This window comes from Miscanthus floridulus, chromosome 17, assembly GCF_019320115.1.
Source record: "Miscanthus floridulus cultivar M001 chromosome 17, ASM1932011v1, whole genome shotgun sequence".
Classification (NCBI taxonomy): domain Eukaryota; kingdom Viridiplantae; phylum Streptophyta; class Magnoliopsida; order Poales; family Poaceae; genus Miscanthus; species Miscanthus floridulus.
Window position 1 is genome coordinate 7,217,286 of NC_089596.1, and position 144,179 is coordinate 7,361,464.

General features: G+C 44.5%; 6 protein-coding genes and 1 pseudogene across 6 annotated transcripts; 3 read left to right on the plus strand and 4 right to left on the minus strand.

Moving 5' to 3' along the window:
• The window catches only part of LOC136516239 (transcription factor MYB59-like), a 1,768-nt pseudogene extending 1,234 nt beyond the window's left edge, over nucleotides 1-534 (minus strand).
• Nucleotides 535-3,580: 3,046 nt separating this feature from the next.
• LOC136517166 (mitogen-activated protein kinase kinase 1) lies at nucleotides 3,581-7,572 on the minus strand. The gene is made up of 8 exons (XM_066510690.1): nucleotides 7,230-7,572; nucleotides 6,901-6,988; nucleotides 6,285-6,422; nucleotides 5,508-5,732; nucleotides 5,183-5,365; nucleotides 4,856-5,076; nucleotides 4,009-4,054; nucleotides 3,581-3,898 (listed from the first exon to the last, which is right to left on the minus strand). The coding sequence occupies exons 1-8, from the start codon at nucleotides 7,301-7,303 to the stop codon at nucleotides 3,806-3,808; spliced, it is 1,068 nt and encodes a 355-aa protein (XP_066366787.1). The 5' UTR covers nucleotides 7,304-7,572; the 3' UTR covers nucleotides 3,581-3,805.
• A 21,345-nt stretch (nucleotides 7,573-28,917) lies between these two features.
• Nucleotides 28,918-30,211, minus strand: LOC136516502 (myb-related protein 305-like). The gene has a single exon (XM_066509904.1). It carries the CDS (start codon nucleotides 30,062-30,064, stop codon nucleotides 29,324-29,326), a length of 741 nt encoding a protein of 246 aa, XP_066366001.1. The 5' UTR covers nucleotides 30,065-30,211; the 3' UTR covers nucleotides 28,918-29,323.
• A 5,169-nt stretch (nucleotides 30,212-35,380) lies between these two features.
• LOC136517459 (uncharacterized) lies at nucleotides 35,381-38,439 on the minus strand. The gene is made up of 3 exons (XM_066511020.1): nucleotides 38,125-38,439; nucleotides 37,961-38,018; nucleotides 35,381-35,696 (listed from the first exon to the last, which is right to left on the minus strand). Exons 1-3 carry the CDS (start codon nucleotides 38,397-38,399, stop codon nucleotides 35,646-35,648), a joined length of 384 nt encoding a protein of 127 aa, XP_066367117.1. The 5' UTR covers nucleotides 38,400-38,439; the 3' UTR covers nucleotides 35,381-35,645.
• Nucleotides 38,440-38,553: 114 nt separating this feature from the next.
• Nucleotides 38,554-43,639, plus strand: LOC136517458 (phragmoplastin interacting protein 1-like). The gene is made up of 6 exons (XM_066511019.1): nucleotides 38,554-39,097; nucleotides 39,464-39,538; nucleotides 39,674-39,745; nucleotides 40,446-40,608; nucleotides 42,050-42,096; nucleotides 42,173-43,639. Exons 1-6 carry the CDS (start codon nucleotides 38,679-38,681, stop codon nucleotides 43,380-43,382), a joined length of 1,986 nt encoding a protein of 661 aa, XP_066367116.1. The 5' UTR covers nucleotides 38,554-38,678; the 3' UTR covers nucleotides 43,383-43,639.
• A 6,190-nt stretch (nucleotides 43,640-49,829) lies between these two features.
• LOC136514845 (zinc finger protein ZAT11-like) lies at nucleotides 49,830-69,559 on the plus strand. Its single transcript, XM_066508549.1, has 2 exons — nucleotides 49,830-50,113; nucleotides 69,221-69,559. The coding sequence occupies exons 1-2, from the start codon at nucleotides 49,928-49,930 to the stop codon at nucleotides 69,557-69,559; spliced, it is 525 nt and encodes a 174-aa protein (XP_066364646.1). The 5' UTR covers nucleotides 49,830-49,927.
• A 39,871-nt stretch (nucleotides 69,560-109,430) lies between these two features.
• On the plus strand, nucleotides 109,431-110,145 carry LOC136518069 (protein transport protein Sec61 subunit beta-like). Its single transcript, XM_066511726.1, has one exon. It carries the CDS (start codon nucleotides 109,544-109,546, stop codon nucleotides 109,865-109,867), a length of 324 nt encoding a protein of 107 aa, XP_066367823.1. The 5' UTR covers nucleotides 109,431-109,543; the 3' UTR covers nucleotides 109,868-110,145.
• Nucleotides 110,146-144,179: the final 34,034 nt, after the last annotated feature.

The following is a 144,179-nucleotide window of genomic DNA, read 5'->3' on the forward strand; positions in this document are numbered from 1 at the left end:
GTCGACCGATCCTCCTCATGCATGCATGCAGAATTGCAGATGGCAGGCATGGATGGAGGGATCGATCGACGCACCCGCCACCGCGCAAACCTGACACCTTTGCTAAGAAATCCCATCGGCGTTCGCCGAACAGGCGCACGAACCGTACCAGCTGCTCGTCCTCCTCATCCGTCCACGGGCCCTTCCTCGTCGCCGCCGCCGCAGTGCTCATGATGACCTGCTCGCCATCGCCGTCCTTCTTGTGGTTCCTGCGGCTACACAACAAGGACGACGACATGGTCGATCGGTTGCTAGCTAGCTTGCTACCTCCGTAGTACGTCCAGCGACAGAAACAAAGACCAAGCTTGGATGCTCGATCGATCGAGAGGAGGAAGGAGGAAGAAGAAGAAACAGCAGGCAGCTTGTTATAGCTTGCTTGATTCCCTGGGCTCAGCTGGCCTCCCCTTTATATGAGGTCCACTTGGGTAGTTGGGCTAGAGGGCGAGAGAGCTAGTAGAGCATAGATGGCTAAGAGATTGAGATTGAGCAGAGGGCAGGTGAGCGCGGAATGGTGCGGGGTGACGCTCGTCAGTGCCGCCCGCATGATAGAGGCCATATATATCCCATCTAATAGTAATAATTACCGTATATACTTATCTAGCACTCTAACGTAATTATTCTCAGTCCATCCAGTATTCCAGTCATAAATAAGTGTCGATTTTGGATGGTGATATAGTCACAAGACACTACTACACCTTAATTAGGGCATTCAGAGTGTTGGAGGGTGGAAAGATATATATATACCCTATAGCTGGCTACAAAATAACTTATTTTGTAGCCACTTTGAGTTACGATAATTTCTATGTTAATTTACGAGATTATAGTAACTCCTTACTAATTGGTTTATTATAACGTTATGGTAAATATCCCCATGTGTTATAGTAACCCAACTATCGTTAATATGTATTGATATTATCGTAAATTAGTATATAAAATTATCGTAAATGGGGATGGCTACAGAATAACTTATTTTATAGCTGGCTACTGAATATACCGAATGCCCATGTTCGGAAGCCCCGCGACTGCTCTGTTTCTCGTTGGGGCTGGCGACGACGCAAAGGATGGGTGGGACATGGCAGTAGTGCGCAGAGGACAGAAGAATGCGTGTTTCGGGACGGAGCGTCCGGGCGTGAATCTCGGTAGCAAAATGGAGCTCGCCAGCGATGAGGATCTCTGTAGCATGCAGAAGGCGGCGTCGCTGGGCGATGATGTGCAGATGGCAGGATGGGATGCCGTGACGGCGTAGAGAACAGGAGGGGGAGGACGGCAACGGTGCACAAAGGGTGGGGTGGGTGCGCGGCGGTGACACAGAGGATGAGTGGGGGCGGCGGTGGCGACAGTGCGCGGAGGATGTTGGCTTCCGCACGGATGCCCTTGGGGCCCACTGCTGCAACATCGGCGATGTACTAATGAAACATGCCCGGGTTACTATTGAAACATGTGCAATATCGTTGCTGCAACGTCAGAGATGTACTACTAAAACATGCCCAAATTACTATTAAAACATGTATAATATCGTTGTTGCAACATCAGTAAACACAACATCTGCAACATTCGCTTGAAGCACCTGCAACATGCTCTCGAAACACTTGAAACAATTGAAACATAGACTTGCAAAATAGGCTTTCGGAGCAACATCTCTTGGTAACACAACACCTGCAACATGTGCCTGAAGCACCTGAAACATGCGCTTGAAACACCTAAAACTTTCGAAACATAAGCTTGCAACATATGCTTTTCAAAGGAACATCTCCTTCGGCTTGGGCGAACGGAGGCTCATCGGCACGCAGAGCTCGACGGCGGTGTGTGGAGCTCGTTGGTGGGAGGTGGCACAAATGTTGGTGGCGCGGATCTCGGCGGCGTGGAGCTCGGTGGCGCGCAAAAGGCGACGCTGCACAAGCCGCACGGAGCTAGGCGATGGCGCGTAGAGGGTAGGGTGGGCCGAGCGCGACGACACAGAGGACTGGTGGGGGTGGAGGTGGCGGCGCGCAGAGGGCGGGGTGGGGGCGTGGCGACGACGCAGAGAATAGGTGGGGCCGATGGCAGCGGCGCTCAGACGACACACGCATTTTGGAACGGAGCGTCCGTCCGAACATACGGTCGGGCCGCATCATTATCGTATATATAAAGAACGTTTTTTATTCAAATGGTTCTCCAAATGATGATGTAGAGAGTGGGTTTAAGAAACACTCTTAGACGTCTCTAGGAGTACGTCTTTATCACTTTGATGCCCTTAGTCAAGTCATACTCCCTCAGTTGAAATTGTACAAGACTAGTTTCATTTGGTCCGGACAACGCAAGCTCTGATTTGTTCTACGAATGTATAACTTTTGCAACGAAAAATTGATGCCATTACATTTTTCTTAAAAGTTAACTACTCATTATCATAATTTTGTATCGCATGGATGAAATATTCCTAGACTAATTGTCGATCCAAGAAGTCTTATAATAATAAAACAAAAATTCTCCTTGTAAAAACAGCGGAGGGAGTACTATTTGCAACTATTTTCCAAGATAAATCTAGTGATACTTTTTTTTACGAAGTTTAGTATTAGACTAGACAAGTTGAAGAGATATTAATGGTCCAAGTTTAAAGTGTACATAGTTTTTACTGTATTGATGAGTATCAAAACTATGAACATCAGCTGGTGAGGTTGAGGACACCTGTTTCCATCAGAGGACAAGAAACTCCTACACGGAACAATAAGGAATAATTCAAGATATGACACTCTATTCAGTGTCGATTCAGGATATATTCGTGACTTTGTGTCTGTACAATGCTAAGTTACCATTGCTTTGAGAGTCATATCCTTAATTGATTATCATGAATAATATAAAGACACTGATAAGTACTTATAATTATGCAAGTAACAAGAGCTAATCCCTGCATGTCAATATCTGATAGGAAATGAAACGAAAGGATCAGACGGTAGACAATCTTAGTCGCTTAACTACTGAGGAGTACCCTCATCATCATCAGATCCATCCATCCTTGATAGCCCTTGGCTTATCATTAAACAACATCGATGTGATTCTTTCAGAGCTTCTAGACGATTACTGAATGATGATGTCCAGCTTATCACTAAGCATATTCACTGACGTGTGATGGCAACAGCTGAAACAAGCTATGGTTATTAATCAGCATGTTTCAATTGGTAAGCATATCCTTGCATCTTTTTGGATTAAAAGAATGAGGGGATCTGTTCTCTAGCTAATTATTGAGTGATCAGCCCAAAAATAGAGCTGCAAATCATGCATATGCTGGCGTCATCATTAGGATGCCAAGATATATGATGACTTTCTGCCTTCCTTTCAACACCCCTTTACATGTTTTTTCCTCTCCATTTGATGGTTACAGAAGTACTCAATTCAATTTCGTCTCCAAACCATTCACGGTGATCAATTGCCTTTTCAAGGGATACTAGTCACAATCGGCCATGTTCGGCTTACCCCATATTCGGTTTGTTCGACTTCTTTTTTTCAGCCGAAACAATGTTTTTATCTCACAATAATTCAGCCAGAACAATGTTTTTCAGCCAAGTTTCAGACCAGCGAACGGGGCCGAAGCATTCTGAAACACAACAAAAGGGCCTTGGGTGTTACAAACTTACAATGATGCATTGGAGAGTTCTCTGGCATGGTCAAGAACATACACACAGCTTTTCTCATTCAAGAACAGGATGCAGGAAAAAAGTGTCCTGATATCAAAGGCCGCAACAGCGACCTTGAATAAATTGCAGAAGGATCAAGTATCATTGAACCTAGGCTACTCGGGTATGTTCATTGGAGGTTCCAGGCTCTCCACAAGAGTTCGCAGGTCTAAATCTTTACCCTCAAATTTCTTGATAAAAGGATGATTCTGCAACAACAGAAATAGCAACTCAAGACAAGTTACCAAAAGGAATTGTGCAACAATAATGGCAAATAGTTTATTTAGGAAACTATTCAATCAAAGAAAAGCATGCTGACCAAGAGTTCTGAAGCAGACATCCTTCCTGCTGGATCCTTTTGTATGCTGCAAAATAATATAGCAAAATATAAGACTACAGTGCAGCATACACTGTTGACATGAATCACTAATGATATTTTCTTAACATCTATGCAAAATTTAACACCACGGGGCAGAACTGGAATATAGCCAGTATTACAAGAACAAAAGTTTTGTAGGGTAGATTCTCACAACCAAAGTCATGCTTTGTTAATCTAGAAACCAAGTGAATAGTGGAATGGCTGGTCTCAATCATTTTTTTTTTTACCTCAGACATAATGGCCAGAACCGTGACTAGAGGCTCATGTTGGGTTTCAACTCTAGCCTACCCCAACTTGCTTGGGACTAAAAGGCTTTGTTGTTGTTGTTGTCGTCGTCAGACATAATGGCCAGGCACAGTAAAGACTTGCAACTAAGTGAAGTGTGAATGACCCAAAATTCAAATTTTAGCCATTTCGTGTAGCAACTATCAAGGGCTGACGGGGTAATCAACCTACCTTTGTTAAAAATTAAGATAGAATTTCAGCGTGCCTATGTAATATAGCATGGCATAAAAATTAAGCCAGAATAACAGAACAACTGAGCAATTATGTGTCAATTGAAGTGTAAGAAACATATTGTGTTCGTAGCATTGAATCCTATGTTTTCCTCGCTTAATCCACAAACTACAGCTCCAGACTGAAGCAACTTAAGCAATTACGTGTCAATTGCAGTGCGTTCCCAATAGTTACATTGCAAGATCAATTTAAATATATGAAAGAGGTTTTGATTCAGATTAACTGGGCAAGATAGCAGACAGAAAGGTATTGACTGGGATGTTTTTCATACCAAGAGGAGATAAATGAACAGAATTCTGGAGAGAACTGATCCGCAGGTGCAGAAGGTGGTGGTTGATCAACAATAGCTTCCAGTAGTTCATAGAAGCTTAGCCAGCCTTCTCCTTCTGAAGGAATATAGGGGAACCGACCAATGGCACACTCAAGTATTACTAAGCCCAAACTCCATATGTCACTCTTGTAGTCATAAGAGCTTCCGCTAATCCTCTCAGGCTGAAGAAGGAATTAAAATAAAAACTGTCACCACACCTTTAAGCATCCCAGTTACTAATGAAAGAAAAAGAGCAATCACATGAAACAAATAACTAATTCAACATACCGCCATATAGTTGTAGGTTCCAACAAATGTATCCCGCTGACCCATTGAACTTGCTAGCACCGCACTTACCCCGAAATCAGTAATCTTTACTTCACCCTTACGGTTGACTAACAAGTTAGATGGCTTCATGTCCCTGTGAATCACATGCCTTTCGTGATGAAGATATAGCAAACCCTCCAAGACCTGAATTAGCCAGAATACTACTTGATATTAGCTGTGTGAGAATGTGTTTCAGGATTCATTATATGTTAATGACAAGACTTCCAGCTTATATTCTAAATATACAAAAAGTACAAAAGAAGACAAAGGCCAATTTTATCCATACCTGCTTGCAAAGTACTGCAAGGTATGGCTCAAGAATAGTCTTCACTTGCTTAATGATGTCCGTAAGAGATCCACGATCCATGTACTCAAGAACAAGATATATGACACCATTGTGGTAAAAAGATTGGTGGCACATAACTATATGTGGACACTGTGTTGCTTGATTTATTTTGAGCTCTTGTACTATTTGCTTGCGCACTGCTTCCTGAATATTCATTTGAATACCCTGCAGAAAGAATTGTGATACTGGTTAATAAACTGATTAGTCTCATGGGTGAAATGACACAGAACCGCTATCACCAGGGACAGTTCTCAATTTTTTGTTGACCTGAATACATTACCTGATGACTTATCGACCTATCGTCCATTAAATCAGTACTCATCAACTACTAGAAGTTTTTCACGGATTTCATATGTAAACATAAGTAATAAGTTAGTACTAGATGTCGCTTTGACATTCACTTAGCATCCCCCATCTTATTTTACTAGAACGCATCTTTGTGTACTAAAGTTAAGGCTGCCATGCCAGCATACTGTTACAAAGTTGACGAAACAACTCAAATTATTAGGTTCCAAGTGTTTACAAGACAGAACAAGCAGTAAAACTTTTTGAATAAGTTCAAACATATAAATCCCATGTCCCATCTAAAAAGGTAAAACTGATTTTCATGGCAATAAAAAAAAATAAAGTACAGATACATGGTAGGCAAAATACAGAGTTTCCATTGCAATAGTGAGAGTGGTGTGCACCAGAAGAAATCATTGCACTGGAAATTACCTTCAAAGCATATAATGTCCCCACCCACTTGTGCCGCACTAGCTGGACAACACCACCACTTCCTTTGCCAATGACTTGAATCATCTCAAGATCATCCATTGATAACTGCACATCTTCCACCTTCAGGTTTGTTGATTGCTGAGAAAAGGTAAAATACAAATTCAGAAACAACTTGATCATTAACAAAATACTAGCAAACACTAATGGAAACTGTTGACCAACATAGTCCTATAGGAATGGAAGTTAAATATGACAATCATTTGGGGAAAATGAAAACATATGCTGTTCCCACTGACTGGAAAAACTTCTTACAGTGGCACCTAATAACCAGGAACAAGTAAATTCCATGCATGTAAAATCCACATTTGTTCTTCAAGGTTTACCAGAAATGGAAAATCAATATTTTGAAAGATAAAGGTCCCTTGTGTGAATTGCATGGGTACAATGCATTCCATAAAAAGGGTAATTCAAAAAAGTAATTACAAGGTTTATCAGTGAACTGATACACGTGCTTCTATACAAAAATCATCAATGCGAAAATAAGGTACATTCCACAAGAGTCCAGTCGGACTAATCAACAAACAGCAAAAGGAGTAGTTGCCGATCCAGGACTCACATTTTCATCTCCATTTTCCTCTGAGATTAGCCGCAACCCTCTTTGATTAAGCCGTAGTTCACCATCCTTGAAAGTACCACTCGCCGTCCTAAAATGGGACCAGCGATAGAAGACATCAATTCAGACAGCTGTTCAATAACTCCCAAATACTAAATTTGAACTCACAATAAAATCAAGGGGAACACAAAAATTATGCAGGATCCGAACTAGATTGTACTAGTACTTGCAAATCAAACCATAACGCGGTCACTCAAATCAAAAGAGGAGAAAATTAAAGAGGGAATAAAAAGATGCTATTTTTAGGCTAAGGAAACAAGGAGACGACTAACAGGAACTTGTCGACGGGGGTCTCCTGCGCCGGCACGGCCAGCTTCAGCTCCGTTCCCGGCTTCTTGCCCCTCATGGCCTCGCCGCCCCTCAGCCGGAGAGTTAGGGTTTCTCGGTGGGAGATGGGACTAGCCGCTCCGCGGGGATCAAAGAGAGGAAAGCTGGTTCCTGTAGCTTCCGGAAGTACCGGCAGCTGGGGCGGCACCAAGGAGGAGATGCGGCGGCAGCTGGGGCAGAGGGATCGGGTGGAAGCAGCGGCGGCGGCGGCGGCGGTGACGGGGCTCGGGGCTCGGGACTCGGGAGGAGTGTGGTTTGGTTTGGTTTGGTTGGATCCAACGGTCACTGTTACGGACTAGTGTACACTCGAATGTGTTATTATTATTCTTTAACTCCAAAAAGTCTCGCTTATAACATAAGCTCAAAGAAATAATGTACAGTATCACTCAATCAAAGGTTACTATTGTCTATGATTCATTTTATTTTGTGGTTTTTTTGGCACTTATGCTTACTTTAGTTCAACAAATAGTCATAGTGATGAGAGCAGTGCGTCCATGCAAATGTATTTGAAGAAAATTTCTTATCTACCACAGAAAATTATATCCTTTTTCTTATACGATATTTCAAAACTTCGCGTATTTCTCTCTCTCTTCTATAGATTCAATCATATATCGTCTTTATTGGAATTGCAATTTTACCCTTCTACTCTACGACAATGTGGACCCTTGTTTTACTAAGACCCTCGTTTTACTCTAAACGACGATAAAACCCACCGATTGATCCCCTGACTCAAAACAAACTAAAACATAATCTACACACGTATACATCAAAACCAACGAAAATATAAAGCCTTAATCGAATCAGATCAAGGGAGAAGGAGAGACTACCATCAGAGAACAACTAGGACGACGTCGTTGAGAGAGACGCACAACAAATCAGTGCGACAAAGGAAATACATAGCAAGGGCAACACAAGACAAAAACGGCTCATGAAAGCAGAATATAGGGAAATGGAGAAAATGTGCTTTGGGCTGGGCTAGGCCCAATTTGTTTCGAGCCTACTAGCCTAGCTTAAGCATGTCTAATTTTTTTTCGAGCGAGCCTACTTTTTTAGCATGGGCCATGGGCTTTGGGGCATATATGAGCTAGGCTTAAAATGCTTAGGCACAATCATGATCAATTTTCTTCCATTTGTGTCACTATTAAAGTCCTTGGTGCATAGTAGAGCATCATTGTTGCGACAACCAAATTATTGGCAACATGAGCTTCCCAATAGCTTAGAATGGAATTAGCTAGGATTTCCCATAGCTAATTTAGAGATATATAGAAGCATTTGTCAATATAGTTAATAGGGAGAAAAGGCGATAAGTTGATGTCCATGATACAATCTCAAATCTATCTACTAATACAAGCATAAAACTTGCTCCTATATACTAGTCTAGAATTTAATTTAAGTACTAAAAAGGACCAGAACAACCAAGTTTTATGGTCATGTTTGTTTTACAAATCATATGGCAAGGATGAAGCAAGACCGCCTATTAATAAACCTTGGCTAGTACGTCACCGTGAGCTAATGAACTCTTAAAAATGGTCATGTTTGTGTCTGAAAATAAAGGTTGTGATGAACAAGTAGTGGATGTAAAAGGAAAGCACAACGATAATGCTAGGTTAATTAGGATTAGGAGGTGGGACGACAAAAGCAATTTTAAAAAGGAAGAAACAAGGTAAGATACATACATGTGGGCATTCCTCTTGTCACTATACCTTTCTGCCTCTGTTTTTCCTATATTCTACTTGCCATATAGCGCTCCAACTTGCAAGGCTACTTACCTACACTTTGTGGCTGACATGTGGGTCTCCAAACACATAGAAAACTCATGTGGTACACTGTGTGGTTTGCTTTAGTTTACTACTCCTTCGGTCGTATAATATAATGCATTCAAAAAAAAATTAAGACAACTTAAATGAACACTCAAATGTGCATGTAGCCATGGGTTAGACCCAATAAAAAAGTTTCTTCTCAAACTATGGTTTTCTTTTTAACAAACTTTGTCAAATATGAATATAAGCACCATATGGAATACGTTATATTTTAGTACAATTTTTAGAAGTCATATATAATGCACTATATTATAGGATTGGGGAAGCATTTTATACATGGGAGTGCTTGGATATCCCCTCCTAAATTTTACTCCCTGTCACATCGGATGTTTGACACTAATTTAAAATATTAACCATAGACTAATTATCATAGACACTAATTTAAAATATTAACCATAGACTAATTATCATAGATGAAGACTAATTTGCGAGACGAATCTAGTAAGCCTAATTAGTCCATGATTTGATAATGTTGTGCTACAGTAAACATGTGCTAATGATAGATTAATTAGGTTTAATAAATTTATCTTACAAATTTGTCGCTATCTGTATAATTAATTTTATAATCCGCTTAGTAATCGTCGTTGGCTTGTTGTCAAATGGCAAGTACTATTTGGGATATGGAAAGGTGCATGATGGATGCGATCGATGCACGGAAAAAAGGTGGGATTGGGACCTGCACGTACGTGAGGACGAAAACGATACGGAAATAACGGTATCGTTTTCTATATTTAATCTGATTAACGTACGTGAGGACGAAAACAGTACGAAAATAATGGTATTGTTTTCTATATTTAATCTGATTAAATTCGTATTTTCGAACAAATTTGAATTCAGTTTAAAATTTAGAACACCAAATTTGAAATCAGAATGAAAACAGTTTAGACATTTTTTTCGACCGTTTTCTACTTTTCTACTTTTAATTCAGAATATCCTGAATTCGAAATTCGGTTTCGAAATTTGGTTTAAACCAAATTTGGCCCACTACAAGTTCAATCTTAGAAAAAATTATATTTTTTCATAAGATCTCGGATGAAAATGTTTTTTATATGAAAATTGTAGCTCTTGACGAGATCTACAACTTTTTAGTTCTTAGTTTTTTTCATTTGATGTCTTGAAGATGTTCAAAAAATGAAACAAAGTCAGCGATATATTAATCATGTACAAGCGCTTGGTGCCTTAAAAAATCATATCTTCCTTACATCGTGTCGAATGGAGATACTTTTTAAGAAAGTTGTAGGACTTATTAATTATTATGTACTTGTTAATTGTTATGCACTTAGTCCTATGGGCCAATATTCCGTATTGATTTTCCATATACTGACTGAGTTCGACAAAATTCCGCTCGAATTATTTCGTTTTCGAAATTTTTGATATTCCGTAAGTTCGTGTCTGTTTTCGTGTCCGGTTCTACCGTTTTCATTTTCATTTTCGTATTCAAATATAGAAGTAGAAAACGGTTGAGAGATTTTTCGAGCGTTTCCTACCGTTTTCATCCTACACGTACCTACGATGGTATCTTTGCCCGATTGGCACGGTCCACGGGGCTACGATGGATTTGTCTGAAAAGTAAGCCAATGGCCAATTGGCCGTAGCTTTGGAATGGAAATGGATGGTTTATTTCGACGATGCTGCAATGCACGGGCCGGCCTTGTTCCTTCCATCATATTCATTCCATTCCATGGCATCAATCAATTTGGATATAATAGATTCCCATGCATGCACATTTGCTCCTCCCTGTTTGCAGTGCTCGCTCGCTATAGGATCTTTGTTTTTTTTTTTGTTTCTTTTGGGGGGGGGGGGGGGGATTGAAAGCTTAGAGTGTAAAAGTTCGGAGATGTAGATTCTGCATTATTATTTGCAGAACCTGCTTAGAGAATGTAACACCCCAGCTCACTCTACCGAGAGGTGGGTCTCACCTACGTAACAACCCGCTTACGTTTTTGTCCTCGCTTCGTGCAAAACGGTTAACCGAAGGTTACTACGCGTCCTTAGCCTGACTATTTAAGCTGGTTCGACGAACTCAGAATTCACCAAATGGTCCAATGGGCTGGGTCTCACATCCACCCACCCTCAAAGGATTCGAGGTCCTCGTCGAACTATCGAACCAGCTTACCCATACGGGACAAATGCTCAGAATCGACTTTCTTGGCCACGTTCATATTCTCAGCTCCCCGACCCAAATGACATGCTCTTACAAAGCCATGCGCAGTCTGTTCGAGCTCTCGAGCCATACATCCGTGAAACCGCGAGAGTTGGCTCTGAATACCATTTGTAACACCCCAGGCCCAGCACATGCCCCACTCTACCGAGGGGTGGGCCCCATCTACGTAGCAACCCGCTTGTTTTTTCGTCCTCGCTTCGCGTAAAACGGTTAACCAAAGATTACTACGTGTCCTTGGTCTGGCTATTTAAGCTGGTTCGGCGAACTCAGAATTCATGGTATGGTACTAAACTTCGCCGCAACACTGTTTTCGACAGCTATAGTACTCAGTGCTACGTTAACCTGAATTCGGTCCGGGCCAACTTGGCCCAATAGGCTGGGTCTCACAGAGAACCAGTGCACTTAAAGTCTACTATTTGGTTCATGGTCATGGCCTGCCTCAGGATGCAATTATTTTTTTTAATTTAAACCCTTTTTTGAATGTAATTTTAAATCTAACACCTTCGATTTTTTTTAAACTAACACTTTTGGCCGCGCCTATTGCCCTGGCGCGGCCAAATACCTGTGCCACGCCATGCATGGTGGCGCGGCACAGGGGCACATGGCTGACGTGGCGACGACCAGTAGCGCTGACCGCTGACGGGGCAGGGCCTGCCGCGCCAGGGGTCATGGCGCGTCTAGGCCAAATAAAACCCCGCGGCTGAGCCCCCGGCCGCACGCACCACTGCCCGCCCGCGCCGCTAGCCCGCCGACGCACCCCGCCGCCAGCCATCGCCCGCCTCCAGCGCCCGCGTCCACGCCGCGCCCGCCCGCGCCCTCGTCGGCCGAGCCCGCCCGCGCCCTTGCAGCACCCGCGCCGACCGTGCCACGAACCCCGGCGTGTCAAGGCCGCCTGCTCCTAAGGTACCTCCCTCTCAGTTTAATGTTATTATGATTATTATTATTTTAGGATAATTAGTTTGTGATATACGTCTGTAGTTTTTAGGTTTTTGGTTAGGATTTTGGGTTTAGTGATTGATTAGGTATTTATTATTTAGCTAGTAGTTATTTATTTAGTTAGGGATTGTAGCAATGTGGTTGTCACTGCTAGATCCGGTTATTATTTAGTTTATAGTTAGTTATTTAGTTAGGGATTGTAGCGAGCCGGTCGAGGGATTGTATTCCATTCGAACGTTTCGATCGTGGGTTCATCCCGCCGTGGCCGTAATGCTGAGTGTAACTGGCTCCCTCGCTTCTTGGTTGGCTTTGTCATACTACGATCTCTAGCCTCTATCCACGTCCCTAGCACATGACCATCGGGCTTTATCTCTTTTACGCGCTTGTTTATCCTAGCCTTGTGCCGATTTATTTTGGGTTAGAGTGAATATTTTACTTTGCAATGCTATATAATGTTAATTTGAATTTTATTAATTTGAGTACTCTAACGCTTTATTTATCAATTTGTAACAGGATGGCCCATCCCACGCAGCACCAGTTGTACCTCATTCTTGAGGTGGAGTACGACGACTGAAAGTGCATCTAGCCCTTTAGTGGGGTTTGGATGATTGAATGACAACGTGATTAAAGGACTAACCCGTTTGCTAAGTGTGGATAGGTAATAGGTTATCTCACAGGTACTTAATGAAAGCCAAAATGATGTGTTGTTGTATAAACAATCTAGTTCAAGCACAAGACAACAATGCAAATGGAATTCATGTGAAGGCTTATTTATTGTGGGATTTCCATGTACTATGTGAAAGCAAGCTCGTGATTATTAGTTAATGAGACATGAGGGATTGCATATGGAATGGTCTCATATTTGAAGCTTGCTAAATTAAAATGAAAATGATAACAATACATATGAATGGATGATTCAACGCAAGATATGACTTGATGGCTTGAGATGGTGAAGATAGCAAGGAAAGGCTTCTAGGTACTAAGCAAGGGTGAAGGGCAAGCGACGGCTTGGTGGCCGAAGAACCTAGCTAGGGTGAAGAAGAAAGTACTTATATTTAGTTGAGGTACTAATCAAGCTAAAATGGTCATATTGATATGAAGGATCAAATCTATAATGAAGTATTTGATGGAAGTGACTTGATGCATTTGGGATTATTCAAATTTGATGAATGGAATCAAGTCACATGCTCAAGATGGCTATACTCAAGTGAAAAGATCAATATCAACATGTTAGCACCCTTACTTGATGAAGATTGAAAGAGACGGCATTAATTCAAAAGAGGTCAACTCAAGTGGTATAAATTCATTTTTTCTTTGATCTTGAGTTTGATAGGTATGCCGTACTATTAAGAGGGATGCATCATGTTGATAGATAATGTTGCATAAGTGCTCAAGCCAACCCATGTGAGTTTTGAGTTTTTGAGCGACAAAAGAGCTAACTTTATCTTTGCTGGTCTGACAATACCGGACGTGTTGCTCCAGCTCTTGTGCAGGTTCTTTGTGTATATTGATATCTCTAGTAGGTACCTGCAGTTTGGTTTAAAGATAAAAATCGAAAGGAGCAAGTTCGGGGTTGTTCTGTAGAAACTGTGCATACCGAACACGTCCGGTATTAGAGCTCTGTGCTAAAAATATTTATTTTTAGTTCTAACTTTGTGTTGCAGGGTTATAGCTTCTAGATACATTATTTATACCTTGTGCACTGTGTGGATTACTTGTGAGGGGTGGTACTACTCTTTATTTGAAGTTTCCAATTTGAAAACTCTCTTTACTAATTGTTTCCACATTTAAAGGTGTTAATTTTCAGAAACATCTATTCACCCCCCTCTAGGTGGCATTCTAGGTCCTTTCAAGTGGTATTAAAGCAAGGTTCTCACCTAAAGCTTCACCACCATGAGAAAAAGGATGTCGACGCCTATCGAGTTAGAGCCGGTGCTTCTCCAAAATAATGGTTCAAACTTTCTAACTTGGTCAATACATGTACTCAATGCTTTTAGAGATATTAGTCCTCTTGTTGAGCATATTGTGGATACAAGCATACCTCTTCCTATAGTTGATTGGAGCAACTACAAAAATTTGTCAAAAGAGGAAGAGATATGCGTGCAACTCAATACTCAAGCTATTAATATTATTTTGAGTACATTGAGTGTAGAGGTTCAAGATGAGGTAATCTTCAATGGACAACCACCTCCGGAGAGTGCTCATCTCATTTGGACTAGACTTTTTGATTTATATGGAAAATCCAAATGTGATGATGCACTTGAGATCGAGTCAATGGAAAGTATGTCCATTGTGTCATTATACAGCGAAAAAGCCTCACAAGACCTCAAGAGCGCTGAGCCAGAGCAAGAAGTGCCAGTAGCACATGGCTTGCTGTCTGCCTGCATGTACTGGACGTGTTTGGTATGGCCGAGGCAGCAGACTAGCAAGCAGTTGTTTGCAACGATGCTCAAGCCCGATGGTGACCAAGTGATGAGTCAACCTCAGTATCTCATAACACTCATCACTTGTGTCTCATGGCCAAGAAAAGCAAGAAAAAGAGTAACAAGAAAGATCAAGAAAAGGAGAAAGCACAAGTAGATGATCAAGATGAGAGTGATGTTGAAGTTGAAGACAACTACAACCTTGATCATCTCAACCGCAAAGACAAGTTCATCATCATAAAGATAGTTGAAAAGAATGATGAGCTTAAAGAAGAGATTGAGAAGCAAGAGCAATCACTTCAAAAGCAAGAATTGTTTCTCATCTCCAAACTGAAAGAACTAAAGGCTCTAAGTGAAAGGTATGAAAAATTATCAATTGAGCATGCTTTAGTTACTAACTCCTCTTCTAGTGTTTCACAACTAGAGAAGGAAAACTTTGAGCTCAAGGCAAGGCTAGATGAACTATCAAGCAAGTATAATGTGCTACAAGCAAACTATGTTCATCTAAAGTGCTCTCATGATGAAGTAGTAGAATCAAGCATCATGCTTGAGGTAGCTCATGAGGTTGTGATCACATTGGTAAAATTCTCTCAACCTCTCATACATTCACTCACTAGTACACCATCTCAATTAAATATTTCTTGTACTAATGAGTGTGCTCCTCAAGCAAGCCAATCTTTGATTGAGCCAAATCTCATAGAAAACATAGAGCTCAAAGAAGAGGTGAAAAGATTAAAGAAAGATGTGATTCGGTTGAAGGGTAAGGAGAAAGCACAACCTTCTCAAGATAACCGTGATAACATGGTGAAGAAGCTTGAGAAGGGTTCAAACCTTGCTTCCTCTAAAGCCCAACAAAAGAATCACATCTCAAGCAAGGCCAACCCAACCAAGAGCAAGAAACATGGAAAAATGATGGGCTATGGTTGTGGATTGTATAGACATGAGTGGGCTATGTGTCCACACAAGAGTTGGGCCAACAAGGTTGAAGCCGCAAATCTAAAGGCTTCTACCAAGAAATGCCCAATGTACAAAGAGGCAAGAAAGGAAGCCCAAGTTGCAACAAGAAGATGCTATGGATGCAATGAGATGGGCCACAAGGTTGATAGATGTTGAAAGCTCTAGTTTGGTTTTGGTGAATTGATGAAACCCTAAGTGCTAACCTAGTTTATCAAGTGATCATGACATAGGTAGCGCACTTCAAGTAGAAGAAGCTAATGAAGATCATAGCATGACAATGGTGATGGCATGGCGATGATCAAGGGCTTAAACTTGAAATGAAGAAAGAGAAAAACAAAAAGCTCAAGGCAAAGGTATAAACCATAGGAGCTATTTTGTTTTGGTGATCAAAACACTTAGAGAGTGTGATCATATTTAGGTTCGATACTCGTACTATTAAGAGGGGTGAAACTCGTATCTGAATGCGGTTATCAAAGTGCCACTAGATGCTCTAACTTATTGCATATGCATTTAGGATCTAGTGGAGTGCTAACACCCTTGATAATATTTGTGAAAATATGCTACCACATGTGCACAAGGTGTTTGTAGGGTTGAGATGGGTTTGGGTCCCTCGGGAAAATGAAATGTCTATTTTCTATTGCGCCGGATGCAAAATTCTTGGTGGTTTGCACACTTGAGCAAGGGTGAAGAAGTTAGAGTTAAAATGGAGTTGATCGAAATGATGCTGGCGTCGGTCTACTGACCGGACGCTGGGTCACTCAGCGACCGGATGCTGAAGGGCTGCGTCCGGTCGAGCTGTCAGACGGCACAATGGGTAGGGTTGAGCACCAGACGCTGGTCTGTGTCCGGTCAAGGTGGACCGGACGCGTCCGGTAGAAAAAACATGCCTCGGGGAGCTTACTGGAAACGACCGGACACTGGGGCTTCAGCGTCCAGTCAGTTTTGACCGGAGCGTCCGGTCAGCTTCGTAGCCGTTGGAATCTGACGAACAGTGTTTGAAGCTGGTGACACGTGGCGTCCATCGGGCAACCAGACGCTGAGGGCCAGCGTTCGGTCAGTATGACCGGAGCGTCCGGTCAGAGCGCGTTTTGCCCAGTGAAGGGGTATAATGGCTCTATTTGATTGGGGCTCTATTTATAGCCCCATGGCCGGCTATGGCTCACATCTTTGGCCATTTTCATTGACATAGCAACCTTGTGAGCTAAGCCAAAGCCCTCCCACTCATCTACATCATTGATTCATCATCATAGTGAGATTGGGAGTGATCCAAGTGCATTGCTTGAGTGATTGCATCTAGAGGCACTTAGTGATCGTGTTTCGCTGCGGGTTTTGCTTGTTACTCTTGGTAGTTGCCGCCACCTTGATGGCTTGGAGCAGCGAGGATCGTCGAGCGGAGGTGGTGATTGTCTCCGGCTCTGATCATGGTGATTGTGAGGGGTTCTTGACCTTTCCCCGGCGGAGCGCCAAAAGGTACTCTAGTGGATTGCTCGTGGCTTGTGTGATCCTCATCTTGTGTTGGTTGTGCGGCACCCTGTTGAGGGTTTGGCGTGTGAAGCCAATTAGCGCGTGAACCTCCAAGTGAGTGAATCGCCACAACGAGGACTAGCTTGCCGGCAAGCAAGTGAACCTCGGTAAAAATCATTGTGTTCATCATTGATTCCGAGGTGATTGGTCATCATTGTTATTCATCTTCGTGATTGATTGGTTCATTCATCTACACGGCGGTATAACCCTCTTGATCACTTTCTTTACTTTACCGCAAACTAGTTGACAAGCTCTTTAGTGTAGCTAGTTGTGAGAGCTTGCATGCTTGGTTGGTGTGGCTCTTTAGTTAGCCTTTGAGAGCACACTAACATAGGGTAGTGTCATTGCTCTTGTGTGAATTGACACTATCTAAAATAGAATTGTGGTAGGTGGCTTGCATTTTGAGTAGGCTAGCGCAACACTTGCTTCACCTCATAATTGTCTAACCATTTGGTTAAGTGTTGTTGTAGAAATTTTTATTAGGCTATTCACCCCCCCTCTAGCCATTAGGACCTTTCAGATGTCCATACAAGCAAAACAAGCATAGAGCAAACAAAGGCCGCATATGCTATGCTTGTAAAAGAAAAGGGCATCTAAGCTATGAATGCCCAAATGGTAACTCACCTAAGCCGAACATATTTGTTTATCATGATATGCTTAGGAAGACCATAAATGGAGTTAGCATTAGTAAGGTGATGTGTTCACCACAAACTAGTGCTAAAGCCATTTGGGTGCCTAAGCACTTGTTGACTAACTCAAAAGGACCCAATAAGAGTTGGGTACCAAAGTGTGCCTAAGTTAATGATGTAGGTACTTGGTGATGAGATGAAACCTTCGGGGTGGTTGAGCAAGCAATTTGATAATATTCACTCAATCTATCAACCAATTCTGATCATAATCCCTTATATGGTTGATCCGAAGATAATTCAATGAACATATCATATATTTCATCCTCACCATTGGTAACAAGTACCTAAACCTTTTAGGATAGCCACCTTGTTCATTTCATTTTCTATAGTTCATAAATAGGTACATTTGTGAAATAATAAAAGTGGCTAATTAGATTCAATTAAAAAGAATTCTACTTTGCCATATGATGCTTTTGATCGCTATCTAGTAGAGTAATTTATTTGTTGAGATGCTAGTATACAATAAATAATAAAGCTAAACAAAGAATCACAAGCAGCGAATTAATTGTGTCTGTTCTGCACCTACCGGACGTGTCCGATATTACTACCAGACATGTCTGATATGGCTAGGGACAGAAAGGCAGTGGTTCTATTCTAAATATTCCGGACGTGTCCGGTATACCTACTGGACGTGTCCAGTATTGCAGGAACCAGAACACTAATAAGATTACAACAGAGTCTTTGATCCATATATTCTCATATATCCTCAATTTACTCAGAAGATTGTGGTTTATCAAAACTAAGTGGATTGTGAGCATCTCTTGAACTCAATTGTAAATATGGCAATTTTATTAGGTTTATGGTCAAAATGGAAAATTGGCTCTCAATTTCTTAATAGAATAAAAGTGCTTGTTGAAAGTCATTCAAATTACTTGAAGCACTTATTTAGGGGGAGCTAAACTTCTATTTTGCACCATTGTGGACTAACAAATTTATCTAGCATTCTTTGTAGTTCTTTGGATGAAAAAGTATCTAGCATGATTATTTGGCAATTGAGGTCAACATAAAGATCATCATGCTATTTATCTTCTTAGTGGTATTCTTGTGGGCTCAAGGCAAAGGTATGTGTTTACATACATACATTGTAAGTGCATCTAAGGCCCTTTATATGTTAGAATGTGCATTTGTGTGACATAGGAGAGATATTTTTCAAAACCCATAACTAGCATGTGTAGATGGTGTGAATTTGAAAAACTATTTGAATCTTGGTCTTTGTGACCTAGCCTTGCCATGTGATGATTATAGCTCTCCTTGATTGTTTGATTGGCTAATCACACATGATATGGCTTTCTTAAGTCCACAATCTACTATGTCTCACTCTCTCTCTCTCTCAAGTAAGCGAAATCTTGTATATGCCAAATATTTGGAAAAGAGAAAATCAATTTATGGCATTGGATAAGAAAAGGGATGATACTCAGTTTGGATCAAGATTATATACCTTTTTGGACTGAGAAATAATAGAAAAGGGGATTGGAAGAGAGAAAACACATTTTGGAATAACTTGGGCCAGCCCGCGTATACCGGACGTGTCTAGTATGCTACCGGACATGTCCGGTATGACCGGGACTATAAAACCGAGCGTACCCCTTCGGCCCAAATAGACTTGTCTCCTCCAAACCAACCAGTCGACACCCTTCTTCCCACCTAGGGCGACTGAGGATTTCACCAAGGAAAAGGAGATCGCATTGGAGAAGGCTTGCATCAAGATTGAAGGCACGGGGATTTGGATTTCTCATCGCCTTCTCATCTCTTCTCTCAAGGTACCCTAATCACGGACCTCGTCCGATCTACATGGTCAATGCATGATTTTGAAATTCTTTCGGTCAATATGTTGCATTGGTGATATAGAAGCAATGCCCAAAGTTTGGAATTGATCCATGATGGTTTGAATCAAGGAACCCTAGTTAGGGTTGCTGGTCGCCCATACCAAACGTGTTCGGTATGCTACCGGACGTGTCTGGTATGGCCCAGCAGAGTAGGCTCTCTGCTCTCCTTTGATTCAATCCTATCCTAGAATTGTTTGTTAGGCTTAGCTTCTTTTGTATCTATGTTTTGCAAACTTTTTGACAGTTGTATGTCAAGATGATTGTAAAACCATGGATAAAAGATTCTATGTCTAATCGCAATTTGAGAATAAGCTATGGGTATGTATCTAAAATTCTATGAAAATCTTTAGATATAGGACAACAGCCATGAGTGGACGACAGGAGCCGAGGTCCAAGCATAGGCATGATCCAGCACTTGAGAAGTACAAGAAGGCGAGACAGGAGATGCATCCTGGATTCAAGCCAACCAGTAGGAGGTCTACCAAGGCTGCCTCTAGTGCAGTAGCTCAGTATGCAGAGGGGTCAGTGAGCTCTTCTTCTGACACTAACACTGATGAGTTCAGAATGGAGTCTAGAGAAGAAAGAAAGAGGAAGAGCACTGATAGAGGATCAGATGGTGATAGCTCAGATGAAGCACAAGAGATTGAGGAGGAGGAGCCAGTTCCTCTAGTTCAGCACCAGCCTAGTCAGGGGATGCATTATGGTCTCTTTGAGACACGTTTGCCCAATGTGCCCCCTTATGTTCCCAGAGTTGACTACAGGGGAAAGAGTATGACCAGGAGAGCTAGAGATGAGCGAAGGGTTGATCGGAGGGACTTACCTAAGGTTTAGCACGATCACCGCTTCCAGACAGCTTTTCACCTAGACTTCTACTCCAGTGTGATTCTCACCAGGAACCTAGTGATTGCCAGGTCTTAGTGGATTGACTAGCAATATATTAGAGAGTTGCAGAAGGCCTCAGTTGATCATGCCATTGCCATCTGCCAGAGCACAGGAGTTTATGAGATCATGGAGTTCCAGCATGACTGGAACACAGAGGTAGTAGCTTAGTTTTATGCTACTCTGTTCGTTGAGGAGGATGAGAGGCGGATGCACTGGATGCTTGAGGGCCAGTGGTACAGTGTTGACTATGATGTTTTTGCTGCCCACCTTGGCTTCTCATAGAATGATCTCTAGAGGGACAGGATCCACACCAAGTAGGTGTTACCTCCTGAGCAGCTCGCATATATGTATCCTCCTGGTGGTGAGAGAGGAGCTATGGGGAAGGTTCTAGGTCTTCACCCTACCTACAGATACCTAGACAGGATGTTCAGGAAGACTATTGACTATAAGGGTGGAGACAAGGGCAACATTGCTGATTACTCTAGGAACCTACTCCATAGGATGGCACCTGATGCTCGGCCCTTCAGCGTGTTTGACTTTATTTGGTCCGAGATCAGGAGTGTTGGAGAGAGGCCCCTCAAGGGCTGTGGTTTTGCTCCTTATATCATGCATATGATTGAGTAGGTGACAGGGCACACATTCAAGTATGATAAGATTCACAAGGCCCTAAAGATTGTTGCAGATCTACCTGAGATAGGGTTACCTCTAGCAGGACCAGGAGGAGCAGCAGCAGTAGCACCAGAGGCAGATGCACCTGAGAGTGGTGCACCAGTAGGAGCTTCACCTTCACCACGTGCTCCTTCACGTTCTACTTCATGTCATGGCAGTCCTCCCTCGCCTATCCGTAGGCTTTTTAGCTCCATATTTGGGATGTGTCGGGACATCTAGACCCGACAGCAGAAGGAGAGGGAGGCTAGGATGAAGGATACTCGAACCTTGAAGCAAATTGCTTCTAGGCTTGAGCTTGATCCTCCTAGGTCTCCACTATTAGATGAGGCAGCTAGTGAGCAGGAGACTAAGGAGCAGCAGCAGGCCAGATATGATAGAGAGTATGCTGAGTTCCTTCAGAGACAGTAGCAGCAGGCACCTAAGCACCCTGACACTCTACCACTTCAGGCTCGTGTGCCTACTCACTCTCAGCCATGTCCCAGCACTATAGACGACTATGCTACAGATTGGTGGAGTGACCTGATAGGTGGTGGTGGCTACTACGGGTCTGGTGGCTATGACCCGTCTGGTGCGGGTGGTTCTCGTCCAGCCAGTGTTGCACGCTCAGATGACGAGGATGCTGGTCGAGATGATGATGATGATGAGTGATCTCAGCTTTCCGTGATAGCTTGTAGCGCCTTTGTCCTTAGTATGTCTTTGTTGGACCTTTGTGGTGATAGATGACAAAGGGGGAGAGAGACTGATCAAAGCTTTAGGATAGTTTTATTTGCTTATCTTTGTACCTAAAGATATGTACTGCAGGCTGTAGTTTGTTTTTGAGCTTCATTAATGTATCTTGGATATGAGATAGATTGTATCATGTGAGAGATGAGACTTATGCTTTATCTATATATCTCTTGAGACATGATCTTTATTTATATATCACTGGTTTCTGGACTTGAAAAATATGTAATGAGTGCTATGTGTGAATTACATGTGTTATATTTATTTTCATAAGGACCATGCATGCTAGAATGAAAATATTTGATGTGATGCCTTTCTATTTATTCGTGTGTGATATATATTATCATATGCATCACGGTTTCACTTTGTCACACACACATGCACCCCATGGATGCAATGATTTAGGGGGAGTCTCTTATATGTTTTAGTATGTGTAATTGACATTTGAGGTCATTTTGTGAATTCTAATCATAAGCACATATTAAGGGGGAGCCTCTCATAAATCATTGAACCCAAAAATTTAAATGTTTATATCATTTTGTAAGCTTAAATCAAGTTGTCATCGATCACCAAAAAAGAGGAGATTGAAAGTGCATCTAGCCCTTTAGTGGGTTTTGGATGATTGAATGACAACATGATTAAAGGACTAACCCATTTGCTAAGTGTGGATAGGTAATAGGTTATCTCACAGGTACTTAATGAAAGCCAAAATGATGTGTTGTTGTATAAACAATCTAGTTCAAGCACAAGACAACAATGCAAATGGAATTCATGTGAAGGCTTATTTATTATGGGATTTCCATGTACTATGTGAAAGCAAGCTCGTGATTATTAGTTAATGAGATATGAGGGATTGCATATGGAATGGTCTCATATTTGAAGCTTGCTAAATTAAAATGAAAAAGATAACAATACATATGAATGGATGATTCAACGCAAGATGTGACTTGATGGCTTGAGATGGTGAAGATAGCAAGGAAAGGCTTCGAGGTACTAAGCAAGGGTGAAGGGCAAGCGACGGCTTGGCGGCCGAAGAACCTAGCTAGGGTGAAGAAGAAAGTACTTGCATTTAGTTGAGGTACTAATCAAGCTAAGATGGTCATATTGATATGAAGGATTAAATCTATAATGAAGTATTTGATGGAAGTGACTTGATACATTTGGGATTATTCAAATTTGATGAATGGAATCAAGTCACATGCTCAAGATGGCAAGTGAAAAGATCAATATCAACATGTTAGCACCCTTACTTGATGAAGATTGAAAGAGACGGCATTAATTCAAAAGAGGTCAACTCAAGTGGTATAAATTCATTTTTCCTTTGATCTTGAGTTTGATAGGTATGCCGTACTATTAAGAGGGATGCATCATGTTGATAGATAATATTTCATAAGTGCTCAAGCCAACCCATGTGAGTTTTGAGTTTTTGAGCGACAAAAGAGCTAACTTTATCTTTGCTGGTCTGACAATACCGGACGTGTCTGGTATTTGTCCAGCAGCTATAAAATTATTGTTCTCAGGTTGGTTCGTCGGGAGTTCCGACGATCGGGAGTCCCGGCATGGGTCGGGAGTTCCGACATCTCGCACTTTAACCGACTCGGAGGGTTCACTGTCCTGGCCATACCAGACGTGTCCGGTATGTATGACCAGAGGCCAACGGCTAGTTTTCAAAAGCCTTGAGGGTCGGGAGTTCCGACGTAAGTCGGGTGTTCTGACGGTCGGGAGTTTCGGCATGCGTTGGGAGTTCCGACACCTCACTAACTTTAACTCAGTTACATGTTTTTTAAATTTGCTGAGGGTCGGGAGTTCCGACGGTCGGGAGTCCCGGCATTCATTGGGAGTTCTGATGCCTCACAACTTCACTGTAACTTAGTTACCGTTAGCGTAGTGTAAGTCATACCGGACGTGTCCGGTATTGCAACGGCTATAAAATGGCTAGTTTTTCAAGGGGGCTATAAATATCCCCAAGCCTCCACCTTTGGAGGTTGCTGATTCTGCTAACATACACACGTTTTTGAGCCTTGCCAACTCTCCTAAACCCTCTCTTAGTGAGTGTGTGATACAAATTGCAAAATCCATTTGTGGGTTTGAAAAAGAGAGCAATCCACCACTTGAGCACTTGTGCATATTGTCAATCTCATGATTCGCATTTGTTACTCTTTGACTCTTTGGTCCTAGACGGTTAGGCGTCGCCGAAGAGCACCCGAGAGATTATGGTGTGCCACGGAAAGTTTGTAACGGTTGATTCCACCGCCTCGAAATCATCTAGTGGAAGGAGAAAAAGGAGTTGGAAAAGACTCCGGCTAGAGTGACCTTTGTGGTACCCTCTCGGGCTGACATTCGCTGGGTCGCCCGTAGCCCCCTCAACGAAGAGTAGGACTCGAATGAGTCCAAACTTCGGTAAAACAAATATCGTGTCTCAATTTGTGTTTTATTCGATATTTGTGTTGCTCCAGCTCTTGTGTATGTTCTCTGTGTATATTGATATCTCTAGTAGGTACCTACAGTTTGGTTTGAAGATAGAAATCAAAAGGAGCAAGTTCGGGGCTGTTCTGCAGAAACCGTACATACCGGACATGTCCAGTATACATACCAGGCACGTCTGGTATTAGAGCTCTGTGCTGAAAATATTTATTTTTAGTTCTAACTTTGTGTTGTAGGTTATAACTTCTAGATACATTATTTATACCTTGTACACTGTGTGGATTACTTGTGAGGGGTGGTACTACTCTTTATTTGGAGTTTCCAATTTGGAAACTCCCTTTACTAATTGTTTCTGCATTTAAATGTGTTAATTTTTAGAAACGCCTATTCACCCCCCCTCTAGGCGGCATTCCAGGTCCTTTCAATGACCAGCACCGAGCACACATCTTGAGTGACAACGACGCAAAGGTGGCCTTGCCTCCTTTGAGGCCCCGTACATACACCAGGGCGCACTAGTGGGACGAGCGTTACGTGCCGTACATAAGGCGTGCCGGCTTCCTCGAGCTTGTCCGTGTTATCAACCACGGTCTTCCGCCCCTTGACCCAGCACTACTTACCACAGCTGTAGACAGGTGCGAGTGCATTCTTTGTACGTAAACTTTCTTGTAACAAATTTGAGGCAACTAACAGTTGTTCTATTCTTATAACAGGTGGAGGCCTGAGACCCACACGTTCCACCTACCTTGTGGCGAGATGACCTTGACGTTGTAGGACATGAAGGCTATTTTAGGCCTTCGGTTGGGGGGGCTTCCAGTGACAGGGATAGTTGACAACGATCACTGGAGGGAGCTGGTGGCTCAGTTTACTAGCTTTCTTCCACCGGACAACGAGGCTTCTAAGAAAAATAAGTGAGAAATTCAAGCCTATTTAATATTTGTATCGCTTTCCTGCAGCCATCGGGTCTCATTTTCTTTGGTAAATTTTAGAAAAACTTCTGGTGTTTCATCGTCCTGGATCACGGAGCGCTTTGATTACTTGGACCCACATGCTGAGGAGGCTCAGATCGATAGGTTTGCTTGAGTGTGGCTCTGACACTTTCTTGGTGCTTTCCTCTTTCCAGACGCCTCGGGCAACACCATCAGCTGGATCTTCCTTGACATACTACGCCAGCCGTGGGAGAACATAGCGGCGTACAGTTGGGACAACGCTGTCCTGGCATGGACGTATCGACAGCTATGCGTTGCCTGCCGTCGCACCTCAGGGTATGCGAACCTTAGGGGTTGCTCGTACCTACTCTAGGTTTGGTGTTGGAAACGATGGCCCGTTGGGAGGCCCCCTTAATATGGGTTTACCGGTAAGTACTTGGGTTCATTATATTCTTCGATATGGTTACATATGATGAGTTTAGTAATGGCTAATTCATTATCGTGTTCAATGCAGCAATAGAACGGGTAGGATACACTCCCTACAGCTCTGTTTATCTAGACGGAATCAGAGTTAGTTAGAGGGAATGCGAGGCGCAAGTACAGGGAGTACACGGATGGTCTCGACGTCCTGACACAGCACCAGGTTATGCTCTTTTTACTATCATACCTGTGTCTTGTTCGATCTACACTATATCACAGCCTAACTCAATTACGAAATGTTCAAGTGCATTAGTGTCCTTGGGATGCTCCGGAGTTCTAGAACTATCTCAGTCCTGTCACTAGGGACGAGTCAGAGGAGTATCGCTGCAATGTCCCTTTTATTTTCTTCCACGTGGTCGAGATTCACTTCCCCATCAGGGTCTGTAGACAGTTTGGAAGAATGACAGGCTGCCCACCACCGCTTTACTCCACCAACCAAGTATTGCACGAGTGCGTTATCGATTAATAACAGAGCTACAATCCAGAGGTGTGTGTGGTAGAACTAAAATCGTTTTGTTGCAGGTATGACCGCAGGAAGAGGTACAAGACCAAGGATTGGCGCGTGACACACAGCGCGCACATCCACTTGTGGGAGACCAGGGAACAACAGCCGGTCCATGCAGGTCCTCCACACGAGCAGCACACCTTCGACGAGTACCTGCGCTGGCTTCACAGGTCTATGAGGACACATATCAAGCCCCCGTACATGGAGGAGGCGATTGACGAGGACTCGGAGGAAGATATGATCAAAGATGTGTACGACATTGCCACTAGAGAGGACACACAGCTACAGAGAGCCCCGCTACAAAGATACGTGGTAAGATACTTGAATGGTACAATTTGTTATCCATTTGGTATTAGTTATGTATACTAAAACTGTTCAATCGCGTTTCTGAACCCAGGCGATATAAGTGTCGAGGCTGTCCAACGAAGCAGCGTACCGGCTTCACGAGTCTAGAGGGCAGGGGCCAGGCGTTCTCGAGGCTTTTGTGAAGGTAAACATAAACTAGTCCATTCCAAAATTGTTTCTTTAGTGTATATGCGTTTGTGAAATGCGCTAACTTTAACGTCTATTTATGCAGAAGGTGAAGAAGAGCTGCAGGAAGCTAGCTCAAAAGTTGAGCTGCATGGACACTCCTTATGAGGAACCGCCACTCCCAGCGCGGTCGGGTGGTACGTCTTCAGCCTCTTTGAGGACGCCAGCTGGCTCTTCTCAGCGGGTGACAGGTGCTACTTCCGCAGTGCGTACACCACCACATTATAGCATTGGGAAGGACCCTGCAATCGAGGACGACGAGGATGATGATGACGACGACGACGAGTGGGAAGATTGGCCGCAGGACGAGATCGGCATGTCTCAGCTAGGTGGTGCCCCACTTGGCACCCAAGGAGCATAACAGGTACTAACAAAGGTAGTTTCTTTAAATACGTAGGCTAAATGAACTAACGATCACAAAGAATTCTAAGTAATCGTGCATATCACATACTTGCAGGGTACGAGTCATACGCACCGGCGATGCGACCACACCGACGTTGGCTACACTCCCAATGTGTTGCCAACAAATCTGAAGAGACAAAGGCGTCCGAGGAATCCTTATACTCCTGGGTCTTAGTTTGTTAGGTCCAACTATTATTGGGGTCCGAAACTTGCAGGCTTATTTAGTTATGTTATGTCGAACTTAAGTCAAACTTATGTGGCAGCTTGTCAACTTATGTTATTTGCTTCATATTCGTTTCAATGCGTCGCGACATCACTGCTTGCGAGATTAAGTAGCAACTAGTTCAAAAAACGGTAGTCCTGGGGTATCTCGACACCGGTGGTCGGCGTCTTACGCGAGGGGTCGAGGAAGCCGGGGTCCATGGTCGCGTCGCCGCCGATCCTACAATATGGGGTCAAAAAGCCAAATAAATAAGTTCCCTTAAAAAATATTCGTTTTAATCCGATCTAATTTTTCGTAATCGATTAGTTAACATGGTGGTTAACCGTATTATGAAAGACGAAAAAAATATCAATTGCCTTATCAATTTCTCTATTCGGCCTTGAAAAATTTAACAAAATATAGAAACAATTTCACTATTCATTTTACGTCAAACAATACTTACAATAACTCCTACCATCGGCGCGACGCGTTCCGATTAAACCGTCCAGGTACCGCCGGGTTGGCGGCGGGCGCGGCGGGCAGGCTTGCTGCTCGGGCTGGCATGACTGGCCGCGGGGTTTTATTTGGTCCAGACGCGCCATGACCCCTGGCGCGGCACTGCCGCGCCAAGATCGCTGGCGCAGGCCCTGCCTCGTAAGCGGTCAACGCTCCTGGTCGCCGCCACGTCAGCCCTGTGCCGCGCCACTATGCATGCGCGCGGCACAGGTATTTGGCCGTGCCAGGGCAATAGGCGTGGCCAAAAGTGTTAGTTTTTAAAAAATCAGAGGTGTTAGATTTAAAATTACATTAAAAAAGGGTTAAAATTAAAAGAATTCGATGCACACAGAGCACCAGCCGGCAAGATTACTTGTAACTAATAAACAAGTCCTTATGGCATGTTTTGCATCATTTTTGAATTCTTAGAATCTGAATTGTGAGAAGGATTACATTGTAATAATCCAGGTTTCTTTTATCCTAGATTATAGGTACTAGATTATTGTCCATTCATCTATAGTCTCCTGTTAGGACTTATTAGGAGTAAGTTTTAGACAGATTTTCTAGGATTACAATAATCTATAAGTTAGAGTATTATAATCAAGCTCGTAATCGTGGATGTTTGGATCACCTAGGAATTATTTTATCTCATTATAATATCAAGCGTGATCCAAACATGTCCTTAGCTTCATGTTTAATTTAATTATTTGGTGGTTAAATTGTTGGGTCAGTCACTCAGTATTGAAGCATATATGTGCAGTATTTTCCTTCCACCATTTACATATAATCCTCTGGCCATCAGTTTATATATGTAGTCAGTCATAATACAAAGCAGAAACTAGCTAGTAAAAAGACATGATATTGTCTTAGTTAACTCATTCACACCTAAAAAAACGTACGGCGTACTGCAACACAAGAGGTAAAATTCAATTGCTGATCACCATCTTTTTTTAGGCTATATATGCAGGCTAGCTCTGAAATAAGTAGAGAGGTTGCCTAGGCATCAAGAGATTCAGGGCAAACATATAGAGCTCAGAAACTACTGAAGAATGTACTTGTCAATCTCATATTCAAACTCATCATCGCTTATAATCTTATTACATGAATATACATCTTACATATATAAATATAGAAGCAGCATGACCCTACAATTGTTGTCGAGTTTCATCTGATTCTTTCACAAATCACAAGACAATAATGATCTACATGTATGTCCTGATATGTTATACAATATGATCCAGAGTAGTATCATACATATACATATGCTTCAAGTTACTACGTATATGCTATATATAGTTACAGTATGCAGATGCAAATACATATGTACTTAGTATTATTATATAACATACGAACAGATGCAACGAAATTAAAGGCAAACGTTTGAATTCATAGCTGCTAGACTAAACAGCTGAGAAAAACAAATAAGCTAATGATCGATATGCAAGCAGATGGCTGAATAGATCAGGAGTCAAGCATCTTCTTGTAGTACTCGTCGTCGTCGATCCTCCAGAGCGAGTAATCCGAGCAGTATTCCCACGCCGGCGACGAAGGCGGCTCGGCGGGATGACCGGGACCGGCTCCTGCCCAGCCGTCGATCAACATGTAGCTCGCCGCCTCCGCCGCCGCGATGTCGTTCCAGAAGTGGTCCGAGGCGTAGCACTCCTGCTGCTGCTGCTGCTGCTGCTGATGGTGTTGATGCTGGCTTGCCGCGGTGGTGGTAGATGCCTCGTCGAACTCGGCGTCGTCGTCGCCGCTGCCGCTGCCGCTGCTTTGACGCAGCGCTGACTCGGTCACGGCGGACGATGACGTGGCCGTGCCACAGCCGCCGCTGCTCGGACTCGGAGAGCCAGAGCAGCTGGACGTGGTGGCAGTCACGGACGACGACGACCCCGAGAACGCCGACGCCGACGCCGTCTTGCTGCTCCGGCTGTTCTGCTGCTGCTGCTGCTGCGCCGCCGCCTTCTGCTTCCTGGTGCGCGTCCTCCAGAAGTTCTTGATCTCGTTGTCGGTGCGCCCGGGGAGGCTCCTGGCGATGCGCGACCACCGGCTGCCCCACTGCGCATGGAGCTGCAGGATCAGGCGCTCCTCGTCGGCGGTGATGCGGCCGCGCCGGAGCCCCGGGTGGAGGTAGTTGACCCACCGCAGGCGGCAGCTCTTGCCGGTGCGCCTCAGACCTGCATCAGTACGCCGACACATGCGCATGCACAGAGAAGAAGCAGGAGAGGGACAAGCAAAAAACTGGTTAATTAACACCCATCGCCATAGCCCATTCTACATCAATCCCCAAGCATGCATCTATATACATATATATATATATATACATATATGTATATATGCATGCTTAGGGATGCACCCGCCACCGCGCAAACCTGAGACCTTTGCTAAGAAATCCCACCGGCGTTCACCAAACAAGCGGACGAACCATACCAGCTGGGCGTCTTCCTCCTCCGTCCACGGCCCCTTCCTCATCGCCGGCGGACTGTTGCCGGCGCCGCTGCCCCTACTACTACGCTCACCACCACCCTGCAGCTTCTTGCTCTTGCTGCCGCACATGCTTGCTGCTGCCGGTGTCGCCATCGACTGATGATGAGGATGATGATCGTCCATCGGTCGATCGGCCTCCTCGATCTTCCTCCTACGGCAGCGGCAAGGCGTTGATGGTGTCCTTCTCCTCCTCCCTCCGAATTGTCCCCGTCGTCGACCGATCTGTGAGCTGCTTGGCGCTGGATGGACTTAATAGCTTGGCGGCTGACCGGCAGACAGAGACAAAGGCCACCCAACGAAACAAGCTTCGATGCACCTATCAAGTATCAATTGAGAGAGAGGAAGAAGAAAGGGACTGCCGCAGATTGATGCCTCCACTACTTGTGTACGATATATAGATTCTAGTACTAGCTGCTAGCTGGAATGCTGGATGCTTTTTGCTGATGAGTACACTTGCTTACTTATACCAGATCCTCTCTGTACTGGCCACACTGCATGGTTATATATACACATATACAAAAGAGAGCTAGTTGAATTGCTAGCTAGGAAGAGGAGTGCTCTGTATAGTACTACTACTGGTGGGGTAGATCTGGCAATGCAAAATGCAAGGGTAGCAGCTGGATCGTGGATGAGTGCTCTGCTAAGACGACGATGGAAAGCTAGTGCGAGGTGAGGTCAGTGATGGGCACCCCGCACTGAGAAATGCTCCTATCATGTGTTAGCACTTGTGCAATTGGGGACTTTCTAGAGTCACCTCATCTCATCACCTCACCCTCTTGGTCTTACACTCTTGTTTGTCGTTGCACATATATTTTGCACCAACAAATCATTAATTAAGTTTGGGAAACTTGTTAACCACGAGCGAAGTTTTTATTTTGTTGTGATCACCAGCGTTTATTCGGTTTCATTGTAGCCAATGTTTCGACATATATTTCTTCTTTAGAAAAAAGTCCATTTTTGCCCATTTAACTATTTCTGGTCTTTGACCACCGAACTATTGAAATCGGACAAATTATGACATTAAGATGATTTTAAAGGTGGTTTTTTTGCTTCTATATATTTTTATCTAAAAATAATAAGAAAATAATTTATCTTTTAATTTTTTTTTATATCAGATAAATATTTGAACCTCATTTAATTGATGCTCTATTTATACTTATTTGGACCTCGTTTGTTCCTTTAATTTTCTGGTGTTTTTCTTGCTTGATGTTGTGCCTATTAGATATTTAAATTATATTATTTTGTTGCTATATTAGACCAGGAGTTTGACTAGAAGGCCAATAGACTCCAAGGGCATGGAGATCTGAAACAATTACTTAAGTCTAATTAAAGTATGGATTTTGGAGTTTGTATATTTTGTCGTAACTGTGTTGAGTATTGTCCAAAAGTTGTTTACCAATGACCGAAGAATATGAACTTTCTACTTATGAAACTCAACTATTGACTTATGTCCTAGCTTCTTCTTCAGTTCTTGTATGCAGAAGGAAAGGATACCAACCTTGCGAATGCCATGATCCACCACATAAAAATCCTATTTAGACATTTCATGGCTAGCGTTTTACTTTGTTTTGATTGCTTGACTAGCTATTTCAAAAAAGCAAGAGCTTAAGCATATCATGCAATCAACTAATTTTGTGATCAACATAAATTAAAGTGCAAAACGATAATTTAAATAAATAATTCACGACTATGAGCAATTAAAAGACTAGCAACATGAACAAATAAAGATCCAAATGACTCTAAAAAGAGCATAGAAAAAGAAATATTACATTTTGAGAAAATAAGATTATTGATTATCATATTTTTTATTTATAATGAATTAGCTGTGAAATTTTATTGATCAATCTAGGTTTTATTATTTTTGGAAAATAATATATAGTCAAATTCACCTTTGAAACCAACTAGAGGACCGGATGTGTTCATTTTCCATAGTTTAACGGTCAAAAGATATCTAGTTTTCGAGTGGCCAAAATTGGAATGGATTTCTTTGTCTTATCTTTTTGAAACACAATCTAGAGGCATGCCTATGCATGTACATTTACCTTGCACACGTGTACACTCTCCCTGAACCTTCAAGAGTCTGAGTTTGTTATGGCGCACTATTGAATGAATATCATTGTTTTCCCTTAAATAAATTTAGAAAAATACGAGCACATGCCACTAGATCTAGGATTTAAATTTAGGTGGTCAAGTTCTACTACAAGAAGCATAACCAGATAGCTGCAAGCAAGTTTTGGATTTAACCCTGAGTTTGGAGGTCATGAACTTCCTACACAGAACATAAAATCAATTCCTCGTGGATTAGTGATTAAAAGTTTTAATAGTGGATCAAAGTAATCTCTATGTATATCATGTTGTCAGATTGTCTCTACACAACACATATACAGGATGTTTTACGACATAATCTTAATTGCTTAACTGTTGATGAGTATAAGTTTTAGCTGAAGTGCAAAATATCTTCTACTTTAGCTGCTAGCTTGTTTGACCACATGGTGTCATAATTTTTTATCTGATACTCTTCAGGCCTTCTAGCCGATACAGTTCTTTCTAGGCTTATATTAAGCGCCATGTTGCAGTTCTTAAGCATATCCTTTGCTATCTTCCTAAAGAAAATAATGAGGGAATATGTTCTCAAATGACAAGCAAAAGTGGTGAATGCAAGCTGCATTTGCATAAATGCTTGCGTCATATCCAAGATGTCCGCCGGATTCACAAGATAATCAACCGAAGAAACATATTATTCCACTCGCTACTTATTGTGATCTCCTGTTTATCAAATCATCATCTTTAGCACACGACTCTGTGAAAGCAGTAATTTCTGAGGTCATAATCACCAGAGAGATCGATTTAGCTCGTGCGCAATAAAACTAATGATCAGTGTATTAAGGATGACGCTACCATTCTTCTGAAAATTCTTGAAAATAAATAAATAAAATGGAATTTGGGTTGAATTGATTGGTCATGGGTGAGTTTTTTTTATGAGAGATATGCATGAAGGGCGGGCCTGGTGCAAGCGGTAGAGTCTTACCGTCTGTGACCGAAAGATCCCGGGTTCGAGTCGCGGTCTCCTCGCACTGCACAGGCGAGGGTAAGGCTTGCCACTAACACCCTTCCCCAGACCCCGCTCTGCACAGAGCGGGAGCTCTCTGCACTGGGTACGCCCTTTATACGCAGTATGAGGTCATACCTGCTATTTGTGGTAGTGATCCACCACCAGTAAACATTGCTACTAGTGGTATCCACCAAATGATATAAAAGAAAAAGGCAGAGTCCACTATCATATTTACAAATTCGCTACACCTGGCTTTCTCAAACGCATGAAGGAAATCCAATGGTTTTATCTTCAGAGATCAGGTTGATATGCTAAACAACTGCTTCTTGGTTAGAGAAAAAGCCTCAGCTCTTGGGGTCACTGTTAGTGTTGTGCCTTTCCCATCATTCCTCCCAGGAAAGAAAGGTAAGCTGATAAGCGATAAGATAGGTGATGTGGCAGTGCACCAAACGTCGTGCAACCTACGGCTCGGATTGCACAACAGTGCACGTCACCATGATATGTACTCCTATATTTATATTTATATATTTATAAAAAAGGAAAGAAAGAGTTAGCAGCAATTCAACTTGTCCAGTCCATCTTGCACGGCAGTTAGTGACCGTCAATTTTTACAATTCCACTAGTAAGCCTTGCTGTCACTGGACATTGCTGCACCACCATGCATCAGATTGGTCTTCATCAAAGGATGATGAAGCCAGTAAATCTGAACAAGAGCATGATCAGTTCATGTTTAGCCAGCTGAGAACCTGAGATTAGCGATTTAGCGCAACAATCTTGTTCATCTGATCACTGCTGTGAAGAGATCAGGGAGGAGGGTTTTACTTACAGAGGAAGCTAAACCAGCAAGCATCTGAAGATAATAAGTTGGAACAGTATTTTTCTCACACCAAACCAGCCATCAGCAAATAATCCACGATCGTTTACGACGAAACGAACAGGCTGAGAATTTCTGTTGACATGAAAGCATGGAAAGGTGACGTGGACAGCACCATGTTGGATTAGAGGATAGCCCCACTTGGAGTAGTCATCTACCTCCAGCCCCTTTATCCTGCCTTCTCATCACCATACTCTCTTTTTATCAAAATCCATATCTTCTTCTCATCCTCCTTATCCCGTACATTGTCATTCATCAATCCGCGTTATTCGTCATTCCAGCGCCAAGCGTCGGATTGGTTTTTGCCCGAGTGCGAATCCTCTGTCGCTTTTCTTGCAAGATTTGCAAGGCTTGGTAAATGGTGGACAGGCACGCGGTATCCCAGAAAAGAAGATGGTACATGGTGGACAAGCAGAGGTTGTCCCAGAAAGAACTTGTCTCACACTTATCATAAAAGGACAGTACGAATTTCACCTGAAACAAAACAATTGGTCAAGCACACGTGAATTTCAAGCAATAGCAGCACGATTTCATCTCAAATTCGTCATGGAAAAAAGAGCAACTTTTCAAAGATGGAAATTCTAGAGAAGACACGAACTCCACGCGTGAGCTTTTGGCGAGTAGACGAGCTGAGGTAGTAGTGAGACGGACGTCCTTCTGGTCCCTGGAAAGCCAGGCCCGCACCCCGTTAGCAGAGAGGCCTCTGCCACATCCTGCCAAAAACGTGTTGTGCTTTCAAGCAGCACAAGCATTAGTATATAGCATATCAGCGGAAAGATAGAGCAAGTTGCCAACAAATAGTGAACTGAGTGGAGCAAATTTTGTGCAGGAAAGTTCAGATTTCTGGCAACAACTGGGGGCGGTGCTAACCATTCTCCACATACTTTCCCTCTTATCTTCAGAAAAGGATCTTCCATTCTTCCCTCGATAAATAAAAAAATACAGCTGGCTGTGCTACAGGAGTCTGCAGTTTTGAAGCTGTGGCGGCGGCCGAAAGTAGCTGAAGCAATGATCTTACACAAGAACAAACTTATCGGGCAACCATTCCGCTGCTGGTAACGGTAAGCAAATGCAAACACAAACTCAAACAAGACTAACAACAATGATCTTACATGGTGAACAAATTTATTGGACACAAAGGTTGCCTCAACAAAATACTAGTTCTGCAGAAGTTGGGGCTCACTAAAATCATGATCCAGTGGCACAAGTGTTGGAAAGTATTACAATCAGGATTGCGCATCCAAAGTTGCATCACAGGAGAGAAGGAATCCACCAAAGAAATGATGCGTCAGAATCTAGCCATCTTGTAAACCTCCTGAATAAAGTTTGAACCTTATTTAGGAAGAGCAGCACCGCGGATGAGCTGTTTGATATCAACTCTTGCCGCTCTCCTCCTCTTTCATCTTTTTCTCCCACCTACGTTTCTGGTGGAAAAAAGTTTCAAGCACAAACAGACAGATTAGCCAGTCAAATCTTTTTCAAGGGATGCCTTCGTTCAATCACTATCATAGCTATCATTACATTTGGTCTAAAAACACAAACATGGCATCTTTGTGCACCAAGGTCAATGCGGGATAAAAAGCTGGATCACTGACAACAGATATTTGACTATTTGAGTGGCCGCTAGACGAAACTAGTACCACAGTTTTAGAAAATATTTCCCAAAATTACGTCATCATTATTACTAGACTAGCAAAATAGGTAATGGCAAGCAACCATCAGGAAATTTTGCCACCAGTGCAGTAGAATTGCAGACCCTTATACCAGTGCACCAACACAATTTATGGGTCTGCTTTACTGCTTTAGGTATTTTTCTGTTTATTTTATAAGCTGGATTGTTGACTTTATGGAAATCTTGGATTAAATTTAAACACATACCTAGCTACCATTGTCAGATAGTATGTTCCAATTGGGATCTTGAATTTTTTTAGAAAATACTACAATCTTTCATGTCAGCCTTCTGTTTGACTCACAAAGAACATTTGTTGAGTGCTTTGAACCAATTTTATCAAGTCGTCTAGTCGATCCTAGTCGTCCTATATATACATCAGGACTAATATACCAAATATACACTAATATACTATATGTTCTAGAGTACAAATCAAGCATTAAGATATACCTCTAGGTGGTGGCTGCATGTAGGGTTGCAAATTGGGCTAAAAAACATGAGCCCAAATGACCTAAGCCATCCCAGATGCAGCCCATATCCTAAGCTACCCAGCAATTCCATTTTGTTTCTGGTCATCCACCCCCTAGTTGTCCGACTGATCATGATTAGTCGACGACTAATTGGACGACCAGAAAACTCATTGGCCTAATCGAGTCGTAACCCCTAGTCGAGTCCAGGATACTGACTAGGACGACTAATCGTGGTTAATCGGATGACTTGATAACACTGCTTTGAACTAGAAAGTTGATTTACCCTTGATGGCATGAGACAAGCTAAAATTAATTGGTTGACGGCTGGCTGTAGGTGTAGGATTCTAAAGACTGATGGGGCTCAATTACAGGTGCAGCAGTAAGACTTTGGTTTCACTGATTTCATAATGATATGTTAGCTGTTGATCCAATTGAAACCAGTAGATTGATGCAGATTGTCATTATAGATGGGATCCAATTATTTTAAACACAAATGCTTAGCTGTTGTTAAATTATGGTATCACTGAACCAGTCCACCAACACAAGCTTCTCTTTTCTCTTTAAACTAAATAAAGATTAGACTTAAATCTAGATCACAAAATATATTTGGTCCAATCTAGATCCCAAATATATTTGGTCTACAATAAGGGATAACCAAATTATGCTAATGCCAACATCGTGATGATAAGCCATTAAGGGCTTCTGTCGCCCAAGTACACCTCTACCTGCATAAGCTGCATTCCAGCCAAAATATAGCAGCTGAAGAAAAATTTCAGGGTAAATACCAAGATAACCTTCTGGCTTGCTGCTATGAAGCTAAAACAACTGATGCCCAAGTCTTGTGGCTTGCCTAGATCAGTGGTGGATTCTAAATATGACTATGTTGAACGTCGATCAAGCACAACATTGGTTTCGAAATTATACAAAAGATCAGCCAACTAGGTTCAGCGTAACCTCAACATATATTAGTCATTGAACCGGAACATTACAAAAAAATAATCTGCTTTTGTAGATTCTGAGATACAAGAATTCAAAAATTAGGCCCAATAGATCCCCATCCCCCTGATATAAGTCAAAAATGACCTAACAGGTTCTCAATTAGAGTAGCATACATTAGAATTTAGAATAGAACAGAATGACTATGAATCTTTACTGCTTCTCTGTTATCTACCATGATAAAAGGAACCCAATGGAATTTGGATTATGGTAATATGAAGATTGAAGTTTGAGCAAATGTCACTGAGAAGCCTTACGCTATAGGCTAAGTAGTGTCCAGCACAACAAAAACTTAATGTGGGAGGCTATTATGTTAGGATAAGTAGTCTTCAACAAAAAAGTCATGTTAAGTATCAGGAAGTTTGCTAGATTCTGAGCAATCCAAAAATACCAGCTAAAACAATACATCTAAACCATCCCGGCTTCAAATTGGCATGGTTTCACTTTCACACAATGATCGCTAACATCAGTGCAGGATGTATGTGCACACTGGATTTCAATGTAAACGTACAACAGGTAGCAGAAGATAAACTAAGATGAGGCAGACGCAAACCTTGTAGTCGAGCAGCATCTGGGGCATCTTCTTCATCAGCTCAACAGTATTTGCTCGCCTGAGAAACGGAAACGGAAACGGAAACGAAACGTCAGTCGACTGACCCAGTGAGCAAACCGAACACACAAATGGAGGGGAGGGACGCAGGAGACGAGCGCGCTTACTTCTCGGCGGAGATGCGGTCGCACTTGTGGCCCTTGCGCTTGGTGCGCATCTCCCCGCGGGGTGGGTCGTAGGTCCAGTCCTCGCCGGCGAGGAGCACCTCCTTGCGAAGGCGGGCGCGCCTGCGGGCGCTGATGCCGAGCGGCTTCCACGCGCCGAGCTCCCAGTACCCCCACACCCCCTTCCCGAGCTCCCCCTTGTACTTGGCCAGCTTCTCCCTCCACGGGTACCCCTCCGCCCACCTCGCCGCCGTCGCGGCCGCCGCTTTCCCGGCCATCGTCGTCAGCTCCGATCGCTCTGGATCAGTTAGGGTTCAGGCTGCGGCTTTGGGTAGTCGAGTGGCCACCTAATGGGCCTTTTGAGCCTGGGCCACATTGAAGCTCATGTACTGGGCTTTAGTGGCACATTAGTGGACGAGTGAGAGATCAGGCCCAGTTGGGCCTTTATAAGCCCAACAGGCCCACTAAAACCCTTCCGCTTTGGCCATCTCCTCCTCCCTCTTCTTTTCTTCTCCCACGAAAACCTCGCAGCCGCCGCCGAACTCGAAGCAGCAGCCATGGTGCTCGCGCGCAAGAAGCTGAAGCAGAAGCTCCACGCGCTCCTCCCAGCCGGCGAAGCCGCCGCGGAGGCTCATGGCGAGGGGGTGGAGGCCGTGAAGGAGCGGCTCTTATCCTCCAAGCGGCCGCGCCCCAAGAGGGAGCGGAAGCCCAAGAAGAAGTCGCTCCCCGAGATGGTGCGGCAGACGGAGGAGGAGATTAGGGAGGAGGTGGAGCGGAGGAGGGAGGAGACGAGGAAGGAGAAGAAGGAGAAAAGGAGGATCAGGAGGTTGATGGAGGCCGAGGCCGCGGCGGCGGCGGCCGCGGAGCTGGAGACGCAGCAGGTAGATGGGGAGACGGGGGCGGAAATGGAGGGCAAGGAAGAGGCCGATTCTGCTGCTGGGTCTGAGTCTGACCAGCCTGTCGAGGCAGAGGATAGGTGAGTTAGGGCTTGGAAAGTTGGTTCTTTTGCCCAAAAGGATTACTGAATTCGTGAAATCTTCATAGCAATAGCATGCTCGCATAGTGTGAGCTCAGAACAATAGTATAAGATATAAAATCAACAAATACAGGGGTTAATACTCGGCTTTGGGTCAGCCATCTTACTGTACTGTGATCTAATTGTGTGCCATTACATTATTATTGTTACTGTTGTTAAAAGAAAATAATTCACTATTTTTTCTGTCAGCTTATAGTTGTATTAGGTTGCTTGATGTTGTTAATATCTTTTGAAATATTTTAGTGTGCTGAAGCTACTTTTAGTAGTTGTATAACGTTTTGTTGGCCTTGTATGCTCTTGTTTCAGCGAGCAAAATATAAACAAGGTGGAAGTGACCAAACCTGCTGTTGGGTCCAACAATCACATTGTTGCAGATAATAGGTAAGCCAGGGTACAATATGGTGATGCTCTTGTACTTGGAAATAATGTAGGTGATGGAGCAATTCTGTAGTCGAAGCTTGTACCGTGTGATCTTTGTCGGCACTAGTTGTGTAATGCTTTACATCTTTGTTTCAGGCAGCAGAATCACAAAGTGGAAATGGCCAAAACTGTTGTCGGGTCCGACAATCCTATAGTCGCTGAGCATAGGTGAGTTAGGGCCTGATAGATTGGTGCTTTTGTGCTCTTGAAAACAACCAGGAGTCCAGGACCTGTTTGGATATCTTAGTTTCTACAAACATGATATCAAGAAACTATAGTCTTAGAAACTATGGCCATATAATATCTGGGTTTATAAAAGAGGTCCTAGATGAACTTCAAAAACTTACAAGAGACTATTGTAGCAATACTGTGGTTTTGAATCTTCATCATTTGTTACATTCAAAAGTACCAAACACCTCTTAGTACCAAAAACCAAGTTATTTTGTTAAACCTAGCATCTTCCCAAAACTCAAAAAGAACTTCATATCCGAATATGTCCCGAGCCCCATTCTTGTTTGATTAACATGGCTGGGCATGGAAATAGGAGAAACATTGTTAAGATGCTGTCTTTGTGAGAACCAATAAGATCAGACACTCTTGTAGAGAATGCTAGTACAATGAGTTTGCTTACTGTGTAGGTCATGGACAAATCCAGGGGTTTAACTTGTACTTGGGTCTGTGCTGTTTTGCTATTATATTACTAAAGTAGTGTGATAATATGATAAAAAGAGCGTACCCATTTCTGGGTGCGATAATATAACACATAAAGAGTTAAGTCACCAACTTATTTGACTGTAAACTTGTTTTCGCTCATAGTAGGATGCTTCCTCTCTTGAATGTTGTGTAATGTGTCGCGTCTATATTTCAGGAAGCAAAGTATAAAGAAGGTATATGTTGGTGGCATCCCATACTATTCATCTGAGGATGACATAAGAAGTTTCTTTGAAGCATGTGGCAGTATCACAGTGATTGACTGCATGACTTTTCCCGAGAGCGGGAAATTCAGGGGTATTGCGATTCTCACTTTTAAGGTCAGTTTCTGAGCCAGTTTTGCTTCTTTTAGTCTAGCACAATGTTTTCAAGTCGTCCGATTAATCGTGACTAATCATCCTCGCATTGCACAGGCGAGGGTAAGGCTTGCCACTTACACCCTTCCCCAGACCCCGCACAGAGCGGGAGCTCTCTGCACTGTGTACGCCCTTTTAATTGTGACTAATCATCCTTATCGGTCCTTAGTGACCGATTTGGGGCACCGAGGCGACCAGCTCGATCAGAAAGCTGGTCGTCCGATTAATCGAAGAGTAATCGCGATTAATCGTCCGACTAGGACATGGACGACTAGTTTTGTGGCTCTGTTTTTTTGGGCCTGTTTAACCAGGCCTATATGTGGCCTATTGGGCTTGCAATTTGGTCTGTTAGGGTTAGAATAGACACCAAAAAGCAGGAGGCACGCAGGCACACACAACAATTTTTCCCCCATGCGCCTCCAGTCTCCCGCGCGCGCGTTTCCTCCCTCCCGCGCGCAATTCCTCCCTCCCGCGCGCGATTCCTCCTCCCCCGCGCTCTATTCCCTGTCTCTGGTGACCTATTCTCCTACCTCGCACACTATTCTCCTCTCTGGTGAGCTGTGTAGCCGGCGGCGCCCTCTGCCAGGTCAAGTGGTCGCTGTTCTTCGTGATGAGCTGCTCCGACGACGGTATGTGCCTTTCCCCTCTCCATCTTCTTCCCTCCTCCCCCATCCCTCACTCTACAGCCTCTCTGGCTCTCTGCTAAACTGCTAGGTTGCTTGCTGTGATGTACTGCTGTCCCTCTGCTATTCTCTGGCTCAAGCTGTTGATAAAAAGAGAAAGGCAAGATCTCAAGACCCAGGATGGAAGTATGGGTGGTGGCCAGATCCTTCCAAGAAGGACTTTGTGCAGTGCATATTTTGCAGGAAGGTAGTCCCAGCCGGAATATGCAGATTCAAGCAGCACCTTGCTGGGGGGGTATGGAGATGCAATAAAATGTCCTAATCCTCCAGCAATAGTTAGGCTCGACTAATCGGCCTGGTCGACGACTAATCGCGATTAGTCTCTTGGTCGGTCCCATGGCGACTAGGTTCGACTGGACGACTTGAAAACATTGGTCTAGCATTCCTGTTTGTTTGGCACATCAAATTCTTATCCCATATGCAAAGTTTGGTCTGTATAATGTTCAAAGTTCTTATTCCTTAATTATATCCAAATGTCAGTTTGACTTGTTAACTGACCTGGAATTAGAAACTGTATGTTCAGCAGATACTTTAGATGCATCAGGTTGCAACTGCATGATCTTAACTTCCGTGTTAATTCCACAGAATCATAGAAATCAACTGGAATATCTGCATTGACTGCCTCTGCAATTCTTTTCATATGGCTTGCTATAACAATGTGTTTCACTTTTTATTTTTTGGAAATTGTATTCTGAGGTATCTGACAACTGTTCTTTTTTCAGACTGATGCTGCCGCACAGAGGGCATTAGCTATGGATGGTGCAGATATGTAAGCATACAGCCTTCTGTGTGTAATCCCTCATTGTTTTAATCATGGGTAGTGACATTCTTGATAATCATTTCAGGGGAGGATTTTATCTGAAAATCCAGCCTTACAAACTTAACCGTGAGAAGGAAGATTTTGCACCAAAGTTGATAGAGGGATATAATAGGATATATGTTGGAAATCTGCCATGGGATATAACAGATGATGATCTAAAAAGGTTCTTTTCTGAGTGCAAAATTTCGTCCATCCGGTTTGGAACAGACAAGGAGACAGGTGAGTTCAAAGGTTACGCGCATGTTGATTTTTCCGATGGCACGTCTCTTGCTGTTGCTTTGAAGCTCGACCAGAAGGTGCTCAAGTGGCGCCCAGTCAGAATCAGATGTGCTGTTCTGAAAAAGGATGACCAAAAAGTCAATGATAATGGGAACTCAGATCAATTGAAAAGTAAAATTCGGACATGCTATGAATGTGGAACTCCTGGGCACTTCTCTTCTTCTTGCCCAAATAAGAAGGATTCTGAAGCAAGGAAGTGCTATGAATGTGGCACCCCTGGGCACCTGTCTTCTGCTTGCCCAAATAAGAAGGATTCTGAAGTAAGGAAGTGCTATGAATGTGGCGCCCCTGGGCATGTGTCTTCTGCTTGCCCAAATAAGGATTCTGATGTAATTTCTGATGAAAAGGAGGCTAATGCTAACTCAGTCGTAGCAGCCTCAAAGAAGAGGCTAACATGTTATGAATGTGGCATCCCTGGGCACCTCTCTTCTTCTTGCCCAAATAAGAAGGATTCTGAATTTATTTCTGATGAGAAGAAGACTAATGTTGACTCAGCCACGGCGTTATCGAAGAAGAGGCGGACGTGTTATGAATGTGGAACTCCGGGCCATCTCTCATCGGCTTGCCCAAACAAAAGGGCATCAGACTCTGTTCCGAACAACAGAGAGCCTGTTGATGATGCAAAACCTGCAGCTACCATCATGTATGAGGAAACAAAAGTTGGCGATGAACCAAATTCAGCAGCTTCAAAGAAGAGGCAAAAATGCTATGAGTGTGGCATCTCTGGTCATCTCTCCTCAGCTTGCCCCAACAAAAAGGCTGCTGAGCCTGTCTGCAATGAAGAAAAGCGTGACAATCACTCAAAAACTGTACTATCAGTCATTGCTGATGAAAAGGACAGTGAAGACACAAAATCTGCACCTGCAAAGAAAAAGAAGAGGCGGACATGTTATGAGTGCGGTATTGCTGGCCATCTCTCGTCAGAATGCCCGAACAAGGCAGCTGCTGAGGTCTAATGACGGTTGGCGTTGCCTGAGTAAGGCAGATGTTGAGGTCAAATGATTGTAGCATCTCTTTTTTCTTTCATTCTCCAGGATTTAGTCTCATTGTATTGTATGGTCTGTTCCTTGATACGAGCGGTGAAGTTATCTCTTCTGAAGGAAAAATGAAGTTTTGTAACAGGAAATGTAGGCATAGTAGAAAAGGATTTCATGTCAAATTTTGATTCCATGATATCACAAGATTCATTAGTCGTTGGAAACGAGTCATTATTATCAACATCTATATCAACTCTTTTGTTTGAAAAAATTATGTCATGGGCTTCATGAACTGGACTGTGGGCGGCAGCGTCCTGCACTGCGGACTGTAAGAGCCAGTGCCTAATTCCCCTAGTTCTGCTGCAGGCAACTTATCTCTGCATCAGTTTCTTGTTTAATTTGAAAAGGGGACTTTTGTTTAGGAACTTCTGGGATTTTTTTTCTACCCTACAGTAGAGGAGCAAAGAAGCACGAACTTGATCCAAAACCATGACAACAAGCCATAGTTGATCCAAATGATACCCAATACCATATCAGCAAGCCATGGTTAAGGGTGAAAGAAAAAGAAAAAGAAAGAAAGCTTTTGGTTGATCTTAATCTACTGGATTTTGATCTAAATGCCCCTCCACCAAACATACAGATACAGTGATCCATGTCGTAGGTATTGTGATTAGTGCCCTAACCATAGTAGCAAGCACTACTATATGCTAATCTCGGTCCTTCTCTCCGAATCCTTATGCTGTCCCTGTCTGATTCAGTCAGCAACTGTGTTTGTGTGATGATGTCACTGCGCTTGGCCAGACGGGGTCACTCGCCCTGCCTGCTGCATATTCATAGTGGATACTACTTCAATTCAAATCCGCGGAAAGATCCGTTCAGAAAAACAGAGCAGTCTGCATCATCACAGTGGAGACCTACGTGGAGACGCCGAACAAAAGATCTATTCGCTTAGCTTATAAGTCAGAATCAGCCCTACTTTTTTTTTAGTCATGGAACAGTATTTTTCTCTCGCATCAAATCAGCCGCAGCAGCGATAAGTCCCTGCCGAACAGAGCCAAATATTTGGGACGAGCTGGGTGCGTGCAGAGGGACGCAAGCAATATCAAGCATTGGATCCCAAGAAGAAGAAGAAGAAGAAGAAGCTAGAAGAGGCGGGGACAGTGGATCTCCAGCCTTGAACGCAGAAACTCGTTCGTGTTGTGTCACCAGACAGCGACTCGACTCCCTCTGAAAAGCGGCTGCAGAAGGTTTTCTTAGCTCGCCTGCCCTTTGACATGCGTGGGAGAGCAATTGGCAATTCATGAAAGAACAGCAAATTGGCAATTCATCACACCACAATGTTCATCATGCCACAATTGTTTCTCTTTTGTCCATGCCTTAGTATGAAGATACTGTTACACTGTGCATGAAATGAAAGAGTAAGTCATCGTTAAGGGATGTTACAAACAAAGAAAACCCGCCATATGGCCTACTGCTGTCTCTGCTGAAAGTCCTTTGTTAGTTCATCACTTCATCTCCATTACATTTCTCATGGACTAGCTTTTTTCAACAACGTTAAGGGAGGTTACAAACAAAGAAAACCCGCCATGTTCTACCACTTCTCATGGATGCATCAAAGTTCTTGTAGTGTTCGTCCGTAGCAGCCACCAGCCAATGCCATCTCAACCTGAGCGCTTGCCCCATCAGTTTAATGTCATGGAGACCAAACCCGCAATGATCTACCACTTCTCATGGAGTAGCACTGAGCAGAAAATTCTCAAATGGATAAAGATTTGCTGTTGATGGGTAGCACCATCACAGCAGCATCACCTCGTAGCATAAACTATACAACTCACGCTTGATTTTCAAGTCCACACTTAATTTTCTTTTGGGTTAATTGGATTCATGTCATTATAATTTTCGACGTTCGGAGAAACGTCATTACTATCCGTCTATTTTGAAGCATGTCATTATAATTCTTCGTTTCCCACAAAAATGCCACTGAATACGTATGGACACAATCTGAGCCTAGCTGCAGGCGTATACGAAGACGTATACTTCATCACCCCTGTCACTGACACGTGGACCCACATGTCATCTTCTTCCTCCTCTCTCTCCATCCCGACGCGGCCACAGCCACGGCGAACAGCAGCAGCAGCACGCGCAGCCATGGCGGGCCAGAGCTCCTCCGCCTCGAGCTCCCGCGCTGCGATGGCGGACGGAGCTCCCACGCGGCCACGGCAGGCGTAGCTGGCGGGCCAGAGCTCCTCCGCCTAGAGCAGCAGTAGCAGCAGCCGAGGGGTGAAGCTCCAACCGTCGGAGCGTCGGCTCCGCGGACGGGGACGATGGCGCGCCCGCCTCCAGCTCCGGCCACCGCGAGAAGAAGCTCCGCCTCGTCAAGTCGTCATGGGGCTCCACGAGCTGCTCCTGCTTGCCCATTCCTGGTGGCGTCAGCTGAGCTCGAGGCGCAGGAGCTTCGGCCTGCCATAGCTGCGCGCGAGCTCCACCCACCATGGCCGCGCCGGGGCTCGAGGCGGAGAAGCTCCGGGCCGCCATGGCCACGCGCGCAGCAGCCGTCGAGACCACGCGGCCACGCGGGCGAGCAGCAGCCTCCTCCTCCAGTCGCCCCCATCCCTCCACTCCTCCCGTCGAGCACACTGCCAATGGCGGCTCTCGCCCACACCCTTTTGATGCGCCCATCAGGAGAGAGATGAGGAGAGGAAGAAGAAGATGATAGGTGGGGCCCGCGTGTCAGTGACAGGGAGATAAAGTATACGTCTTCGTATACACTGCAGCTAAGTCCAGGCTACGTCCATACGTATTCAATGGCATTTTTGTGGCAAACGAAGAATTGTAATGGCATGCTTCAAAATAGACAAATAGTAATGACGTTTCTTCGAACGTCGAAAATTATAATGGCATGAATCCAATTAACCCTTTTCTTTTTTGGTCCGCCTGTAACCGCATAAGCGCGACATGAAGAGAGAAGTGGCAGAACATGGAGACCAAACTGAATCAAAACCAGCGTCTTCTTCAGGGTCTAAAGAAAACACTGGACTCTCATGGTCATTGTTTTTCTGATCCATTTTTACAACTTATATTTTCAGAAAATCATATCAGTACTTAATTTGAGACTGCGTGCAGGTCCTGATTCTTCCTCGTTTCTTCAGAAAAAATCAGCATGCTGGCTCTTAAAAGCAGCAGGGGATGCTAATCTGCCCCCTTGATCCCCAAGGAATATTCTGGCCTTTCGCAGTCTGAAATCACACTTTGGAGACCATGACGAAACAAGCATAGTATCATACGTATCAGATTATATATATACAATCAACCTTTTGAATCAGCAGTAGCTAGCTGAAGTAGTGCTGCTCGTTGAAGTATTCTTCTGCAGACAGTGGTCGGCACACTGCATTGCCATAAAAAGATATTCAGATAAGGAAGATGCAGCAAACAGAAACAGCTCAAGCTTCCATTGCTTTCTTTTCACCTTCTTTTTTTTCCCCTCTCCAACACGAAGGACAACAACGTGTCAGTTTTTTAAGAGAACATGTCATTTCTATCTTTTCAGTTTCACCTTCTTTTCTGTCAGAAATTAAACTCGTAGACATAATGCATCAGTATGCATTGATTTTTCTAGTCTCATTAATTAATTTATTAGAATTATGATCAGCAAGTTTCACGAAGTGGTAAAAAGAATTATTTTGCGCTAGGAAGTAAGCAACCAGATTTGTTCTTTGATACTGCAGAACCAAGAACTCAGGTTTTAGTAACTAGCAAGCAAGTCAACACAAGCAAAATTTAATCATTGGGCCCCCGAAGGCCGAGCCAGTGTAAATAATTCCCTCATAGGTTTAGGTTTGACAAACAGATGGATCCTGGGTTTCTGATGCGGCGCTTGCGGAATCATGAAGCAAATCACGAAGCAAAATTCGTCTTTTGGTCTCTTATATATCTCTTATATGCGGAGAACGGCAGGCGCAATTCAAGATGCAAGCTCAGATTGAGAGGGACAGGGGGGAAAAAGGCACTTTTATCCATGCAGTGTGCATGGCCTGTCTCCTGTTGCAAGTTCATCATGAGCAGGTCTAGGCTAATGAGGTGAAGTTGCAGGGGCAAGTAGAACTCTTGAGCACCAATCATCCGCGACCGCTAAAGAATAATGTAGCATCTGTGTCGCTGCTGAGATGAACATCATGCCACGCTCAATGTGTGCGCATCGAGGTTTTCTGAATCTATTACAACAACTTGTGATAATGAAGACATCAGTTTCCAGTTTTATATTGAGTGAGAAGAATCGTTGTGAACTGGTGAGGGGTTATGTTTCTTCAGGCAGCACAAGGGACCATCTTGCCAACTGTCCTTCGCAAATTTTTTGATCCTTGAATGTGCTGCTACCATGATGAGAATTGACAACTGTGAGATGCGGCAAAAAGTTATGCATGGTCATATATCTACTACTTACTGACTAAACTGACAAAAACTTGATCCGATGAATTTTATTTTCCTTTCTGTACTGATGGGATCTTCGGTACTGTACTTCCTATATTGGTTGACCTGCAGTGTGATACAGCTGATAAAAAGGTTGGTTTAATATCTTCTTTCTGAAATGTGAATAGGAGCAAGATTCCATTTCATCCCCATCAAACACTGCCACCGTGTGGCGCAGTTGGAGACGCCATAAACTCCTAGTAGATCCTAATCCATGCATTGAACATCAACAAATGCCTCTGCTTTAGCACCACCATATGATACCTTTTTATGTTTTCACGTTTGCAAGTTGCAACAAGCAGAGGTGAACTATATATAAACTAGACCCAAGTTCCTTTCTGCTTGCATCAAACAGGGAATAATTGATGTGCTCAGTCCAATCAAGCAATGCGACGTCGGCACACAACCAATGCAAGAACCAATCATCGTCGCAAACCTGCTCCGTTTGATTTTTGGCCTCAGATCCCACTACTCAGATGGTTGTTTATGTGGCCATATCCAGATGATGAGGTATCAACTAGGTGCAAATCGGAAGAGGCAACTTATTTCTGATACTTGTTACACAGCAGCAGTCGTAGTACTGTAGTAGTAGCACACTAGTACTAGTAGCTAGTACCAGCAGCGTTAAGAGGTCAGAACTCATAAGGGGATCAAGCGACCAGATGCAAGTCACTATTTTTTAATGCGTCATTTGGAGCAGCGATGAGACACTTAGCGATCTCGTCATTGATCAAGCTGGATAAATATATGTATACACAGATACATATGTGCCTTTGTAAGCATGGCGATGCAATCTTTTTGTGTTTTCTCTTGGCCTATTGGCCTAGTTGTCTTAAAAAACCTGAACTGACAGAGGATGTCTGCAGGGTTATTGTAAGTGATAATTCAGTGGTACACAGTATGTTCATGTTCACAGCAATATAATGTTTCCTAGTTGGCATAAAGATCCATGCCATTTTTCTGAGATTTGGACTGAGATCAAGCAAGGGCTCTAAAGTTCAGTTTCAGCAGTTCAGCAGTCTAGGCTTCTAGAAGTGTTGGATGTCCCAACCCTAGCTTAAGAACACTACCTTCAGAAGAAAATAACCATCTCATCATTGTTTCTACTGTCTCAAATATGAATTGAAGCTTTCCTGTTGATAGTTAGTTGCCTTGTATGTATATTGTATAAAGCATAACTTTTCTTGTACTAGGTTGGTTTCTAGCATTTTTGAATGGTGATTCAGACTAAATATGAAAGCTATTGATTATAGAACATAGAATGGGAGATCCTTCGATCAGAGTATCTGCCCAAAAGATTTCAGAGGATTAGTTTGTACAAGAACTGACGGAATCTACAAAGCCCGTGAACTGAACTGCAAAAGTCAGCAGCTGAGTCAGTAACAGTCCTGCTCTGATCCTTCAGCCAAAGATTCCGTTTCGTCCCTCCAACTGAATATATTTACCCACACACATGCATTATCTTCTTGTTTTTTTTATGAACAGTTGAAGGCTTTAAGCACAAGCGCCAAGTTGTTTTGGTACTCCTGTAAATAAATCTGTAATTACTATACACACACATTACGTATTCATCAGTCATGCTGCCGCTGCATCAAAGTTTGCAAAGCACGGCGTCGACTCGGCGAGAATCGACGCCGTTTACACGCTTGCCTCTGTGCCCAATCATCGTCGCTACTGCAGCTGCAGCAGCTCATCTTCTGTCAGAGCTGCGAATCGGCATATAAAACTAAGCAAAAGCCAACTGTTTCTTCGTCTCCTTCGAAAGCCAACTTGTGATTTGTTTATTTTAATCCTTTCTTTCAGCCTAGCTAATAGCTATAGAACTGAGTAACTGACACCCATTGGGTGGTTGGTCTATTAGTTTATGCTTCGCATTTGCAATCCTCAGCCTATAAATACGCCTGCTCTGTGATCTGCTTCTTCTTCATTCAGATATAATATATCTTGTTAGCTTCCAATCGAGATCGAGTAGCTCAGCTGATTCACCGGCAAGAACGAGATGATCGACAAGTGCAAGCATTTTTTAGACGAAGAGGTTTGCAGTTTAGGAGAGCGAGATGGCACGCGTGCTGATGCTCATGTCGCACTCGCACGGCCAGGACCAGGCGTTGCCACTGCCGGTCGTCGTCGCCGGCGGGCGCGGTGGCGACCGGGAGGCGCTGGAGCGGGTGTTCGTGTGCAAGACGTGCAACCGCGTGTTCCCGTCTTTCCAAGCCCTGGGGGGCCACCGCGCCAGCCACAACGTTGGTCCCGAGATCTTCGGCAAGCCGACCGCTCACCGTTGTTGCCGACTACATAAACTACGATTGAAGATAGAAGAAGGAAGGGAGAACATAACGCACACATATAACACAAGCACTAGCGTTTGCCGGAGCTTTGCAGAGGAGATGGTAAAACTGAACTCGCTCAACTTTACTGATGTTTACATCAAAATTTGGTAAGCTTATCCTAAAAAGGAAGAGATCGGCCGATGATGTCAAAAGCAAGAAAGTCTCCTAATTAAAAGATATTTAATATATTTAAGAGAGACATGACGTCCAGGTGCATATCAGGATGAAAGAAACGAGGACACATATCAAAAAAGAAAGCTTCATCAGCAAGAACTCTACACGAGGAAAGTTAGAATCCATGTATCTATATTTCTTTTTGTTATCTAGTCATGTTCGTTTAGGACTCTTATCAACCGAGGATATAAATATAAACCCCCGGCTATCGTAACAAAAAAAAACAACAATCAATCCAATATACAAGTTATTTACTTTTTCGGCTCCGGCCACCCCTTAGGAGTAGGAGTAGAATAGATCTCGGCGAGTTCTTCAGCAAGTACAGCTGCATCGATCTGGTCGACCTCCACTACTTATTATAAGTACCGTCATGGCTTATACCTCTGTTCGTACGGCTGCATCGATCCGGTCGACCTCCACTGCGACTCTAGTATAAGTTAGTTATCGATTCTTGCCTAGTTCAAGTATGGCTGCATCGATCCGGTCGACCCCCACTGCATGAACTAGATCAAGATTAAGTTATCGGCTCTACCACAGAATGACAGTCTTTGGTAGATTCATTAAGTTACCGATATTGCTTATTGCTTTTATTATTTATCTAATTACAGCAATATCACTCTACCCGATTGGGATTAATCTAGATTGACCTTATATCTTGTTTAGCCCATCGTTTGTTAATCTGAAACTGATCTAATCTATACATTAAACGATGAGTTACGTTTTATCGGCTGTTTTACATCAATCCTAATCGTGCATAGCGTGTGGTTAAAGCATGTTGCGTCTTGAGTAGATTTATTGGCTAGCGAGAACTGTTCCATAGCCCGTTATCACGGCTTGTGTGATTCTACCTCACACCTCACTATTAGCACTGTGGAGTGGGGATCGATATTTGATATATCTATTTCTGATAAGGCATGACTTTAACTGTGCGCTATGCCTGAATCGACTGTTTTAGCCGATATCGAGTACTATCACGAACAGTTCGCATCCTGAGACTGTTGAAGTAAAGATAGGTTGAAAGATATGTTAGCCCCATGATCTTATTATTGTATTACGGCCTGCATAATTTTGCCTCATGCCCCACTGATATTAGTAATGAGTTAGGATCATCGAGTCTATTGTTATTTCTACGGCCTGCATGATTCTGCCTCATGCCCCACTGGTCATAGCGATAGATGAGATCTAACATGTTCATTAGATTTATCTTTATTAAATGGTTAAGTGATGTTGAATTGTTTCTTTATATAAAAAGAGGTTCGGTTACTTGTAATAATTGGCTTAGTATAAACCAATCATTGTTGATATCTTATTGACATCGATTAATATTTGTTCAAATAACGACATTTACCCTGAATGATAACCGATTCTTCTTATACAACCCAATGAGCTTTAACCGATTTATTCTCATGAATATGCTGGAATCGACTGTTTAGTCGATCTCCTTTCATATCGGCTTTCAGAGCCACACATTCAGGACTATCTAGCAACACTGACAAGTTACGCCCTTAATTACTGATAAACTTTCTCTCATTGTTAATTACAGAGTCAAATTGACTGGCATGTCTCAGGAGGATTGTGTAGGATCGACCATCCTTGCGCTGAAGCTAGGCGGATCTACAGCTCCATCGGGCAGACCCTTTCGGCTTGCTGCGTGTGTCCTCGATACGGGACGAAAATTCTGTGTCGACAACTGAGTTACAGTGGAAGCTATATATACAACTCTATCCATCCAATCCTAGTACACAGACATACCAGGCTACCATGCTGCTATATTAACTAGATATCACAGCAGGCTGACTTTAGCGTCTGCCCCTGCTGTGACTACAGTGCGGCAAGGGAGCCTTTCGGCGTCTGCCCCTGCCGCTGCTACAGTGCAATAGTATGGGAGTCCTTTCGACGCCTGTCCCTGCTGCGCGTACAGACGAGAGAGCAACATATTACTTTATAATTCTTTCTTTAGTCCTGCTACTAACCCTAGAACCTCCACCACGCCGATCATCTTTTTCAGCTTCGTGAACTGAAGATGGCCGAGTGGCTTGGTAAGGACGTCCGTGAGTTGTTGACCAATTTCGACAAACTCAATGATGATCTACCCTCCATCGACACAGTCCCACAGGAAGTGGAACTTGACGTCGATGTGCTTGCTCTGGTCGTGGAGAACCAGATTCTTCGCGAGGGGCGATGGCGGGCTGGTTGTCCACCATTAGTGCTGGTGGGTGAGCTTCCACACCGGTCAGCTTGCTCAGCAGCCGGCACAACCACATAGCTTGGCACGCTGTTGTGGCCGCCGCCACGTACTCTGCCTCACACGTGGACAACGCCACCACCTTCTGTTTTAGCGACAGCCATGAGATTGGAGTCGACCCAAGGAAGATGAGCACGCTAGAGGTGCTTCGCCGTCCATCGATGTCCCCCGCCATGTCTGTATCGCTGAATACAGTGAGTTGCAGCCCACTTCCGCTGGTCTTGGGGACGACGATCACCTGACCCACCATTCCCTTGACGTAGCACAGCAGCCAATTCACCGTGGCCCAGTTATCCTCTCGGGGATCCTCCATGAAGCGGCTGACGTAGCCCACGACGAACGTAATGTCCGGCCTAGTGTGGACTAGGTAGCGCAGACCATCGACGATGCTCCGGTAGAGTGTTGCATCTACCTTTGTCATGGTACTGGCCTTCATCAACTTTAGCCGCTCCTCCATCGGAGTCACGCACGGCTTGCACTCAGACATGCCGCTCCGCTCCGACAGCTTTGAGACGTACGCGCTCTGACTGAGAGTGAGCGCCTCCTTCCCCTATCTCACCTCGATGCCGAGGTAGCAGCAGAGCATGTCGAGATCGCTCATTAAAAAATGAGCTGCCATCTCGCGCTTGAAGCTGTCGATGTCCTCTGCACGCGTGCCGGTGATGATCAAGTCGTCCACATACACGCCGATGACAAGCTCCTCCTTCCCCCGTCACCGCGTGTAGAGCGTGTGCTCGGTTGCACATCGCATGAACCCAAGCTCGCCCAGCATGGCATCAAGCTTGGCGTTCCACACTCACGAAGCCTGCCGTAGCCTATAGAGCGCCTTGCGCAGTTGGAGTACCTAGTGCTCCGCTCCCTTGACTGTGAAACCCATAAGTTGCCTAACAAAGACTGTCTCCACTAGCTCGTAGTTGAGGAAGGCCAATTTTACATCCAGGGTGATGGACACGCCAATCCTTCGCTGCTGCCAAAGCCAACAGCAGTTGGATAGACTCCATGCGCGCTACCGACGCAAATACTTCCTCAAAGTCGATGCCCTCATGCTGGACAAAGCCTCAGGCGATGAGGCATGCCTTATGCTTGACAATGGCATCGCGCTCGTCCTATTTGACCTTGTACACCCACTTCAGGCTGATCGGAGGACCAGGAGGGGGAGCTGGGAACGTGTGGATCGAAAGAGGGAGCCGTCGCGGCACCGCACCGACTGGCACCACCTTGGATTGGAGCGCCGCCATCAAGCGCCCTTGGCTGCATCGAGGTGGATCAAGGCTAGGGCTAGGCACTCTCCATGACTCCACCACTCCGGCTGCCACTTGTCCCATCTCTGAATCAACAACGAAGGAGCTACCGCCTTAGGGACGCCTGCTGGCTGGATCCACTGCTTCAAGGACTAGATCTACCAGGCCCTAGGAAGAACGGAGCTCCACCATAGTCGCATGAGGTGGGATGGGGTGGATTGGAATTAGGAGGGAGAGATCGGAGAGAGAGAGTGGAGCGCGATGGAAGAGGAAAAATCTAGAGGCTGCTGCTTGCAGGAGATGAAAGAAGAGGCGGCGGCGGCTGTGTTTAGGATTTGGGAAAGGACCTAGGGTTTGTCACAAGCGAGCTAGATAGAGGTGGGGCACGTGAGCTCAGCGTGGGCCCATTTTCTTTAGTGACAGACAGATTGACGGTACACTTGGCTTTAGCGATAGACGGTTCAACGCTAAATATGAATACCTATAGCGATAGACACTAAATCGCTAAATGAGGATTTAGCGTCAGATGGTCTCTGAGTTATCTTTAGCGTCAGATCATCCATCGCTAAATATAATTTTTAGCATCAGATGTCTGACGGTGAAGCGGTGTTGTGGTGTAGTGCTAGAGGTGGATCGACGAGCTCCCAAGTCTCATTTTCCTTGATCGCCTTCATCTCCTCCAGCATCGCCTGTCGCCAATTTGCATCGTGCTCAGCCAGTGCGAACATGGGTGATTCCTCTGCAATGACGAGAATCAGCTCTAGGTCATTAAGCAGCTGACCCGCTAGGCCTAAGGACCCTGTACCATTGACGATGTCGTCTAGCCTGTAGAACCACACCTCACCATCGTGGAAGGCATCCACGAACTCAGTGGTGTCACTTAGAGGTGAGGCGAACTTGATCGGCGTTGATGGAGTCCCCTGTTCCGTCGGAGTGGTCAGCACAGCACCTGAAGTGCTTAAGACCCCAGCTGCAGAGCTCAGCACTACTCCTGGACCACTCATCACCACTCCTAGAGTGCTTGGCACCAGTCTTGGAGTGGTTAGCACCACTGCAAGACCTCTCAGCTCTGCTACAGGAGTGTTTGGCACCCGTCCTAGAGTGGTCGGCACCACTGTAGGACTACTCGGCACCACTCTCGGAGTGCTCAGCACCGCCCCAGGAGTAGTTGGCTCTATTGCTAGAGTGGTCAGCACCTCCTATCCAGCGTCTCCACCACCGTGGATGGCCAAGTGTTCGATGACGAAGGTGCTAGTGAAGTCACCATCTTCCCCCGTGCTCAGACTGTCCTAGTCTTAGGCTACCTTCTTGTCAAACACAACGTCACTTGAGACAACCACCTTGCCTCGCGTGGGTCATAGAGCTGGTATGCCTTGGTACCTTCCTCATAGCCCAGGAGCACCATTGGTGTGCTCATGTCCTCCAGCTTGGTGAGGACCAGCTTTGTCGACAAAAGATGCTTAGGAGTCCACCGAGGGGTATCCCACGATGGTAGATTTGTTGGTGGGGGTGCGCGTAATCAGGAACCGGATGGTGACACAAGGCGCAGAGACAGCGATTTAGACAGGTTCGGGCCGTCTGATCGACGTAATACTCTAAGTCCTGTGTCTTTGGTGTATTGCATTGAATATGGGATGTATGTAGATGTAGACTAGGGGACCCCTGCCTCTCCTTATATACTCTGGAGGGGTAGGGTTATAAGGAAAGTATCATATTTGGTACTATACAATATCTTGCGGTGAACGTCGACCAGTGCCGTGCACGCCTTGATCTTGTGGGCTAGGCCACCTCTAAGGGTGCGACCCATGTCTTGTCTTGTGGATACCGAGGGCCATACCCCCACAGCTAGTCCCCGAGCCTAACAGTAGGTGACGTAGTCATGTGGTGCCAGGGTCAGAAAGTAGAAGAAAGGCAGAAGGTCGTAAACCAAGAAATATGGGGACACACTGGTGCTACGACTAGCTTGAGTGCGCAGTCCCTAGACCACAGCTGGTAACTCTTTGAGCCATCTACCCAGATGCTTTTCTTCTTTCTAATATAGCCTCTTTTTGAGGGTATCAAGGATCATGCCATTCGCCTGTTCGACCTGGTCGTTGGCTCTAGGATGGGCAATGGAGATGTATTTGACAGAGATGCATCGGTTTTTGTAGAAGTCCTAAAAATGATGGCTAGTAAACATAGTTCCGAGGTTGGTGATAATGCTGTAAACCAAGAAATATGGGGAGACACCAATGCTACAACTAGCTTAAGTGCATAGTCCCCAGACCACAGCTGGTAACTCTTTGAGCCATCTGCCCAGATGCTTTTCTTCTTTCTGATATAGCCTCTTTTTTAGGGCATCAAGGATCATGCCGTTCGCCCGTTCGACCTGGCCGTTGGCTCTAGGATGGGCAATAGAGATGTATTTGACGAAGATGCATCAGTCTTCGTAGAAGTTCCAAAAATGATGGCCAGTAAATGTAGTTCTGAGGTCGATGATAATGTTGTTCGGGAGACCAAATCTATGGATGATATCTTCGAAGAGCTCGACTGCTTTCTTTGTAGTAGCCGAGACGAGCGGTTTATACTCGATCTACTTGGAGAACTTGTCATTGGCGATGTATACATACCAAAAATCACCTGGCGCTGGCTTGAAAGGCCTGATCATATCCAGTCCCCAGCATGCGAAGGGCTAGGAAGCTGGGATGGTCTATCGTTCTTGTGCCAGCACGTGTATTTGCTTGGCGAAAAATTGGCATCCTTCACAATGTCGAACGAGGTCTTCTGCATCGGAGATGGCCGTGGGCCAGTAAAAACCAGTTCAAAAAGCCTTGCCAACCAGGTTTCTTGAGGCCGCGTGGTTGCCATAGGAACTAGAGTGAATTTCAAGAAGTAGCTTCACTCCCTCTTTTTGGGTGATGCATTTTTATAGTATCCCTTCCTTGGCACTTTTCCTCATCAAGTTGCCGTCCACCAGTACGTAATGCTTGCTTTGATGAATTAGGCGTTCGGTTTTAGTCTTGTCGACAGGTACTTCGGCGCTGGTGAGGTACTTGATGAACTGTTCCCTCCAATCGGTGGCCGGCAAAGGTACCATAAGTACCAACTGCTCAGCAGGGAGAACTTCCTGGACTTCCTTATCTTCCTTAATGGATGGCGCCAGAAGATCTTGAATGAAGACCCCCGATGGAATCGCGACGTGAGAGGAGCCTAACTTGGATAGGTGGTCGGCGAGCTAATTTTGATTGTGTACCATGTGGTGGTACTCGATACCATAGAACTTCCCTTTAAGCTTCCTAATTTCGGTGTAGTATGCATCCATCTTCTCACTAGAGCAGGACCAGTCTTTATTAAGCTAGTTGATGACCAGCGTGGAGTCCCCATATACCATGATGCATTTAATGCCAAGCTCAATGGCTATATGAAGTCTATGGAGACTTGCTTCATATTCAGCGACGTTGTTGGAGGCCAAAAAATGTATCCGGAGAACATATCGGAGCTTATCCTTGGTCGGCATGATGAATAGAATGCCCGCACCAGTACCGTTGATGTTGAGAGCACCGTCAAAGTACATCACCCAGTGCTCGGGGCAAGTAGCGGCGATGGGCACTTGAATTTCAGTCCACTCAGCGATGAAATTAGCAAGCGCCTGAGACTTGATGGTAGACCTGCTTCTGAGTTCTATGGAGTAAGTTTCGAGCTTGATAGCCCACTTGATGATGCGATTGTTGGCCTCTTTGTTGCGCAAAAATGTCCCCCAGAGGGAACTCGGTGACCATGGCGATCTTTTAGTACTCGAAGTAGTGGCAGAGCTTGTGCGACATAATCAGAATGGTGTATAGCAGCTTTTGGATCTAAGGATAACGAGTTTTGGGCTCATTAAGGACCTTGCTGATGAAGTAGACCGAACGTTGCACCTTATAGGCGTGCCTGGCCTCCTCACGTTCGACCACAATGGCTGTGCTGATGATGCGAGAAGTAGCGGTGATGCAGATCAGGAGAGTTTTGTCTGGCCAAGGCACCATCATGATCGGAGGCTTTGTTAGGAACAACTTGAGCCGCTCGAAAGCTATGTCTGCCTCCTCCGACCAGGAAAAGCGCTCAGAGGCCTTAAGGAGTTTGAAGAACGGTAGCCCTTTTTCATCGAGGCGTGATATGAAGTGGCTTAAAGCAGCCATGCAGCCTGTAAGTTTCTGTATATCCTTGACACATATTGGTCGTTTCATGTTGGTGATGGTGGAGACCTTGTCGGGGTTCAGCTCGATGCCACGTGCGCTGACGATGTAGCCCAGGAGTATACCAGATGGAACTCCAATGATGCACTTTGAAGGGTTCAGCTTCCATTGGTACCTTTTTAGATTGGTGAACTTCCTTGAGGTCGGCGATAAGATTATTGACGGTCTTAGACTTGACGACCACATCGTCGATGTAAGCTTCGATGTTGTGGCCGATCTGTTGATCGAGGCACATCCAGATGGCCCTTTGATAGGTCGCCCCGGCATTCTTGAGTTCGAAGGACATGGTGGTGTAGCAGTACACACCGAAGGGTGTAATGAATGATGTCTTGATTTAGTCTTCTTCCTTGAGGGAGATCTAGTGATAGCCAGAGTAACAATCGAGGAAGGAGAGCAGTTCACAGCCGGCGGTGGAGTCTACAACCTCATCTATCCGAGGCAGACCGAAGGGGTCTTTAGGGCAGTGTTTGTTAAGATCAGTGTAATCAACACACATTCTCCATTCTTTATTCTTTTTTTGAACAAGAACAAGGTTTGCTAACCACTTAGGATGATACACTTCTTTTATAAATCCAGCAGCTAGGTGCCATTTTATTTCTACCCTAATAGCCTCCTTCTTGTCTGGCATGAATCGGTAGAGTTTCTGCTTGATTGGTTTGGCAGTCGGCAAGATATTCAAGGAGTGCTCGATCTTCTCCCATGGTACCCCCGGCATGTCTGCAGGTTTTCAAGCAAACACGTCGATGTTGACTCGTAGGAAGGAGATGCGCACGCTTTTCTATTTGGGGTCAAGGTGAGCCCCAATCTTCATGGTCTTGGAGGGGTCATCGAGGCCAAGGCCAACCTCCTTGGTTTCCTTGGACTTGGCGGAGGCACGAGGAGGCTCTAGTGATGGGATCTCTAGGTCATCGGTGGGCACCATCTTGGCGTCGCTGACCACACTGGCCATCTGGATGGAGAGGTCGGTGGCTTCGGCGAGGGCGAGACTCTCTGTCTTGGAGGCGTAGGCGATGGAGAGGTTGGCTCACAAGGCTAGGACTCCTACAGGCAAAGGCATCTTCAGCACTAGATAAGCATAGCGTAGTACATCCATGAACTTGGCTAGAGCTGGCTAACCATGTATGGCGTGATAGGCGGTGTTGAAGTCGGCGACATAGAAGTTGATATGCTTGACGCAGTAGTTGCTTGCCGTGCTGAACTGTACTTGTAGGATGATCTCTCCAAGTGGTTTGGACGCCCTACTAGGTACCACACCCCAGAAGGAGGAGTCTAAGGGTGTGAGATCTGTTATCCCGAGGCCCAACTTCTTTAGGACTTTGGTGAAGAGGAGATTCAGAGCGCTCCCACCGTCGACGAGCACTTTTCTAAAAAGTACTTTCTGGACGGTCGTGTCAAGGATGAGGGGGAAATGCCCTATGTAGGGGATGTTCACCCACTGGTTAGCCCTGCTAAAGGTAATAGGGACCTCAGACCATGGGCGATAGCTGGGGTTGGTGGCGGTGTCTTCCGTAGTGACAACGAGCACCCATCGGGCGGCGAGCTTCCGTTCTCTTCTACTCTCGGTGGAGGTGAGGCCCCCAAAGATGGTGGCGACCACCTTGTCGTGATCCTGGAAGGCATTGTTATTGCCTGCAGGTGGTCGGCAGCCTCTGGCTCCGTCATTGGTGTCGTCGTCTAGCCTTTTGTCTTGGAACTCCTTAGCCAAGCCAAGGCAGTCCTTCATTTTATGCTTGATGTTCTTATGGAGAGGGCACGGGCCATCAAGGATCTTCTTGTACTGCTCGTCGTATTTGTGCTTGGCACGAGGTTCATTAACGATGGCAACGATGTGGTCTGGCCAGCGGCAGCGATTTTGACCAGACTTGGGTCCTTCTGGCCGATCATGGCCGCTATCATGATGGTAGCTGCGGTTGTCGTAGCGGTGGTCATTGTGGCATCGATCATTGGGGTGGTCGTCATAGCGGCATGTTGGGCAATGAGTGCCCTCATCCTTGTTGAAGCGTACCTCGGCTTCCTCGACGTCGGCGTACTAGTTGGTAGTCTTGATCATCTCGCCAATTCCTATGGGCGGCTTGTAGTTGAACTTGGAGCAAAGCTCACAATGATGGAGTCCTCGGATGAAGGCGGTGATGACCTCAGCTTTCGTGATGTTGGGAATAGAATTCCTCATCTCAGAAAAGTGTCGGATGTTGCTACGGAGGAGCTCGGACGGCTTCTGGTTGATGCGGTTGAGATCATGCTTGGTGCCTGACCGAGTACATGTAGCCATATAATTGTCGGTGAAGACTTTTTTAGCTCTTCCCAGGATTTGATGGAGTCCGGGGCAAGGCTTGTGAACTAGTTCATGGCGGTTGGCGTGAGCATGACAAGAAGATAGTTTGTCATGATGCTGGTGTCTCCTCACATAGGGTAGCAGTGGCGTAAGCCTGTAGCCACTATGTTGGGTTCATCCTCCCCACGTAGGGCTCGACCCTAGTGATCTTAAGACCATGGGGCCATTAAAGTGTTTGGAGCACCCTCGTGAATGCTGGGGGCCCCTCAGGGTTGTCGACGCCGTCATCTACAGTGTTGCTAGCGTTGAGCGGCTCAAGAGCTGAGTCTGGGTTATCGTACTCTTGCTCATACTCCTAGCGGCGGCGTACTTCTTCTTCATGGTGACCGAAGCGGCGTTCGTCGATACATCGTCGCGCATCTCGAAGATTGTTGAGATCCACTCGGACGTCCTGGTCGACCTCCTGGTCATGTTGGTGGTGGTGTTCAATGCGGTTGCCCCTAGCTCTGCCCTGGAGGGGTTGCTTGTCATCACGGTGCTGGTCAGTGAGGCGACTTGGGCGATGATCGGATCTTGGCATTGCTGATCGGCAAATCGAGGTTGTGGAGTATGAAGGTCTATGATCCTAGCGAATCTCATTGACCTGACATTGTGCTTCTTTAAGCATGGCGACGACCTTGGTGACCTCTGGTGTCTACGGGAGCTGGGCGAGCTCGTTGGTGGCCACTGCCAGATTGGCGCTTGGAGTCTTGTAGACATCGTGGCCGTCGACACAAGCAAACTTGTCATCAAGATTGCATTGGAGTGGCCTTCCTTGCAAGTCAAGCTGCTGCTCGGCCATCACAAGGGCGACCTCATTTGCTCAACGCTATGCTCGGTTGATGTTCCATTTCTCATGAGCGACACATTTCTCCTTAGTTTCACTGTTCCGAGGGGGGTTGTCGATGTCGACGTTGAAGATTGCACCGCCACAGAAAGGAGGGAGAGGAAGTAGCTCCGTGGTGGCTTTGGCGATGCTCTCCATAGAGCCCTAGGACTCAGAGTTTGGATTCTCCTCCAGGATGGTTTGGAGGGATGCTTTGGGGCGTTGGCCGATGTGCAGCATGTTGACGGTCGGCAAAGGCTGATCGATGATCTGGTCGGCGAGAGGATGGACATCTCCAACCTGGTTGGCGAATCTACCCCTTAGGGCATCTTGGTAAGCAGCGTCGGCATTGGTGAACCCAAAGGGTAGGGCCATAACCTTGGAGTTTCTCAAATAGCCTTCGATTGATCTAGATCATAGGGTGGTCGACGCTGAACCAGAGTGTCTAGAGCCAATTCGGCGATGGAGAGGCAATCGGTGAGCTTTAGACCAACCCGATCGATGGATGTGATCAGATCATCATTGTTGATCTATCTCCTCTAGTAGCGAGGAAGTGGGCAGCGAGTCGTCGATGAAGGCAACCTCAGAGGTGGTTCCGAGATTAGATCTGCAGTCACAGGTGTTGGGGTGATCGGCGCAGCGTTGATCTGCACCGGCTCGATGAGCTCTCTGACTCTGTCAGCATTGATGACCCGTGAGATGGATTCGACTATGAAGATCTAGCGTGCCAACTATCGATAAGGAAATAGCATGCACACCCCTACCTGGCGCGCCAACTATCGACAAAAGATGCTCGACAGTCCACCGAGTGCGAGGGGTATCCCGCGATGGTAGATTTGTTGGTGGGGGTGCGCATAATCAGGAACCGGATGGTGACATAAGACGCAGAGACAGTGATTTAGATAGGTTTGGGCCGTCTGATCGACGTAATACCCTACGTCCTGTGTCTTTGGTGTATTGCATTGAATATGGGATGTATGTAGATGTAGACTAGGGGACCCCTGCCTCTCCTTATATACTCTGGAGGGGTAGGGTTATAAGGAAAGTATCCTATTTGGTACTATACAATATCTTGTGGTGCACGTTGACTAGTGCCGTGCACTCCTTGATCTTGTAGGCTGGGCCACCTCTGAGGGTGCGGCCCATGTCTTGTCTTGTGGACACTGGGGGCCATACCCCCATAGGCTTCATCTTCTTGACATGGCCGATGCAGCCAAACGTCCAGAGGAAGGACACGCTTGGCTTGCGCCCATACCAAGCTTCGAACGCTATCTTGCCCTTAGGGCCTTAGTGGGCGTGCGGTTGAGGATGAACACCGCCGTGGTCACCGCTTCACCCTAGAATCTTACCGGCATGCTCTTGGCCTTCATCATGGATCGAGCCATGCCGACCACCGTTTGGTTCCACCGCTCCACTACGCCATTCTGCTGTGGCAAGTACGGCATGGTGTGGTGTCACACCACACCCTAATCCGTGCAGTACGCAGCGAACTCCACCGAAGTGAATTCAGCGCCACGATCAGTCCATAGCATGCGTAGCTTCTTGCCGCTCTCCACCTCCACGCATGCCTTGAACTTCTTGATCGCCTCTGCCGTCTCGTCCTTGCTCGTCAGGAGTTGTAGCCACATATAGCGACTGCAATCATCCATGAGTAGGAGGAAGTATCGCCGACCATTGCTTGTGGCTGGCATGATTGACCCGTAGAGATCGCCATGGACGAGCTCGAGAGTGTCCACCGTGTGATTCTAGGCCGCCTTTGGGAACGACAATCTCCTCTGCTTCCCGGCCAGGCAGCTGTCACACAGCTCGCCTCCATGCTTGATGTGAGGCAGCTCTCGGACCATCTTCTCTAGCCAACCGAGCGCATCGAAGCTGAGATGGCCAAACCGGGCATGCCATAGCCATGGCTCCTCGGTGTGCCATGCTGCCAGGCACACCGGTGTAACACCCCGGTGTTACGATCCTTTTTAGCACCGTGATTTAGGCCTAGGAGAAATTGCCGAAACGAGTTTTCTCGGATTTTGATTCAAAACATGCTTGATGCGATAAGCAAATCCTGTGTGACTTAGTTCCGTGGAGTAAATAAATGCTCGAGTTAATTTACGCAGTGCATATAAATATTTTAGGAGTAGCCGATAACGATTTTAGCAAGTAAATGACGGAGGGTTTGTTCTAGACTAGGCATGAAAATCGACTTTTATAAATAGAATAAAATCCAAAATTAAATAAAACGATATACATATATATAGCTTTTGAATCAAATTTAAATTCGAGCTTTGTTGAAATTTTCCTGTGCCTAGACGTTGTAAATTAACTAAGTTAGTAAACCGTTATATATATATATATATATATATATATATATATATATATATATATATATATATATATATAGACACACACACGTTACGACGGTACTCTAAAACAAAGAATTAGAAGAAAAGGGCAAACGTATACTTGTAGCAATTGATCGTACAAGTTGATCGACTGCTCCTCGATCTTTCTTTTCTCTGCTCGTCTGCTTGCTGGTTACTGCTGCCGTATTGGGCGTTGCTTCCTCGCGACCTCGCGCGCGTGGTCCTGCCGGCCTGGCTGCTTGCTTTGATTTGATGCATCGCGCAGTCCTTCCTTGTTTATTCGCCTACTGCGCCACGTGCATGCGGTCGCTATCGGTCGGTCTGCTCTGCTCCTAGCTGGTGAGCTCGCTCTCAGCTCCTTCGCGTGCCTACCTTTTTTTCTTTGGCCTGTCCACTCCCTGCTCCTCGTAGTCACAGCAAGTCCAATAGACAGCTAGCGATCAGAGGAGATAATAATGTAGTGCAGTGCAGGAGACTCAAATACATGGTAGGGAATCTCCAACCAGGAAAGCACGCAAGCAAAGCAGAACCAAAAAGAAGCATCCACATGCAAGTAGTGAGCTAGATTAGAGGAGAGAGAAGCGGCAGGACAGGGCCACCCTCTGTCTGTCTTGGCTTGTCTTGGTTGCATTTTTCCTTCTACTGACAAGCAGCTCAGAGCCTTTATAGCAGAGCACGCAAGCAATGCAGCCGTAGCTCTTCCTTTTCCCTACCTCCGTGCAAGTACCAGCGCCTCCCTACTCCTCCTCGCTCCTCCATGCTGCCGTGGTTGTTTCCACCGCCGCCACCATGGTGCTCCATGGCCGCTTCCTTCGCCGCTCTGCTAGCGCCGCTGATTTTTCCTCGCGCTGGCCCCCTCCTCGGTTCCTTCCCTGCTGCCCGCGCTGGTCTGCTGCTTGCACGCATCGTCTTGGCCACGGCCCGCAAGCCACCATCGGGCGTGTCACGCCGCCCACCATGCCCGCAGTCGCCGAGCACAAGTTTGGCGCCGCGCTGTTACTCCTGTCCATGCTGGGTCCGTAGGGTGTCGCGTCTCCTCCACGCGCGCTGCTCTTCCGAGCCAGCCGCCTGCTGCACGGAGCTGCCGGCCGTGCCTCTTGCTGCCGGTTGCCGTGCCTCTTCCCGGCCCCGTCGTGTCGTTGTAGCCGCCGGCCAACGTTTCCTGTTGGCCCTCTATTTTGAGGATGAAGACAAGGTGAGAAGGGCATGGATCCAAGAAGATATTTTATGCGGGGTTCTTTACGCAAATACTAGACTCAAGTTAATAGTGTTGATGGACCTTGTCCTAAATTAAAGGAAGTTCAGCAACCATTTTGCGTATGTGACACGCCTTATCCCCGTACCTGGGCCGCTTAGGCCACAGTCGGCCTTGCGCCACTGCCGCGCGCTGGGCCGAGCGCCCGCCTTAGGCCGCTGCCTGCGCTGGGCTGCTTACCGCTGACCACGCTCTGGGCCGCCGGCCGCGCCCCTGCTGGGCCGATCGCCCCGCGTTGGGCCGCCACCCGCGGACTGCGCCTGGGCTGGCCGGATGCTGCTTCTGCTGGGCCGAGTAGTGGATCGCTAGCCCAATTATTTTTCTAAAGCAATTCCTAAATTCACGTGTAAGGCAAGTTTGTAAAATCAATACAAAATGATATAGGAGTCCAAAAATTATGAAATTAGTTTTGTTAGGCTCCTAAAATCATGATCTATCTATTAGTATATTTTGTTCACAAAGTTTGGCAATATTTTTGGGAGCTATATAAGTATTTTAAAATGCTTAATATTGTTAAAAGCTGAACTTGTAGGAATTTCTGGGATAAATCGGTAATAGTGTTGAATCTGAAATTTGCACAGTAGGCTCCTAGCAATATTAGGTATTCACTATAAGTTTTGTAGCTCCAAAATAATTAGTTTGCTAAATAGATAATGATGTCCTATTGCGAATAATGATTAAATTGATAGAATGGGATAAAGAAACGACTTGGGTTTATGTAACGAAAATAATTGTTGGGAAATAGCGTCTTATCCAACAACGTGTATATGTAGCCTAAGTACGGTCGTCGTTAGAACTAGCTCGTTAACTTGAGAGGCGTAAAGCGCATTTATACGAGTTACGATTATAGCTGATTAATTACATCTTTGCATTGCATCGCATGCATATCATATAGGTACGATGATGGATCAACGGATCGATCGACGGATGATTGGGAATCCGAAGATGGTGTGATGGTATTCTCTCCAGGAGATGATGCAATGAGCTTGCTATTCAGTTGCTAGTGGATGATCTGAAGATGCAGATACTAACTTTTAATATATCTTACCCAGGCAAGCCCCGGTGCATAACCCCTACTTTTCTGCAGTTTAAATTATATATGTGCATTAAGTTTTAAGAAGTTGAATGAAACCCACTTGCATATATATATATATCTTTATCCTATGAGTCTTACAAGTATGATAGGATCGTGTAGAATGCTATGCTATAGGACTCCTTTAGAAGTCGAGTGATTGCCTGTCACTCGCGAGAGATAGGAAATATGTTACTATATCATTATCACTTGAAAAATATAAATGGTGCCAAGCAGGGATATGGTTTGGGTATTGGTGGGTTGTAAGAGGTTGTGTCACCGTGGACGCAGGGCATAGCTTGGTTACACTGCTTTCCCTGTCTGGTCGGTTAAGGACCGTTCATTGCATAAGACTCTAGGCAGGTCACAGACTTATTATCCCGAGCACATACTTGTGTGTGGGCGCTTGGAAGACTTGTTGCTCTCTTGTCGTGGATCTGGCTCTTTTCAGACCGACTGTTAGGGTTTTATTTTGGTGGAGGAGGTCCTTGCACCGCACAGAGTCTGGGACTCAGGGGCAGGGGCTTGGAGTCCCAGTTTGGACGGGGACCTAGACACCCAGGATAGGAGAGTGATGGGTTGGTCCTGCTTGTGCCTGCTTGTCTGTGGTTTAGCATCGTAGTAAGAACTGAAAGAGGAAAGATGGAGGATGGAAAAAGGAAATCGGATTGCTTACCACCTGCTTGAAAGTAGTACAGGTGCTGACATAGAATGGTTAGTTAATGAACCAATATGGCTATTAATAAAAATCAAATATAAGGATGCACGCTTAGTAATGCTTCTGCAAATGCAATCAACCCACAAGGCAGATAGCTTTGCATATCCTTGTAGTCTTTTCTTTTCTCCTGTCAGGTAAGTCTTGTTGAGTACAATTGAGTACTCAGGGTTTTATTCCCCCTGTTGCAGGTGACAGGTGGATGCTAGAACTGACCTTTGTGTGTGGATACCTCCTGGTGGGCTTAGCGAGGATTCCTTTACGCCGCGATCGTAGTTGTTATTTATAACCCTCACCAAATGCTTTTATAAATTAAAGTTTCTGTATCTGTTGTCATAGTTTATATATCAATAATTCATCCAGCCATGATTAGATAATTATTTTGTTGTAATTCTGATCACATGTTTATATTCCGCTGTTAATTTAAATTGTTCATAACTCTGATAATATGATTACATTCTGCTGTTATAATAATAAATATTATACTCTAATATTGTACTACAAGTGATGTAAGAAATGGTTAAGAATGATGTAAGCTTTATTCTCTCATTTGTGACCCTGATGGCAAAAATGTGGACTTCCGGGTTCTCCCCTGGGGTGTGCCCGATGGAACCGAGTAATTTAGTGTTCTCCCTTGAGTGCTTAGTGTCTAATGGAAGACGAGCACTCTCGTGAGGCAATAGATTAGGCGGTTCTGCCACAACCGGCTGCTCCACCTTCAAGTCGAGCAGGTACAATCGATTACGTGAGCGTTTTACCTTCACGAGAAGACGCCGCTCCCGATCCTAAATCTTCAGCTCCCGCTCTCGATCAGTACCTCGCATCCACGCTCGTCCAACTGCCTGTTGCTGACGATGCTTGAACGTAGCTACAGGATGTAGTACACATCCGTCAGCACACGGTGCTCACCGTTCTGGCACCTGAAGATGATGGTGCCGCACCCTCGGTTCGCCACCCTTGAGCTAACATCGAACTTCACCATGCTGGTCACGTTACCGTTGAGCTCGGAGAAGGCTTTCTTGGAGCCCATCATGTGGTTGCTGGCACTGGAGTCTAGGTACCACCGCTACTCCTGTTCACTGCCCACACATCCGAGGTGGACTTGGGTGCATAGTTCGTCGAGGTTGATAGCCTTCAGAGCCTTGCCATGCCCTTCCACCGCCATCACCTCTCCCTTCTTCTTGGCCTCAATGTTGTGCAGTGCACAGAACATCGCCATTAGGAGAGTGGCCTCATCATCCTCATCAGCCTACACTAAATGAGCCTCAGCCTTCTTCTCCTGCTTGTGATTTGGGCACTCCTTTGCCTAATGGCCCATCTTCTCGTAGCGTCGGCTGGCGTTGGGGTCGACCTTCTTCTTCTTCTTCTTCTCTAAAGAAGCCTTACCACGGCGCTTGCCATCACCACCGTGGCTAGAGGAGGCTTCCCCGGACTTCTTTCGGGCAGCCCACTCCTCCTCTGTCAGCAGCAACTTGTGGCTATCCGTCGTTGTTGTGGCCACTCCATGCGCTCATCCACCACCCGTAGATGGCATGTCACATCCTCAATAGTGAGGGTGGACAAGTCCAGCATCGTCTCTATGGAGAGAGCGATCTAGATGTACTTCACCGGCACAGATTGGAGGTACTTGGAGACCGCCTGTTCTTCGTCGATGGTGATGCTGTGGCTCCTCAGCTTGCTGATGAGCGACTGCAGGCGGAGGGAGAAGTCCTCCACCGACTCACCATCCTTAAACTTGTGGGTGGCGTACTCCTTCAGCAGCTAGGCCGTCGCCTTCTTTGCGAGGTCAGAGCCGACGCGCATCGCTGCAATGGCCTCCCACGCCTCCTTAGCAGAGTTCTTCGCCCCCAACAGCTCCCTGTACTCCGCTGGCACAACAGTGAGGATAGCCTCCAACGCTGACATGTCGGCTTCTTCGTTGTCGGTGCCCTTATCAATGGCATTCCAGAGCCGTCAGACTCTGAGCTTGGCCTTCATGGTCACCGCCCACTCGCCATAGTTGGTGCGAGTCAGTGTCGGCCAACTGGTGTCGCTGACCTCCCGCACCGTGCGCACGACGACCTCCTGTCATGGCTGGGCAGCCACAGCAGCGCCGCAGCTGTCGCCCATCTCCAAACTGTTCATCATCGCCAATGGTTAGTACGGCGATAACGTTTGTACGGCTCTGATACCACTTGTTGGTCCCGAGATCTCTGGCATGGGTGAGCCGACCGCTCACTGTCATTGCTGACCACACACTATAGCTGAAGGTAGAAGAAGGGAGGGAGAACAGAGCGCACACACACAGCACAAGCACCAGCGTTGGTCGGAGCTCTAGAGAGGAGATGGCAAAACTGAACTCGCTTAACTTTACTGAGTTCCAGTGGAAGCTATATATATAACTTTACTCATCTAATCCTACTATATAGACTTGCCAAGCTGCCATGCTGCTACAGTGACTCAATGTGACATCAGGGCTGACTTTGGCGTCTACCCCTACTGTGGCTACAGTGCGGTAGGGGAGCCTTTCGGCATCTGCCCCTGCCGCGGCTACAGTGCAGCAGCAGGGGAGCCCTTTCGGCGCCTGCCCCTGCCGCGCGTACAGGCAAGGGAGCAGCAGATTACTTTACAAAGAAGCCACGACTAGACAGGGACGGCGACCCCTCGCTCGCCAAGCCCAAGTTGCACGGCTGCTCCATCTTCGGCCTCGAGTTCGCCATCGGCCAGGCCCTCGGCGGCCACATGAGGCGTCACCATGCCATGACGAACGGCATGCCCATCATCCACCACGGCCATGACCACGGCGGCGTCAAGCCCGGCGGGCTGTGGCTCGACCTCAACCACCCGCCGTGCGACGATGACGGCTGCGACGCCGAGGTGGAGTGCGGCCACATTAATGCTGCCGCCGCCGGGATCACGTTCCATCAGTTCCTCGACACTGGCACCATGGCCGTCGACTGCCTTGGCTACTAGATACCACCAAGCTCCATGATTCGTCTCCCTGCCACGTACTACTGGTACACCGGCCTCGTTTTTCTTTCTTTTCTTTTCTTTTCTTTTCTTTTGTGGAATCTTCTTCTTCATTTGCTTCTTCGTGGAGGGGAGAAATCCACATTTTGTAGCAGTAGTAGAATGAAGGTGCCTAATGCATGCATGCATGGATGATGTGCATGAAGGTTTTGGGGTGTCTTTGAGCTGCTTGGTGGATAATTTGGAGGACTAATTGCCACCAAAGCTAGCTGATTTACTACCTTGGGTTTCATGTTATTATGGATAAAAACCCTTTGGTCAAATGGCTTTTTGATCGATGTAATTATTTAATCTGAGTAAGATAAATATATAGAGAGAGCTTGTGGCTTTCTTCAGTTGGTAATAATCCTGACTCTGTATATATGTCAAGTTGACTTTTAGTATCTTAGCTGACATAACACATGAGTTGAATCTGCGATACTTGACGTCGAAATTGATCAAAGGTCTTCTGTTTAATTTGCTTTTATCTGTGAGGCTAGTATTTTCTCTGCATATTATAATGTGATTATTATCGTTAAGAAAGTTGATCTGATTAGTTTCTCCAGAAAGAGACTGAACTCTGTATATATACACTGTTAGGAAAAGACGACTATATTAGTATATTGCTTCTAGATAGTGTATACCTGCCCCAGAGTGACATCTATGACTATGAGTGTTCCTCTTATATCTTATCTATATATATAGTTAACATATTCAAGTATAGTTCTATCCTGAAATCCTGAATGTTTTTTTCACGGTAGTAAAGAGAAGGATCTTCAGAGTGAACTCTTCAAACCAAGAGATGCATTTTCTCCCGGCTCTACATTTGAGCAACCAGCTGGTGTCGGAGTATATCCTTGACACAACCAAAAACAGGTGTTCCAAGTCAATGTCCTCAAAGCTCAGCTATTTTTTTTACTGATGCATGCAATCAATTACTCCATCCCTTCCAAAATGCATCATGTCAATTTGGTTTTACCATAAGTTAAACTTCTGTGGCTTTGGCTAAATTTATAGAAAAATATATTAATATCTATATACTAAATTAATGTACTATAAAGACACATTTTAGATTCAATTGAACTAATACGAGTTTTTAATATTGGTGTATTTTTTCGTATAAGATTGGTTAAAGTTAGAGAAGTTAGACAAAACTAAAACAACTTATATTTTGGGATGGAGGGAATAATTAAGACTCAACAATCAAAGATAGGGCTGGGCACGTTGCTTAACAAGAACCATGCATCTCATCAATAATTATGCATGCATAGGGCATTGCAAGAAGATTGAAGGAAGGCTGTATTTGTGGTCTAGTTCTTTATTAATTATCACCATTTGAGGTTTAATTTGGGTGATCTCATATAAACTCAAGGTTGTCACTTTAGTTTGCAGCAGCTAGCAGTTCCTAGTGTGATACAGAGCTGTAGCATGCATGGTGCCCTACTGCCCACGCAGCTTGTAATTAACCCTTAATGCACGCATTCCTTATGTATATAAAAAAATGCATTGAGATTCACAGTTCACCTGATGAGTATCCGACAGGTCACGTACGCAACTGCTAGCTTATCTGATGGCATTCAGCAATGTGTCAATGTCGACATGCATGGTGTGGTGAATCATATTAATTATATTCTACTCCTACTTTGCAGTTAATTTCTGGTTTAATGAGTGGGTTTTCTTCTTCTTCGTTGAGCAACATAACGTATTATTAGTTCATCTCTTCAGATTTTGTTTATCTTTCATTAAATTGGTTTTCTACATACTGGAAAAAGGAAAACATACTAATAAACAATGCTATCACACTAGAACTATACATATGATGAAATAATAAATCCTAATCTCCAATTTGGGTAATCATATATTATATGCTGCTGCCTACGAAAGTTGACAGTACTACTGCTCGCAAAAATTAAAAAAAAAGTAGGGTTGAGCCTTGCATTGATTTGGTTCTTGTTTACCATCGTCAATTTTTTATTTGCTGTGAAATGGTTGAAAACGCTACATATATATATAACTGTTACGCTTGGTTTGGTGAGGTAAAGATGAGCACATCTGTTGACAAATGCATGCAAAGCGCATCCCTAGCTAGTTTTCTAATTAATACAACAGTAGTTGCAGGTGTAGAATATGCGTGCATGCATGTAACTAAAGTAGTGTATGTACTATGTGGAGAACAGCAGCTGTTTCCTTTGCTTTGCCAAGTCATCGTCGATCAGCAAGCAGAGAGACACAAATTCTGTTTAATCCATGCGTGCTGATGAGTTCTTGGTTTGCTGAAGCCATCATACCGGGGCATTGCTACAAGTGCAGAGAAACCCCAAGTTGCATTTTTTTTTTGAAAGGTCTGGCTTATTACATTAATCAAAAGACAGCAGATACACGCGCAAAGCCGCAAAAGGCACAGTACAACTAAAGACTCGATGGAATGAAACTTGAACACCAACGAAACTAAATATTCCTTCCATCCCTGAATAAATTAATTTCTAAGTTATCTTAAGTCAAACATTTTTAAGTTTAACTAAATTTATACAAAAGAGCGCAAATATTTATGATATCAAATGAGCAATTATAAAAATGTATCTTATGAATTATGATGTATCTAATGATACTAATTTGGTTTCATAAATCTTCTCATTTTTTATATAATTCAGTTAAACTTAAAAAATAGCTTAACTTAAGATAACTCCAGGAGTTGATTTATATTCAGAGACCGAGGGACACTTCAGGCTGAGGGTGCAAATCATTGTTGTAATAAATCGGCGTTCTTGGCAAATCATTGTAGTTTTTCGGTGGCCGTGTGAACTTGTCTTTTTGGTTGCTTGACACAACTGAAAAGGATCCACAATACCTTATTAATGCTAGCTCTCGGACTTTTGTGTGGGGTTGAATTGCGTGAGAAACCTCTCAAGTATATATGTGACAATCATATATATTGGCAAATGTAGCAGAAGCAGACGAAGGTTATATATGCTGGTTTGCAGTCGCCGTTCTTCGCTGACGTTACGTATGTGGTTATGACTTATTGAAAGTGGCTTCTTCATGATGATGCTTTGGCTTGTGCTACTCTTCACCCGGCCCTACAAAGAGGCTTGTGGAAACTACTCTGCAGTGATATGCAAGAAAATGAGCTATCTTCCTAATTGAACCAATCAATCGAAAAAAAATCATCAATTGAGAGTAGGTGGCTCATTTTAAGATTTGGCAAAAAAAAAAAAGATTGATACTATTGTTAAAAAAACAGTAAGTAAGAATACACCCTAGAGAGCTAGCATAGCAAGCATGCATATATTGTTGACAGCCAATTAGGGTCTGGACTGTGTTTTAAACTTTTTCGGTGTGATGGCTCGTTCTAGCTAGAGAAAAAATTCACTGGTCAATGGAGATGCTCGATCGAGCTGAGTGGTACTGCGTTTCTTTCATTAATTTGTTGGCAGGCCAGACAGCAGCAGCCAGCCACAGGCGGTCGTCGGTCGTCGTTACATCGTCAACGGCACGGACTGTAAAGTGGGGCCACCAGAGGCCACGCGAGGCCCAGCGGAGATATGGAGAACGGTTGGCCCACCCATTTCCCACCCTTTCCCTCCCGCGAATCCTTCCAGGGGGCCCTCCATCTATCTTTTTTTACTAAGTGAAGAAGGAATTATATTAAAATTTGACATGGTACATCTCCAAATTATATATGAATAAATTTAAAATAAAAAATATGCAATCTTCTATTCAAATTCTTCCATTATCTTCTTTTCTAGGTTTTCCTAGATGCAGCCGATGATCGAGATGAATAGAGCCTTGTTGAATACGAGAGTCAAAGTGCAACCCCTACACGGAATTCAATGTCAACCCCAAAGACATGTCATAAGATCTAACATTCTAGAATCAGTCCAAAATGCATTTGAATCGATGAAAGAATATCGACAATTGCATCACGTTGGGTACAACATAGATTGTAGTTTCATCACCTTTAATCCTGGATTTTCTCTTCGCAACCATTGACGAGATTGATGATCCGAAGTAACAGTCCTCGTTGAGAGTGCCCAGGAGCACCCCTCCCCTTGCAGATAATGACCACAAATTGACTGTCTACCGATGAAATTGAGGCCTTCAACGGTGACCTTGTCGTGGCAATCATCGAAATCATCACACGTAATAAGATCCTGACCATAAATCATTTGAATTGCAGGTAGATTTATTTGGACAAAACCTAAGGAAACTAAGGTCTAAAGAACTATTGTAAACAAGAAATGGGCTCCCTCTCCTTGCCACAGATGGACTCGCTAGAGAGGAAGGAGGAGGGGGGTCTAGGCAGCGGTGGCGTCGAGGGGCAAAGGGCGCAGTGGTTTGGTGGCAGCGGCTTGTTTGGCCAAACCATGGGGCCCTCATCTATCTATCTGTCTATCTATCTATCTATCTATCTATCTATCTATCTATCTATCTATCTATCTATCTATCTATCTATCTATCTATCTATTTATCTATCTATCTATCTATCTATCTATCTATCTATCTATCTATATCTTATCTACAATATAAAAATTTAAAGAGGATGAAAGAGTAGATAAATACTTATCATCTAATAGATTTCTATCCACCTTATAAATATCTTATATAATAAAACACATCCATCTAGAAATCTATTAGATGATAAGTATTTATCTACTCTTTCATCTTCTCTATATTTTTATGTTATAGTTGGTAAGATAGATAAGCTATTGTAACACCCTCGGTGTTATGCCCTAAACCAACTACTAAATCATGTCACGAGCATCGTGTTTGTGTAATAATGCATGGGATAGAAGGTGTTGATAAATTCTTGTAGCCTAAAATAATCAATAAAAATGTTAAATCAATGTTGATGCAATAGCTCATGTATATCAAGTAGGGTCTAAAACCAATTTTTATTAAGAAAAAATGCTATAGAACATATATGTGACACCTTAATAAAGTTTGAAGTACACACTTTGTAGAAGATAGTGCAACTTTTGTTTTAACAAGATAATAACGCTAGCTAATATTTCTAATAGCTTGGAAATCGAATTTTAAACAAACTTCAGCCAAGACAGTCAATTTCCTAAGTCTGAAAAACAGAATGGCAAGGCTATGTTTGGGGATTTATTTTGAGAAAATTAGTTAGAAAATGGTGTCATGTGTAATCTCTTTTTGATAGCCTAATGTGTTCTCCGTGATGTAGCAAAGGTGGTTTAGTCTCAACTCGCATGGATTAGTTGCTACACACGCTTTAAAATTTGTGCACGTCACATGTCTCGGGCTAGCTGTCCCTGTGTGCGTGGTCACCTCGTGCAGGAACTCGGCATCGCCATGCTTGGGTGCACCACGTGCACGCGCACTATCGCGCATTGGCCGGCCGAGACCGTCTCGGCCTGGCCGTGGCTCGGTTGTGCCTTGGCCGCTCTGGCCGTAGCGCCTATTATCGGTCGGCCGCGGGCGACGGTGCCCCGCTGCCGCTGCCGCCCTGCACGCTACTCCCCTGCCTAGCTCTGTGCTGCCGCTGTTGCGCTGCCTCTACCTTGCACTGCTGAGCTGCTGTGACCCTTCCCCCGTCACGTTGCGCATGTGGGCTTGCCTCTCCTTTCTTGTCGCCATGCGCAACGCTCCACCATTAATGGAGCTACGGCCGCATTCACGCCACGCTACCCCACCGCCTGCACGCGCACGTTTTGGCTTTGGCACCACAGCGCGTGTCGCCCTGGTCGCGTCTCGCCAAGCCAACGTCGCGTTGAGTTCCACTATTCCCCTCCCCTCTCTTCTCTCTCCAACCATAGCCGACTGAGCCACGACTTTAAGTGCGGCAGGGAGAGGTCATCTCGGGTCATGTCGTGGTGTCTCTGGCGCCGCCATTAAGACACCTAGCCGGTTGTCCTCACCCCGCCTTGATTGGCATCCAGCCGAGCTCCAATTTTGGAGCTTTGCCCCGCCACCGTGCCGTTAAGGCCGAGCCGCCCATCACCGTGGGCAGCTCCCATCGAACCGCCTAGAGCCAAATTGGTTGCACCGCTAGACTTGCCTCGATCCCCTCCTCGCCATGCGCACCTGAGCCATACCCCTACCACTGTCCCAACACTGCTGACGCAGTCATGTCCGCCGTGGCTCGTCGTCGAGCTCGCTGCACGTACACGGCCAGCCTTGCTCGAGCGTCTCCGACCGAACCATCACCTCCGCTAGGACTGTGGTGAGTCCCTAATACTCACCCGCTATCGCTACTGCCCCGCTAGTGTAGCAGCTCACCGGAACACGGCCGCCACCGCTGCAGGTTGCCCGCCGCCGTGGGGGAAGCCGTCGTACCTTGTCTCTGGCCTTCGAACCATGGCCCGGTGCCACACATTGACCCCTAGGTGAGCATCGACCTCTAGGTGAGGCGTGGAGGTCCCTAGTCAGCCGGCGTGACCACCCTATGCCGGCCGATGCCACGCTGGCGAGCGCGAGGGTGTCGGGGACCTACTGTTGTAAAGAAGAGGAAATGCGAGGGCCTTTGTGCAAAAGTGCTGTCTCTAGGAATAGTAGCGTGGACCACGGGTTGTTTGTCCTAAAGCCAAGGGCTTTTCTGCAAGAGCGTCTCCGCGCCTGTGGGCTCCCCGCGTGGACCGTCTTCGCGCATGGGCCAAGCCCGAGTTGGGCCACGTTGGGCCATTTTGGTCTTTTTTCTTTTTCTAGCCGAATTAGTAAAGCTTTTATATTTCAATTCTGAGTTAGATTAGTATATTTAATATAAATTCATACAAATGTCCAAAAATTGTGAAACAAATTTTGTTGGGTTCCTAAAATTGTGATCTATCTTCTAGTATATTTTGTTCACATAGTTTTATAATATTTTTAGGAGTTAAATAATTAATTTGAGATGCTTAATATTGTAAGATATAAACTTAAAGGAATTTTTGTGATAAATTGGTGATAGTGTTGGCTCTGAAACTTTCACAGTAAATCCCTAACATTATTAGGTACTCACTGTAATTTTTGTACTCCATAATAATTAGTTTGCTAAGGTAGCTAAATGAGCCCTAGTTCAAAAATATATATTTAATCAATAAAATGCCAAAGCACTTTGGGATTTTAAAACTAGAACATTTTTTCAGAGACAAAGCCTTACTTGACGATGTGGATATGGAGACCTGTACGTTACTCATTAAATCTGGCTTGTTTGCCTGCGGAGCGTAATCGTATATTTAAGAGTTGAGGTTACCGTTGATTAATTGCGCCTCTGCGTTGTATCCACGTATATCATAATAGGAACAACGATGGATCATAGAGTCGACTGAAGTAGAGGAAAAGATGATGCCTTGATGATCGTGTCACTATGATGGAATGTGAACTTTTGGCTATATCTTACCCAGGCAAGCCCCGGTGCATAACCCCTATCATTCTGCACTTTATCTTATGCTTGTGCATTAAGTTTTAAGGAGTTGAATGAAAACCACTTGCATATATATATACATGTATCCTATGAGTCCTACTAGTATGTCAGGATCGTGTAGATTGCTATGTTATAGGATCCGATAGAAGTCGAGTGATTACTTGTCACTCACGAGAGATAGGAAAGATATTATTGTTGTTATTATATTACTGTCATAGGGAATATATATAAATGATAATGGGAGACCGGACGGAATGGTACTTTGGATCTGGACTTGGTTTGGCATTCGAGCGAGGCTCGGATTGCACTTGTTCCGCCTGTGTCGATTGAGGACCGTCCATTGATGTGGATGGTAGTCAGGTCATAGACTTATTATCCTGAGCACATACTTGCTTATGGGAGCGGGAAGGCTTGTTGCTCTCTTGTTGTGGGTTCAGAGAGGATTCCTTTCACGCTACGACCATAGTGTTTATTTATAACCCTTACGAAAGGTTTTTATAAGAAAAGATGTAAAATCTGCTAGCATCTCTTGTATAAAAATATCGACTATGTTAATGCTCCACCATGTCATTAAATTAATCCTACTTCCTCTGTAACTCTGATAACTATAAGGAAAATGGACCCTAGGCCCATTTACTTTGAATTTTGGTGTTTGATGACCAACACAACCAAATTGGACTAATGAATTTACAAGTAATTGTTTTGTAGTTCAATAGGGTGCAAGATGTGACTTGGACAAATGCGACATGATGATCCCACGATCAACACCATAAGCAAGACACTAGAAACACAAGAGAAGACCCAAGATATCAAGCAAAGTCCAAGCACGAACATAGGAACCAAGCCGAATGTAAGATCATGAAGAAACAAGCTTCACAAAGGTGACCGAACGCGGTCCTTACAGCGATTAGAAGCGTTCGATCAAGATGCTCGGCAACGGCAGGCGTTAGCAGCAGCGACCTAACGCTGAGGATTCAAGTGACCGGACACGACGATGACACTATTCACTATCGCGACCATAGCTCAGCACTGACTGGACGCTGGAGGGTGATCGATCGGACGCAGGAACTACAGCGTCCGATTGAGTCCAGATTGGTTCTAGAGCGACACCAGCGCGATCGGACGCGTCCAATCAACAGACCAGACTCAGCACCGAGTCTAATCAACGTGCTAGCTTCAATGGTCGGGACGATCGAACGCGTCCGGTCAGGACGACAGCAGCGTCCGGTCGGTAGCAGAAAGATGGGTTTCGTCCCCAACGGCTACTTTCTCAGTGGGGCTTATAAATAGACCCCCCCAATTGGCCATTTGAGAATAGGAGAGTTGAGGAAACATACCAAGGGTGTTGATACACCATTTTAGTGATCTCCACTTGCATAGTGCTTAGTGATTCATTAGGTGATTAGCGTAGATGCTTTGCGAAGTGCTTAGGTTGATTAGACCACCGCTTATGCGCTTGCTCTAGGTTTAGGCCTAGTGTTTAGTGAGGTTTGCATACCTCTTACCACTCGGTGCTTGCGTGCACCATTGTTGTACATCAGAGAGGCTTGTAGTCTTGTGAGATCACACCAACCGCGTTTGTGGTGTGGCCGCCACCGTGTACCGAAGGGAACAAGGCCTGCGGTGGTTTGGCCGGAAGCTTGATAGTGAAGACGGCGGGGAGCGGTCCGGGAGAGGCTTGTCGGAAGGCACGTCAGAGATGCACTTGCGCATGGGGAAGGCCCAAGGCTATCCACGGAGTTACCCGACAAGGAGCTTGGCCCTTGCAAGGGATTCCTTGCGAGGGGCTCCAACGAGGACTAGAGGAAAGCTTGTGCGCTTCTCGATACCTCGGTAAAAATACCAGAGTCGTCGATGGGAGTTTGCATATCTCTAGCTTACTCTTTAGCTTTCGCATTTACATTGTTTATATAACTCCTTTTGCGGTAGAGATAGCAACACACTAGCAAAACTATAGTTGCACATTTAGATAATTCATCTTTTGCATAGGTTTTGCTAAGAATAGAAAAAGAGGCCATAGTTTAGAGTTATACTTTTAAGTTGCCTAATTCACCCCCCCCCCTCTTAGGTGTCACGGTCCCTTTCAAATGGTATCAGAGCCGGTTGGCTCAATTTGGACCTTTGGCTTCACCACCGTTGGGCCGACGCTATTTAGAGTGGTTGGGATGGATACCTCTAGGCCTCCGCACTTTGACGTCACTAACTTCCCTTATTATAAAGCTAGAATGGCTTGTCACCTTGAGGTGGTAGATTTGGGTGTTTGGAGAGTCACTCGTGATGGGATGAAACCCATTAAGAATCCTAATAAACCCACAAAGAGTGAAGAAAAAGAAATTCATTTCAATGCTAGAGCTAAAAATTGCTTGTTTGAATCTTTTAGCATGGATGTGTTTAACCAAGTGTTCATTTTAAATACGGCACATGAAATTTGGTTGAAACCCCAAGAGCTCCATGACGGCATAACTAATGTATGTGAGCAAAAACATTGTCTAGCTAAACAAAATTATAATTCTTTTAAAATGGATGATGATGAGCTTGTTTATGATATGTATTCATATTTGAATCTAATTATCAATGAGCTCCATTCAATAGGATTAACGAAGCTAGGTGATGCGGAAATCATGAGAAAGATCATCTCCGTGCTACCACAAAAAAAATATGCAAGCATCATCACCATCCTTCATAACATGGAGGACTTGAGCACCATGACCCCGCTCATAGTCATTGGCAAGATAGTGGCATTTGAAATGTCACACAAGATGGGTCAAGAAGAAGTATCTTCTTCAAGCAAAGGCAAAGCCCTTGCATGTAGTGAGAAAAAGAAGATGAAGGGCAAGCAAGTTGAGACAAGCTCAAGCTCAAGCTCCTCAAGTGAAGATGAAGAAGAAGATGAGGATGATGATGATGATGATTCAAGTGATGATGATCAATCTTCCTCCTCCACCTCCGACCTTGATGAAGAATCAATCAAACTTATCAACAAGGTGGAGAAGATGATCCAAAGGCTCAATGTCAAGGGTGTGCCCATCCAAATTCAAGATTTAATCTTCACTAATCAAAGAAATGAGCAAAGAAAGAAAGGATGCTATGGATGCGGCGAGTTGGGGCACTTTGTGGAAGTTTGTCCAAACAAGCCCACACCCAAGACAAAGAAGGCGTGCAAGGACAAAGCCCTCACATCAATAAGGTCATGGGATGATTCTTCAAGTGAAGAAGAAGACCATCACAAGAGGCAAGGCCACAAGCACTCATCATCAAGCTCTTCTCGTGTGTGCCTTATGGCACGAGGTAACGAAAGCTCATCCTCTAGTGAGAGTGATAGTGACGATGAAATGCCTTCTCTTAATGAACTTGTGCAAGAAAATCTTAAATATGCTAAGGCTTGCACTAGCCAACAAAAGAAGCTAAAAATGTTGGAAGAAAAGCTAGATAGTTCACAAGAAGCATATAAAGCCTTGCTTGAACAATATGAGACATTTGCTAATCTTAATATTGAACTATCTACTAAAATTGAGCAACTTGAGGCTAGTGCAACAACAAATGCATGCACAATCAATGATGAGCAACTTGTAAAGAAAAATGAAAAATTAAAAGAAAAGTTAGCTAGCTCACAAGATGCTTATAAAAGTTTGCTTGCTAAAATAGAAACCATGTGCAAACATTGTGATGAGCTAACTAATAAAGTTGTGAATCTTGAAGTCGTCGGTATAACCCTCACCAAGGCACCTAAAAAGAAAAGTTATATCTTTGACAAGCCTAAAAAGGATGCTTCTACTTCTTGCAATGATTTATGTTTAGACTCACCCTTGTGCAACCAAGTTTGTATTCAGAAAGTTGTTGTAGATACATGCACACAAGAGGTCGCAATGGAGAATGAGCAACTCAAGCAAGAAGTGACTCGCCTTACCAAGGACTTAACTCAAGTAAGAGGCAAAATGGAGCAAGCCCAACTTCATCAAGATAACACCGTCAAGGGAATGAAGAAGCTTGATGAAGGACAAACCGTGGTTTGCTACATGTGCCATAAGGAAGGTCACAAGTCCTATGAGTGCAAGGTGAAGAATGGGGGAGGAACTAAGAAGAAAGAGAAAAAGAAAAAGAAAACAAGCAAGCTCTCCAACACCTACACCAAAAAGGTGGACAAAAAGGCCTCCACACTTTATCTCTTGAAGAAGAAGAAAAATGACAAGGTGGTGGCCATCAAAGTGAACAAGCAAGCCAACAATGGGGCCAAACGCGTTTGGGTGCCAAAGGAGATCATTTCCAACATGAAGAGCACCAAGAAGGTTTGGATCCCAAAAGGGAAGTGAGAAGTCTGATGGACTTCGAGGAATTTGGAGACTTGGCAAAGTATTGGTGCATTTCATGGGGTGCATCATTATGGACAAGGTAATTGCCAAGTGGGTTAGTGAATACTATGGACCCAAATTCCCCTCCCCATGTTAGGTAACTAGATTTAATTTCTTGCAATTTCAATTAGCATCTAGTTCCTTTTCATGCCTAGGTTTGCATTTGCATGTTTAATCTTTAGTCTTGCATACACTAGGTATATCTTATGGTAGGCTTGCTCGGTTTCATTCTTATTCCTTAGAGCAAACCTACATGGTTTAAATTGTTTAGGAGCAGACACATAGCTTGTTTTACAATTGTTCATCTAATATGTGCCAAAGTCCAAATTGTAGATAATTTCTCCTGAATATTACTTTCAAAAATGATTCTCACATTCATGTGATGTCATCTTTCAAGTGGTATTTTTTATTCTAAAATCAATGTGCATGTCTCCTACAAGTTTTCCATACTTGTGTGCACAAATTTAGGGAGATGTTACTCTACAAGTTGGATGCTTTGAGACTAACACCTTTTCAAGCTTATCATGTGTGTAGTAGTCTCATTGCAAGGAAAATGGAGTCCCCAGAGTTAAGCATCATACTTCAAATATCCACCACCTATTGCAAGTGGTATAAATCAAATTGGTTTCCACATGTGGTATTTCTAAACCGATATCATCATGTTGATTTCACTTTGGTATTTATATGCTTTCTCCAAGCATTATATAGATTAAACTCCCTTGAGCATTAATTTGCCAATTATGCATAAACTATATTCTTCATCATATGTATGCATATATCTAGGGGGAGCTTAGTCTATGTAATGTGAGAGTCAAATTTGGTGACCTAGTCCACTCCACATACAAAGGATCACCAAGTTTGACCCTCCCTTGTGCTACTAATGTCTTCCTTTTTGGTGTTTGATTCCAAAGGGGGAGAATTTGTAGGACCAAAGCAAGCCCGATCATAATAATTTACAAGTGGTAATGGTCCAAGAAAGGGAGAATAGTGGATTATGGAGTTAGGGGGAGGCTTAAATCCATAATGACATATGGGGACATTTGCAAGGACAAGATAAGTTTCCAAAGATGTTTACATGTGGTATCTTTTAGCATCATATAACCTTGCCCTTTGTATTGCATCCTAGCAAGTAAATAGTTTTTAAATTCCAAAAATTTTATTATTTGCTTGTTTTGGTCATGTTGTAATCAATGACCAAAAAGGGGGAGATTGTAAGGAAAATGGACCCTAGGCCCATTTACTTTGGATTTTGGTGTTTGGTGACCGACACAACCAAATTGTACTAATGAATTTACAAGTAATTGTTTTGTAGTTCAATAGGGTGCAAGATGTGACTTGGACGAAAGCGACATGATGATCCCATGATCAATACCATAAGTAAGACCCTAGAAACACAAGAGAAGACCCAAGATATCAAGCAAAGTCCAAGCACAAAGATAGGAACCAAGATGGACACAAGATCGTGAAGAAACGAGCTTCACAAAGGTGACCGGACGCGGTCCTTATAGCGACCGGACATGTTCAATCAAGATGCTCAACAATGGTAGGCGTCAGCAGCAGTGACCGAACGCTGAGGATTCAAGTGACCGGATGCGACGATGACACTGTTCACTATCGCGACAATAGCTCAGCACTGACCGGACGCTAGAGGGTGATCGACCGGATATAAGAACTGCAACGTTCGATCGAGTCCAGAGAGGTTCTAGAGCGGCGCCAGCATGACCGGATGCGTCCAATCGATAGTGACCAGGCTCAGCACCGAGTCCGATCAACGCACTCGCTTCAATGGTCGGGACGACTAGACACGTCCGGTCAGGACGACAGTAGCGTCCGGTTAGTAGCAGAAAGGTGGGTTTCATCCCCAATGGCTACTTTCTCAGTGGGGCTTATAAATAGACCCCCTAACCGTCCATTTGAGAATAGGAGAGTTGAGGAAAGATACCAAGGGTGTTGATACACCATTTTAGTGATCTCCACTTGCATAGTGCTTAGTGATTCATTAGGTGATTAGCGTAGGTGCTTTGCGAAGTGCTTAGGTTGATTAGACCACCGCTTATGCGCTTGCTCTAGGTTTAGGCCTAGTGTTTAGTGAGGTTTGCATACCTCTTACCACTCGGTGCTTGCGCGCACCATTGTTGTACATCGGAGGGCCTTGTAGTCTTGTGAGATCACACCAACCGCGTTTGTGGTGTGGCCGCCACCGTGTACCAAAGGGAACAAGGCCTGCGGCGGTTCGGCCATAAGCTTGATAGTGAAGACGGTGGGGAGCGGTCCAGGAGAGGCTTGCCGGAAGGTACGTCGGAGACCCACTTGCGCATGGGGAAGGCCTAAGGCTATCCACGGAGTTACCTAACCAGGAGCTTGGCCCTTGCGAGGGATTCCTTGTGAGGGGCTCCAACGAAGACTAGGGGGAAGCTTATGTGCTTCTCGATACCTCGGTAAAAATACCGGAGTCATCGACGGAAGTTTGCATATCTCTACCTTACTCTTTAGCTTCCGCATTTACATTGTTTGCATAACTCCTTTTGCGGTAGAGAAGCAACACACTAACAAAACCGTAGTTGCACATTTAGAAAGTTTATCTTTTGCATAGGTTTTGCTAAGAATAGAAAAAGAGGCCATGGTTTAGAGTTAGACTTTTAAGTTGCCTAATTCACCCCCTGAAAGGTCCTAATGGCTAGAGGAGGGTGAATAGCCTATTAAAAATTTCTACAACAACATTTAACAAACCGGTTATATAATTATGAGGCGAAGCAAGTGTTGCGCTAGCCTACTAAAATAGCAAGCCACCTACCACAATTCTAGTTTATATAGTTTCTATCCACACAATAGCTATGACACTACACAAAGTTAGTGTGCTCTCAAAAGCTAACTAAAGAGCCACACTAACCAAACTAACAAGCTCTCACAACTAGCTACACTAAAGAGCTTGACAACTAGTTTGCGGTAATGTAAAGAGAGTGAGCAAGAAGGTTATACCGCCATGTCGAGCAAGGAGCCAATCAATCATAAGAATGAATAACAATGAAGACCAATCACCTTGGAATCAAATGATGACACAATGATTTTTTACCAAGGTTCACTTGCTTGCCGTAAGCTAGTCCTCGTTGTGGCGATTCACTCACTTGGAGGTTCACGCGCTAATTGGCATCACACGCCAAACCCTCAATAGGGTGCCACGCAACCAACACAAGATGAGGATCACACAAGACACGAGCAATCCACTAGAGTACCTTTTGGCTCTCCGCTGAGGAAAGGTCAAGTGCCCCTCACAACCACCATGATCAGAGCCGGAGACAATCACCAACCTCCGCTCGATGATCCTCACTACTCCAAGCCGTCTAGGTGGCAGCAACCACCAAGAGTAACAAGTGAATCCTACAGCAAAACATGAACACCATGTGCCTCTAGATGCAAACACTCAAGCAATGCACTTGGATTCTCTCCCAAACTCACAAAGATGATGAATCAATGATGGAGATGAGTGGGAGGGCTTTAGCTAAGCTCACAATGTTGCTATGTCAATGCAAATGGCCAAGAGGGTGAGCTTGAGCCAAACATGGGGCTTAAATAGAAGCCCCCATGAAATAGAGCCGTTGTACCCCTTCACTGGGCACAACACGGGGTGACCAGACGCTCCGGTCATATTGATCGGACACTGGACCCTAGCGTCCAGTTGTGCGATGCACGCCACGTGTCCCCTCTCTTCAAATACTGAGCGCCCGATCCCAACGGTCAAGTGATGACCAAACGCGCTGCTGCGAAGTGACCGGACGCTGGACCTCAGCGTCCGATCGTTTCCAGTAAGCATCCAGAAACAATTTTTCATGACTGGACGCGTCCGGTCATGCTCGACCGAACTCACCCAATGTCCAGTCACACGGTGTCTCCCCTCTGCGCTGCCACGTCAGCATGACCAGACGCAACTCTCCAGCGTCCGATCACCAAGTGACCCAGCGTCCGGTTAGAGACCGATGCCAACGTCTTTGTGGCTTCCACTGACCGGACGCACGACTCTAGCGTTCGGTCACTACGTGACCAGCGTGACTAACTCCTTTTCAACTCTATCTTCTTCACCTTTGCTCAAATGTGCCAACAACCAAGTGTATCACCTTGTGCACATGTGTTAGCATATTTTCACAAATATTTTCAAGGGTGTTAGCACTCCACTTGTAGCACCCGGTTTCAAGAACAAAACCAGATACACACCATACGTGAGCCTAGGAAGTCTAATCTCACATATAGCTATAATTTAGGGTAATATCAAATGGCAATGCTTAATATATAAAGTACTTAGTATAAAGAAGAGATAACCTTAGGCACAAACAACGGATAGACAACTCCGATCTTTAGGTGAAGACTCCACTCCACAGGGACAACTGACTGGTTGATCACAAGCCTAACTCCTCCAACCCCTAGCAAACTGGTACCCATCCAGGATTTTTATCCAAATATTGAAAGTAAACAAGCGTAAGTACTTCCCATACTCAACAAGTTAACAAGGTGGAGATCAATAACAAGGATAAGATATAGTATAGGGAAAATATCAAGGTCTATAGAACAAGGATTTTTACAACAATTTCTAAACCTTAGAACGACCAGTTTCTAACTAGGCTTGCATCTTACAGTCAGCATTGTTTTGATACCACTTTGTAGCACCTGGTTTCAAGAACAAAACCAGATACACACCATATGTGAGCCCAGGAAGTCAAATCTCACATATAGCTACAATTAAGGGTAATATCAAATGTCAATGCTTAATATATAAAGTACTTAGTATAAAGAAGAGATAACCTTAGGCACAAACAGCAGATAGACAACTCCGATCTTTGGGTGAAGACTCCACTCCACAGGGACAACTGACTGGTTGATCACAAGCCTAACTCCTCCAACCCCTAGCAAACTAGTACCCATCTAGGATTTTTATCCAAATATTGAAAGTAAACAAGCGCAAGTACTTCCTGTACTTAACAAGTTAACATGGGGTTATGAAAGCTTAAAAAAGGATGACACTAGTTTACTGCAGTTAGCACTTTTAGTAGGTCAAGATTTTATCATCAACTATTTATCAAGTTATGCTTAAGCTCCTGTTTAAACCCACATAATCAGATATCAGAATCATTGGGATCATATTATCATCGTATAACATCATAAATAAACAACAATAAGTAACCAATTATTCTGTGAGTTTTTCGGGCCGCTCGTGACCATGAGCACAGCTGTTATAACAGTTTGTAATCCTCTGTAGAGATTGTGCACATTCACCGCGAGTCGTGATTTCCATATACCCGGGTTAATTTCTCCCATATCACTGCCAAGGTGAGTGGGCGGGGTACACTATGAAGCCATTTCATAGGTTTCTCTAACAAGTTAGGGCCACTAGGTTTCCTCGGTAGGCAGATGTAGGAACCCCCTTTCCTATGGCACATATCCTTTGCGGCTATACACATAAGAACAGGGGTAGTCCTATACCCAACGTGGCAAGCCCCTTTTGCACCATAAAGGTAACTTTTAACAAGCTAGAAAAGGTCCTATTACTGAGCTAAAGTCAGAGCCATGTGACCCTCATGGTTGCACTGTCAGTCCCAGCTTTTGCCGACAGATAAGCCCTTATGGAGGGCCGAGAGCATCATGATCGAAAGTCATTTGCTCCTTCGCCCTATAATTCAGTTGTTTAAAAGTCAATTTTACGTTTTCGTTCCATAGAACCATTATTTCATTATGTAGATCATGTATAGTTACATTGAGCGCTAGCAAACTACCCATATGCATATAACCCATAGGAGAAAAGGGAACAGGATAATCAATCACTAGGATGTCCTTACAGGTATCAAAATTAGACACATGCAAATGAGTAATTAATAAAGGTGAATAGGACATCAATGTAGATCCCATGCTATACTTGCCTTGGTTAGCAAACTCCTGCTGGTCCTGCTGGTCATCAAAGAACTCTTAGTCACCAATGTTCTCCTCACCGTCTGAACACGACCAACACGACAACATACAACATTTTAGGAACATTCATGCAAAGCAAACAATCCTATAGTTAGAACAGTACACCAGCAGTATAGAAAACAAATTAAAAAGTTTATGAAAAGATTCTATGTCTCGCTACGATCACGTCAACGCGAAGTTCACGAAAAACGAAGCTAAAACGCGGAAGTTATGATTTAAACAAGATTTCCTATAGCAAATTAATTAAGTAAACCTAACCATGAAATTTAAAAGTTGCAAACATGGTTAACAGTGGTACTAACACGTAGATTATGCAATTATGAAACTAACACAATTTGAACAGGTCGATTCGGAGCTAAAACGATGATTTTATAAGCAAAACAATGCAGTGGCATTTCTGTAAATAGGATGAACTATTTAAGATTTAAAATAAATCAAATCCAGAATTAATTAAAAAACGGCCGAGGACTGCGTGTTCTATTTGACCAAACTCGGGGGTCTCTTTAGCAAAAAGTCCCGCGAAGGGGTATCGGCCTCTCAGAGCCGTTGATCATGCGATGGACGGCTCGGATTAGAGAGGGGGAGAGAGAGAAAGGAGGCCGGCGGCCGAAACAGTGGCATCCACGGCGGGGCACCATGGCCGGCGGCAATGAGGTCACCGGCGTGCATGGGTTGGGGTCTACGGGCCACGATTCGAAGAACCGAGGGTACCGAGGAAGAGAGGGGGTGGAGGGGAACCCGCCTAGGACGAGATTGCGGCCGGAGGTCATGGCCGAGGTGGTGGTCACCATGGCTGGCGGCGTGGAGCTCATGGGCGCACACGAAACAGGCCACTAGAGGCCATGAAACACCGAATTGAAGGCATGGGGAGAAAGAGGGGAGCACGGCGAATCTCACCACAGGGAAAAACGGGGATGGAGGTGGCTCGGGGTCGGCGGCCACGCTGAGGGGCGGACGGCGGATCCCGGCGCTGTGGTTGCGGCTTTCTCGTGCACTGGCGAGCACGAAATTGGAGCGGGGAGGCAACAGGGAGGGCGGCTACGCATTCAGCTCCCTTTTGTAGAGGCCGAGGCGTGAGGGGGGACGCTCCCATGACCGAAGTGGGCGCGACAACGGTTGCGGCATGACTGGCTTGACTGGGCGTGGGGCGCGGACGTGGAGGACGGCGCTGACACGTGGGCCCGAGCCGTCAGCGACAGAGCAGGAGGGAGGGCGCGGCAGCAGCCGCCTGGCTGAGCTGGGCTGGCCCAGGAAGGGAAGAGGAGAGGGCGAGCGGCCGTGGGGAAGCAAAAAGGCCAATCGGGCCAAAAGTGAGGAAGGGAGAGAGAAAAGAAAGAAATTCCTTTTCTTTTTCCAAATAAATTTTCCAAACTCATTTTCAAAAGGTTTTTAAAACCTTTTAGCATTTGAAACAAAACCACCCATCATAGAAACAAATATGCAATGGCATGAATGCGTCAACATGTTTCTATCCTTATATTTACTTTTAATTTCATAAAAATATTATTTCCTAAATTTGAAATGCACATATAATTGCATAAATAAATCAAATTTAACTATTTTAAAATAATGCAAATTTTAGGGTATTACACCACTAGATCCTAAATGCATATGCAATGAGTTAGAGCATCTAGTGGCACTTTGACAACCGCATTTCGATACGAGTTTCACCCCTCTTAATAGTACGGCTATCGATCCTAAATGTGATCACACTCACTAAGTGTCTCGATCACCAAAACAAAATGGCTCCTACCATTTATACCTTTGTCTTGAGCCTTTTGTTTTTCTCTTTCTTCTTTTCAAGTCCAAGCACTTGATCATCACCATGGCATCACCATCATCATGTCATGATCTTCATTTGCTTCTCCACTTGGAATGTGCTACCTATCTCATGATCACTTGATAAACTAGGTTAGCACTTAGGGTTTTATCAATTCACCGAAACCAAACTAGAGCTTTCAATCTCCCCCTTTTTGGTAATTGATGACAACCCTTTCACAAAGATATGAATTAAAATTCATTTGAATCCATGTTGCTTGCCCAAGCATATTTACCATGTGTAAAAGGATATGGGCAAGTTTCATGAATCCCATATGGTAGCAATTGCTCCCCCTGCATATGTGCTAAGAGTTTAGATTGTATCTTGCACATATGCTTAGATAGGAAATATAGGAGTCAATGTCTACCAAATGATGCTAAGATATAAAAGATGGACCTTTGAAGCGTGATACCAATCGGAGTGCACCATTATACCATTCTTAGCACCATGGTTAGCTTGATACCACTTGGAAACACTTGGAAATGAAATCATTAGATAACATATGCATGCTAGATTTTCATTCCATCATTCAAACCTACAACTAACATACACCACACAAGCATGGATATTGAAATTTAAAACTTATGCCATGCACGCAAACATATGAAATGCACATTCAAATGCACCATACAAGTTCATGAGCTTGCTCCCTCTACTTGTGTGCTCAAAATTTTAATTGATTTCTTTCCTTTGTCATATCTCTCCCCCTATGTCAAGTTTTCCCCCTTTGTTGTCTTTTCACTATCTTTGTACACTATTTCTCCCCCTTTGTCATCAATGACCACAAAGGTTCAAAATGTAGATAGGTTGAGATTATCAATGTCAATCAATGGGGTGAGGATCATTTTCCCAAATTTGTTTCAATCTAGATTATTTGCCAAAGATATTTAACTCGGTTTGATCCAAGGACAAGCTTCTTCACTCCTCCAAATAAGGGTTATCTTGTACCATGTTGAGTTAAACACTTAGAGCTCATTTTCTAGACCAAACACTAGGTTCACAAGCCCACAAACATGTTATATGCTACCACTAGACCAAATTAAGCATAGAAGCAAAAGTGGTACCATATAATTATCAAATTCATTTGATTTTCATGAATAAGCCTATTAAATGTGAAAGATGTCTAGATGCACTAAACATGTCCTTAGCAAGGATGTATGCCATGCCAATCAACTTTTACCTTGGATTGCTCGAAGGAGAGGCATATCATATGAGTGGAGGGATGCATCAACACATATTTGAGAAATCCAATATGTTTAACTCATTCCTTATCTTGCAAAACCTTTTCTCGTCCAATGGCTTGGTGAATATATCGGCAAGTTGATCTTCGGTGCCTACACTCTCAATGCAAATGTCCCCTTTTTGTTGGTGATCTCTTATGAAATGGTGGCGGACATCAATGTGCTTTGTTCTTGCATGTTGAACCGGATTGTTGGTCAACTTGATTGCACTCTCATTGTCACATAGCAATGGCACTTTCTTGAATTTGATTCCAAAATCACTTAAAGTGGCCTTCATCCAAAGTATTTGTGCACAACAACTACCGGCGGATATGTATTCGGCTTCGGCGGTTGATAATGCAACACTATTTTGCTTCTTTGATGACCATGAAACAAGCGATCTTCCCAACAATTGACATGTGCCCGAGGTGCTCTTCCTTTCAATCTTGCATCCCGCATAATTCGAGTCGAAGTAACCAACTAGCTCAAAGTTTGCTCCTTTGGGATACCACAAACCAACATTTTGTGTATGCTTCAAGTACCTCAATATTCTCTTTGTAGCCTTCAAATGACTCTTGGTGAGGCTTGAAATCTTACACACATGCATACAATAAACATGACATCCGGCCTTGATGCGGTCACATAGAGTAGGCTTCCAATCATAGACCGATACAATTTTTGATCCACTATATTGCCACTTGCATCACTATCCAAGTTGCCATTTGTTCCCATTGGTGTGCTAATAGCTTTGCTATCACTCATGCCAAACTTCTTGATCATGTCCTTGATATACTTGCCTTGACTCACAAAGGTACCATTCTTCAATTGTTTGATTTGAAGACCAAGGAAGTAACTCAACTCTCCAATCATGGACATCTCAAACTCATTAGCCATCATCTTTCCAAACTCATCGCAAAAGTCTTGATTGGTTGATCCAAATATGATGTCATCTACATAGATTTGCAACACAAACAAATCTTTTCCAATCTTCTTGATGAAAAGAGTGGTGTCAACCTTGCCCATCATGAACCCTTTAGAGAGTAGGAAGTCCCTCAATCTCTCATACCATGCTCTAGGTGTTTGCTTCAAGCCATACAATGCCTTCTTCAACTTGTACACATGGTCGGGCTTCTTGTCATCTTCAAAACCAGGAGGTTGCTCAACATATACTTCTTCATTGATGTAACCATTGAGAAATGCACTCTTAACATCCATTTGATAGAGTTTGATGTTATGGGCACAAGCATAGGCTAGCAAGATTCTAATTGCTTCCAATCTAGCAACCGGGGCATATGTTTCTCCAAAGTCAAGACCTTCAACTTGTGTATAGCCTTGCGCTACCAATCTTGCTTTGTTCCTTACTACTATCCCATTTTCTAAAGACCCATTTGGTTCCAATCATATTGTGTTCCTTTGGTCTCTCTACTAATTCTCATACTTGATTTCTTGTGAAGTTATTCAATTCTTCATGCATAGCATTCACCCAATCAACATCCTTCAATGCTTCATCTATCTTCTTTGGTTCAATAGATGACACAAATGAGAAGTGCTCACAAAATGAAGCCAATCTTGATCTAGTTTGCACACCTCTTGAAATATCACCAATGATAGTGTCCAATGGTTGATCCCTTGCAACATTTGTTGGTTGGAGCATTGGAACTTGATGGCTTGTATTTACTTGATCATTGGGTTGAGATGATGTACTAGCCACTTGATCTTGTTCATTGTCATGAGAGCAACTTGTACTAGCTTGATTTGTATCATCTTGTACATTTGAGTTAGAGAGCACTTGCACTTGATCATCTTCATCATCATTCACTTGCCTAGGCCTCAATTCACCAACATCCATGTTCTTCATGGCATTTGAAAGTTGAATGCCACTAACATCTTCCAAGTACTTATTCTCTTCTTGTGAACCCTTGGTTTCATCACATTCAACATCATGAGCTTCCTCAAGAGTACCACTATCCAAATTCCAAGTTCTATATGCTTTGCTTGTAGTGGAGTGGCCAAGTAGGAATCCTTTATTACATTTCTTGTCAAACTTGCCCAATCTAGTGCCTTTCTTTAAGATATAGCATTTGCAACCAAAGACCCGAAAATATGCAATGTTGGGCTTTCTACCATTCAAGAGCTCATATAGTGTATTCTTTTTCAATGGGTGACAATAGAGACAGTTGCTATAATAGCAAGTCGTGTTGATAGCTTTGGCCTAAAAAGATTGACTCACATTGTACTCACTAAGCATAGACCTTACCATATCAATGAGTATTCTATTCTTCCTTTCAACAAGGCCATTTGATTGTGGAGTGTACTTGGCCGAGAATTGATGTCTAATTCCAAATTCATCACACAACTCATCAATTCTAGTGTTTTTAAACTCACTAGCATTGTTACTTCTAACTCTCTTGATGGTTGTTTCAAACTCATTGTGAATGCCATTAACAAATGATTTGAATGTTGCAAACATATCACTTTTGTCCACTAGAAAGAATACCCATGTGTATCTAGTAAAATCATCCACTATCACAAAGCCATATTTGTTACCACCAATGCTAGTGTATTGTGTTGGCCCAAACAAGTCCATATGCAATAACTCAAATGCTTTACTAGTGCTTATCGTGCTTTTCTTAGGATGGGTGTTTCCAACTTGTTTCCGGCTTGACAAGAGCTACAAAGCTTATCCTTTTCAAACACAACATCTTTCAAGCCTCTAACCAAGTCATGCTTTACCAATCTATTCAATTGTTTCATTCCAACATGACCAAGTCTTCTATGCCATAACCAACCCATGCTAGACTTAGTGAACAAACATGTGGATAATTCAGTTTCACTAGCATTGAAATCAACCAAGTATAGATTCTCATATCTAAAGCCTTTTGAAGATCAAGTTAGAGCCATCTACACTTATAATCTCTACATCATCTACCCCAAATATGCATTTGAATCCAAGATCACACAATTGAGCCATGGATAGCAAATTGAAGTTCAAGCTCTATACTAGCAATACATTGGATATGCTCATGTCATTGGATATTGCAATCTTACCAAGCCCTTTGACCTTGCCTTTGCCATTGTCACCCAATGTGATACTATCATAACCATCATTGCCATTGGTGTTGATTGAGTTGAACATTCTTGCATCACTGGTTATGTGTTGAGTGCATCCCCTATCAAGAACCCAATGCCTTCCTCCGGCTTTGTAATTGACCTACAAAAGAAGATCAATTCTTTTTAGGTACCCAAACTTGCTTGGGTCCTTGAAGGTTAGTTACTAAGCTCTTTGGTACCCAAATGGCTTTCTTCTTTGAGCCCATCCATGGTTTACCAATGAACTTAGCCTTTACACCATTTGCACCCTTGGTAAGCATATAAAAAGAATCAAGCTTAATGGAGGATACATTAGCATTTTTGCTCTTGTTTTTGCATTCATGCTCTTTATGACCAACTTGCTTGCAACTAGTGCAAAACCGACCATTGTTCTTCACAAAACGAGTCTTGTGAGGAGCAAAAGTCACCTTGCCTTTCTTGAGGGTATAGCCCAATCCCTCTTTGTAGAGAGAAGCTCTTTGGCTACCCAAGCACATAAGCAAGCAGTCCTCACCACCATAGGCCTTAGCCAAGGTGTGAGTGAGCTTATTGACCTCCTTTTTGAGGGTCTCATTCTCAACCATTAGTGAGGCATCACAAGTGAAACCATTACTACTAGATGAGGTGGAAGTAGAAGTACTACAAGAAGGATTAGTGGGAGCAATAATGATAGGCATAGATAATGATTCATCAATTATATCACAAGTTAAGCCTATATTGCAAGTTTCAACATGCTTCTTTTTATTTTGCTCATCAAGCAAAGAGGAATGAACTTTTTCAAGCTTTTTGTGAGCCTTGCCAAGCTCCTCATGGGCTTCCTCTAGCCTCTCATGAGATGCATTAAGCTCATCAAAGGCTTGCTTAAGGGCTTTTAGTTCCTTACGTAAGCTTTTGTATTTCCTTCTCTTGATGTCAAAGTATTCTTTAGCATCTTCTAGCATGTCAAATAGTTCATCCTTAGTAGGTTCATTATCACCACTATCACTTTCATTTCATTTTCATTATCATGTTCCTCATCACTTCCATCATCACAAATTTGTACCTTAGTGGCCTTAGCCATGAAGCATGATGGAGTGTCGAAGAGAGAAGGCTTCTCATTGATTGCAATGCTTGCAAGTGCCTTCTTCTTGGTGGTCTTGTCATCATCACTATCATCATCATCACTTGAGGAAGCATCGCTATCCCAAGTGACCACATATAAACCACCCTTCTTCTTCTTGAAGGTCATCTTGTCCTTCTTCTCTTTCTTTTCCTTTTTGTCCTTCTTGTTTTTCTTGTTGTCATCATCATTGTCACTATTGTATGGACATTGAGCAACAAGATGATCTTTGCTTCCACATTTGAAGCACCTTCTTGACTCTTCCTTGTTCTTGGATGAAGATTTCTTTCTTCTAGCATGGTACCCTTTCTTCATCATGAACTTGCTAAATTTCTTGACAAAGAGAGTCATCTTCTCATCATCATCATCATCCCATGAGTCATCATCTTCACTTGATGTATCTTGCTTTGCCTTGCCCTTGGATGATGTGGCCTTGAATGCCATGCTCTTCTTCTTCTCATCCTTCTTCTCATCTTTCTTCTCCCTTTCTTCCTTCTCATCATCATCTCTATATGTATCATCGGTCATTATATCTCCCAACACTTGGTTTGGTGTCATGGTGTCCAAACCACTCCTCACTAGAATAGTGACCAATGTGACAAATCTTGAAGGCAAACATCTCAAGAACTTGTGGGAGAAGTCTTTGTCCTTTACCTCTTCTCCAAGTGCTTTGAGATCATTGACAAGCACTTGAAGCCTATGGAACATCTCTGGCACACTCTCATCCTCCTTCATCTTGAAGCTTGCAAACTTCTCTTTGAGAATATATGCCTTTGCACCCTTCATGGCTTGAGTGCCTTCAAATGATTCCTCCAATTTCTTCCATGCCTCATGAGCTCTCTCAATATTCTTGATTTGCTCAAATGTTCTTTCATCCAAAGCATCATGGATGGCACTAAGAGCAATGTCATTATTTTGGAGTAGTATTTCTTCGGCGGCGGTGGGAGCCTCTTTATCTTCAATCTCAATCTTTGTCTCTACCACCTTCCAAACCTTCCTATTGATTGACTTGATATAAGTTGTCATCTTAGCCTTCCAATAGGAATAGTTGGAGCCATCAAATTGGGGTGGCTTCTTTGTGTTGTTGATTTGAGCCATTTTTACACCGAAGGTTGTTAAGCCTCAAATCACGGTGACCTCGGCTCCGATACCACTTGAAAGGTCCTCATGGCTAGAGAGGGTGAATAGCCTATTAAAAATTTCTACAACAACATTTAACAAACCGGTTAGACAATTATGAGGCGAAGCAAGTGTTGCGCTAGCCTACTAAAATAGCAAGCCACCTACCAAAATTCTAGTTTATATAGTTTCTATCCACACAATAGCTATGACACTATACTAAGTTAGTGTGCTCTTAAAAGCTAACTAAAGAGCCACACTAACCAAACTAACAAGCTCTAACAACTAGCTACACTAAAGAGCTTGGCAACTAGTTTGCGGTAATGTAAAGAGAGTGAGCAAGAAGGTTGTACCGCCGTGTCAAGGAAGGAGCCAATCAATCATAAGAACAAATAACAATGAAGACCAATCACCTCGGAATCAAATGATGACACAATGATTTTTTACCGAGGTTCACTTGCTTGCCGGCAAGCTAGTCCTCGTTGTGGCGATTCACTCACTTGGAGGTTCACGCGCTAATTGGCATCACACGCCAAACCCTCAATAGGGTGCCGCACAACCAACACAAGATGAGGATCACACAAGCCACGAGCAATCCACTAGAGTACCTTTGGCTCTCCGCCGGGGAAAGGTCAAGTACCCCTCACAACCACCACGATCAGAGCCGGAGACAATCACCAACCTCTACTCGATGATCCTCGCTACTCCAAGCCATCTAGGTGGCGGCAACCACCAAGAGTAACAAGCGAATCCCGCAGCGAAACACGAACACCAAGTGCCTCTAGATGTAAACACTCAAGCAATGCACTTGGATTCTCTCCCAATCTCACAAAGATGATGAATCAATGATGGAGATGAGTGGGAGGGCTTTGGCTAAGCTCACAAGGTTGCTATGTCAATGCAAATGGCTAAGAGGGTGAGCTTGAGCTGGCCATGGGGCTTAAATAGAATCCCCATGAAATAGAGCCGTTGTACCCCTTCACTAGGCACAACACAGGGTGATCGGACGCTCCGCTCATATTGACCGGACGTTGGACCCTAGCGTCCGGTCGTGCGATGCACGCCACGTGTCCCCTCTCTTCAAATATTGAGCGCCCGATCCCAACGGTCAAGTGATGACCGGACACGCGGCTGCGAAGTGACCGGACGCTGGACCTCAGCGTCCGGTCGTTTCCAATAAGCATCCAGAAATGATTTTTCACGACCGGACGCGTCCGGTCATGCTCGACCGAACTCACCTAGCATCCGGTCACACAGCGTCTCCCCTCTACGCTGCCACGTTAGCATGATCGGACGCAACCCTCCAGCGTCCGGTCACTAAGTGACCCAGCGTCCGGTCAGAGACCGAAGCCAGCGTCTTCGTGGCTTCCACTGACCGGACGCACGACTCCAGCGTTCGGTCACTGTGTGACCAGCGTGATTAACTCTTTTTCAACTCTATCTTCTTCACCCTTGCTCAAATGTGCCAACAACCAAGTGTATCACCTTGTGCACATGTGGTAGCATATTTTCACAAACATTTTCAAGGGTGTTAGCACTCCACTAGATTCTAAATGCATATGCAATGAGTTAGAGCATCTAGTGGCACTTTGACAACCGCATTTTGATACGAGTTTCATCCCTCTTAATAGTATGGCTATCGATCCTAAATGTGATCACACTCACTAAGTGTCTCGATCACCAAAATAAAATGGCTCCTACCATTTATACCTTTGTCTTGAGCCTTTTGTTTTTCTCTTTCTTCTTTTCAAGTCCAAGCACTTGATCATCACCATGGCATCACCATCATCATGTCATGATCTTCATTTGCTTCACCACTTGGAATGTGCTACCTATCTCATGATCACTTGATAAACTAGGTTAGCACTTAGGGTTTCATCAATTCACCCAAAACCAAACTAGAGCTTTCACCCCCCCCCCTCTTAGGTGTCACGGTCCCTTTCAATAACATTATTATATTCCGTTGTTATAATAAATTGAGGTAATATTCTAGTACTATAATAAAGTGATGTAAGAAATGACTTAAGAATGTTGTAAGCTTTATTCTCTCATTTATGATCCTGATGAAAAAATATGGATTTTCGAGTTCTCCCTTGGGGTGTGCTCGACGGAACTGCATAGTTTAGTGTCCTCTCTTGTGTACTTAGTGTCTAATGAAAGACAAGTACTTCTAGGAGGCATTAGACTAGGCGGTTCTGCCATAGCTACACTACAAGAAATAAGGCTTTACATGACGGTTTACTGGTGATGTTCTAAGAAAGCATCATAGAATTCTATTATATGTGACGGTTCATTCCTGAGGTGATACATCTATGACGACTGGTATAGCTATCGTCACGGTTGGACATTGTCGCAGGGTCAGAACCGCGGCAAGCAGTGTTGTTCGAGTCGGTGTTAGAGTATGTGTCTCTGGTGGCTCAGGTGGATTCAAGAACACAAGAATCATAGAGAGGACACAACGGTTTATCCTGGTTTCGGGCCAATCGGTGCCCTATGTCCAGTAGCTGATGATCCTTATACTCAAAAGCACCCAAAATCGGGGGGTTACAATAGGGTTGTAGAGAGATTTGGTAGGGGTTAGCTCGGTGCTAATCCTAAGGTTGCCTCGCCACCGGTAGAGTCTTCTCCTTGTTGAAGAGGAGGAAGACGACGGGATGCGGTGGAGGAGCCCTCATGCCCCTCTCTAGGTTGCCTTTCTCTGGGTGCTGAGCAGAGGCCAAGGAATGGAATGGAGTGGAATGATCTGTTTTCTCCTCTTTTTTCTCTCCCCTAGGTCCGACCTTATCCCTTATATAACGAGATAGATCAGGTACATGGTGGTTTGGGGGAACTAGTCTAAAGTCAGCATTTCTCAATGGAGACCTGGTGGAGGAGGTGTACGTCGAGCAACCGCCGGGTCATGCAATCCGAGGGAAGGAGCGCAAGGTGTACAGGCTCCACAAGGCGCTGTACGGGCTTCGGCAAGCGCCCAGGGCTTGGAATGCGAAGTTGGACAGCTCACTGCGGTCTCTTGGGTTCAGATGCAGTGAAGCTGAGCACGCGGTGTACGTGCGGGGCTCTGGTGGAAACCTGCTGCTCGTCGGAGTGTATGTCGATGACCTCGTCGTGGTTGGAGCGGACCCGACGGAGGTCGATCGCTTCAAGAAGGAGATGGCCCGGCTCTTCAGCATGAGCGATCTCGGATCGCTGCACTACTACCTCGGCATCGAGGTTCGTCAGGGCGCCAAAGGCATCACGCTGTGCCAAGGTGCCTATGCGGACAAGATCATCGAGAAGGCCGGGCTCACGGGGTGCAATCCTTGCAGCACTCCGATGGAGCCACGACTCAAGCTGAGCAAGACGAGCTCGAACCCTCCGGTGGACAAGACCCTGTACCGCAGCGTCGTCGGGAGTCTGAGGTACTTGGTCCATACACGTCCTGATATAGCATTCGCAGTTGGTTATGTAAGTCGCTTCATGGAGGCACCCACTACCGAGCACTGGAGTGCTGTTAAGCACCTGCTGAGGTACATCGCCGGGACGAGGTCCTACGGCTGTGTTTACCGGCGGGGGGAGGGAGCTCTGGAACTGATCGGTTTCAGTGATGCTGATCACGCCGGGGACAGCAACGACCGAAAAAGCACTTCTGGGGTGTTCTTCTTCCTCGGCCAGAACCCGGTTAGCTGGCAATCGCAGAAGCAATGCATGGTGGCGCTGTCATTGTGCGAGGCGGAGTACATCGCCGGCGCTACCGCGGTGTGTCAGGGAGTGTGGCTGTCGTGCCTGCTCGCTGATTTGGTGAACGCCAAGGTCATCGTGCCACTGCTCTACATCGACAACAAGTCAGCATTGGCGCTGGCTAAGAATCCGGTGCTCCATGAGAGGAGCAAACACATTGACGTCCGGTTCCACTTCATCCGTGACTGCATCAGCTCCGGCGTCATCGAAACGGACTACATCAGGACTGGTGACCAGCTGGCGGACCTGCTCACCAAGCCACTGCCGCGCGAACGTCTTCTGGAACTGCGTGGTCGGAGTGGCGTCGTCAAGATCAGTCCGGCGCAACAGAATTAGGGGGGAGTGTGTTGAGTTTACTCTTTCTGTTGCGTGTGTGTGCGCGTGTGTCTATCTTCAGCATGTAGTGAGGTGAGCGCGGCGCTTCCTTCGCGTCATGCGCATGTGTGTGTGTGTGGGCGGGACTTGGTCACCCGGCAATGTCGCCCACGTCGTGTGGCTGTGGGATGGCGCAGCAGAAAGCGCGGGGCGTGGGCAGTACTGAGTAGTGCCAAGTCTTGCATGTAATCAGGGTTAATAAATAGAAGAAAAAAACTGAAAAGCAGCAGTTCGTTGCGCTGCACCAATTCTCTGTCCACTGAGTTCATCGTTTCGTTCTGAGCGTTCATCGAATTCGGAGAGAGGGATAGTGAGCGTTCCAGCGAGTATTGATCCTGTGCAGTTTTCAACAATGTATGCCTGCCAAAACGTAACCTAACCTGTTGGGCTATTTGTAACTGGATCTGATCTAATTGCAAGTGTACATATATTGTGCCTACTGACTACAATTTTTTTTGCAATAGAAAATTGTCCTTCATTGGGTCTGCCCGGGCCATGGATAGAGTAGAGAAATATTGTCTAATGATAGTGGAGTTTTGTCTGAATTTTGGGACAATAAAGTCAGAGTTCTTCCTGTCTCATCTTGGTGCCCCGTTGTAGAAAAGAGAATTTGTTAGCTTGTAATTCTTTGGAAATAGATTATATCAAATGTGAATTTTGGGAATGTATGTACTCTGCTTCAGTTAACATACACAGGAAGTGTAATGTTTCCTATTTAAATTTAAACAAGGCTTTGGTTTTTTTCCACCATTATTTGTCTTATGTCTGTGCTTTTCTATCCTTCTGCTACACAGTAGATACTGATATTCATTGCATCTTGATCCTGCAGGTACCATGCCAACAGAATGCTTAGGGGGTGTTTGGTTGGGCTTTTGGCTTTGGCTTTTGGCCCCAAAAGCCAAAAGCCCAACTAAAGGGGCTGTTTTTGGAGGGTGCTTTTTCAGAAGCAGCTGTTTTTCCGTAGTTCATTTTTGAAAGCTGGTTTGACCCTGCTTTTGGCTTTTGGCTTTCTGCTTTTCGAAATTGGTGGAATAAAAAGCTCTTCCATAGTTGTTTCAAGAGAGATAAAGATAAAAGGTATATTTTATACTTGTTTAACCAAACAGCTTTCAGCTTTTCTACAGCTCACAGCCCACAGCAGCTTTCCCATAGCTCACAGCCCACAGCAGCTTTTTCCCACAGCCACAGTTCAACCAAACACACCCTTAGCTTCTATGTGCCTTTCCTTCCGTGCAAGCTCGCTGGTATGAGGAACTCCCCAGCTGCTCTTTGTTAGGTATTGGCTATGGTTTGCAGCCATAGCAATGTGAATTCCAACTGTTTGGTTTTACAGTATTTCTGCAAAAATCTAGTGCCCACAACTTTTAAGTTACTGTGCATAGATACACATTACTAGGATTATATAGACATCGACGAAATGATCTTCATGGTACTTGTGTTTGATAAAATCAATTTCCACCAACTACCCTGGCTCACTAAATGCAGACAAATATTATGTTGTTCCTAGTCCATTTTATAGGCAGAACTTGGCATCCCACTGCAACTTCTCTCACCATGATAACAAACAATTCAGTGTACTTATCTTTACAGTCCATTTGTCTTAATGATTATGTTCCAAAAAATATACTAGTAGTGCAAATGCAACTGCCAAGCCAAATTATTGGAGGCTGCAGCTTCGGTTCTTCTCAAATTGGTTGGCCAAATCGTTGCCATCTAGAGGAGCAGTATAAGTGACAAGTTCTAGAACAAATTTGATAGGTTGTCTAGCTTGCAAGTGACAAGTTCAAGAACAAGTAATTTTTGTAACTCCTTGTATTTCAACCTGTTTTGGTTATGTACCTAGCTTCTATGTGTCCTGTACCTATGCATCTGTGTGTCCTGTACCTCAAAGACTAACTGTGTTTTCTTTGCAGGCGTTTGATGAAGCTATCTCTGAATTGCGGCAAGAGGATCAAGACGCTCATGGTGGCTATTTCCGTTAGTTACGAAAGATTTAGTTATCTGAGCAAATCATATGAGTTATGTGTTGTACAACACAACATCTTAGTTTTGTAGCTACTTGAGTGTAGCTTGGTTATTGCCTTAGTATTTTCTGTGGAAATTTGTACAAAAACAAATGTTGATGGTTTCAATGAAAATGATGAGCAATGTTTTGTCAATTGTGAGCTTTGTTCCAGTTTATGTGTTTCATGACTGTGTCTTAATGTGTGACAAGGTTAATGTTGATTGTATCATTAATGCTGTGATGATTTGGCACTAATTTGTGATGTTCTTTTTCGTCACTATGGTTTGGATCTGGGCTTGGATATGGGCTCTGGTTATAGGAGACGGACAACTAATTCATGACGGACACAAATGCTAATCTGTGACGGTTCAATTCGGTCCAACAAATGTATGACGCGGGATACATGACGTTTTTCGCGATCGTCATCGTGAGTTGACTGTGACGTATTTTCGCTTGTTTGTGACCAAAGTAAACCGTCATGTATAAGGATATTTTTTTTAGTGCTAGCCAATATTTTTCGACTCGAGCATAAAGCTAGCTAGCTAGCATGTACCCCGAGTAAAATACATCTACGACTATACTTTTATTCTGAGATAAAGTAGTCAATTATTATCAAACTATATACTTGCAACTTAGAAATAAAATTCGTTTCTGGTTATCTTCAGGTCTAATTCTATGCAGGCTACCTCTGTCTCCCGTCCTCTTTCCTTTTGTCATGGCCGGCTAGCAAATTATAATGCCCATCCCAGTTTTTTCATTACAGCATGCATGACGCATATAGCATGAATAGCATATGAAGACGATGCTGTGTTTATTACTCCTTTTCCTGCATGACTGTCAGCTGGTGCTGCGTATGCCTGTCCGTTCTTAAAGCCAACTAGCAGCACTTGTATCAGAATATGAAATATTGTGGAGCGTGGCATAATTTATTTTGAAGGGTCGGCAATAGCTTTGCTGAAATATATTAGTAGGAGTAAGAAAAAAAGTATACATACAAATTACAAGCCTTCAGCCAAGGAAAAAAACTGAAGAGGCAATAACCGGAAACCACAGGAGAGAAGAAAACCCAAAACACCGAGAACAAACACAAAGGAAGACCCTGCTACTTTAACACCTGAGCATTGGTTAACATAAAGTGTAGGCAAGACTAAAAACACAGCTACCATCAATTATTGACGGCAGCAAGCTCACGCTCCTCAAGCTCTCCTCTAAACAAACTTCAGTACCACAAATTAACGTGAAGACATTGTGTAAATCGTTTCCAACGCCAATCTTCTTTCCCAGATTTTTCATATTTAAGGGGTTTTAAGTCTCATGATGAATGTTTGTTCCCCCAAGAGAGAAATCGTTATTATTCCAAGTCCAGTCATCGGAATCACTGTCTGTCGCCTCGCACACAACATATTACTTTGCTGCATGAATGGCTTCGAGTGTCATTTCAACTTGTCTCATTGTCGGTCATTCCTCAGCGTTAGACTTCACACATATTACTGCCAATAGAGCGACATCAGCGACGAAGCCAGGGCTGGCTTCCTCTTCTTCTTCCTCCAGCCCCTCCTTGCCTTCTTCTTCCTCCTCATGGCGGTAGCCCGGGCTCCATGTAAATCATGGCCGTAGGGGGGGCTGGAGCACGGGTAGCCCCCCCCCCCCCCCCCCCCCCCCCCCCCCCGCTGGCTTCGTCGCTGAGCGACATCAACAACCCTCTCGAGTGACTTGCGGATCTATTATATGAACTAAGTTGCTTTCAGAGACGAGAGTCACAAAATGCTTTACAAGACCATAACCTTGAGCTGATCTATAGGAAACAGGCTTTTTTCTTGTAAACAACTCTATAAGAATCACACCGAAACTGTAGACATCACTCTTTTTCAGTAAGATGACCTGTGCTAAAATACATAGGGTCCAAGTATCCAAATGTTCCTTGCACAACGGTATCCACCCCTGTTTGTTCAATTGGAATGTGTCTAGAAGCTCCAAAGTCTGACAATTTCACAATTAAGTTGTCATCAAGAAGTATATTAGGAGATTTGATATCCCTATGAATTATTGGCATTGAAACCAGTGAGTGGAGATATGCTAGTGCCCTAGCAGTTTCAACGGCAATCCTCAATCTATCTCTCCATGTCAGTGATGCTTGATATTCCACATGAAGATGATAATAGAGGGTCCCATTAGTAATGAACTCATAAACAAGTAGTGGAACTTCTGTCTCAAGACAACATCCAAGTAGTTTCACTATATTTCTATGGTTTATTTGAGAAAGGATAGCAACCTCGCATTTATGAATGCATCAATTTCTCTTTGTACCACAATCTTCGACTTCTTAATCACCACAACATGTAGACTTGATAGAATTCCCTTGTACACTATGCCATGCCCTCCTCCACCAAGCACACGAGCACTATCGAAGTTGTTAGTAGCTTTTTCTAGCTCTTTCAAAGGAATAATCATTCTTTCGGCTATATCAGACCTTTGACATACCAATTGTTGTAGTAACTGCCCACGATTTTGCTTGAAGAATCTCTGTCTTATTTTTCTCTTTCTTTGTTTGTTTATTGATTTTACGCAATACAAACATGATCCCTATGACTAGAATGAGAAGTAATGCAGCACTTTCAACTCCTATGCCGATACTTAGGCCTGAGAATATGTAGACAAAAAGAAGTGTCAACTTTAGAAGCATGGAAAGAAAGCACAGCAAAAGATCTTAGTTATATGTATTACAATTTTATGCCTTTGGATCTCATAGAGTGACTTCGGTTGACTTGTGTGGGTTGCGTCAACCCAAGCTTTACAAACAAATTGTGAGTGGCTTAACTTTCCATGTACTTTATAACCAATTTTTTCCTTGGTTTTTTATATGATATTATAGTTCTTTCAAGTTGCTACTAGGTTTTGGAATACAATATAATGTAATATTTGTCCATATTTTGACTTATTGGGTATGTTCATTATGTTTCTTAAAAGGGGCACAAGACTATGCCATTTCCATTAGTACAGAAGGGTGTTGCACGAAAATCAATAAAAAGGAAAAACAATATACCAAGGGATTACACTCTTGCTACTCCCTTAGTTCACAAGTGTAAAGACTTCTGACCTAATACACATTTATAGGTAGGGTTTAATAATGTTGTTTATGACATTATTTACTTCAGGGTTGAATTGCATCACTATGATTTAGGCACATGATTGAGTGATACATGCTTACTTTTCCATCCCTACACAAGTAGTCTTAAAATCCCCATAGTTCTTTACATTTGGGGATGGGGGAATACCAAATAGGCCAACTTCTTTGAACATGCTAAAAACCAAGCTCTTAACTTCTTTCATTGGAAGGTCTTTGCATTACGCTCGTTTTTTTTTTTAAAATCTAATATCTATGAGGGCGCCAAAACTCCAAGGTTGTGGTTTATTACTTCAAGGTGGAGTCATGCGAGTTACTCCCTCCGTTCCAAATTATAAGACGTTTTGGCTTTACTAGACATATTGCTTTTACTATGTATCTAGACATAGTGTATATCTAAGTGCGTAGCAAAAGATACATATCTAGAAAAGCCAAAACGTCTTATAATTTGGAATAGAGGGCATACTTGCAAAGGGCAAGTAATTATGAAAAGTATCTGGATTAATAGAGGATACCGAGTGATGGGAAATATTAAGCGTAGTGCAACCATGGGGAGATTTGGTAAATATCCTAATCTGAAGAAGGAAGTCGTCTTGTCAACGGCAGGTACAAAATCTAACGGTTGTAGAGGCGAAACTGCAAGCTATTGGAAGAAGGAATACATGGTAGGACCAACCATGTAGTACCAGCAAGTAGGTGGAGCTCAGGAGGCAGTACAAACCTATGGCCTGGAGGGCCATAGGAGAAGGTGGTGTGGTTAACCAAACTACACAACAAAGGATTTCTCATGTGGAAGGTTCATGCATTCCATCCCAGACTCTGACACGCACATTTTGGTGACGTGCATGAGCCCCTATGGTGGATGTACTCTCAAAGTGGGAGTATAAATAAAAAAGGAACGGGGAGCGAATTTTCACAGGAGCAAGGTAACTTCAAAGGATTAGAATCAAGGTGGAGATTGTTGTATAGTGACTCAAATGGTCTACTTGTAATATGATTCAATATAGGTGTGCTATTAGGACTTCTAGTTCTATGAGGATTTGAGTATAGAATTCTACTAGGAGTAGTACTCCTGCTACTTGCATGCATGGGGGTCTTGCAGGGAACTATATAAACAAGCTAGGGGGTAGAGGCTATATAGGCATCAACCAAGCTAACACAAGGGCCTCATCCAAGGCTTGTAAGGAGCAATTAGGAATGCTCAAGAGGATTAGACTAGAAGTTCTATTGCACTATATTCTTGTAAAGAGCAAGAATCATAGGGTCCTAGAGGGTCAAGCAAGGTTGTGAGAGCGATAATCACTTGTACTATTTTGGAGTTATGCTTATAGAATTGTGGTCGGCTTCGCTAAAATTCTAATCGATTGTCATGATTGCTTTAACGTTGTCAATCTAGGGTTTCCACGTTATTCGACTACATCACTCTTAATAAGGTGCAAGCATGCATGTGTCATACTCACAATATTCTTTCAAAGATCTAAGAGTTGTTGTGCATAACTAGGTGTACCAGATTCTAGCAATGTTGTTTTGCATAAGAGATTTGAGCATAAATTCATTGGATATAGAGAGAGCAAGTAATTAGCTAGGATTACCTGTATGTGATTTTACACAACCATGTGGTCCCATGTGGTATGGTTGGATCACCACTGGTTCCACGTGGGCATGTACATGTGTACGTGCCGGGCAAATTAATACAACGACCATAGCACTTATCCTGAAGTACACATTGATCGATATCTAGTAAGAATAAAGTAGATATATTACAATATATATATATATATATATATATATATATATATATATATATATATATATATATATATATATATATATATATATATATATATATATATAAGAAGAATGCTCTCCAAGAATTTCGATACTACTTCATGCTCCCATATATATATCAATCACAAGAAGACGACGTGCTTACGCGCGTACTGTATTAGATACAGTAAGTATTACCTTGGCATCCATGGTGAATTGGTAGAGGTTCCCTTGGTAGCCTTGCCAGCATTTGCAGGTGTAGCCGCTGGCGTGGTCACAGTTTGGACGGACAACACGTGTGCAGGAGCTGAAACTGCTGTGGCACCCAACGTCTTGATGAGGGTACGTCGCGTTGCCGTCGCGCGTCTGATCGCTTGGCTCTTGCAGCGCGGCGTCGGATCCGACGACCGTCCATGCAAGCACCACAGGAATCCTCCTCGTCTTCTCGGCCTCACGCAAGGCCATGGATAACGTGACGTTTAGGTGATGGAACCAGGCCGGCTTCCTGCGCGATGAGCACCGAGTAGTTGGAGTTGCCGGTACCCTCCTTCACACTCACGTCGTAAGAGTCGCAGCCCACGCCCAGAGGGATGGGTGCCTTGCAGCAGCCGATGCCAAAGCACCTTTCGCAATAATGCTGGCCAGCACCGCGGTTGCTGATGGCCGACGACGAGCGGCACAGCAAGGCCTGCTCCTCGTCCACGGTGACTCCGTAGTTGCAGACCGAACCACAGCTGCTGATGGCTCGAGTGCCCCGGCCTGCCCTCGCCCCCGGGCAACATAAGCTCGGCAAGGAAGTCGCAGCCCGAGAGGAGGAGCACGTTTTGCGATTCCGACAGGACGCGACGTAGGGCCCTCCCGGCAGCCCCCACGGTCCAACGCCCCATGAGCCCCAGGCTCCGTAAGTTAGCATTAGTATTGGCGCCGCCGGCATGTCTGTGTGTATGTCTGGGCCCAGGACGCGCACGGTGGAGTTGTCAGTTACCTGCAGGAGGGTGCCGTTGCCGAGGAGCAGCCGCGGCGGCGTGTGGTTGGTGTCGCAGGTGAGGTCGCGTCGAACCCCCGGCAGGTGGCACCCGGGGCTCAGACCGAACGGGAAGGGCACGCTCACTGGGTCCTGCATGTCTCCTGCAGGCTGCAGCTTCATCGCTCCCGCCGCCGCTGCCAACAACGTCATCTGCGACACGGCGACAGCAGCCGCTACGACCGAAGCTGCAAGCACTAGCGGCTGTTGCCAGCAGGGCACGACCACTGTGAACTCGAGCTCACCCATGGCGGGTTGGTGGTGGCCTGCTCTGCTCTGCTTGGCTCGGGTGGCAACTGGCAAATGACTGTGCCTCTGCCTGCCGCCAAGCCAACAACATACATTATTAATGTGTGCTGGCCCTGGCCGGGCTAGCTAGCTGGCGGTGCATATTCTTAGGATCGGAGTAGTTTTGAAGTGACGGACAAACCCATGCATCAAGCAATGCAATTACGGGGAAACGCTTCATTGATGCCACCGTCATCAATTACGGTGTATTACGCGCGCTCAGACACACACACACAAGCACCTGAAAACACACCGAAACAACGGCACACAAAGACACACACAAACAAACCAAAGCTACAAAACACATGTAAAAACCAGTGAAAAACAAAAAAAACAAAAATATTTAACAGAAACTACAAAAGTAACTTTGAAAAAATAAAAACCAGTGAAAAACAAAAAAAAAGTTCAAAACAAACAACAAAAGAAACTTTGAAAAAAAACAGTGAAAAACAAAAAAAGCACAAAAAACTACTACGGATAGAACAAGTATGGAAAATGTATGAATAATTCAATCTTGTGTTTTTAGGTTTTTTTAAATGATCTTGTGTTTTTAGGTTATGGAACAATTTTTTGTGTCCACTTATTAAATGTACGTGTCCAGAGCTACAATATACAAGTTGTATGACAACAAGGGCATCAGGCTCAAAAAAAACAAGGGCATAAGGAAACAACGCACTACTACAGAAAACTTATCACTGATTACCTTAAACATCTTATCACGTACCGCCGATTTCATCTCTCGGTGGTAAAAGTAGGCAGTGATGAGGAGGATTATAGCTGCCGGTTCAAACGGCTTGTTATAGGAACTGACAGTAATAATTAGAGTTTTTAGTGAGATACCAGCACAACATTCATCTAGTGCAGTGGTAAAGACGTTTTGTTGCTCGATCTAGATCCAGGATCGACCCCGACGACGTAGGACACTTTCTTGAAAATTAAACTGCCACGGGACCCATAAAAGTGGCTACCACGCAAGCTGTCAGGTCTCACAGATACACGATGGTGTTTAATAAATGTCACCAAAAAATTGTGTGTTCTATTCAATGTAACATACTGGCTTCAGTTTTGGATGATCGCAAACATCGGATGATTGAAGGCGTGTTAGAACCCTGTGCCACGGGGTTCTTCGCATCTATTGGATGGTTTTTCTTTTTCTTTTTTTTTTTTGTTTACAACAATGATGTAGAACTGCTGTAAGCGTTTAAAGTGGACCATTTGTTTAACTTTAGGCTGCTGCCTCTTTTCATAAGAGAACTGAAGCCAGAATTTTTCTATTATCCTAACAAAAGTGTGGTTACAGATTATGTATGGAATGGAGAGCTAGCATAGTCGTAGGCTCGGAGCAAGCACGTTGTTGACAGGCCAATTTGGGTCTGGTGGGCTGCGTTTTGCGATTTTTAGCAATTATTATGAGTAGGTGGGCCGACACTTATCAACAGGTTGGATACGGCCCAACAAGCAGTACCCCCGACCCCACACCCCGAGCTTATCCCCCTCCCGACTCGGCGACTCCTTCCGACGACGACGAAGCAGCGGGAGGAGCATAAGCGCCGCAGATCCCGAGCCTCCGACCCTCCTCCTCCCCTCATCCTCCGCCTCGTGCCACAGATCCCGACGCCCGCCGCCAGCAAGCCATGGCCCGCTCCTCCTCGCAGTCGCAGTCCTCCGTCGGCGGCGGCGCCGGCGCGGGCGCGCGCCCGGCCACCGTCGGCCCGCGCGGCACGGCCGCGGCGGCCGCCGGGATGCGCCGCCGCCGCGCCACCTCGTCCGCCGGGGGAGGCGGCTTCTCCGGGGGCGGCGGGAGCAACATGCTCCGCTTCTACACCGACGAGGCGCCGGGGCTCCGCCTCTCGCCCACCATGGTGCTCGTCATGTCGCTCTGCTTCATAGGCTTCGTCACCGCCCTCCACATCTTCGGCAAGCTCTACCGCTCCCGCACGGCCGCGGCCTCCGCGTGATCCGATCCCACCGCTCTTGTGGATCCACACATCGGATCAGATCACAGTACCAGATCAGACGGTTTTTGGGTGGTGAATTATGTATGGCGAGATGCCCAGCTTGTTGTGTTGCCTAGCTTTTGCTTGATCCTTACTTTCTCGAGTTAGATCTCAGCTAGATCTGCAGATGAATGAGTGAAAAACCCTATAGGTCAACTTAATGGTGCCCTTTCTGTTATTTTGTTCTAATTCTGCTTATGAGAATTATTACTGGAATAATTATGCCTAGTTTCTTCTAATTCTGCTTGTGAGATCACTAGCTACATGTGCATCTGCCTAACTTAGATGTGGTCCGGTGTCTGTTGCTCCATTAAATACTTTCTGCACTACCCAGTGTTTGATTATTACCTAACTAGAGAGTTTGATTGTTTGTCTGCCTGTTCTGGTAAGTTGGTCACAGAAATCTTGCTTCACCTATCACCTTACCTGCTAGCCTGCAACCACCATACTTCTACATCATCCTAAAAAAAAAAAAAGGGCGTACCCAGTGCAGAGAGCTCCCGCTCTGTGCGGGGTCTGGGGAAGGGTGTTAGTGGCAAGCCTTACCCTCGCCTGTGCAATGCGAGGAGACCGCGACTCGAACCCGGGACCTTCCGGTCACAGGCGGTAAGACTCTACCGCTTGCACCAGGCCCGCCCTTCCTTCTACATCATCCTGTGCTCCTATAATTTGTTAGTGTTTTTTCAGCAAGCTTTTGTTCTGAAATTATAGCTTGGTTTTCGGCTGTTGTCTATGACTTGTAACTTGCTTGCTGGTATTAGGGAGAATATATGAAGATGTTGCTTTGAGTGATTCCCTGACAAGGAACCTAGGTTATCTTAGATTTGTACAGGTCAGGGGCGGAGCCTAGTGGTTGCCAAACTGGGCTCCCGCCCCCCTTGCCATGTGTGAAGTAACAATGAATCTGCATGTCACCATTCATGCAAGGATTTCATGCACAGTTTTCTCTCTCTTTCCATATTAGTTGCCTATTCTTTAGTTTTAGCAATTGTGAAGTTTTTTTAATACACTTTGATTATGCTTTCATGTGAATTGCGCACCCCCCCCCCCCCCCCCCCCCCCCCAATTCTACTTCACCCTCCACCACTGGTTCAAGTAGTTATATTCGACATGATGTTAGTGTGGGCGGGATTCTATTCAGAGTCTATTTGGAAATTTAGTTCTGAGATCCAAATCAATCCAGTTATATTCATCATGAGGTTATTCCAACATGGTGTTGGTTGATTTGTAAACCTAAAAGTTAGAATTATCAGGCATCTGACAGCTCCAGGTGTTCCTTATTGCATTAGACATGAACTGATTGCTGCTATGAGTTGATCGAGTGTTTTTGGTGAAGGTTTAAGCATATTGGGCAAGGGTATGGACCATCACTTATGTTTGGTCAAGTGTTCACACTGTTTTTCATGATAACAGTACTACCATAGCTAATATTTGCATCATCAAATGGCTTCACTGTTGATTTCGTAACAACAGTTTTAAAGTTTATACTTAACGCTACAAGTATTATTGATGGTGTGTCTCACATTGTGGGGAGCCCTTTTAGTATCAACCTTTGACAGAACAAATGATGAATGGATAATGATCCATTTTGTTTACACGTGATCTGAAATGCTGATTATTTCACATCTTGCTGTCCTTGTTAGAGGTGTTATATGTTTCACCCATGGTATTGAGTAAAGCTGTGATGTTGAACAATAGTGGCTCTTAGCTATTAGTCCAAAGCCTGACGTGTGAAGTGGTGAGTGAAGTCTGTTGATGGTGCTGTTTATCAGTAAAAATAAACCTCAAGGTAGTTCCTGCCTAGTTGCCTGGTTATTGTGAAGAAAAAGGAGGTAATCAAAATTGTGTGTTCTGGAGATGTTTGATGATTAACAGGCCACTGGTATGGTCGCTTGAGCTTAGTCATATATTCGTATTCTTTCCATCTGGTATGACAAGTCAAATATGTTATAATGATAATTTTGTCCTCTGAGGTACTGTGATCTGGTAGTATACAAATACAAATAACATTTTAAACTCTTCCCTCTTCTGGTTATCTGGTAGATGGATATAACATTTTTAACTCTCGTGGATTGGCATTGGGTAGCATCAGTGTTGAAACTATAGTGTTTGTGTTTTGACTGATAAAGCAGATGGAAATTGAGAGGAAATGGTGTGTTTCTGCGTAAATAATTATTAATTATATAGATTAGTGTGAATCTGGAACATGACAGATCGGGCAGATGGTTTGAAGTTGTTTGAAGATTGATTTTACAGGATAGGGTAGGGTCATTTTCTGGCTTCAGTCTCCTGATCCTGTATGGACCAAACAAACATGGATGGATATACACAAACACATGTTTGTTTAGGTTGCATTACTATCTGACTCGGACATACACGCCCGTTTCTTTCAGTATTTTGTTGGCTGGCCAGAACAGCTGCACACACGGCGGTGGCGGCGGGCCGGCGGCATTGTCGTGGCTGCCGCTGGCCACGCGGCAGAAGGTCTCCGGCGCCGGGCGCAGGCCGCGCAGCGAAGAGATGAGACCAATGCCAGCCTGGCTGGACCTGTGGTGATTGTCGCCGGCAGCGGGACATGACGGCTGTTGTTTGACGAGTAAATGCAATGGCTTGACGCAGACGGAGCGGTCGTCGTGTCATCAACGGCACGGGCTGATGCAAAGTGGGCCACCCAGAGTCCACGCCGCGGAAACGAATGCAACGCAAAGCGGACGGCCCACCGTGTGACAGGAGGGCCGAAGAAGAGCTGAAGGCCGGATTGGCCCACCTATATAAGTTCCCTCCCGCGCGTGGGATATTCACATTCACTGTCGCCGTTGGGAAATGGCATTGAACGGACCTATCAAAAAAAAAAAAAAGCGATCAACTCTTGAGACTACAGTGCGTCGATGGCTGGGAGCCTACTCGAGGAACTGGATAGTTTGGAGTCTGCCAATTTTAATTCGTTTGTTTGTTAGCGGTTTCTAGAGATTGTAACAAGGTTGCTCACGAGTTAGCAATCCTTGCAGTGGCAGAACAAGTGATTTTGATTAAGAGAGGCCAGACAAATATGATCGCATTTTTTAGTGTAATAAACACTACTACAGGAATTTTAACCGAGGCGGGCATTTTTGCTTAACCGAGGCGGGCAAGCCAACCGTCTCGGCACAAAGGTCACGGTTAATTGTGGCCTTAACTGAGATGGTTGGCCAACCGCCTCGGTTAATAGATTAACCGTCGCGGGCATCATAAGCTAAATGCCTACCGAGATGGTTGTCGTAACGCGCCCGCCTCGCTTAATATTTTAACCGAGGCGGTTGAATAAAGACGTCCGCCTCGGTTAAGATTTTAACCGAGGCGATTTTTATTACTTGGCCGCCTCGGTTCATGATTTCCATATTTAAAAAATGCTTTTTCAAATTGGAATTTAAAATTTCGCTAATGAAAACACAGATAAAGCAGAAAATAGATGACAAACATATATTACATTCATTCTCGATCGACGAACCGACATTAAGTTATTACATTAGTGATGCCTTCATCATTGTTTTACAAACACAAATCATTCATACATTAGCAACTAAGGTCATTCATACATATCATTTTTTACCGGAAAAGAGGTCCGGCAGAATGTAATCCGAGATTCGTAACTTGGTGCTCCAGTTTCTGATTCTCTCGAACTTCGGATCCCGCGCTAACTCACTTTTTTGGTTGAAGAACGTATTCTCTTCATGCGCGCTCTCTGTGACAAACTTACATATGTCTGCTACTGTTTGTCTGAAGTCTTGGTCGACCGTCTTCCTTCGCCACCATCCTTGTGCTTTCTTGAGCTGCTGCCAGCTGCTGCTTGTAGGACACGTGGACGCCTAAGAGGGGGGTGAATTAGGCAACTTAAAATTCTAACTCCAAACTATGGCCTCTTTTTCTACCTCTAGCAAAACCTATGTAAAAGATAATCTATCTAGATGTGCAACTACGGTTTTGCTAGTGTGTTGCTATCTCTACCGCAAATGATAATAAAATGATCAATGTAAATGCGGAAGCTTAAAGAGCAAGGTAGAGATATGCAAACTCCCGTCGACGACTCCGGTATTTTTACCGAGGTATCGAGAAGCGTGCAAGCTTTCCCCTAGTCCTCGTTGGAGCCCCTCGCAAGGAATCCCTCGCAAGGGCCAAGCTCCCGGTTGGGTAACTCCGTGGATAGCCTCGGGCCTTCCCCATGCGCAAGTGGATCTCCGATGTGCCTTCCGGCAAGCCTCTCCCGGATGCTCCTCGCCGTCTTCACTATCAAGCTTTCGGCCAAAACGCCACGGGCCTTGTTCCCTTTGGTACACGGTGGTGGCCGCACCACAAACGCGGTTGGTGCGATCTCGCAAGACTTCAAGCCCCTCCGATGTACAACTCTTGTGCTCGCAAGCACGGGGTGGCAAGAGGTATGCAAACCTCACTAAACACTAGGCATACACCTAGAGCAAGCGCATAAGCGGTGGTCTAATCAACCTAAGCACTTCGCAAAGCACCTACGCTAATCACCTGATAAAACACTAAGCACTTAGCAAGTGGAGATCACTAAAATGGTGTATCAACACCCTTGGTATGTTTCCTCAGCTCCACCCTTCTCAAATGGCCGGTTGGGGTTGTATTTATAAGCCCCACTGAGAAAGTAGTCGTTGGGGTCGAACTCCCGCAAAACCGCTACTGACCGGACGCTGAATCGTCCTAACCAGACGCGTCCGGTCGTCCCGACCGTTGCAGCCGTGAACTACCAATCGGACGCTACCAGCGTCCGGTCGCCTGACACCGGACGCGTCCGGTCGCAGTTTCGCGCGCCTAGAACCTCTCTGTACTCGATCGGACGCTGATGCCCTACGTCCGGTCAGTTGCCACCAGCGTCCGGTCCTCGCATCCGGTCGCCTATCTGTCGAGTCTCCACCCAGCGTTCGGTCGCTTGTCCAGCGTCCGGTCACCACAGTGAGCTCGTTTCTTCGCGATCTTGCATACGGCTTGGTTCCAATCTTCATGTTTGGACTTTGTTTGATATCTTGGGTCTTCACTTGTGCTTCTAAGGTCTTGCTTGAGGTGTTGATCATCATATCATCACGTCGCCTTCGTCCAAGTCACGTCTTGCACCCTATTGGACTACAAAACAAACACTTGCAAATTCATTAGTCCAATTTGGTTGTGTTGGTCATCAAACACCAAAATCCAAAGTAAATGGGCCAATGGTCCATTTTCTTTACAATCTCCCCCTTTTTGGTGATTGATGACAACACGACCAAAGCAAGCAAATAATAAAATTTTTGAAATTAGAAAACCATCTACTTGCTAGGATGCAATGCAAAGGGCAAGGTTTTATGATGCTAAGAGATACTACATGAAAGACTATGATACTAATTGAAGACCTAACTTGCCCTTGCAAATGTCCCCATGTGGCATTATGGATTAAAGTCTTGCTTCTTATAAATTCTCCTCATTACTTAGACTAATCCATAATCCACTATCCTCCCTTTCTCGGACCATTACCATTTGTAGACATTAACTTAATGCTTGTCTTTGGTCCTCCAAATTCTCCCCCTTTGGCATCAAACACCGAAAAGGAAGACATTAGTAGCACAAGGGAGGGTCAAACTTTGTGATCCTTTGTATGTAGAATTGGATAGAACACAAAATTTGACTCTCACATTATAAAAACTAAGCTCCCCCTAAATATATGCATACATATGATGGAAGGCAAGGCATATGCAAAATTGGCAAATTATTGCACAAAGGAGTTTAATCTATATAATGCATGGAGAAAGCATATAAATCTCAAAATGAAGTCAATATGATGATACCAAATGAAGAATGATGCTTATCTCCGGGGACTCCATTTTTCTTGCAATGAGACTACTACACACATGATAAACTTGAAAAAGGTGTTAGTCTCAAAGCGTCCATCTTGTAGATGATCCTCCCCCTAAATTTGTGCATGCAAGCACGGAATACTTGTAGTACTCATGCACATTGATTTTAGAATCAAAATACCATTTGAAGATGATATTTGGGAGAAAATTATCTACAATTTGGACTTTGGCACATATTAGATGAACAATAGTAAGACAAGCTATGTGCCGTGCTCCTAAGCAATTTTAAACCATGTAGGTTTGCTCCAAGGGTTAAAAATGAGACCGAGCAAGCCTACCATATGAAATACCTAGTGTATGCATGACAAAAGATATAAGCATGCAAATGCAACCCTAGGCATGAAGGGTAACTTAGATGCTTAAAGATACCAATTGTAGGAAAATCTAATTGCAAGATGTACCAATTAAAGAGTGATAACATCTAGTTACCTAACATGGGAAGGGGAATTTGGGTCCATAGTATTCACTCACCCACTTGGCAATAACTTTGTCCAACATGATGCACCCCATGAAATGCACCCAAACTTTGCCAAGCCTCCAAATTCCCCGAAGTCCGACGGACTTCTCACTTCCCTTTTGGGATCCAAACCTTCTTGGTGCTCTTCATGTTTGAAATGATTTCCTTTGGCACCCAAAAGCGTTTGACCCCATTGTTGGCTTGCTTGTTCACTTTCATAGCCACCACCTTGTCATTTTTCTTCTTCTTCAAGAGATAAGGTGTGGAGGCCTTCTTGTCCACCTTGTTGGTGTAGGTGTTGGAGAGCTTGCTTGTTTGCTTTTTCTCCTTCTTCTTTGCTCCTCCCCCATTCTTCACCTTGCATTCATAGGACTTGTGACCTTCCTTGTGGCACACGTAACAAACCATGGTTTGTCCTTCATCAAGCTTCTTCACTCCCTTGACGGTGTTATCTTGATGAAGTTGGGTTTACTTCGCCTTGCCTTTTACTTGAGTCAAGTCCTTGGTGAGGCGAGCTACTTCTTGCTTGAGTTGCTCATTCTCCTTTGCAACCTCTTGTGTGCATGTATCTACAATAACTTTCTCAACACAAACTTGGTTGCACAAAGGTGAGTCTAAACATAAATCATTACAAGAAGTAGAGGCATCCCTTTTTGACATGTTAAAGATAGAACTTTTCTTTTTAGATGCCTTGGTGGGGTTTGTGCTAACGGCTTCAAGATTAGCAACTTTATTAGTTAGCTCATCACAATGTTTGCACATGGTTTCCATTTTAGCAAGCAAACTTTGATAATCATTTTGTGAGCTAGCTAACTTTTCTTTTAATTTTTCATTTTTCTTTGCAAGTTGCTTATCACTAATTGTGCATTCATTTGTTGTTGCACTAGCCTCAAGTTGCTCAATTTTAGTAGATAGTTCAACATTTAGATTTACAAAGTTCTCATATTGTTCAAGCAAATTCTTGTATGCTTCTTGTGAACTACTTAGCTCTTCTTTTAAATTTTTGAGCTTCTTTTGTTGACTAGTGCAAACTTTAGCATATTTACGATTTTGTTGCACAATTGTATTATAAGAAGGCAAATCATCATCACTATCGCTCTCACTCGAGGGTGAGCTTTCATTACCTCGTGCCATAAGGCACACACAAGAAGAGCTTGATGATGAGTGCTTGCGCCCTTGCCTCTTGTGATGATCTTCTTCACTTGAAGAATTATCCCATGACCTTATTGATGTGAGGGCTTTGTTCTTGCACGCCTTCTTCTTTGCCTTGGGTGTGGGCTTGTTTGGACAAACTTCCACAAAGTGCCCCAACTCACCGCATCCATAGCATCCTCTCTTTCTTTGCTCGTTTCTTTGATTAGTGAAAACGAGGTCTTGAATTTGGATGGGCACACCCTTGACATTGAGCCTTATGATCATCTTCTCCACCTTTTTGATAAGTTTGATTGATTCTTCATCAAGGTCAGAGGTGGAGGAGGAAGATTGATCATCATCACTTGATTCTTGTTCATCATCATCATCATCCTCATCTTCTTCTTCTTCACTTGAGGAGCTTGAGCTTGAGCTTGACTCAACTTTCTTGCCCTTCATATTTTTCTTCTTGCTACAAGCGAGAGCTTTGCCTTTGCTTGATGAAGATGCTTCTCCTTGACCCATCTTACGTGACATTTCAAATGCCACTAGCTTGCTAATGACAATGCCCGGGGTCATGGTGCTCAAGTTCTCCATGTTGTGAAGGATGGTGATGATGCTTTGTGGCAGAACCTCCTAAATTATAGGACCCACATGCACCTATCACTGTCCAACGACCTCTGACGACTATGCATATGTTCCTAGTAACTTAAGAAGACTATCGGGTGTCCTCGCGGAACCCTGAATCATCCACGATTTCCGAGCAGGATCCCATTACAGAGTCATTGCAGTATTACAACATTTATTCAAATATATACATCAGAGTAAAAACAGCGGAAGTCTTACAATAACTTAGTTTACAAACCAGTGGTTTCAAACCTTACAAACTAAGTTCGATAGTTAATACAAAACGTAGTAGTGGAGTGGCATTATACATAATACAAAACACACAATAGAACTGCCCTGCCCAAGGGCCACACATTTACTTCTCATCGTCAGATCGAACAATAGTCATGCAGCACGATCCAAAATAGATCTGCTCATGAGGCTCACCTGCAACAAGGGTCAACGAACCCTGAGTACAAAAGTACTCAACAAGACTTAACCGAAATAAAATTGAGAAGACTCAGGAATGTAGGCTCAGGGATTCAAGGTAGGGCTTTAGCAATAATCAAAGTTCTTTTGCGTAAAAGCTTTTTAATGAAATTATTTATGTCAACATTTAAAACTTCATAAGATCATATACAAAGATGACACGATCCGTAATGAGATCATGAAACTTCATATCCAACACCTTCTCAAATTTCAGTTATTAAACTACGATGATGAACAGAGAAGTGAGTCTCCATAACCGAGGAGCAACGACGATTCGAACCGATTATAAACCCAGCTGGGAATTCCAGACCACACGACATATGCAGGTCCCCGACCTACATATACCAACCTACCCTCAGGTCCTCTAAAATAAGAACGGGTCCGCGCCACCCGAGAATACAGTACTCCACCAATCCAGCCCATTGCCACGTGGGTACACGCTATTCCCGCCATCTCTCCACTCCCAGTGCGTGAGTAGCCATTCTCGTAATAGAATTGCCAAGTTAAGGCTTACCGGAGTATGTGGTTAGTACTACAAAGTCTCACCGCCGCAGTTCAACAACGGTACGGACCTTAATCGACACAGGCGGAAAGAACCTGCTCACAAGACCTCCATGTCTTGTGGCTCACACCCACCGAGTCCGCCTGGTCTAGATTTATTACTTCACATGCTCATATTTCATGATAACATAAGTAACCAAAGATCCATTTAAAACTCGCAGGTGACAGGTAATCACCCGACTAAGCATGACTAAGCATAACTAGTCATTTACGAATAAAATAGGTAATCAAGGTAGATATGGAAAAGCAAGGCTGGTAATGCACCAATTAGGTTTCCACTTGACTTCTAATCACATAATGCAGTACAGGAAAGCAAAAGCGAAATTAATTTGTAAAACACAAGGTAGGGTTGTATGCATCCGGGGCTTGCCTTCGTTGACGGAAAAGTCCGGTTCCTGCGACGTTCCACAAGTATTCGATCCGACCTCAACCGACAGATTAACCTCCTCCGCAACTTGATTAACTATCACGTGTTCACCTTCGTTCACTACACATAGTAACAATGCCATGTTTAACATGATGCGAGATATAAAACATGATGCTCGATGATGGATGCAAAAGTTAATAACTTGAATACAACTTTCCTTCGCGGTATAGTTACAAACCATTATCATAAAGCATTTTTAGTCGTTCTTCTAACAAGTCAAAGGTTCACTTATCATACATGCTTACCAACTAAAGCCTCATCATGAAAAGACATGTATAAACAATATACAAGGAAATGTATAACTTTTACTTTTTACCCAAGAGGTTGTATCTAAGAAGCAATCAAGTTTATTAACATGCATTTACTAATGAAATTCTTAATTAAGTCATTTAGAATTATTAACTAAAGGGTGAACATAAGCATATCAAGAAGGTAATCACTTGGCCATGACACAGCAAGGGTGGGGTGTTTCATGATCTATAATCAACTAAAAAAACCAATCAGGACATCTTATGATCTAGGTTTATCATTTTGACAATTATTAACTAATAATTAAGGCATATAAATAAGAGTATAATTAAACATCATCAAATTAATTCCAAACTTTTTGTGGAGGTAGGCTTTAACAATAAACAAATACAATAAAAGTTTCATGGTCACTGGATATTTATTTTGTCCTAGAAAAATTATGGAAACTCATTTATTAATTAAATTGAGCAATTTTCATCACATTCAAAAAGTACTGAAAATCAACAGTTCATATTTTTATTAAATAGTATACATCACATAGAGGTTACACAAAAAATTTCATAATTTTTGGAGCTCTATTTAATTCTACACAAAAATAACAAATCACAGTACTATTTAAAATAATCACTGACTTTTTCATTTAGCACCCGCTACAGGACCGTCTTCTTCCTCGGGCTGAACCACGCTAGGAAACACGGCGGCGATACTGCTGGCCGATCAAGGCAGTAAAAATGGTGGTGAGGTGGCGCAAGATCATCGCAAGACTCGGCCGCACCGATAGGTGGACTTGGCGTGGCTTGCAGTGGCACTGGACAGGCTGACCACGGCAGCAGGCGCTGGACATGGCCGACCGTGGCGGCGTGAAGACGGAGCGGCCACAATGGTCCGAAATTGATCAAACTAGAGATAGATTAGGCACGAAGAAGCTCACCACGACCTAAAAGGCCAACTGAATGAAGCCGAGACGTGCTGGAGCTCCCTGCCGATGACGGCGGTGTTCATGGCAGTCCGCACCGACGTCGCGACGGCGTTCCGGCAAACAAGGCGATTCCGGCCGGTACCAATAGCTACGCTGGGCTCAATCGAGGCGCAAGGGCAAGGCGAAGCTGTGGCAAGCTTGGCTGCGACGGTGAAGCACTATGGCGACGGCGCGGGCACGACGGAGATGATCGGCGACGTCGGAAAAAAAACAGAGAAAGGAGAAAGAGTGACGGCGATGGCGTCCCGGCCTTTATAACGCGGTCAAGGCACACGGAGATGACACCCAGCAGCTTCTCCATGCCAGCGTGACGCCGAAGGCAGCCACCGCGACGACTGGAAGATGATCGAAGATCACCGACGGTGAACTGGCTTCCGCGGTTACTGTTCATCGAAATTACATAATTGCCATTCGCCAAAATCTTCAAATTACTCCCAAAATTGCATGGTAACTCAAAAATCTCCAAAAATAAAAGTTGTTCAAAATTCAAAGTTCTACAACTTTGCTTTTATAACCAACCCCTAATTCGGTCTACATTTTGAAATGCAAATTTGAATTCAAAAATGGGACATTTAAAGAATTTCGCATTTTCAAATTACTTCAATTTTTACTAAACAACTTTGAAAACTCCAAAAACCAACTTTGTACATCTCGACAAGCTCTATACTTTTGCTTTAAGGCTCAACCCCAAAATGTACTTAGATTTTGAAATGGGTTTTCCAGGGTAAACTTAAATGCTGAAAATTCGGGTTTTTGAAAATCCAATTCAACACAATTGTTTTGAAATCGATTCAACCATACAAGTCAACACATATCATAAAACAATATTCACACCAAGCATTGCAACAAAAATTATTAAACTTTTATTAAGGAAGAATTTGAATTATTTAATAGATTCCCACATTAAAATTCACAAAGTTTCTTAATCACTATTATTTCATGTAACATATAACACACTTCATAACAACATTTACATGCTATAAATTAAACATGAAATGCATTCATGAGTTGATACATGATGATTATGCATAATGATGACATGATCACCTTTTAAGTACTTTATAACATCAAGGATGTTACATGCTTGCATATTTCTTTTGTGGTAGAACGGAGATGATCTTCCTCACGATGTCCGCATCATCTAGCTTTAATAATCCTATTGAATGGAGCTCATTGATAATTAGATTCAATCGAGAATACATATCACGAACAAGCTCATCATCATTCATAGCAAATGAATCATAATTTTGCTTAGCTAGACAATGTTTTTGCTCACGGACATTACTTGTGCCATCATGGAGCTCTTGGAGTTTTAACCAAATTTCATGTGCCGTATTTAAAGTGAATACTTGGTTAAAAACATCCATGCTAAAAGATTCAAACAAGCAATTTTTAGCTCTAGCATTAAAATGCAATTCTTTTTCATCACTCTTTGTGGGTTTTTTGGGATTCTTAATGGGTTTCATCCCGTCATGAGTGACTCTCCATACACCTAAATCAACCGCCTCAAGATGGCAAGCCATTCTAGCCTTATAATAGAGGAAGTTAGTGCCATCAAATTATGGAGGCCTAGCGGTATCCATCCCAACCACTCTAAATAGCGTCGGCTCAACGGCGGTTAAGCCAAAGGTCCAAATATGAGCCAACCGGCTCTGATACCACTTGTAGGACACGTGGACGCCTAAGAGGGGGGGTGAATTAGGCAACTTAAAATTCTAACTCCAAACTATGGCCTCTTTTTCTACCTCTAGCAAAACCTATGTAAAAGATAATCTATCTAGATGTGTAACTACGGTTTTGCTAGTGTGTTGCTATCTCTACCGCAAATGATAATAAAATGATCAATGTAAATGCGGATGCTTAAAGAGTAAGGTAGAGATATGCAAACTCCCATTGACGACTCCGGTATTTTTACCGAGGTATCGAGAAGCGCGCAAGCTTCCCCCTAGTCCTCGTTGGAGCCCCTCGCAAGGAATCCCTCGCAAGGGCCAAGCTCCCGGTCTGGTAACTCCGTGGATATCCTTGGGCCTTCCCCACGCGCAAGTGAGTCTCTGATGTGCCTTCTGGCAAGCCTCTCCTAGATGCTTCCTGCCGTCTTCACTATCAAGCTTTCGGCCGAAACGCCGCGGGCCTTGTTCCCTTCGGTACACGGTGGCGGCCGCACCACAAATGCGGTTGGTGCGATCTCGCAAGACTTCAAGCCCCTCCGATGTACAACTCTTGTGCTCGCAAGCACGGGGTGGCAAGAGGTATGCAAACCTCACTAAACACTAGGCATACACCTAGAGCAAGCGCATAAGCGGTGGTCTAATCAACCTAAGCACTTCGCAAAGCACCTACGCTAATCACCTGATGAAACACTAAGCACTTCGCAAGTGGAGATCACTAAAATGGTGTATCAACACCCTTGGTATGTTTCCTCAGCTCCACCCTTCTCAAATGGCCGGTTGGGGGTTGTATTTATAAGCCCCACTGAGAAAGTAGCCGTTGGGGTCGAACTCCCGCAAAACCGCTACTGACCGGACGCTGAATCGTCCTAACCGAACGCATTCGGTCGTCCCGACCATTGCAGCCACGAACTACCGATCGAACGCTGCCAGCGTCCGGTCGCCTGACACCGGACGCGTCTGGTCGCAGTTTCGTGCGCCTAGAACCTCTCTGTACTCGATCGGACGCTGATGCCCTGCGTCCGGTCGGTTGCCACCAGCGTCCGGTCCTTGCGTCTAGTCGCCTGTCTGCCGAGTCTCCACCCAGTGTCCGGTCGCAGCGTCCGGTCGCTTGTCCAGCGTTTGATCCAGCGTTCGGTCACCACAGTGAGCTCGTTTCTTCGCGATCTTGCATACGGCTTGGTTCCAATCTTCATGTTTGGACTTTGTTTGATATCTTGGGTCTTCACTTGTGCTTCTAAGGTCTTGCTTGAGGTGTTGATCATCAGATCATCACGTTGCCTTCGTCCAAGTCACATCTTGCACCCTATTGGACTACAAAACAAACACTTGCAAATTCATTAGTCCAATTTGGTTGTGTTGGTCATCAAACACCAAAATCCAAAGTAAATGGGCCAAGGGTCCATTTTCCTTACACTGCTGAATCTGCTGCACGTCCTCAGGTACTCGCAAACATAGAATCCACGTAGAACTGAGCCATAGGGTTGTTTAGCGCACTGCACGATGTATAATACACAATCATTAGAACATATATAATAAACAATTAGTAACAGTAGTAGAACTAGTAGTAGTGAGTAGAGTAGAGTAGAGTAGAGTAGTAGTAGTAGAAGGAGTAGTAGGAGTAGGAGTACTAGAGTAGAGTAGAGTAGTAGGTGCAGTATTAGGAGAAGAGCAGTAGTAGTATTGGTATTTACCGGGAACTCACACCTGAGTTTCAGTTTCGTGCCATTCTTGATCTTCTTCTTCTCAGATCTCTGATCATAGCAATCGGGATCTTTCACGTACTTCATATAAGTGTTGTACGAAAAACCACTAGTGTCAACGACATTTTCAACAAGTATGTTAACCGTAAATGAATAAGTTATGTCACTTATTATCTCAAACAGTTTTCAAATTGCTTGTACCTTGTTTTGTTTGTATCCCGCAAAGAGTCAAATATACAGGCCCTTCCGTCCTGAGGATAGATTATAAATGCAATCCAGTGGCCCATGATGCCCTGGCTGCACCATTCACACAGTACAGATTAGAAATGTTCAAATATGAGAAGTCATTATCCCCGTACCTATATATATATATATATATATGTTCCAAGTATCTTTTGGACTTACCCGAACTGGTGGACGGCCATGATGCACCCATTTCCCCATACCTTCTTCATGGCCTCATAGATGTACATTCCCGCCCAATACTTATATTCGATTACCAGATTTTCCTTGTATTTCTTTCTCTCCTCCGGGTTCAAGTTCACCAGATTTCATGAGTGTCTGGTATATCGTAACCCGCAATGGTTCTCTCTGTAATAAGCATCGGAGAGAGAGAGAGATAATATCCTTGCCCAATTCCTTGCTTACATAGGCCTACATCCTGCAAGAAAAAGTCATCATGGCATTATTAGTTTGTTCCTAAAGTACCTACAGCGATGCAGTAGTGTCAAAGTCATAAGTAACTTATAGGGCAAATAAGGTGACTTGGACGACGTCGAGGTCCTTTCGCCGTAGTAGTCTATGCATGTCGTGGAAATCTATGATGACTTCACCATCCGTGGGCGTGTGGAAGTACTTCGTGGAATGTTGATGACGAAGTTTTTCAGGCCCACTTTCGCTGCTTCCATGTACCACAGATGGAACCTCCTTACCTCCCACTTCTCTTAAAGGAGTTCGCCCAAGGTCAACATGAACTTCTCATGCACGTAGTTTTTAGGGCAATCATCCGACCGGGGCCAAAACAACGGTGGTGTTTTCAGTCTACAACACCGGGAGTTGAGATGTTAGGGAGTGGAAAAGGCAAATAGCATCTCAAAATGAATTATAGATTGACTATGCTTGCTAGTAGAATACCTTTCAAACATAGTTGAGTATGGGTGCTCATCGGCTATTTGATAGGCCGCCCAACTCGACTTAGTGTGGTTCGAGGGTATGGCCTCCTCTTCATCTGCAGGCTTCCTCGGCGGGGGAGGACATTAGTTTGAGCCCTACTTTGAACCACTTGTAGGTGGTGGTGTCACATCACCCGATGCTGCCCCTGTGCTTCCTTGTGGATTGTTGTTGCTGGGAGGCAAACTGCCTAGAGGACTGCTGCCTAGGCCGCCAGCATTGTCGTTTTCATCACCGCCATCGTTGTTGTCGTCGTCACCTGAGTCACCCAAGGAAGACGACAAAGGGTGTGAGGGCTATGACGCTGGCGTCGGCATGTCCAAGACAATGTCGCTCTTGTTCCATACCACGCGCATGCCAATAGTAGCACCAATGAACCTGTACCCCTCTTTAGTGGGAATGTTGATTTCATCCTCGTCAAAATCTTTGTTGGTCCACGCCACATTGACCCGGGCATAGTCGGGAGGGATCGGCTTGCCGTCGTACATGGTGCCACTTTTGGGCTGCAGTGCCACTCCCGTGGCCACATCCTTCTTCCTCTGTGCCCTGCCGAAGGGCACCTGGAGCGTGCAGCTCGTTGGTTCAATGTTGTTGTCGACTAGGTACCTAGGGAGTTGTTCGGTCCGTGGCACCATCTGCCCTTGTATGGCGGCTTGACCCTATGGTAGTAGCACGCTAGCTTGGTGAAACATCTACGTCCACAGCTCCACCATCTTGGGGTCGGTGCTCGTGAAAGCGTCTTATATCTTCCCCATGATCATGTCCTTGACTGCCTCATCATGGCCTTTCTAGAGGAGCCCTTCCTTGTACCTCTGCCTCATGTGGTAAGAGTTGGTGTCGGATTGCCAGGCCTCCATGTCCTTCTAGCTCTACCTCAAGGAAACCCCACGGACGCAGCCGCGGTGCTCGGGGTTTCCAAGCGCCTTGGTTAGTATGTCCCTCTCTCGGTGAGATTCGAAGGACCCGCTCTTCTCGTCCGTAGAGACCTCCAAGATACTCTTCTCCACCTCCTCGGCCTTTGGCTTGTTGTACTTGGTCCTGCCCTGCTTTAGCTTTTTCGGCTTGCGAGCATAGAGGTAGTTACATGACCTCTCATTGTCGCCCTGTAATGGATTCAGCTGCTCGGCCTCAGCTGCCTTCCTTTCTTCCTGCGGCCACTTCTCCGTCTTTGTGGCATACCCTGTCATGCCTAGGTGGTGGTGGAGCTCATTCCTCTTTGCGAGCTCCGAGAACTTCTTGCCCTTGACCTTTGCTTCTTCGGTCGATTGTTTCATGACGAACTCTTCCCAGACGTCACGCGTGATGAAGTTGTAGTCTTCGAATGGTGTCCTCCCTTTCTGCACGTACTCCCTATTAAGCATGGACCTGAAGTTGTGAATCACTTTGCCTACAACAAACAGCGCATGCCCCATGCACTTGTCTTCATCATAGCCCCCCCCCCCCCCCGCTGGATACGTGAACCGCCTCTTCACCTCTCCTCACACATTTCCCTTGATGTCCTTGGGGACTTTCCTCCAATCATTATATGTTATAGGCACCTTCTCCCTGACTATACAGGAACACTGGTTGCTGAAGGTGTTGATGATGATAGTTGGCTCCAAGGGCTCTCCTTTTGGCCCTATCTTGTGTATCGCGTGCACTTTCTTCTTGCTAATCTGATGCCTCCCGTGTTGGTCCCTCTTCAAGTCTGACTTCTTCTTGCTACCCATCATTGCGATTGAAGAAGTGCCCGAGGAGGGACCGGGTGCTTCCTCCTCCTCCCCTTCTTCACCGTGGGGGTACTCCAAACGAAGAGGCACCATCGGTATCTGTCGAGGACAAGAACTCGCATTAGTTATATACTTGCGCGAGGCCCACGAACGTTGTGTCAATTAACGTGCATAGCTTCGTCTATGTACCTCATGCCTTGGGGCTTGGGTATCATCTTCCAGAGGCTGTCATGGCTTCACGCGAGAACCTCGTGCCTCGCCCTTCGGATCAAAGTCCGGATCATCTTCTACCTCACCATGAGGTCTCTTCACCGGCCTCGATGTTAGTTCCTCGCTCTCATATGAGGTGCTCCCGTTTGATGATGAGCCTTCATCATCACTTGCATTAGGAGTAGCCTCGCGCCAATTTTCAAGAGCCTCCTTGGTCGACATTGATAGCTATGACGAAGAGAGAGTTATAGGAACATTTTATAATTATATAAACACAATGCTATATTCATCTCAAAACATATATAAAGGAATCATTAATTATATATATTCATTTAAAAACAAGATTACATCCTTTTTCATATACATTTGGTGTAGGGATACAAAAAGTGAAGAAAAGTACAAAATTGTACAAGAAAAGTACAAAATTATGCAAGAAAAGTACAAAATTTAAGAATTTGGAGAAAAATCATGTACATAGTTGGCTCAGATTCATCCCATTGTCATTGAAAGGATCTAGCAAGTGGCCTAGAGGGGGTGAATAGGCCTTTTCTGAAATTTAATCAACTTATGAAAACAGTCAGAACGCGGAACCTCCAGGTTTAAGCGCGGAGGTTCTAGGGCAGGGAGGTTCTGGGACTGAGCGTGGAACCTCTGGGGATTAGAGTATAAAATTGATCTACTACGGAATTTTACGAATGAAAAATAGATCGAATGTATTACTAGCCTTCCTGGGGAGTATGTTGACCTATCCAAACAGTCGATTTATCCTGTGGTTCAACTCACCACAAAGGCTTGTTTACATCCACATTGTTGAGGTTAGCCATAAAGGCTATGGAGTCTCTTTCAACTCGCTCCTCTTCTCTAACCTATCACCAAGGCAATGGGTTAGAGGGTTCCATTAAGTCATAAAGGGTAATACAAACTTTCCGATGCTCAACCATAGTGGATTGGGAGCTACCGGGTGATCGCTAGCCGTCTAGGAGCCAATCTCCAAGAGTAACGAACACACCAAGCGGTTAGGGCTTCACCAAGTGCACAAGAACGGAGGAGAAGGATCTTCTTGAGCTTTCTCACACTCTCTAGAGCCAAATCCCTCAAGGAATCATAAAGATTTGAGAAAGGGAGTTGGGAGCACCAATCTTAGGTGAGAGAAAGAGCTTCAATTCGAGTCTGAGTGAATGAGAAAGAAGATGACCATTGGGGGTGAAGGGGTATGGTATAAATACTACCCACATCACCCACAAAATGGTCTAGTCAGACATACCTCAGAGCCTCCGTGTTTGAGCCCGGAGGTTCCGCGACTGAGCGTGGAGGTTTCGCGTAGGCCAGAGCAGATAAGAATTCAGCTCGGTTGGCTTTTTGTGGTTGGGATTATTTAAGTTGAAGATGGAGTTTTGAGCACTTGGTTCCACCCAGCACACCATTAGTATCCCCCTTGATAGTACGGCTTGTCCTATGACTCAATTTCAAAATATAAAATGAATTAACATAGCTCTTCGAGCCATTGCAAGCCATCGATTCAAGTTGGGGAATCTCCTCCTTTGTTTCTTTGCATCCACAATTAAAGATATTTTGTCAAACACTTGTCAAAGCCATTAGTCCTTTAATTATGTGGTCAATATCACCAAAACCCACTTAGAGCTTGATTACACTTACAATCATCACATCGCTTCTAAATAGGTTGCTTGTATACAAGCCATCCTAGTTTAGGAGCTTAGTACCAGTAGGGGGGCATTTGATCATCATAGCCGTTGCCTCAACATAAAAGGGTTCACATCATTACAAATGCCACTGCCTCAACACATTTTTCAAAGTTTAAATAGTTCATCATTGCATATGCCACAGAGAAGCTCAAATTCAAATCGACCCCCGGATATGGACAAGTAGAGAGTAGTAGAGGATAGTAGTAAGAGTAGTAGGAGTACAGAGTAGAGAGGATAGTAGTAAGAGTAGGAGGAGTAGAGGATAGTAGTTAAGAGTAGTAGAGTAGAGTACAGAGTAGTAGTAGTAGTAGGACAATAGTATAGAAGTAGTAGAGTAGTAAGAGTAGAGGAGTAGAGTAGTAGAAGTAGTAGAAGTAGTAGGAGTAGGAGTAGGAGTAGTAGAGTAGAGAAGTAGAGTAGTAGTAGAGTAAGTGTAGTAGTAGTAGTACAGTAGGAAATAGTAGTTAGGACTAGCAACAATGTTGTAGTACTAGGACCAGCAAGTAGTAGAAGTGTAGCAATAGGAGTATAGGAGCATAGAGTAGTATAGAGCACTTGTAGTAGTAGTAGTATATAGGAGGAGGAGGAGTATATAGGAGGAGGAGTAGTAGTATATAGGAGGTATATAGGCAGTAGTAGTTAGGTAGTAGTAGTAGTATAGAGTAGTACAGAGTAGTAGAGCAGTAGTCAAAAATAGGAGCAGCAACCAACACACCAGTAGAGTAGTAAGAGTAGTAGAGTTGTAGTAAGTAGTATGTAGTAGTTGTAGTAAGTAGTATAGAGTATTAGTAGTTGTTGTAGGAGTATAGAGTAGTAGTAGTAGTTATTGTGGGAGTAGTAGTAGTTGTAGGAGTAGAGGAGGATAGCCAAATTCAGTGAGGGCATCACAACCAGAGGAGGGCAGCAAAATTTGGGGAGGGCATCAGTGAGGGCATCACAACTAGAAAATAAGCCAACAGTAAGCAACAAAAAAAGGTAGCATGTGCTCATTCAAAAATAGGCAACATGTGCTCAATTCAAAATAGGACGGCCAAGTAAACATGTGCTCAATTCAAGAATATGCAGCATGTGCTCAATTGAAAATAGGCATGTGCGCGCTTAGATAATAAGCCAACAGTAAGCATCATAGGTAGGGGCAGAGAGGGAGAGAGCAAGCACCAACCTTGCCCTGTGCTAAGTCCTTCGGCCGTTTCAAATCGACCCTGAAGAGCTGCCCGAAGCATAGAAGAGTAGCTAGAAAATAGTAGTAGTAGATAGAGTAGTAAGTAGTAAGTAGCAGGAGTATAGCAGTAGTAACTAGTAGGAGTAGAGGACCACCAGCAGTAGTATATAGGAGGAGGAGGAGTAGATGAGTAGTAGTAGTAGTATATAGTTGTAGGAGTAGATGAGTAGTAGTATATACTAGTAGCAGTAGTATATAGTTGTAGGAGTAGCATAGAGCAGTAGCTAGCACCAGCAGTATATAAGAGCAGTAGCCAGTAGGCATAGAAGAGAGAATTAAGTAGACAAGTAGCATATATTTCATCAAATTCATCTCAAATTTATCCCAATTTACCTCAAATTCATCACAAATTTATCCTAATTCATCTCAAATTGACCCCAATTTAGTCAAATTCATCTCAAATTGACCCCCAATTTAGTTAAATTCATCTCAAATTCATCTGATAGTGGGAATCTCTCAATAAATCATTCAGACAGAGGCAAGTGCTCAGTTGAATATGAAATTAGCATCATAGGCAGTGGCATTGCCATAGTTAAAAAAAATTGCATCACAGGTAGCAGTTCATCAAATTAGCATCATAGGCAGTGGCAAATGCTCAGTTAAATGCTTAGATAACCAATATATTAGGCATCATAGGTTGTGGCATTTGCATTGTGACAAAAAAACACATCACAGGTAGTATTTAATCAAAACTAGCAAATTGAAACAAAAAATGCGTCACAGGCATCACAGATCATAGGCACAGGGACAAGAACATCACAGCCAGTGTACCAGGGAAGATGGAGCCAGGGAAGATGGAGTCGGGGGAGAAGCTGGGGAAGACGGAGCCAACGGAGATTCTCGGTGCGAAGGAGGGAGCACACGCCGGTAGTGGACAGCGACGGCGCTAGGGTTCAGTGAGAAGACAGGTCTGGGAAGACAACGCGGCGGCATGGGGTAGATCTCCATGGCGTTGGGGACAATGACATGGGGCGTAGGGGGATCTCCTCGACACGAGCACGTAGCGTGGGAACCCATGCCAGCGGCCGGTCGGAGATGAGGATGGCACAGTGGAGCTAGGGTTTGGCGAAGATGGGTCCATGGAAGACGATGCGGTGGCACGGGGCGGATCTCCTCGGCACTAGGGATGATGACGTGGGGGCATAGGGTGGATCTCATCGGCATTGCGGCCGGCCAGAGATGAGGATGGCGCTGCGACGACGATGGCGGCGGCGGGAAAATTGGGCAGCCCTTTGGGGTCGAATTGAAATAGCCAAAGGACTTAGAAAAAATTGGGGGAGGAGGAGGGGTATATATAGGCCATGATTTACCGAGGCGGGTGGCTTAGGGAAACCACCTCAGTTAATATTAACCGAGGCAGACGATTTAGGGTGCCTGCCAGATTTAGGAGTAGTATAGTAGTAGTAGTAGTAGTAGTAGTAGTAGTAGTAGTAGTAGTAGCAGCAGCAGCAGCAGCAGTATTAGTATTAGTAGTAGTAGTAGTAGTAGTAGTAGTAGTAGTAGTAGTAGTAGTAGTAGTAGTAGTAGTAGTAGTAGTAGTAGTAGTAGTAGTAGTAGTAGTAGTAGTGTTGTAGGAGTACTAGGAGTAGTAGTAGTAGTAGTAGTGTTGTAGGAGTACTAGGAGTAGTAGTAGTGTTGTAGTAGTAGTAGAGTTGTAGGAGTAGTAGTAGAGTAGGACTTGCTAATGAAATAATTGTTTCATTCCTTTCAACAAATATCAAATTATTTTTAAAAATCAAACACTTAACACGTACAGATTATGATCTCCCATGAACATATATATATATATATATATATATATTACAATAATAATCAGTTACATAAAAGTTCTTGTTAATCAATAAGTGACTAAATTATTACATATTTATGTGGCACACATATCATTTTACTACAAGTGTTCCCATGACGGTCTTCTTCTCATCGTCGGGGCGAAACCAGGGCATCATCTTGGTCTTGTTGACGCGGGTCTCGACCAACTTGATCTTCTGTGGATGATCGATAAAGAGCGAGAGCTCAGCGTAGTTGTTGTATTCTTTGGGGCTCTGGACTCCATCAGCTCCCACAATCCTCTGCTTTTCGAACACAACCACGTGCTTTTTGTTGTCTTTGGGCATCGGCCAGTAGGCTACTTGCGCGCAGTGGCTTGCTAATACCCACTGATCATCTTTGTAGCTAACACTTTGGAGCTCCACTGTGGTTAGCCCAAAGTCGTCCACGACAACCCCCTTTGATTTGACCCTCTGGCACCGGAAGATAGCTAACTATAGGTCACCACCGTAGTCAAGTTCACATATCTCTTCAATCTGCTCAAAGTATGTCTTGGTCTGCCCCATTGACTCGTCGATGCCCTCATATCAAACACCACTGTTCTGTGCCGCGCTCTTCTTATCCTTCTCCTTTGTGTGGAACCTGTAACCATTGATGTCATACCCTTGCCACGTGGTGATTAGGGTGGATGGGCCGGACGCAAGCCTCACTTCATCGAACTCTCCACATGGTATGTCCTGCAGCTCTTTGATCCATGTCATGAAACTGATCTTGTGCTGTTTCTGGACCCATGCCTCCATGCGCTGTCCATCATGAGCGGCGTGGATCTTCTCCAGGTGCTTGTCAACATATGGTTCCATAACCACTAGCTGGATGAGGATGCTGTGATGAGCTTCTTGTACCGTTTTGTACTATACATCGGTGCGTACTTTCCTCCCCATGCAACCCATTCCCGAGGTTCTACCTTCGTGCTGAGGGACAAGTAGGCCAATCGCCCTTCCATCCCGGATGTACCTGGTGTTGCAGTTAACGGCCTCCTCGATTGTGTATGCCTCGATCATAGAGCCCTCCGGGTAGGAATGATTAAGGATGTATCTATTGAGGGTCGACATGAACCGCTCATACGTCCACATCTGGGGTAGGTACATGGGGCCCAGTTCCTATATCTGATCAATCAAGTGCATCATTAGGTGTGGCATAATATCGGAAAAAGACGGTGGGAAGCACATCTCAAGCTGGCAAAGGGTCTCCGCGATGAACTGTTTTAGGCCAGGCAGCTTAGCTTCATCGATTACCTTCTATGTGATGCAGTTGAAGAAGTAGGACATGCATGTGAAGACCATATTCACATACTCTGGACCGATAGCCCTGATAACAATTGGAAGGAACACTATGAGCATGATGTGGCAGTCATGTGCGTTGAAGCTAGTTAGTGTGAGGTCCTTCATCGACACCAAGCTCTTGATGTTGGAAGAGAAACCGGTCGGCACTTTGACACCCCTAAGCCACTGGCACACGGCCCTCTTCTCATCTCTTGTTAGGTTGTAGCTCGCACCCGAAAGGTCGACTTTCCCACTCTGCGTCACCGTTGTCGGGTGAATTTCAGACCTGATGTCCTGGTTGACAAGATCCATCCGTGACTTCAGACCATCCTTCGTCTTAGTCTTGATGTCTAGCAGTACACCAATGGTGCTTTCGAAGACATTCTTCTCAAGGTGCCTGCAGTCGATGGCATGGGGCATATCTAGCTCCTTCTAGTACGACAGGTACTTGAAGAAACACGACTACTTCTTGAAAGGAATTGGGTGATAGGTGGTTCCTCCATCTTATCCTACTTCCTCTTCCTTGTCATGGTCCCATCTTCCCCTTTCTTCTTCTTCCCAAACTCAACGTCTATGCCCTTCACCATGTCAAACACCGTTTGCCCGTACCTCATTCTTTTTGGCTCATTAGTTTTGGGCTCCTCTTGGTTGTCGAAGTACTTATTCATCATAGCTGCCCGGTACCTATGCTTTTTGATGAGGAATCGCCTATGCCTCATGTACACCATCTTCTTGGATGCACTAAGGTAAGTGTAGCAGGTACCATCAATGCAAACTATGCAAACCTGACTTACCTTTGATCTGCCCCGACAGTGAAAAAAGACCAGGGTAATCGGTGATGGTGACAAAGATGATGGTTTTAGAGTGAAGTCCTTCTTTAGGGACACATCCATCATCTTGACCCCATCTTCCCATAGTATCTTCATGTCCTCCATGAGCGGCTCCTAGAACACATTTATATCATTGTATGGCTGCCTAGGTCTAGAAATAATCATGGTTAGTAAAAGATACCTACGCTTCTGACATAGCTAGGGAGGTAGGTTGTAGATGGTGAGGATGACCGAACAAGTGTTGTGTGAGCTGCTGAGGCCACCGAACGGATTCATCCCATCGGTACTCATTGCGAACCTGACGTTCCTCGCCTCGTCGCCAAACTTCCAGAACTTGGTATTGAAACACTTACACTGCTTGCCATCAAAAGGGTGCCATAGCTTGCCATCGTCCTTCATGCGCTCATCAGATGCATGCTAGGACATCAGCTTGGCATCATTGGGGTTCTTGAATATAGCACTAGGCGATCGATCATGGGCAGGTACCACATCGATAGGGCTAGACTTTTCCTCTATGTGTAACCCTCTTCTTCCTCGTCCTCAGGAGATGGGATCTGCTTCTTCACGATACTCTTCTTGGCCGTCTTCTTCTTCTTCGGCCCTCTCTCGTCATCCGCATCCACACGACAACCAACATTCCTCTTGTACCGACTCACACCATAGTGTGGGTAGCTCTGCAAGTTCTCATACTTGCCCTGATATAGGATACAGTGGTTAGGGTAGGCGTGGAACTTTTTAAGCTTCATCGCCACTGGCCGGATCAGCTTCTTCGCTCGGTAGGTATTAGCGGGCACCATGTTACCCTCTGGGTATGTGTCAGCAAGGATACGTAACAGATCGTTGAAGCTAGTTGTAGGGGACCATGACGCCTAAGAGGGGGGTGAATTAGGCAACTTAAAATTCTAACTCTAAACTATGGCCTCTTTTTCTAACCTTAGCAAAACCTATGCAAAAGATAAACTATCTAAATGTGTAACTATGGTTTTGCTAGTGTGTTGCTATCTCTACCGCAAAAAGGAGTAATACAATCAATGTAAATGTGGAAGCTAAAGAGCAAGGTAAAGATATGCAAACTCTCATCGACGACTCCGGTATTTTTACCGAGGTATCGAGAAGCATGCAAGCTTCCCCTAGTCCTCGTTGGAGCCCCTCGCAAGGAATCCCTCGCAAGAGCCAAGCTCCTGGTCAGGTAACTCCGTGGATAGCCTCGGGCCTTCCCCACACGCAAGTGGGTCTCCGACGTACCTTTCGGCAAGCCTCTCCTAGATGCTCCCCGCTGTCTTCACTATCAAGCTTCCGGCCGAAACGCCATGGGCCTTGTTCCCTCTGGTACACGGTGGCGGCCACACCACATCCGCGGTTGGTGTGATCTCACAAGACTACAAGCCCCTCCGATGTACAATAATGGTGCGCGCAAGCACCGAGTGGTAAGAGGTATGCAAACCTCACTAAACACTAGGCCTAAACCTAGAGCAAGCGCATAAGCGGTGGTCTAATCAACCTAAGCACTTCGCAAAGCACCTACGCTAATCACCTAATGAATCACTAAGCACTATGCAAGTGAAGATCACTAAAATGGTGTATCAACACCCTTGATATGTTTCCTCACCTCCACACCCTTCAAATGGCCGGTTGGGGGTCTATTTATAAGCCTCACTAAGAAAGTAGCCGTTAGAGATGAAATCCTGCTTTTCTGCTACTGACCGAACGCTGATCACATCCTGACTGGATGCGTTCGGTCGTCCCGACCATTAGAGTCGCGATCAACTAATTGGACACTGCCAGCATCCGATCACATGCCACTAGACGCGTCCGATCACAATTTTGCCACTGTGGAACCTTTCTGTACTCGATCAGATGCTGCTGTTCTACGTCCGGTCGATTTGCCGCCAGCGTCCGGTCAATGCTGAGTGTGTTGTCGGGATGATGAATAGTGACATCGGTGTCTTGTCATTTTACTTGTTCAGCGTCCGATCGCTGCTGCTAATGCCTGCTGTAGCCGAGTCACTGATTGGAGCATCCGGTCGATCACCTTCTAGCGTCCGGTCCAGCGCCCGGTCACATCTGTGAGCTCGTATCTTCACGATCTTGCGTCCGGCTTGGTTCCTATCTTCATGCTTAGACTTTGCTTGATATCTTGAGTCTTCTCTTGTGCTTCTAGGGACTTGCTTAAGGTGTTGATCATCAGATCATCACGTCGCCTTCGTCCAAATTACGTCTTGCACCCTATTGAACTATAAAACAATCATTTTTAAATTTATTAGTCCAATTTGGTTGTGTTGGTCATCAAACACCAAAATCCAAAGTAAATGGACCTAGGGTCCATTTTCCTTACACTAGTGTCGGACCAGCCATGGCGAGTCTTCAGCATCAGCATCTGGAGGTTAAAACGCAGCGTCGTCCAGTTCTTCGGACAGTCCTTATAGAGGGGATCAATTATCGCCTGCTTCATCTCTCTAAAATTCTCCAGCCACCTTGGGCTCCCAAATAGAACATCGTCGTGGTTAAGACGGTTAGCGATTGACTCAAAAAGGTCCACAGTCGCGGGATCCCTCATTGGCTCACCGCCATCCCCATCATCATTGTCAGCCGTGTCTTGGAGCAGATCATCCATTGTGATGTAATCATGATCTGCATTGTCACCAGTAGCAGCATTGCCATGCCCGCCGACCGCTGTTGATGAGGTTTGTTGTTCAGCATTCACCGCCATCGTCGTTGTTGTCGATGAGTTCCCTCCTCCAGATACACCAGCACTCGGATCCTCTGCTTCCCCGTGAAACTTCCATATGGTGTAATCCTTGACCAAGTGAGATTTCACCGTGTCATCTCCATGGGCATCAAGGTTCTTGCAGCTCTTACATGGATAGATGGTGAGTTCCCGCTTTAGACTCAGACGATGCCTTTTGGCAGCGGCAGTAAACTTTGTCACATGTTCCATGAAAGCTGGATCCAGCCTCGATGTCTTGTACATCCATTCCCTGTCCATGACCGCTTACACCTTGCAGACACAAACAACGAAAATGGCGCATATAAGCACAGCAGTACAGAAAAAAGACAGCCGGATAGCTCTACATCTGATGATTTCTCTCTCCTCCAAATAGATCTAGATCTAGATCTTGAGAAAAAACACCCAAATCATGGAAAAGAGAGAGGATTGAGGGTTTGAGAGCGAGAATCAACCTCTTGCGGTGCCCCCCTTCAAAAAATCCAAGGGCAAAACCTCTCTCCCTAGAAAATGGCCACTTTTAGGGTTTTGAGGTCAAAACCCTAAAAAATGGAGGAGCCATGGGGAAGAAGGGTGGGTGTGGCTGCATTTATAGCCCAGACTTAACTGAGGCGGGCATTGTAAAGAAAATGTCTTGGTTAATCACCTGTTAACCGAGGCGGTTGTCTTATAGCAAATGCCTTGGTTAATACATTAACCGAGGCGGTTGCCTTAAAGCAAACGCCTCGGTTAGAATGACTAACCGAGGCAGTTTCTTATAACAACCACCTTGGTTAATACATTAACCGAGGTGATTGTGTTAGGGTAACCGCCTCGGTTAATTAGTATTAATCGTGGCAGTTACGTTAAAGCGTCCGCCTCGGTTAAGGATTAACCGAGGTGGTTGTTGGCCTGGCCGCCTAGCCTCGAATAGCCGAGGCAGGCAACCAGGCCGCCCGCCTCGAAGCCCAAATGCCAAACGCTGTGGAAAAGAAATCCTGTAGTAGTGAAAATATACATAATTATATGTTTCAACAACTTTTCAAAAAATACGCTATTTATAACCAAAGTCATAATATTTTAATAAAAATGGGTGAAAATTGATATTTTTGTGTTGTAAATTCAAATATTTATATAGGTATTAAAAAATCTAATGTGGTTGGGGGGGCACAGCCCCCCTTGGTTCCGCCACTGAATCCTTGGGTGTACTTGTAATGAGGGATCTGAGCCTGTTTTGAGCTCTCTTCCGGATCATGTAAATGTTGTAATTGCTGATGAACAATCAGCTTATGAGTAATGAGAAACCACCCGTTATCAAAAGAAAATGCATTGAACGGAAAACACAGAAAAAACAGCAATAATAGTCTGAGGGGCAATGGGCCGCGTTGAGCCATAATTCCAACGGTGGTGGTCCGTGGGCCGCACCAGCATGAGTGGACAAGAGATCACTTCCATACAAAATCAAATGAAGGCAACACACAAAATCACCTTTTCCGTAAAGCTAAATTTCAATCGAGTGATTTAAGACTTCTCTCACTCAAATGTTTCTATCCAATCCAAGGATGTCACATGGTTGGGGTTAGGATTTGGGAGGTTCGGGAGCTTACCTGAATTCGGTAGGCTTAGAGTGCCGAGGGAGAAGCAGGCCGGCCCGGCGGTGGTAGTGAGCGTGGGAGAGGCGTGGGGGCGAGGCGACGATCGGGCAGTGAGGAAAGGCAATTGGGCAGGGCACGGGGGAGGGCATGACTGAGAGTTTGAGATTGCCCGATGACCTTCACTGAGTTAGCATGGTGACGGTCGGAGGCGGCGAAGTGTCACCGGAGCTGGGTGTAGGGGGTGCCAGCGGTGAGATTGACCGGAGATGAAGAAGACGACAAAGAGAAGGAGGAGGAGGCAGATTTGATAGACTTAGGTTCAGGCCATGGTGGTTCGCAGTAGATCCGACTACGTAGGAGCTGCCGAAGCCCAGCGGGGAGGCAGAGACAGTGGGGGCGAGTGACGCGTCGAGAGATTGGGATCGGACGGAGGAAGATAAGGTGGAGAGAGGTAGATCTAATGTGGGCCCTTTATGTATATTTAAGGGTGTCAAAAAGATTAATAAGTGATTATTGTCCTTAAATTAGTCCGTTGTTAGTTGTTTGGTTGTTACTGCATCCGTTCTAAATTATAAGACGTTTTGGCACTTCTAGATACATAGATTTTGATATGCCCTTAGATATATACTATGTCTAGATACATAGCAAAAGCAAGCGTCTTATAATATGGAACATAGGAAGTGTAAAGACATTTTTTTTCTAGCAAACACACAAAATCACCTGAGTGATACTTACCTATCAATATGCGCTCAAACTGATTCTTTGCAGCAATACACACATGGTCGCACGTACAACGAGCAAGCTAGCTAGCTCTGGTGTGTGCATGCATAGATGCATCATGCATGATCCTCCTGCAGAGCAGAGGAGGACAGAGAGAGAACACATGCATGCATGCAGTGCATGCGCATCTGATGCGTTATATATGTATGTTCCAGATGGGCACAGCAAGGAGATCGAGCTCGCCCAACTAACCCCGATCTCGTCCTCGTTGTTTTCCTCCCAAAAAGTAAAGCGTGCATGTCTTCCTTCGATCCCAGCAGGGACGACGACAGGATCGGACTACAGGAGTGTGGGAGCATGCCATACTGAAAAAGCGCATGCAAATACGGCCAGCTAGCTAGCAAGCACAGAGACGACGGGAGTAGAGACGAGAGACTCAGCTCACCAGGTGTGTGGTGTATTGTATACTCCATGGTCGGCAACATAGAATATTGTGTTTTATGGCTGTTTTGAGTTAACATATAACAATTATATTAATTTAAGAGTTTATTATAACATTATGATAAATATCATTATAAGTTATAGTAACACTTGTATCCTAAATATATTTTTGTTTCATCTAAGATAGTATAAACATTATCGTAGATCGAGCTGGTCACAGAATAATTAAGTTATTCCATGACTAGCCACAAATTAGCCCGGAAAGTCTTCTGCTCTTGTGATGTAGCTAGCTACTCCGATCCCATACGCGTATCTCAAGATTTATGAGCAATGGCCCAACAAAATATTTCTATATGGAGTATGTGAGCATACTAAACCATTTGAGCTATTATATATGTCAAGTATGCATCAAGAATACGTAGAATTTTTTTGGGCATAGTAATGGACCCTTTTTGGCATGGTTCTGGCGTCTTGCAGCTCTTACCACGAAGCCGTGCCAAACAGCCGTTAAAAACACCTCCTTACAAGGAGCTCGGAGGAGCCAGAGCCGTGAAAATATGGCTTCTTAGCTCCTCCTTACAAACTTAACATAAATTATTATAAAACTGCCATTGAACCTATTCTTGTCAAACGTTTTTTTTTTCAAAACAACTTTAGCCTTATCAGAGGAGTTGCTCCACAAAAGGAGTTAAAGCCCTTTTAGGAGAAACCGAAGCCCTGCCAAACAAGCCTTCTGATTTAAAACATCTTAAAATAAGTATACAAACATACTCAAATGGATAGATGAGTACGCATCCATATGTAAGGTGGTTTATTGAAGATGTGAGTAGCTACACTAGAGGTAGAAATAAACTCACACACAATTGTTTTTTAGCACCGCTCGCGTGTGTCATGCAAAAAATATAAACCTATCCCCAGCTAATCATCGAGCCTTGCCTTGAGCATGCAAGCGAGCGAGCTGCATAGATGCTTCTTCTTCCTCAATACAAAGACGACGACGTCCTATATACAAGAGGAAGTCGACATCACAAAAGTTGATTAGCATGTGATACGTGCCCACCAGTGATTAACGCAGAGCTTATTAATCCTGGGTATATATCGCAATCAGCCTATCACTGCCTGTGCCTTAGCTTGTTAGTGCTAATTATTGTTTGATTAGCAAACCACTCTGCTTGCTTGATTCTAGTTAAGAAACTTCTTCTCTGCTGGTTTCTTGGAAGCCAACCACTCACCACCTCCCAAAAGATCGGACTACTTTTCATCTGTGCTCCTATTCTATATTACTGTACACGCACAGACTTGTCATGCATTGATTTGCCAAGGAATAGGATATATTCTAAGTACTATTCTAAGTACTATTCTATTCCAAACTGTAAGTCGTTTGGCTTTTTTAAACACATGGCTTTTGCTATATATATGCTCCTAGCTAGATATACGCGATGTCTAGGTATCTAGAAAACAAAAAAGACTTACAATTTATAAAGTTTCCCGGTGTTGTTTAATTTGGAACTCGTCTGCTATGTGTGTCTGCACACTTCATCTATCCTCTAAATACTGTTGTTATTAATGTCCCAATAATGAAAAAGAAAATGCTGAGATTTCTTTTTGATGTAAAGGGGGTGTTGACCCCCTGATTAATGGTTATATATTGATATAAAAGAAGAGGACACCAAGACTCAAGTATTAAATTTTCTTGCACTAGTTCTCCATTATATTAGTGGAGGCTCTGATTTAGTTTTCAGTGGTGGCAGCTATATGTTTTCCACTCTGCACGCCATATGCATATATATGTTCGAGGTAGTACACATGATTAGAGGATGAACAGGGCAGTTCTAATTGTTCTCCACAGATTCATGTTTCACTTAACTACTCCAGCAACCTTTCTGTGTGCTTTTCTCTGAAAAGTTGCCGCCATTGTATATATTTAAGCTGCTGCTACATGCCTGTCATTTCAACGATGATTAGAGGGCCGGGGACGAAGCCATCAACACCACTCAGAAAGGCGCCATCACATACATACATATGCATATGCATAACATGGTGGACTTTGATCTGCTGATGGGTGCCTTAATTTAGTTGCCTGGTTGTGCCATCAGTTGACAACTAATCGCCCATCTGAAAGCAGTCCTTGTACCCTAGCACTAGCAGATTAAGGCTGTCTTGGCCTCAAAAATAAGCATCCGATCCCTTTTCTTTTCTCTCTTCTCTTTTTGGGGGGCGTTGCATCCTTCTTGTGGTGGCCAATAAAATGAACTTGCATGCTACATTTTCAGACAGGTGGTGCGTGCATTATTACATTATGCTTGCTTCCCCACCACATTACTCTATCCCCTTGCTACGTGTCATTAGCTAGCCAGGCACAGTGTAATAATGTGTTAGACAAGTCAAAATAGGGTACGAATAAAGCAGCAAACTAACAACAATCCACACTAGTTTGAAAGGCTAGCATGCATCCATATGCATGCATGGGTGCTTATACTCGATCCAGTGACCCTTCACCAGCACATAGCAAGTGATTTGGTAGAGTATCATAGCTAGCTAGGGTTCATTAGGGATCGATAATGCTTATAAATTAGCCACCTAATCTGTCTGTTAACCACGGTGCTGGCGCGTGTCCCTGGCTGAATCATTTTCTTAATCCCTAGCGGATCCCAGCCCCATGGTGGGATCATGAGATCAGGCAAAGGTGATTAAATATTATCAGTGATGATGCCGCCAGCAGACGCAGTTAACATCTTTCGTACACTTGATGTGTGCCTTTAGTTTCTTGTCCATGTTTCTGTCATGTGCATTTCATTGCTTATGTTGGTGATGATGCGAGTTTATATGTATTGGATCAACAATAAAGGCGGTGGACCGATGCGTGGTCGGTCCACTGACAGCAATATGCCAAGAAGCAACAGCCATAGTGTACAGAGGTTATTGTGTGCTAGTGGTGTTAATATGTGCACATTGCTCACATTTTTCTTGGGTGGGATCATCACTGGCCAGTAAGTTATTAGTAGCTTCAGTGTTTATGCTTGCTTGTTGCTTCTAATACCGGTGTCCACTCAAAGATAGCATGATGGGTAGTGCTCACTTCAGTCACTCATATATATTCTTTTCATATTTTTATATTTTGCAAAGCCTTTACTCATTGATAAATGACATTTCAAATATCAGTATGGTACAACGATCTATTAATAACTTCGATATTCCAGTCCTTGTGTTCACAAATGTGTGCCATTTGAGAAAGCTTATTGTTTGTTGTTGTTGTTGTTTCATTGTCAACACTGGGAGAGAGAGAGGAACCCCCACCTAGATTTTATAGATTCACCCAAAACGGCATATGGAGATTAAAGAGAAAGTGTACTGTTTATTTGCAATTATAGTAGCATTCTAGCTTGAAATCCTTCACCCCCAATCATCAATTATTGCTAAGAAGAAGCTCCAAGAGGGAGAGGGGAAGAAATAAATAAAAGGTTAAGGGATATTCACACCTTGATCTCAAAACTAGTCATTGCCAAGTAAAAACAATAGAACACAATTTCTGGGGACACTCAAGTTTTCATTTGATCTATATGCATCCAACCTTGATAGTAGATCATACACATATGCACTGCAACCGAACCTGTTTAGAGAGACGGGCAGAATGAATTTGCAAATGCTAGCAACACCTCTGTAAATGAAAAGACATACAAGGTAGCCATGCAGACTAATATGTTGTTTGTATTTACAGAGGTGGGTGCTTATGTTCGCCTCTAAAATCATTGTAAAAAACAAAAAAAAAGATGGCGTATGTCCTGGTCACTGGCTCCACAACTGTCAATGGCCACCATTGTGGTATCGTGAATGCATTTTCCACTGAGCCATCACATCCTTCGCTTGTGCAAGATCCAATTGGTGTCCGCCTCAACCAGACTAACCAGCCGCATGCCATGGCAGGATAAGAGGAAGAACCAAAGAGGGGAGGGACTTTATAGGACAAACCTGGTGGAACAATAATCATGCATGGGGCATGCCACGAAAAATATCATTACCACCAGGCTAGAGACGACCCGGCCACTCGGCCGGCATCATCCCCATCCATCATAGATTTGGCATCACCCCCCCCCCTCCATGCCATAGATTTGGCTGAGGCAAATACCATCTTAATCCATTGTGGTAGCCTCCACCTACTGTGTGTGAAAGAGAGAGAGAGAGGAAGAAGTGGTGATGATGGAGATGATTCATGTGGCAGAGCTCTGGTAGAGGCACGATGGCATGGATCTAGTCGCCATTGTGAGGCTCACACATGGATCAGCACTACTCATGGAGGAGAAGAGAGAGACAAAGGGGAGGGAAGATGACCTACTATAGGAGAGTGGGAGGGAGGCTAGGCTCCGGTTGGTGGAGATCAGTGGGATAAGGCGACAATGGTGCTTGGAGCGAGAGAGGGGGGTGTTGGATCTGAGAAAGACAGCGTGAATGCATGAGGAAGTGAGTGGGGGTCAGCGGGATGAGGTTTATGATATATTGTAGGGTTTGTGTTAATGGTCCTGAGCCTCTTTCACGCGCCAGCAGAATTCTTAATAGGGTCGTCTCTGTAAATTGATTTTTTTAGAGGTGGCTTCTCCCATTGGCCTTAAGATTATTTACATAGGCGGTGGGAAAATGGCCACCTGTGTAAACAAGATTTAGTATGCCCAAAAAAATTTTGGTAGTTGTAATATTTAGCTTCAAAAATGAAATGAATCTAAATATATCTAAT

Excerpts from the sequence above, each read along its gene's own strand:
- LOC136517166 (XM_066510690.1), bottom strand. The coding sequence starts at position 7,303 with ATGAGGGGCAAGAAGCCGGGAACGGAGCTGAAGCTGGCCGTGCCGGCG. Across the intron at positions 6,423-6,900 it reads AGGAAAATGGAGATGAAAAT|CAATCAACAAACCTGAAGGT; the intron begins GTGAGTCCTGGA and ends ACCTTTTCTCAG. Across the intron at positions 4,055-4,855 it reads TGTTCATTTATCTCCTCTTG|CATACAAAAGGATCCAGCAG; the intron begins GTATGAAAAACA and ends ATTATTTTGCAG.
- LOC136516502 (XM_066509904.1), bottom strand. The coding sequence starts at position 30,064 with ATGCGCATGTGTCGGCGTACTGATGCAGGTCTGAGGCGCACCGGCAAG.
- LOC136517459 (XM_066511020.1), bottom strand. The coding sequence starts at position 38,399 with ATGGCCGGGAAAGCGGCGGCCGCGACGGCGGCGAGGTGGGCGGAGGGG. Across the intron at positions 38,019-38,124 it reads GACCGCATCTCCGCCGAGAA|GCGAGCAAATACTGTTGAGC; the intron begins GTAAGCGCGCTC and ends TCCGTTTCTCAG. Across the intron at positions 35,697-37,960 it reads AGATGCTGCTCGACTACAAG|AAACGTAGGTGGGAGAAAAA; the intron begins GTTTGCGTCTGC and ends TTTTTCCACCAG.
- LOC136517458 (XM_066511019.1), top strand. The coding sequence starts at position 38,679 with ATGGTGCTCGCGCGCAAGAAGCTGAAGCAGAAGCTCCACGCGCTCCTC. Across the intron at positions 39,746-40,445 it reads CCTATAGTCGCTGAGCATAG|GAAGCAAAGTATAAAGAAGG; the intron begins GTGAGTTAGGGC and ends TCTATATTTCAG. Across the intron at positions 40,609-42,049 it reads TTGCGATTCTCACTTTTAAG|ACTGATGCTGCCGCACAGAG; the intron begins GTCAGTTTCTGA and ends TTCTTTTTTCAG.
- LOC136514845 (XM_066508549.1), top strand. The coding sequence starts at position 49,928 with ATGGCACGCGTGCTGATGCTCATGTCGCACTCGCACGGCCAGGACCAG. Across the intron at positions 50,114-69,220 it reads GCCACCGCGCCAGCCACAAC|AAGCCACGACTAGACAGGGA; the intron begins GTTGGTCCCGAG and ends TACTTTACAAAG.
- LOC136518069 (XM_066511726.1), top strand. The coding sequence starts at position 109,544 with ATGGCCCGCTCCTCCTCGCAGTCGCAGTCCTCCGTCGGCGGCGGCGCC.